At 46.7% G+C, this 144,179-nt stretch overlaps 2 protein-coding genes across 13 annotated transcripts in view; both read left to right on the forward strand.

Annotated features, from left to right (window-relative positions):
• Positions 1-1,473: 1,473 nt before the first annotated feature.
• LOC135900940 (endothelin-converting enzyme 1-like) lies at positions 1,474-71,630 on the forward strand. The gene is made up of 13 exons (XM_065430547.1): positions 1,474-1,560; positions 5,234-5,311; positions 7,570-7,737; positions 12,333-12,488; positions 14,852-14,989; positions 16,963-17,142; positions 23,822-23,990; positions 26,007-26,105; positions 28,008-28,301; positions 44,563-44,760; positions 46,836-47,068; positions 54,132-54,272; positions 71,264-71,630. Exons 1-13 carry the CDS (start codon positions 1,558-1,560, stop codon positions 71,606-71,608), a joined length of 2,202 nt encoding a protein of 733 aa, XP_065286619.1. The 5' UTR covers positions 1,474-1,557; the 3' UTR covers positions 71,609-71,630.
• A 28,358-nt stretch (positions 71,631-99,988) lies between these two features.
• Positions 99,989-144,179, forward strand: part of LOC135900941 (monocarboxylate transporter 9-like) — a 47,687-nt gene continuing 3,496 nt past the window's right edge. Inside the window, exons 1-6 of one of the 12 annotated variants that reach the window (XM_065430553.1) lie at positions 99,992-103,210; positions 112,430-112,508; positions 119,317-119,518; positions 127,942-128,085; positions 131,729-132,901; positions 139,506-140,047. In XM_065430553.1, the coding sequence (XP_065286625.1) occupies positions 119,347-119,518; positions 127,942-128,085; positions 131,729-132,901; positions 139,506-139,651 (1,635 nt within the window). In that variant the 5' untranslated portion in view covers positions 99,992-103,210; positions 112,430-112,508; positions 119,317-119,346 and the 3' untranslated portion in view covers positions 139,652-140,047. Of the gene's footprint in view, positions 103,211-105,413; positions 105,590-107,777; positions 107,932-112,429; positions 112,509-119,316; positions 119,519-127,941; positions 128,086-131,728; positions 132,902-139,505; positions 140,048-141,750 lie in introns of those variants that run through there. The other 11 variants (XM_065430552.1, XM_065430551.2, XM_065430559.2 and 8 more) reach the window with 11 other exon arrangements.

Raw genomic sequence — 144,179 nt, forward strand, 5'->3', positions numbered from 1 at the left:
TCTAGCGGTTTGCCCGGCTTTGGTATGGGTATAACGTCCGCGGTCTTCCACTCTTGCGGAATTTGGCCCTCCTTCCAGCACGCATTGATGTACTCGCAGAGCTTCTCGACGGCGCCGTCGTTCAGGTTCCTCAGGATTTTGTTGGTGATCCTGTCAGGACCGGGCGCCGATTTGGTGTTCAATCGCTGGAGGACCGTTTTAATTTCCTGCAACGGAAACTCCGCGTTCAGCTCCTCGGTGGGAGTCCCGCGGTGCTTTGGGTGTATATGCCCTTCCACCCAGAGTACTCCGGGACTCCCAACCTTTTTAATTATTTACTGTACGGTACAAATCTCAATCTACAAATTATGGCCGGTGTGTTCGCAAGGCGTATCCACTTGGAACGAATTCTCAGGACTGCACCAGTTTCAAGATAATTTTCGAAGTGTCCGACGAAATGTATTGGTGTTGTCAGCGTTGTCAGAGAAATTAATCCTCATTCATCTGACAGTATATAGCACAAAGCGACAAAGCAAGCGCCACACGGGCTTTTTAGGAAAAAAAAAACAATTCGCTCTTGTGGAAAAATTCGTCTTGTGGAAACAATTCAATACTTCTCTTATAAAATTTATCCGGGGCATTTCACCCAGGAACATTCTACTCATTCTGGTCTGGTCTGGTTGCGCCTCCTCTCAGCGATTTCTTTGTTGAACCAGAAAATATTGAACATTTCTTTCTACATTACTGCGAATGTTCTTTAGTGAAAAGTTATCGTCAGCTTCGACGTTCACTAAACTCGCCATTCGTTCTCTCCCTTGTGTTGTCTTTCTTGGACAGTACAGTAACAGGAACTGCTTGTGTCGCCGTTTGAGCAAAAATAAGAAGAGACGTGTCCGATTTTCGCTAGTCGAAGCCCCATGAAGCCCATAGGTAATGAAGTTAAGCAAAGCATGTGTACAACTATTTGCATTTTTAATTCATGTGTAGAAATGACGAGCTAAAGGGAAATGAACGTGGACAAAAAAAAACAAAAGCACTTGCCACCAGTGCGAGCCGAACCCACAACCACCGCATTACGCGTGCATTGCGCTGTGGTCCCCCACGTCCGCGTTCACGGGTGTTTGTGTATGCGTGTGCAAGCCCTGACCCGGGAAGTGTTAGTCAGCGCCACTCTTGTTTTACAGCGGTGGATGTAGAACATTCATTAGATTGTTTTATAACTTTATCCGTGCTACAATATGACTACCACGTTGAACTGCCGAAAGCTTCCCTCGGCTATTTTCTGAAGTTATAACTCGTCAGAGCTCTCCACTTACATCAGGATGCTTCTGACGTCTGCTACATTTTGATGTGTCGCTGCACAGCAATCTGCTCTCATACTTTGGTGATAATGTTTTAATTTTTTTAATAAGATATTTAGTTTAAGATTATGTTACAGGCGAATGCTTCGAGGATAATGCCTTGCAGTGGGTAAGTGTCATTACTTAATTGGAACGAGAAGAAGATGGACACGCCTCAGAGTCTGGCTGCTGTTCTCGTTGGTTATACCTCACTCATTCAGGCCGCATCATCGGCGTAATGGTAAGTACGGGGCTTACGAGGATAAATCCCCATACAAGTAGTCCCCGCACGATAGCATAATTAGCACGATATCACGTTTGGTTTTCGTTTGAAGCTCCGCATTCAGGGTAGTCCTCCTACAGGCACGCCGAACGGCTAGGCCTTGATAGTACAACCGGCTCGCAACAGCGAGATGGTTTTAGCGAATATTTCAAACTGCGTACGGTCCGAGACACAGGGTAATGAGATAAATTAAGCTTTCTTACGATCACGCGCATGCCGGCGGGCAACAGTCGTTCTCGTCACAATCACTGTGAAATCGTGTACACGAGATTATATGAGGATCACCCCGCCAGTGACGACATGGGAAAGGGCGCGGCATTTCGCTGCTCCAAATCGCACAGTGGGACGCCGCCACAAGTTTCACCAATTCTCCGACGCGAAGCATACAGCTCGGGGTCAAGATAGACAGGAGTGCCGTCCAGCCTCAAACGGGCCCGTATTGACAAAACAGCTGTCGCGTTAGGATCGATTATGCAAAACGGAATATGCAGCTAATTCTGATTCTGGACATACTATTGGCGAAGGCAACCAACCAATGGAAATACGCACTTACGAACGAGAGACATTGGAAACTGGGGCCCTGATACTCTACAGAGTGCCATATGAATGTCAGAGGAAAATCTGTTAGGGCGGGTCCATATGAAATGTAATCGCACATGTAATCCTGGAAAGTAACTCCGACGTGCTAGCCCTGTCCGCCATGTCCCCACCACGACGGGATTCTCAGACCTTGGGGTTGATAAATGGCTGTCCGCACGTGCGAGCTCGGGAAGAAGTGTGGGAAGGTACCTCGGTCATAACAGCGTTCATAATAAACGCGTTTTTAAAGTTCTTATGAAATCATTCGTTTGTAATAACAGCAGATACTACGCTTCAACTCATGTGCATCCTTGCAAGTTTTTTTAATAACAGTTTTAGCAGAGCCTTATGGTATGCCGCGAGCGTTACCGTATACCTGCTGCCACGACTGTGCATGGGCGGAGGTTAGCGGGCGCCGATGTAAGTTTATCAGAATGCTCCTTGGTGTACCGTGTTTGCGCAACAACCCGGAAGCACAGGCTGCCCGCACCGTTCCTAATTCGCCCATGATACTTGCTCACTGCCGTAACAGCAAGAAATAGATGGTGAAATCGGCCGTCGCTTGCTTATATCTCACGCTGAGGACAAACTATAGGCGTTGTTTTGCAGTTGTTATTCGGATCGGTTGTTTGTTTTGACGCTGCTATCCCTAGAGTGACCTAGAAAGGCGGTGCGCGCTGAAGCGGCCCGATTTCGGAGGCCATGGACGCGGAAAAGTGTGCCGACTTCCATCAGTATATAGGAATGCATTCTGCTACGTTGTTCACGTCAGGAGCCCCCGTCGCTGTTACAAGACCGCTGACACGCCGTGCTCTCGACGCTCGCGCAATATTATCAAAAAACAAAAGACGAGCATGTGCGTCATGTGACTTCGATTAATGTGGCTTAACGAAATCGTACGCATTATTTATACGCGTGGTCTAGCCGACGTCGCATAGTAACCATCAGAATGCGCTTATACAATACCTTAACTGGAAAGGACCTGTCCCGGTATGCATAGGAATGTCCTGCCGTTTGAAATGTTCCTAAGTGCCGATGCCAGCCACTGGTGATGTTGGACATGTTAGCGAAGATGGTCGGTAAGTATAGCGAACAGCATTTGTCATAAGCTCTGTGAACTCGGCGCCTGAAGCACAGTTAACGCCTCTATGCGCTCAGATTTATTGCCCTCATCTCGGCGCAGACATATCGCTGCTGAAAAGTACCTATACTGTGCAGTAAAGCGATATATTACGAGCTTAAGAAAATTACGGTAGTTGCCTCCACACCCCTTTATTCAACCAGCGCTCTCAGGTTGTATGAGCCCCATGATCCAATATTCTCACTTTCAATGAGGCTAGTTACGTAGTATAGCTACAGTGTGTATTGAGAATCGCAGTGCTTACTTTTAAAGCCGGAGATATTCAAAAGCAAACGGTTAAGGTTACGTGTGACGGCTTTGTGCGTAATATACTGCTATTGCTGTGGCACCTCAGCTTGTTGGCCTTATGCATTTGCTCGATTGAAGCGAATTTAATCGGTATGTCATTTTCTTGGGTACTTCACCTCACACTCTCGAATTTGGTTTTCTGGCTTCGAAGCTGCGCCGACGCATGTAAACAAAATATTTGGCGTAATTTGTTGGCTTTGAGTTATAAACCCCTGCGGCTGTGATACACTAGTCTGAACGAGCGTAGTGATTTCGTTTTTGTTTTATTTGTTAGTTCGCTTGTGCATCTATATAGAACGAATGCGTTTGCGGGAAGTCTGAGGTTTTCGTATTTGGGACCAAGAGGCGTTCCGACCGAATCTATGGCCATATAAGTGAGAGTGGTAGGTGCGAGAGGGGTTTAGGGAAAGCGATCTGCGCCGTTTGAGTTCAAGGTGTGCCCAGTGCTGCGCGCTTCCTTGTGTGCCTCAGTGCATATGTGCACGTACATGTGGCCCGGAGGCTCAAGGACGTGCTACAGATGGAACCGAGCGACGAGACACTATATGCGAAAGTGAGATACAACTGTGCGGACGAGTTGGGTGCCTTTGTCCGGCACACTGCAAGCACGATCGTTTTCTAATTAAATGAAATTTGTGCTTGTATCAGCATTGAGCGCGCCCGTGCGTTAATTTCGCCATCGCTAACGTTGTACAATTACACCACAAATGCATAACGCAGCCCGCGCCAAAAAATTAAAAGTAAGAGAAAAACAAAGAGTCGTGTAGCCTTGCTTTTTTAGTTTAGCAAATGTTTCAACGGCTGACGCTAATGGTTGCATCATGAAGTATAGAGCCGTTTCTTCGTGATGTGAACAGAAACTTCCAACTCAATAACCACATCAAGAGAGGGAGCTTTAGTTGATCACGTATTGGCCAAGAGGAGTAAAATAACTGCAAATCTGGTGATACATTACGTTAGCATAAGCTGTCTCCTGCTCGTCGTCACCGGTAGCGAATCCAGAATCGGCATAAGCGATCGTTAGATCGAGTCGCAATAAACATATACAAACTCGCACATCGTGTTCTAACGCACCACGGCTATGAGATGCTAGCGCATTCGCACAGCCATCAGACATTACTACTCCTGCAACAAGTTCAGAGCGAAAAAGCCGAAGGAGTCTGTAGCAGGAAAACGGTACCTAAATTGCTATTGGTCTGCGACGCCGCGTCCCGAACTGCGCCTCGATGGAGCAGAGCGGGCGTATCGGGACAGCGGCCGCCGCGATAGCGCTCCAGGTGTCGCATGAGGGGAGAGGGCGCCGCCGCGACGCCACGTCACCAGCGCGCCTCGACGGAGCACGCAGATACGCGAGGCCACCTGCAGACGCTGTTCTCTGGCTGCCTACGTGACCTGCGCGTTCCTTGACTGCGCAAGCTCTCGCCTACGGTGCAACAGCGCTTCGGTTAGACCAAATCAAAAGGCGCCAAGCATCTCAACGCGCTTGCTTGCCCACAAGGAGTTCATAAGTCGAAGGACCGCTCAGCGGCGTTCAAATGGACATTAGTGCTTTCTCATTCACAACTCAAAAGGAAGTGCTTAGATGTCCTCGGATTTTTTTCATCTCTTTCTATTGCAACTCAGGAAAACCAACCTAAAGAACCACAGCAAGACATTCCCAGCAAGTCGGCCCTGCCCGCAACCTCGCTGTCGTCACTAGTGGTAAGGGCTCCTCAATATATATATGCTCATGCATGCATGCCCTGCGTAGTACCAACCGTGACCTCTCCGCTCGTTCATCTAGGAAGAACAACATTTTCTTCTGTATCGTAGACAGCTCGGATACCATTCGCGCTGGTTGATCCAACGCGACATAATACCGAAAGATGACCTGAAAAGGGAAGTTTTAGGGGACATTATCAAAGATAAACTTTCGTTTTTAGATGACAACTGTCACTGCCGAAATTATTGGCTGACCTTACCACTGTATCGAAGGTTTGATTCGAAGAAAGATCATTGGAGCTTCAATAGCTACGTATCAACTCGTTGATTAGGAACGGGACCGTGGGAGGCTCGACTAAACAAATATGGCACTCATACAAGTGAGGAGGTACGTCGGCGCCCACAGTAGCTAAGCCGAACATCATTTTTATCCTATAAGCATGCTGGAAATCGCCCTAAACACAGTTAAAAAGGGTAGGTATGTTAATTAAGCGATTTATCACGCTGTCCTTGGCAGAGTGCTTACCCGAAGCAGTCACGTGCTAACTTCCGCGGCAACGACACCGCGAATATCCCATGACGGATAGGTTTGGCTATAGGCTTCCCGAAGTGGGGGGGGAGGGGGAGGGGTCTAGTTAAGGGTAATTCGGAATACGCGACAAAACTAAGCTACGGGAAGTGCTACTCCACGTCACAAACGTTTCTAGCTGTTGACTCTTGCACAGTATAAGAGTCTGCCGTCATCATGGCACCTCATTCGGACAAGTTTCGCAAAAGCGTTCGGTCACCTCGCGGCGTGCAATGCGCCGCGCGCTCACGCTGGCGCGAAATTTTGGCGAGACGAGAATATCACTCGTTAAGTATCACGAAGGTTTACGCCTATTGAAGCGGCAACATCGTCTTTGAGAAGCACCACACTGAGGAGGAGAAGGAGGAGGGGGCTGTTGGCAAAACTAATTTTAATCCCCCTTGGAAGTGCTTAACGTGTACGTAAAGTTTGGTGCACTATAGTGCTCTCGCATGCAGCATACTCCCCAATGAAGCTGTCGTAGCAGGTAATCGAGCTTACGACCCTCTCGCTCGACGCCGCAATGTTGTATAGCGGCAGAGCAGAGCACCCCCGCGGGAGCTTGCAGCTGCCCGATTGTGTCTTTTTTCGCCATGGCGCGCGCTGCGAGACCCATTGCGTGTTTATACGGTGTAAATAAACCACTATGATGTAAGTACCACAGTCGATGCTCAGCTGTCGCGGTATATGCGCTGGTCGATAGAGATACGGGTTGAGAGACGGGACACAAGAGCTGGCGTTGCTAAAAACTGCCGCTTGGTCGATGTGTATAGAAGGTTCGCGAGAAGTGCACATGGGAAGCATGGAGTATTTGGCGAACATGACACACTCTGTGGCACGTGCAACCTGGTTCTCCAACACCGCAATTTCGTCAGTACGATTAACTTGCTAAACTTGCAATTTTTATTATTATTTTTTTTTTATATCGCGCACCTCATGTTCGCTAGGCGTCCTTCCGACGGCTGTATGTTTACGAACGACACCCACGTTCGAGAACATGCCCGTGCGCAGGAACCTGGCGACTGACCAGAAACGCCAGGAGAGATAGCAAGGAGGCAACCGACATAACATGTGAAGTTGTGAGACTGTATCCGGAACGCCTTCGAGACAACACTAAACCAGAGAGATGAAGTAAAAACTAATCTTTCGTGCGCGAACTTCTCGTATACTGCGTAGAAAATTCGAAATGGTCGAGTCGAGCTACGTTTTCATGAAGCCACGTTCCAGAGTATAAAACGGGGCGAATGCCAGCGTCTCACGGAGCGCAGGTTGTACAGATCGCGGACTTCCGTGCAATACATGTATGCGCAGTGCGCGGCAGAAGTGTGCAAAATCGATGATGCATCGACGCGCTGCTCGCCCACCACGAAGACGGAAATATTGCGGGGCACCCGAGATAAACAACTTCGCATTTCTACTTTTGAAGCTTCGTCTTACACCATTAATAATAATAATAATAATAATAATAATAATAAACTCGTGGCTGAGTGGTAGCGTCTCCGTCTCACACTCTGAAGACCCTGGTTCGATTCCCACCCAGCCCATCAAGGAAGTTGCTTTTTATTTATGAAGTGCCTGCCGTGATTTATCGCTCAAGGCCAACGCCGCGGACGCGGACACCGACGCCGATGACACCGGCTTTTCTGCGACACGAGCTCCTTAACGCTATCGCGTTAAAAATCCTGTGCAGGCGAGTGGCTCCAACAGCCCCGCTCCCTCGGCGCGTCGTACGCGCCGGCAGCGGCGTCCGCCAGTCATCTCGCTCACCGTGGGCGGCGTCCTGTCCGGAGTCTTCGTGAGCGCCGTGCTGGCCATGCTGTTCTTGCAGCCGGCAGAAAGGATGCAGAAGGAATCGACGGTGAGCGGCACCGTATATGTGCCGGCGTCTATGTGGCGTGGTGTTTCGTTACGATGTTGTAACAGCGCGCGAAAGACAGGACAAACAGGAGGACACGCGAACGATATATGAAAATATGAAATCACACGTGCGTGTGTTTCTAACCTACATTTGTGCCGCCCTTCTCGTTCTTGTAATTTCGAAGTGTACCAACCGTACCGCGTCAATGGCATAGTGTTTGCTACTTCGCCGCATTAGAGGGACGAGAATCATGGCCTTCCAGCTTTTCTTGCTGTAATAACCACGCAAGGCAAGTCATTTAGATTTGCTGGAACACGGATTCAGACCGAGCCTATAAAATTGAAATCGAACTCTAGCTCATTGTTGAGGCTAAAATTAAAAAAAAGAAAAAGAACTGAATATCTCTTGCTGCGAACGGTGGTAAGCCAAAAGCCTTGTATCTCTTTTATTTGTTGCCGGGAATCTACACGTTCTTGGGTGTACGACCCCATTAGCCCAGGTACCTCCCAAGAAGCGGCAAGGTGGTCGAAATACGGGCCAAAGGAGCACGGGCGGTAGCAAACCACTGTGGCGGATGATAACCGCTAAAGTGATGCTGGATGCCTCGGTTAACCACGACGTTGGCAGACCGATTTCTACAAAAGTCCCAGTATACGCTTCTCTAAAAAAAGAAAATGCCGTTTAAAAGCAAAGAAAGAACGCATGCCCGTGACATTAGTGTCTATTTTCGTGCCTCCATGTATAGCTTTTGCCTCCGGGGTACCAAATATTCCATACTGCAAAACATATTCACTAGCATCACTATATACGCATGCACGCTGGACAGTTTACTTCGTAGCAACGCCGCATTCCAAGTAAGTCTCATCGCATGCGCACAAGCTTCGCGCGTCGGCATTACGCTATACCGTTGACGCCTGCTTGCGACAACCAATAAGTTCACCCATCATTGCAAGTCATAAGGGGACACTAAAGAGAATAAATTCTTGTGTTATTTTAGTAAGCTATTAATAAATCAGCAATCAGTGATATCCACGCTTACCAGTAGAGGAGGCTTGTTAAGTCGGGAGAGACGCCGGAACGAAAGACGCGCGACGACGCTGCTTTTAGGTTCTCGCACACGAGCATGCCGTGACGTCATGGATTTTGACGACGTCTGCGTGTACGTATAGTTAATTTTTAATCTGGAAAGATGGTACCGCACTGTAGCGTGAAAGAACCAAACACTGGTCTCAGAAGGTTTCACCGACCTTACCGGTGCCAAGGCGGCCCAAACACGAAAAAACGTACTGCAGTCAGTGACGTCAAACAGGCGTACCGGAGTTTCTGTTCCGCCGCAAAATTCAACAAGAAGGTTCTTTAGACACGAAATTGGCGAGGGTTAAACTTACACTTTATCAGTCTAAGCTAATTTAATGTCCCTGGCTTCAGCAGTGGAAGCACCGTCGTCGTTTATAGTGATCCATGCCGTCGGAGATTTTGGTAGCTGTTGGGCGGTATTTAGACGTGTTAATATGCATGTAAATCGGCACTCTGTGAAACTTTGCAAGGATAGGTTCATAGCAGCGAAGGAAGTTGCTTTCTGGCGAAGATCCCATATGACGCGCTCTGATAGCGTTGTAGGTAACTTTGCACTGTCGTGTTTTATCCGAGTTGGGATGAAAGCACCGAATCCGAAGCTAGTTTGGGACGAAAAGACGACGAAGCGGGGAGGATTCTGCCATACTTCTGAGCTGAACACGCGCATGATATCGTAACGGGCCGACCCAATTCTCCGTTGCTAGTCATCGTCGGTGGTGTCCACTACCTTTCAGCATCCTGCAACCGATAGACGCGTCTCGTGGGACAGCCGCGCGTTGGCGATGCGGCTGTGCCAGGAGACGCGTCTTCTTCTTCACAGCTCTTATATATGTTATTCCGAATTCACCGAACTCAACTGACTTTTTAACCAAGAGTATACATGCGAACCTTGTTAATGTTGCGAAGCCGGTTTTATTATTACGCGCGTTTTGTTTGCCAGAAGGGTTCTGTTTTTCTTGCGCGGAATTCTGGAAATTTTCTCACCATGTTACGAGGCAATTTGCATTACCCCGTTAAAGTTTATTCGCGCTTACATCAAGAGTAGCAAAAAGGCACTAAAGGAGGACTGTTAAGTTGAGCTGGGGCGCTATAACGTAAAACTAGGGCCCTATAACGTAAAACTATTCCAATATGTTTCTATTCCAATCTCCTGACGTCAAATTTACGTAACCACCAACGCAAGCACCGGGCGGTCACCCGCAGGGTTGTCTGAACAGACCAATCAAACTCTCTCCTCGTTCATAGGAGGGCACTTTTGTTTGCTTGAAAAACGAATAACATTGCCTACACTGAGCGGCTTGTCGTATCTAATTGGCTGACAAGAGGCGAGGAGAACGCTCAAGTGGAGAGGGAGTCGATGGGGCCAAGCCACTGCACTGAAAGTCGATAACCGGATGAAGAGGGTGGTGCCGGCGTCTACGATTGGTCGGCTTTCCCTTACTTAGCTTGCGGCGGGCTGGTCGAAAATCGCGGCGGCATGCAACGGAAGCTCAAAAATGACGCTAAAACGGACCATCAGCAAAGAAGAGTTGGCAGAATGAGGGGGTAAACAACCGAAAGTGCTCGAAAACGTTACACAGCCACGCAAGAAGCTTTATTATACGCAAATACACCCATGCTCTCCGGCAGGTGCGAATAGCCAGCGTCTGAGCGATCGGCGGCAGCCATCTTCTATTCCTTTCGGAACGGGGCAGCCTGCGGCTATTCCGAAGAAAATTCAGTTTTGTTCGGCATATTAATGCATCTTTATCGCGTACACGTCACTTTGACGCGGTGAGTTTGTGCGGTTTTGTGACGTCGCGTGACAGGCAGGTGAAGTGGGTGCAGCCCGAAAACATTTTACCAATAGCCGAGGGCTGATGGCGAAAAGGGGTCGAATCAGAAATAACTGTTTTTCTTTTTTCTGTCAAATCATGCATAATCAGTGTGTACACATCATATCAGATGGGGATGTATCGCGGTTTTCGTGACGTCGCGTGATAGGCAGGTGAAGTGGGGTTGGTCGAAAAAAGTTTTTGACCAATCGTGGAGGGCTGATAGCAGAATTGGAATAGAAAAGTTTGGAATAGTTTTACGTTATAGCGCCCCTATTCACAACTTTTCTATTCCAATTCTGCAATCAGCCTACCGCGATTGGTCAAAAACGTTTTTAGACCACCCCCACTTCACCTGTCTGTCACGCAACGTCACGTAAACCGCGATAGCTCCCCATCTGATATGACGTGCACGCAATGATTATGCATAAATTGACTGAGCCAAACAAAAATAGTTATTTCTGATTCGACGCCTTTTTGCCATAAACCCTCGGCTATTGGTCAAAAGCTTTCGGGCTGCACCCACTTCACCTGCCTCTCACGCGACGTCACAAAACCGCAAAAACTTACCACGTCAAAGTGACGCGTACGCGTTAAAGATGCATCAATATGCCGAACAAATCTGAATTTTCTACTGAATAGGCGCAGGCTGCCCCGCTCCGAAAGGAATAAAAGATGGCCGCTGCCGATCGCTCCGGCACTGGCTACTCGCTCCTGCCGGAGAGCATGGATGTATTTGCGTGTAATAAAACTTCTTGCGTGGCCGCGTAACGTTTTCCAGAAATTTCGGCATGTTTACGATCTCGTTCTGCCATGTCTTCTTTGCTGAGGATCCGTTTTAGCGTCATTCTTAAGCTTGCACTGCATGCCGCCGCGATAGTGGACGAGCCACCGCAAGCTAAGTAAGAGAAAGCGGACCAGTCGCAGGCGCTGGCTCCACCTTCTTCATTTGGTTATCAATATTCAGTGCAGTGGCTCGGCGCCATCGAATCCCTCTCCACTTGAGCATGCTCCTCGCCTCTTGTAAGCCAATTAAATAAGACAAGCCGCTCACTGCAGGCAATGTTATTCGTTTTTCAAGCAAACAAAAGTAACCTCCTATGAACAAGGGGAGCATTTGATTGGTCTGTTCAGACAACCCTGCGGGTGACCGCCCGATGCTTGCGTCGGCGGTTACGCAAATTAGACGTCCGGCTATTGTAATAAAGACATAGTGGAATAGTTTTACGTTATACGGCCCCTGAATTGCTAAATTACGCATGCGAAATACAAATACGCTTAGCTTTATCGTGAGTGGGCAGGCAAAAGGACAACGACAAAAAACAAAAGGGGGATGGTGACTCCACCTTGAAGCTCTACCCTCACCTCATATGACGTCATGAATTTTGACAGCGGGACTAAGTCTTAACCAATAAACAATGATTGCACTCTGCATTCTAAGGGGACTGAAGGGCGAGCCTAGTAAGTTTTCAAACGTTAAAAAAAATAATGCTAGAAGCTCGCAAATATTGTCCTTAAGAAAATCCACGAAAAAGAAAAGACACTAACGATCAAATTTAATTAGCCTTCGTAAGTCGAAAAAAAAATGCAGAAGTACTGCGTGGCATGCAAATGAGCAATCAGTGTATAGAACAGTTCTCTGACAATACCTTTAGGTTCTTTAGGCTGTCAGTAACTTAAGCAAGCAATTTGCCTGCCCTCAAGGTCGCACAGTCACCGGACGGATGCCTCACGATTGACTGCCGCTTCGTCGCCGACGAGTTGCTTCAAGCGATGAACCAGAGTGCACAACCGTGCGACGACTTTTACGAGTACATGTGCGGCAACTACAGTGGCCCCGAGGCGAACATGTTCTCGGCGGTAAGCCTTGTGGTGTCCTAGCACTACGCTATTCAGAATCTAAGCTCACCTGCGCTCAGGAACAGATCGATTTTTCGTTAGCGCACCCCAAAGCTTCTCGATACACGTGTGAGACAAGCATCTTGATGTCAGACGAGATACGTCGCGGTAATGCGCGGGCATAGGCTTCAACTGCGACATTTTCACCTACTGGCGTGTTCCTGTGAACTTATACAGGCCGTCAGCACACTCGCATAAGCTCGTGCCAGCGACTTTGCGAATGCTTGCGCAACGTCCGAGGAAATGCGCGCCAAAGTGAGAGCACTCACTAGAGAGTGGAGGTAGTTGCGTTGCAGCTGTGAACCTACCACTTCTAACAAGCCGGTAAGTTGAGAAATTAGCAGTTTGATATGTGACGTCAGGTTACACGCATACGTCCTTACAAACAGGAAATCCGCTCACGTTAACGTTGATGTAATCTTGCCTATGCTTCTTTAAAGTCAGTGTCGTTTATTGTCTCAACGGATAGCTGCCCTTGTCTTTTATTTAGTCATCACCAGCCTAAATAGACCCGCTGCTGGACAGAGGGTTCTTCGAAAAGTATCCTATTGCCGCTATCCTGCAGTGAATCAATTGTAGCTGGTCACATACCCGCAAATGCTCCTACTCCATAGCAGTAAATGGGTGTTACCGTCGCCTCGCGGAAATGTGGCCGTAGAGCGTCAGGGTCAAGGATGGGATGGAGGAGGAGCCCATGAGAAATGTAGTGGATGCCATGAGGTCCACATTATGCAACGACCTACCAAGCTACGTCCTCTTGCGCTACCCCCTTCGTGCAGCGTACGCAGTCTATTATCACTGACTTCGTTTGCTAGCTGGTCACGAAAGCGGATGATCGTTGTCATTGTACAGCTTCAGAATAGGAAATGTAAGCAACCGTAAAGGCTTCGCAGGCGTAAGAAATGTTTAATGCCAAAATCGTTTGTCTAGAATTGCCCTTCTTTATACACCCACTTTCTGTTCACTGCGCATGCTTCGGGCGTTGTCGCGTCTCTTTGGTTTACGTACGATATCCGCTAACTAATTTGGCGAGTTGAGCACAGATAGCTTTTGCTCGCATTAAGAAGCGTTGGCAAGCATCATGGCTTCCACGGCTGCCACATCGGCACGGAATTTTGTTATAGCGCTTTTCTCGCTGTCTTCGATCCGCAATAAGTGACAAGCTAAGCTATACCTTTTTCTCGGCTTATCTGAATCGCGAATTACGAGTAGGTTATCAAACCACTTTCTGAGGTCGTTCCGTGACTGTGGCGCCCACATATAGACCTGGCGAGTTGCGCCGCCATGGAATCGGCCCGTTGGATTCAAATGAATTGCTTTGACTTGGACTGCCTTAACACCAGGCACCGGATGGCGTCAGACTGCTTACCTTACTGTGAATTTACGTTCGCGTACGTTAAACCAGAATCGCACTTGCCCTAGCCAGAGTATTTGGCAACGGCACATTGGGTACACCAGTCCTACCCACTGACGTCATTCGAAGAGCTATCCAACCCAGAAGAAGCATAAACAAAACCATTTAATTACACTGATATGCTACAGCATTAGAGAAAAAGCAGTAGACACTTCCTCCTGAACCGCAAGGAAGTCCCCTCCCCACCCCCCCCTTCGCTTGGCGACAATTACAAAATAATCCTTTAGCCTGTATATTCACGCTTTCATCTCTTCTACCGCACACGACATCCCTAACATTGCCCCTTCTGTGAAGCAAAGCCTACGGTATATCACTGCACCTGGGAATGCCCATGCCCTCCGGCCTACCTTCCTATTCCTTCACCCTCGCCTTCCGGCTGGGAGACAGCGCTGAGCGGCTGAGAGCCGCCGGACCAGCGACGGCTCGTACATCGGGCGCACTGAATGGCGTCAGCCATTGGGGCCTCGAAGTAGGGGCTCCACCCTACGAGGACGATATCCCACTTTAATAACAGCAAATGTTTCTTTCTCTGTCTATTCATCACGCGCACATGGCGATCTCGCAAAGTGCTTGAAATTAACTTGCGTAAGGGCCTCGTAGACCAGTCTATGGCCGTTGAACGGGGTTTTGCTTCGCCGCTACCACTCACGTCCTGATATGCGCATTCGCTTGCTCGCATGCCTCGCATTGATTAGGCGTCCGCTCAACGACACACCACGTGTGTGAGCAAGAGAGAGAGAGAGAGAAATAAACTTTGCAAGAACCAAGTCACCGTGCAGCGTGACGACATGTTTCGGGCTTGTGGATTGGTTACTTTCGTTACAGCGTGCCTCCACGATGGGTCGCGTTATTCGCAGTCGAAATATCGTGAGCGCTCGGCGAGTATTCGGTCGGGTTGCTTTATCCGCAGGTGGAGGAGACTATCCGGAGTACTCTGAAGGCACTGCTCAAGTCCACGAAAGTCCCCGAAACTATGCAGGACGCCTGGGAAAAAGCAGCCGGCATGTTTCAGTCTTGCATGGATCTTGACGTGACTCGGAACACTCAGGTGTGCGCGCTGTTTACGACCGATGCTCTGCTCAGCTTCGCTTGTATAGTTGCAGATTTCCGCTAAGTATTCGGAGACGAACGCCTCGAGAAGAATGCCAAGAAAATTTCCTTGCGAAAGTATACGCACTCTGCAAAGAGCGCTCGGCCTTCTTGGAGAAAGCGTGGACCAGAGCTCCGCCAGGGATATCGGTTACAGTTCCTCAGAAATGCTCAAACAATATGCCCGGCGTTGTTTCCTTCTTTCTGTACATAATTGATTTTTTTTTGCCAGGGGCAGATAGGACAATTCTAATCCTTGAAATAGATTGTTCGGAGAGGCAAACATTGCAGGATAAATTGAAATGCGCAATAGAATCATGAACCAAGTTTCTCCTATTAGGTTTTATATTTTACCAGCTATCTTACGGCACGTATTACAATTAACGAATTGTAGCCAGTGATATTTCAAAGCAAATAGACTTGAAACACTTTCTTAACATAGCACCGCTGTCGTGATATGCGCCACCGAACTTGTGGCAAAAATGCACACCAACGTTTTTTTTCTTCAAACGCCCTTTTATGCGTTTGAAGCACAATTATACAGTAACTGGAACGCCGGTGCGCTTCGCTGCACATTTTGGAAATGAATGTCTCCAAACTGGTGTCGCCCTGATAATTCGCTACAGCAGAATACACCTTGCCAAGCCATGGGCTGCAATTCATAAATTGCAATATGTGCCTAAAGTAATTAATTGAAAATCTGTTTAGTATTCTTCTTCTTATTTGTCGGTTATGCATTTTCGACTTATTGTGCAAGTAATGCCCGTCCCTTCAAGTAATCCAGTTCAGTGACTAGAATTGTGCTATCTGGTCAAAGACGATACTAACATATTCTGTATGCTCACAAAAAAGAACCTGGTAGAACAGAAGAAGAGAACAAGGATTTTATATTTTCTTACTCAACTGGTTTGTTTTTGGGCGGAAAGAAACGCGAGAGAAAAAGAGCAAGGTCTAATATCCTTACATGTTTTACAGAAGATCTGCAATACCCACGCGCACTAGCTTGCAGACTTGTAATTCTATAGTAGCCATTAGGAGGCGAGATCGTTGCATGTCCTCGGAAGACGCTTTCCTTGTCAGGATGTGCGCCCACTATAGGCCGCCTGGGATTTTTGCCAGCAACGTGAATTGGAGCTTCTTTCTTTTTACGAACTTTTTTCTCTCAGAACACGAATTTACGAATACGTGCAATGAAGTTGATTTTAAACCATTTTTTTTTGCGCTGTGCCCTGCGGAATCCGAGGAATGAAGTAATTATAGAAGCAAGGACAGTGACTGATTCATTTCTCTGAACGCTGCATAAAAAAAAAAAAAATCCGTGCAACTTACGTAGTGAGCTCATCATGCCTGTGCAAAAAAAAAGAAAAAAAAACTCTTCAACGGCAAAGTTGAGTTTTCTTCGTTTCTTACGAATCATGTATCATATGTAAATTCATTTTCCTTTCTCTTGGCTCTTGCGCCAGCGGAGAAAAGCGCGCGAAATTCGGCAGCAGTTAGAGATTCGGTGAATGCGGCATTCAGATAGACTTGTTTGGCAGGAAATACTATTATGGTCTTGGGAAATAATCGTCGCTATAACTGTACTCTACACTTTTAACTATGTACTATAAGCTAGGCGTCGCGGGTCAGGGGCATTTCTGCAACATATGTACTACAATTAAGGCGGAATGCGGAAATGCCCATTTGCCGAATTCCTAGTGCATGCCACAGTCTACGGTTACCAATGCGGAGTTCTTTAATGTGGCGTCTGCCGCAGTCCCTGTGTATACTTTGGTACTTTAAGCCCAATCGATCATTAATGAGTGATAGAAAGTGTTCAACGGTGCATGCTTTAAATTACATACCGCTGAATCCTACGCAGTCCCAAAACAGTCTGCAATACTTTCAATACGCAAATAAGCCTTTTTACACATCTCCCCTGCCCGGCTGCAGATGGCTGATCTTCGGCAATGGCTGGCTTCTCAGAGGCTCGACTTCTTCAACATCACCGAGAACCGTTCGTACGATGTCGTGGACGCGCTGGTGATGTTTTCTCTGCAGTATCACCTGCCAGCGTTGTTGGCCTTGAAAGTCGACAGGATGCGCTTCTTCCACAAGAAGCGCGCTATATCGGTACGAATGGCCACAGCCTAGTGCTTAAAGCGCGCGTTCTTACTTGTAGGAAAACTAACGCCTGAAACTAAACTCACCAAGTGTTTTTGCTTTGTTTAAGAAGAGCGGATATTGTCAAGGCGGGCTGCGTACTTTACTGCTCGCTTCTAGTTTATTTCTTCCTCTACAGAGGTAGGCCTCCAAGTTCTTCGAAACAATGAATCTTTGTAGTGGGCCTTAATCAAACACAGTACATCAGTGGGGAGCACAAAATGCCAGTCAGTGTTCCTTTTGATGTGAATGCATCCAACGGATCAATGAGAGAAAAATCTGGCGTCTGTCCTCTGTGCAAGCGGAAAAGGGCACCTCGACTCCCACTGGCTGCGACGCCACGTTACAAGCATATGTTACAAGCGTGCCTCGACGGAGGAGAGCGCGTTCAAAAGCTGCCGCAATAGCGCACCAGGTGTTGCGTGAGGGGAGAGGCCAACGTCGCGACGCCTCGTCTCCCTCGCTCTCACTCTCTAAAGTCTGTGTTATCTGCACATTCCTTTGGTCTACCAAAGCTGTCGCCTGTGTTTTAACCGCACCTCGGTAAGGCCAAACCAAATGGCGCAGAGCAGCAGGCCTGTGACTCTGCTTCATCACGTCATGCTACATGGATGGAAATTTCCATCGCCAAGCCCGGCGTGACGAAAGCGGTAGCCTCAGTGCCACCGCGGCTTACTCGGTAGCGTCCCCATTCTATGGCAGTCGGGAAAGGTAGCATTACGCCACGGATTGAAGCGCACAGGCCTTGTGCCATTTAGGAGACGTTGGCTGAGCACCTCAACGCGCTCGCTTGCTCGCAAGGGCCACCGGACATTAATGCTTTTGTATTCACTACAAATAAGATATGTTTAGGTGTCCTAAGATTTTTTTTATAGCGTCGAGTTGACATGACGTCACGCTCAGGTCGTATCGCATATTGACGAACAACGATGGCAGTTGAACCTTTGAGCATTCGCAGGAGTCTACATTCAAGCGTAGTATTTTTTTACAGCGAAAGCTGCTTTAGGCTGACTCCCCTAGTGGTCTCGTGTCCACTGGTAACCGGCGGTACATGTCACACGAATTCCACAATGCTTTGCGAGACGTTTGCGGAGAAATGCAGAAAAACTGAACGTCGACGATTACAACTCAGCATCTATAGATTGCTAGTCCAAGATTTCATTTCCCAACCTCTCCACCGATGCTGTAGCAGGAAAAAATGCACCTGGAGTGTGCGCTCGAGCTGCTATATGATACGTTGACGCGCTCTGACCGGCCTGACACCAAGTTCGGGGGGTTACCTATCAAAAGGGGTCCTGAACCGCCCCTCGAGCTTGGTGAACGCACACCCACCGTAAGAATGAAATTTTGATCACACAGATTATCGGTGCAGTAACCGTCGGGCCTCATTAATTTCGGTTAGTTTTGAGCAAGCCAACTTGCCTGGAACCAAGAGAAATTTAAACCCAGACAACACGTGTGCTATATACGCCTACCGCGCCTCGCGAGAAATGATTTTTAGCGTATAACAAGGGACGCACATCAGCGCGCGCGCTCACGGCTCGCGGCCAACATAGGTTTCGGCCGTTGCCGGCCAAGCACATAGGCAGGCATTTCTTCTTATTGAGCTATTGATAATGCTTCAAAATGCGTAATTTTGATTTGTCTGCTATCCCTGCAGGACAAAGCCAGTCTGAGCGCACACTCCAACCCTGCCGTGCACATAGCAAGCGCGCTAACTTGCGCGTGTACTCGCGGACAACTTTAGGGAAGGAGGCAAAGCGCGCACGCGTTTGAGCGCTTCTGAAGAGAGCCCCGTGTTTTCACCCACGTTAGCTTAGGCTGGGGAAGACAAACCTTACACACCTTATTAACAACAGTTGATAAAACACCACTGGATGCAAAAGTTTACTTATTTTGCGGCTTTTCCCTTCAGCCTTGTCTGTAACAGAAGATGAAATGAAATAAAGTGAAATGAAACGAAAATGTCTCTCCAGTTCTCCGCCAAAGGGGTGCAAGAAAATTCGATTATCCTCCTTATCTCGACTGCTAAAGCGGGAATGTGGCATGCCACTTCTCCCGTCTTCTTATCTAGCCTGTCACTCTTGCTTTCCGTGCGTTGTTTGGCCATGCCGCCTGCGCAGCCGCCGCTGTACCTTAGCGGCTATGGCGTTGTGCTGCTGAGCGTCAGTTCCCGGCAGGGGTGACCGCATTTAGATAGGGCGAAATGCTAATACGCTCATGTACTTACCTTGTACATGCACGTTAATGATAGCCAGGTAGCCAGAATTAATCCAGAGTTCTTCACAATGACATGCCTCATAATCAGAGCGTACTCGCCTTGGTTGCTCCGTGGATATGGTGTTGGGCTGCTGAGCACGAGGTCGCGGGATCGTATCCCGGCCACGGCGGTCGCATTTCGATGGGGGTGAAATGCGAAAACACCCTTGTACTTAGATTTAGGTGCACGTTAAAGAACCACAGGGGGCAAAAATTTCCGGAGCCCTCCGCTACGGCGTGCCTCATAATCAGAGAGTGGTTTTCGCACGTAAAGTCCCATAATTTACTTTAATAATCACATCGTGGTTTGGCACGTAAAAGCCCACAATATCCGCACGACCTACGTTGCTAGCAAGAGCCTGTTGCTGTGGTTGCTGTGTAATCACAGTTTTAGTTTTTATCCTATAAGAAAAGATTGCTCGCCTGCATTTGTGAATGTTTACTCTGGCCTATACTGCACGAAACAATGGAAGATTTATCATGAAGATTTACCGCGATTTACTACCGAAGTAGTGATGCGCTCGCATCACCGCTTCGCATTATGGGCGAAACTGCAACTTTTTGCCGAAGGATGTCTGCCATCAGTTTATCTTGTTTTGCCTGCCACCAATAGCTCTTTTCGTGTGTTCACTTTGGTAGTGAGGTTGCATCCATCATTCTGAACCTTAGAAGGAGCTCTCTGTGGTTATTTCTGCTTAGGCTGGGGCTGTTGCAGGAACTTCTTTCCTTGCTATGCCACGCTTGTGGCACCAAATTTGATGGAATTTTTTCGTTGCGTTGGTTACTTTTGTGGCGACAACCTCGGTTAATCCTTGAGACTACTTATATTTTGCGGTCGCATTTACTCAGGACAACGCATTTAGACACTTCAATTGCCCCCTCACGTGTCGTCATTCAGCAAAGGCAAGAAGTTACTTTTTTTGGCAACAATTTTTCCGTCAAGCTATTTGGCTTTTGGTGACGTGGTGTCGTCTCGGATTTGCAGAGGCAACTCACTCACGTAATATGGGCCGGCATAGTGTAACAAACATGCTTGAACTATTCTGTGAAAACTTCTTGAGGAGTACGAGCAGTAGTCCACCTACGTTACCAGCAGACTCGGCCTGTCATGAGTATTAGCATACACGAAATGAATAGAATGATCGAAATAAATCGTTGCAACGTGGCTCACCATGTCGGTAATCTGACTTCGTTAACCACTTCGACACATGAGTTACTGGATAAGCTGGTACGGGCATTGCTTGCCCACTCGACGCGTAGTTATAACTTTGTAGGCCCGGCAATAAATATACCGAAGAATATTCGCACCTTGGCACTTCATTTGTGGGTGGTAGATCGCATGTATTCTGATTTCATGGCCTCATGCTAGACAGACGTGCTGCACCATTGTCCGATAATAGTAAGGCCCAGAGCTGACTCATTTGCATAGCATCCGCCAGAGACCCTGTGAGCAGTGCGACTATATTCGACAGGTGGTTATCACGGGACCCCGACGTCCGTAGACCCTGAGTGGTGTGGGCTCGTAGCTTCTTGCCTGTCACCTCTTTCATGCTGATTGGCTTATGTGGTCGAATGTGGACGCTATAGGAGTGCGTTGGGGGGAAGCATGCGGTACGCCCATTTGAGTGGCGAGCGTTCCTGCTCAGAAGTCCCGGTTACGCTCATTTTGCTGAGAGTATTTGCCGTTGGCGTCTAGCCAATGCCATATGTCACTTCGGTGCCATTCGTGGTGTGATCTGTGCTGGTGCTTCCCGCAGCAGCGGTTTCTGATGCTATAATAGCTGCTGCGGTATGGCTAAGACATCCGTGGCGAAGGCGCACAGATGAACCGGGGCGGTATTTAAAGAGTTGTGTAGGCTGCCGCTACGCTTGGTTCTTTCAACCAGTACAGTCCGTGGAGGAGGACTTCGCCAATTTATGGGCCCGGCCGTTGGGGTAGCCTGGACCTTAGGTAGCCCCGCTCTAACTTTCAGGCTGCTATAGTTTATGCCTTTTGCTGTGGTCGGTTTGCTACTCAGACAGTCAGCCCGATATCTGCATATCTTCGCAGTACTGGCGATCCCTTCATCTCCCACGCTGCACTTTCGCTCAGCACTTCCTGGGTGTCCGGGCACGCTACGAGTTGTAGCATTCGAAATAGTACTAGTGTTGCTGTTATACACCTTCCCATAGGGAAGGGGGCATTCACGTAAGCCATCAGTTCCTATCAGACCATTTTTATATTGTGTAGCAGTCCATCACCATGTGTTTGCATGCACTGTGTTCAGAGGTGGCCTTCATACCCTTCTTGAAACCGTTACCATGGAGATGCGTTTATCTATAGATGAAGAGAGGGAGAAAGGCTGCACCGATAGCGGGCTGCTTCATAGACAAGCGCACTCCGTCCTGTTCTTCCTTTCCACTCTCGCTCTAGCGTAGCAGCCCTCTTTTCGCAAATGAAGCCCGTTGGGCGATTTTATTCGTACGCACACTTTGGAGTCACGGGGCTGATAGTGCTTGAGGTTGGCAACGTGGACAAGTTTCGACTTCTTGGAACGATTGTCATTATATACGAGACAAGCACTCGCATAGGCGACGTCACTTAAAGGGACACTAAAGTGAAAAATGATTTCTTCTGCATCAGTAAATTACCGTTCTACAACACCAAGAACACCACTCTTACAACGGTAAGACGTTTGGTAAGCCAGAAAAAGTGCAATAATGAAATAAGGGTGGCGACGCCTGCTTAAGTTCCCGTACCTGGAGGCTGTGACGTCTCGGATTTTTATGGCATCTTCTAGGGCCTACTAATTACATATAGCGGTAAAGATTGACTACATTGTGTTCTAAAGGAACCAGATATTAAACACGGCAAGTTTAGGGAACCTTTATTCAGCCAACGCGGCCCAAATGCGAAAACATACTTTGGAATCCCTGACGTCACGCTGACGTACCAGCGCTGGGATTTCGGCGCGAAATTCAAATACTGATACTTGGACCTTCATTTTCTCATCTAATAATCAAACTGTTTTTTTAGAAATGACTTCCTGCAGGGTTCTCAAACAATGCTTCATTAGTGTAAACTGATTATTTGTTTCGAGTGAGTGTCCCTTTAAGCAATCTGTGGTGCTGAAAGGGCCGCGGTACCGAGCCAGAAGCTTCTGACTGAGGCTGCGTTGGCGAAGGGGCGTCCAGAGGCATACCGTGTCAGCCTTGTCGTACGGCACATCCTAATGCCGTGAATTGTACCTGACTTTAGAGCGGTCCTGGGAGGCCATACTACGGAGCTGAGCTATAAGTCGGGCTTTCATAGCGCGGCGAAGAGTCTGGGCGTGAGAATAGTCCACGTGAGGAGTAAAAGGCACAATGGCGCCAAGGGAGCTGCGAATTGCAGCACATAAAGAAGATAGAAGGGCTGTAACAAGTGATTTCATGCTTTGCGGTGTTATAGGCTTGCGCTTTAAATGCCAAAATACCATTCCAATTCCTGTACTTGGAATCGATATATGTAATACTTATGTTGGTGCGCTCAACGAGGCCGTCTGCGGGTGACACGGCGTCGCGTAGCGAAACGGAGAAGTGTGGAGACGCAAGATCTCACCGATGACGTCGTCCACGAAATGGCGGCCACAATCGCGCCCAATAATACGTGAGGGTCTGTGACGCAAAATAACGTAGGATAGCACGAATCAGGAAACCTCGGTAGCCGTGGCCGTTGTCATCGTTGCGGCTTCAACATTATTTTGCGTGTCAAATGCATGTTCTTGTTGGCGTCGAGTTGCTGTCGTGTTCTCTACCCTGCACGAATTATTCATAGTGAAGTGTATTCCTAAATTTCCCTACTCATTTCCGAACCTGTTATCAATGCTTAATAAACTGAAAATATTTGAGAAGCTTGTTTTGATGCGTATGTTAGATTATTCTGCCACCGTCTCCACTGCCAAGATAATAAATTTTGTTTATGGCTAAATTTTCCTTATTATAGCAAGTGACGACTGTAAGCAGCACGTTGGGCATGTAGTGATAACAGCATTTGTTTATGATTGTTACTTCCCAAGTCCACAGTGGCAGTCTCCTCCTTTATTTAATATTTTTTGGAGGAGTTCTATAGTGAAAAGTCCATGTTTACGCGTACAAATTCATGGGGCCCTTTCAGACCATTTCCACTGTAGGTTTTTGTTCAAGAGGAAATAGCTGAGAGATAGACAATGTATGCATCGTCCTCAAGGTTGAGTAAGTGTATGTGCGTACATTACGAGGGCCCAGCCTGTCTGTTGCAGGATTTTGGTGCGCACTCCTTTGCACGGATCACAATACCAAATATCACGACGCACATGAGCGCTGTGCTACGTTGATATGTTGCGCAGGCTATAATGCGGTTGGTTAACCTATGTCGCGCTCTCATTTGCAGTTCACTCTTCATGAGGGCGACATCAAGTGGTACACGCATTACCACATAGCCAATGGAACCAACCAAACGGGACGACGCAGCAGTTACGAAGCTCATTTAAATCACTACGGCCTGCGTGGCGACGCGCTTAAAGCCATGTACCGCTCACTCGAGAAATACGGCACCCAAGGTGAGTGCACGATTCTCCTGGGCCAGAAGCCGCATGCAGCAAGCTGCCGTATTCCTGATAATGCTACGATGGCGATTTTCACTAGGTTAGTAACGTAGAGAAACAGTGTGGTGGCGCAAGGATATTGCAGATAAAGTTAAGGGGTGAGAAAAATTTTAAACTGTGACCAGCAACTAACTAGCTCGGGCTAACATATTTTCAACTGGAAATATTTACTCACTGTACCTTCTGGACTACATCAGTCCACAACTGGTTCGCAGGCGTGGATATTTACGGAAATCACATACTTACTATGAGAGGTCACATCAGCTCTTCTGTCCGCAGGGCTAAACAGAAAAAAAAAAAAAACGCGCGGAACAACTATGTATTTGTGCAAATATGTTTCCTAGAGTACGTAATTTTAACACGACAATTATGATTGGTGATCGAGAAAAGCGTCCTACTGCACCAAGTTATCACTGGCGTTGTAAATTTTTGGTCTCACAAATCGTCACAGCTAGCATGAACCAGTTAGTTTTGTGCTATATATACGTGCAGTCAGCGTGAAAAAGTTTATTGACCACTGAATCGGACAAAACGCTGAACATTACAGCAGCCTGCCCATGCGGACTGGTATTACGTTTTACACATGCATTAATGCGAACAACGTAACTTTCTACGATGTTCCAGGTTACGGTCGCAAAGTTAAACGAAATTCAAAATTTTCTCGGGCCTCGTAGTCCATAAACTTTGATGCTAACTACAAACGTTAGGAACGAACGAAAGGTGCAGCTAGCTCAGTGGTAGTAGAGGGGATGACGAATTCGCGAAGGATTCCGCACTGGCCCATTCAAACGAGGAGCAAACATATTCCAGCTGGCGCACGTGTGTGGTGTGAAAGTGTGCTTTCACACCGCACACGAAAGTTTACGAAATTTACGAAAGTTTTCTCGAAAATGGTTGAAACGGTTTCTGCAACATTTGTGCACATGGTGCATGTTGTAGCATATAAACCTGAGTTTCGTAACTTATTACCGGTATTGCTGAGACACGCTTTGCGAGTTTGGACTATGTCAGGACTAAATTGAACTATAATTGACAGCAAAGTAGTGTGTCGCTCAATGAAAGCCATGAAAAGGCGGCCGTTTAAAAACTGCGATGATGGAGGAACTAGCGTCAGGGGTCGTCAATCAGCTTTGACAGACAATTCCGCCATCTCATCAGGTATCTACGTATCCACGTCACTGCCCTGCCCGTGTCCTAGTGTTTTGCGCTTGTGAACATTAGTTTACTAAACATGTGCGAGCGATGTATTTGAGCTGTTGCCACTGGATACTTTTGTACCGCTTGGGCAAAAAAAAAAATGCGATAATTTCTGAGTGAGTCAGTTTGCCGCAGGGCTTGAAGTATGTAGCATGATTTGTTATATAGGGCGTATTCAAGAAGCCTTTCTACTCTGTTAGTCTGGTCAAAGAGCAACGGCTTCTGCAGGCAACATAATCTTCTCGCGCGAGAATTTGCACCACAGTGTCAGTTATCAGCGGCGCCGTTACTGGTACATTATACTCTGCAGTGGAGACTGTTGTATCCGCTAGCGGGTAAAACAACAAATTTTATGTCAGTCTTTCATCGAATGGACTTTTAGCTGCAGGCTTGAAGGGCGACATAGCGGGGGCCATCCTGCTGGCCCCCCGTCGCATTACAGCGGCTAAGAAAACCTAAGAGGTCCCTACACATACAAGTACAATGCTAAGCGGTTCCTAACAAGGAGAAATCAACGTACCACTTGGTAGGTACTTAATATATACAAGCTCCGTGACAACGGGGGGGGGGGGGGAGGGAAGGGGAGAGCTGTGGCGAGAAAGCTGTCATTGTGCTGCGAAGTTAAACCGCGTGACGTATGCAGGGAACGTAGGGTTAAGTGATTATGCGCGTTGGATTTGTGCTTTGCAGTCGGTTTAAGAGCGAGCGCGCAGAAGTTAACTTTATTGCGCGAACGGTGCCGACAAAGATGTTCTGGTTCTCGCTGTCCTTAAGTCGCCGTCGCCCTGGACCACTATGCGGAGCAGCCAGCCACGTTCGCTGCAGTCACAATCGCTGGTCTTGGAAATCTGACGGTGGGCCACATCGATTCAGGTAAGATCAGTGGAGAAGCGAATGCTTATATGCCATCAGTAGATCTTGTTAACAATGACATGATAACAAATACTGAATATGTTTTTCGCGTACTACAGAACAAAAACATACTTACTGCATCTGCTTACAGTTTGAGTACCAGAGTTTCAGTCCTGTGTAGCTCATCTTGACCATTCCTTTATTTTTTTGTCTTAGCCTAACGCAAGGGTAGATCAATACCTTCCGAATGCTACAGGTTTCGGAAAAACAATGTCGGGTAGGCTTTATCTGGCACGCAGTCACAGTTGGCGGTACGTGAAACGTCTTGAGCGTGCTGTGGACTATTGTTGGGTACTGCCGACACAGAAATGACATAACGAAACACACACATGTGACACTTATTCGCACATTACAAAGCTTACTTGACTAAGGTGGAGCGCGATAGAGGGGACAGAGGAAGGCGACACAGACGGGATATCGACGCCGTATGTATTGCCCTTCATTTGTCCCGTCTATCCCGCTTCACCGTAGTCAAATATGCATCGCCAACTGGCCCAAAATTCCGCTCTTCTGAAGTTGAAGCTTACTTTCAGAACTTGTGATACAGCTAGTCGAGGTCGTAAGCCATGTGATCTTGTTCAGGCTAGCTCCCTATTCGTAGTGGGCCTGCGGTGGTCAGATATGGTTGACTAGGATTGGCATTCTTTTGTAGCTTGCTGCCCGGACTCTACGCGGCGAACGCGGGGACCCCAATTACCAATCAACCGTCAAATTTTTGTAACCTGTGTTCGTCCTGACGAGCACAGGTTTCATTTTGATAGAGTGCACCTACTACGGCAAGAACGAACTATTTCAAACGCGATCCCTGCTACTAAGATCGACAAACGTACTGTGGAGCTTTGCCTCGGTACGCCGAGCGACGGGCTATGTACGCTTAGCTCCGATTGGGTCATGCGTGGCGCGACATCGGTGCCGTATGTGCACGTGACACGCGGACGATGGAGAAATGGCACCTTTCTCTGACACAACGATCTCAAAGTTCACATACTTGCGGCGGCGTCTAGAGTCACCGCGTTAAGTCACGTGTTTTCACATGAACCTCCCTTATTTTATGCTGGCGCTGACTTCCCGGCGTACATTTTCGTATGACCTTGCTTAAAAAGAAAAGTGAAATTCTGTGGTTTAGCGTGCCGAAGCCACTATATGATTCTAAAGCGCACCGCAGGGTCGGACTCCGAAATAATTTCGACTACCTGGGATTCTTTAACGTGCACCCAGTGCGCAGTATGCGTTTATTTAATGTCGTTTAATTTCGTTTACTTTAATTTTAATTGAAGTCCCGGTCCCCGCGACCGTGACTTCATCCCGTGCCCTCGGGCTTAAGAGTGAAAGGCCAAAACCACTGAGCACTACCACGGCGCGTCGATCTTACTTTGGCTCTTCGTCATCCAGGAACTTCTCATCTTGCCTCTCCGTCATCAGTGGCTACGGCATTCTGCTGCTGATCACGAGGCCGTGGGTCCGATACCCGGCCTTGTGCCATTTGGATGGGGCGAAATGGAAAAACAGCCGTGTGCTTACGTGTAGGTGCACGTTAAAGAACCTCAACTGTTCGCAATTAATCATCACTACTGCTTTCTTGTAGTTGGAGCTTGGGAACAAAATGACATTTTCTTTTCAGCCACAGTGTTCATTGAAACACTCGGCCTGCAGTATAGAACCACACAAATGAAGATTCTAAGCAGTTAGATTTATTTAACGATACAAGCGAGAGAAGCGTAAGCTCGAAGAAAATTTGTAGCGGTAACCAAGCGCGCGGCATGAGCAAAATCTGTGTGTGTGTTCAAATGAATGTGCGGGTCGCTTTCAGTTTGTGCGGTGCTTGCCGACTGCATCGCTGACGTGTGTGCGCCATCCATGCAGGGCGATGGGTGTCCATTTTCGAGCGGTACACGGGAGGCATCTACCATGGCCAAGACTATATCCAGGTTGTGCCGTCGGCACCGGCTCTCCTTGTGGCACTGCTATCGTCTCCGGCCATAGGGGCGCATGGATTGCGCTGCCTGCTTGCCTGGAGTGTCCTGCGCTGGGTGGGAGACCTCGTGGACACTGCTTCAGCAGCTGCAGACGCACACAGCAGGCCATTCGATAATGTTTGCTACGACCACGTTCTCTTGGTCATGGAACCTGTGCTCATGAGGAAGTACGACGACATCAGTGAGTACTGCGCGCCGGCTATGGAGTGCGCATTTATACATCCCATCATAGACTGCTGCAAATGCAGCAAATCACGGAGGTATATTTTTACACTCACATGCTAAGGCATCATCGTCATGTTAAGCCGCTGCAGGGAGTAGCATCGCTACTAGTGACACCAGATGAGTCTTTCGTCAGCCATAGCTTGCAAAGGATGTACGTTGAATTGAGCTCGTTGATACGTGGTCAGTGCCGTAACATTGTGCCAACGACGCAGAGAAAACACGAAAAACGACCAGACGAGCGCTGATTGTCTATTCAGGGAACTATAATATGCGCAGAATGGCATAGTTTACTCATGGACCAAGCTATATACTTTCTCTCATCTCACCTTACACACCCGTTGCCTGTATTACGGAAGTGCTGCTTCACAATCGAACAGCGTTAAGGCAGTTTGGTTTACGCATATATGGTCATCCTATTTTATTAAATATGCTTCCATTATCTCTCGAGACATATAATCTGTATGTCGAACCGAAACTGTGCTTGCTTGAAGGAACTGTTCGCACGTACAGTCCTAACAATGCTTCGCCAAATGCGAGCGTGTTAAATATTTGAACTTATACTTGTGCTTCCACGTAGGTGCCTGTTAGGACATGTTCCTGTCTTACCTACATAGCTGACAAGCATTCTTACCGGCTTGTGCATCAGTTTATTGACAGTGACATCATAGTGATTTCTCCGTGCCAAGACGACGACACTAAGCGCAGGGTATCTTCGCAGTACTGGGACGAAGCTTGCCACGCAAAGCTTTTTACAGATCCTTGGTGTCCTCTCCTATTGCAGACATTGAAACCTACGCGACAACTGCACTCACATTGCTTGTGTATTCAAAGAGCATCGGGATCACAGTTGTGGAGAGGCAACTATGGAGTTGGAGTGATTCCGGAATCATTGCATATTTAAATGCACGTAATGGAATGGAAATGGAATGATGGCTCCAGTCGGACAGATAAAATGATAATGGAATGTGAGCCTAAGATTGCGGAATGGAGTTGGAATGAAATGGGCACATAGTCCTGGAGTGCTAAATGTCTATTTTAAGCCAGACTACAAAACTAGAAACTACAAAACTAGAAAACTGGTAAATTTACCATTTAGATTTTGCCAATACATTGCATTTGTCCTACCGGTTCTTTCACTATCTACCTATAGGTGACTATCTTTGCCTCCCTAATTACAAACAACACTACATTCTTCGTGTATATTCTACACTTCTCCAGACCCGAAAACCTTTCTGCGTTAAAAGATTAAAGTGCGTTTAAAGAACGCGACTGGTAGTTGTCAAGAATAATTCGGCTTAGCATGAGCAAACATGACGTAGGACCAGACTCATACACATTACAGAAGTAACCAATTGTAATTACAATTACATAATACAAAATATAACTAATTATAGTTATTAATTACTGCCCCGAGAAAGCAACTGAAAAATTACTCAATGTTAATCGATTATATTTATGTTACTTTTCTTCGAATTTCTGTTAACATTGCACATATAATGTAAACAAGACGAACTGGCATTACACTTTCAATGCGCCCTCTGCAGCTCTTGACACGTTGCTATTTTCACTAAAAATTGCTGTTCAGAAATTCAGTTGGTTTCCTTGGCTCGTTTTTGCTTGGGAACACATCGGCAGCGACGCTGAAAACTCGCTCGATGTGCGCGCTTGGATGTAGAGCGGTGTTGTAACGTATACAGATCATGCTAACGTACATGATTACTCAGCATATCGGTCCTCTACGAAGCGTAGCGCTTCGTTGTTGCGGATACTTGGAGAAGACGTTTCCAGTTGGGCCAACGAACAGCTGAAAAAAATCGTCCGTGTTTGATCTCCTGCCAATGATACCCTACGTGGCCTTCGCTAATCGAGATCTACCTGCACCGGTTCACTTCGGTGTCCCACACCTGGTGGAGCGTTCACACGAGGAAATAAATACTGAGACAGTGGCCTTACATGTCTCAACGTCCGCCAGGCTGCTGCGTGGCACGATATGCCAGCTGCTCTACGGCAGCTTGCACCGAAGTCAGGTTCCGAAAACTGCGTCGCCCATTACAGCTTGTTTCGCCAATAAAGTGATTGGTGACATGTAATTCCATGCAAAAAAAGAAAGGTAAGTGAAGTACACTGAGCGTTGCCTAGTAAACAAAAAAAAACGATAAATTGCGAGTTTACTGACGTATGTACTGCTTTACGTGTACTTAATTAAATGTAATTCGTAACGTACAAATCTGCGTACGACACAAGGATGGAGGCCAAGAATTACGTCGCAAATGGCTGCACCTTGCGCGAGTACACGGCAAATTGAAATGCGCGTCATGATTTTCTGCACACTATGGTGTGTCCAGAACGCGTGACAGCAAGAGTTCGGAGAGATCTTGAAAAAGAAGGTGCCGGTTAATATGCCAATGGATGGGAAACAAAAAAAAATCACCTTGCTAAAGATATCGATGGATTTCACTTTTTATGTTAATCATAATACTGACAAAATAGCCGGACGCATGACGTGCCCAACGGTGTGAGAATATTTTGTATCTCCACAACAAGTTGGTTGTTATGTTAGCGTTTCTGCGTATATGTGCAGCACGACACAGAAGAGGGACAAAGAATGGATGACACGAGCGCTGACTGACGAGTGAAAGTTTGTTGCTTCACAAATTATTATAAATACTTAGGTCACATGGTAGGCACCGGATAGGCAAGGGTGCCAAGTAATCAGGCCATTCGAAAATTCAGGCTTTTTTCTTTGATGTGGTGTGAAATGGAGGTCTGGCTAGCAAGCGATGCCGAATGTATGTGATATGCTTTGCATAATCTCGCCTTGTTTATCTGGTACGCACCACGCGACCTATGTATTTATTATTATCTGTCAAGCAATAAATTTTCACTTGTCAATCAGCACTCTTGTCGTCCGTTCCTTGTCCTTCGTCTTTTTTCGTCCTGCACATATACGCAAAAAACGTATTTTACAAGTTCACTTTACTCGCATATTGTTTGACGTAATAGTTCTGCGGAAACCCGCAAGGTGGAGTGAAGTAATAAAGGGAAAATCAGACATCCACCCGTTCGTAACAAATGCTACAAAGGAAACCTATGCGGTTTCCTCGAAGGAAAAGCCTCGCAGCTGAAGAAAAATTCGTCCTGGTCCGGGACTGGAACCCGGGACCACCGCCTTTCCGGGGCAGCAGCTCTGCCATCTGAGCTAACCAGGCGGCTAGCAGATGGCAGGGTGAAGTCGAATTTGTCAACAACTCGAAGCAAAGACAACAGTTTGAGGTAATAGCTCTGCGGAAACCCGCAAGGTGGAGGAAAGTAATTAATAAAGGGAAAATCAGACATCCGCCCGTTCGGATTTGCTACTGTATTTGATTTTCCCTTTTCGAGAACGCGTATGGGTTTCCTTTGTAGCATTTACTAGGAACGGGATCTCCACTCACTGAAATGGAGTGGGACTGCAGGGCGCCACTCCGCAAGTCTGATCGCGAAGGATTCTGCAGTACCTCAGAGTGACCTTGCGCACTCAGCATGCGATTCTACGCATTCGTAATTTGATTTTATTTCATAAGCCGTGTAAATGAACAGGATCAGATTGCTTACCCAAAAAGAGCGGTATAACCATGTTCCAAAGCTCATTTATTGGCTTGGAGTTCCATGGCGATAGCTTTTTTATACTGGTACGTCGCATATATTGCCAAACGCATCTTAGTAACAATTTTGGCTTCCATCTGCACTCGAACTTGTACTACAATCATTATATACTACGATCTGCAATCTATCACTATGCAAGAGCAGAAGCAGGCCTTTTTTTGTTGGCATATGTGTCTGAAAGGGCTTAATGCTGTGGGCCCACATGAATGCACAGGAACTCTAACTTCTGATTGATTCATGGGATGCTATATTTGGTATGGTATTGCAGGCCGTCTAAATGATCCGCATGCGTACAGCCGATGTCAAAAGTTTATGAATTGTAGGATTTGATTAAGAGGGAATTTCTGCATGCTCAGCGCACAGCCTATTGTGCCGATTCGAACCCTGTGCTATAACATAAGCGGACAATTTTCATGGGCTATGGTCGCAGAGTACTGAAACATTCGACATTTCCTCATATCCCCCAGTTCATAAGCTTTAGAAGCCGGTGGTTGACAACCGTAAAGTGAAAATGCAGGCAAACTACGACCGCAGCATAGCAATTCCACCTGAACATGTGCGCAAAATGCACGCATTATGAAGGACATGCTTAGAAAAGTTGTTAAATTGTCGTTTTCTGCTTACTTGCTGAACATTTTCGACCACCTCAACAACTAAAACCTAATTACAAAGCTTGTAAATCGCTGTCTTCTATATAGAGCTTCTTAAGTTAAACTTAAGAAGTTAGGAACTGCTCAAGAACCAAATGCTTAGGACATTCTCGCAATACCGGCAACATGTTGTCGTTATCATTGTTTTTTGCAAGCAAGATTTATTGTCGGAGGCGTATTTTAAACAGCCACTTAGAACCTTTTCTATAATGCGGCGTTATCAGCATATATGTTCAAACTGCGGAGAATCATGTATCCTTTATTTACGCTGACAACAGGAGCAGATGTTTCTCTGCTGAAAAGAGCAACTGTCCCAGTCTTACCAGGCGTTATGGAGTATAACGTGACCGTTTACATCTTAACGCCAGGCGAGGACGACGAGCGCGTCCTTATAAAGTCGCAATATCACTTGCATCATTTTAGCGTAAATAGTCACGTCACTCATAGGTGTCTCCTATGGCGTGACAGTTATGCTCTTCCGGAGTTGTTTAGGTTTTCTGGGTGACATTGGCCGGAATTCATTAGGTTATACAATCTAGAAGCGTCGAGTTTTGTAATGTTTGGAAAGTTGCCTCGAAGCATTCCGGATGACGTGGTTCGAGTATCACAGTAGCATTTATGTGGCGCTGTACGGTACAGTTATTCGATCCTGACTTTATTCCAATCTCCTTAGGTGAAATTCACGTAACCGCCTGCGCTAGCACGGGCGCTGACCCACTAGGTTGTTTCAGCAGTCTAATCAAGCGCTCTCCTCGTTTGTAGGAGGTAATTTTTGCTTAGTTTCAAAGTTGATATCGTCATTGCCTATGACGACAAGATTTTCTTATCTAATTGGCTGACGACAAACGAGGAGCGCGCAGGAGTGGGGAGGGTCTCAGCGGGGCCACCGGACCGTCCTTGTGTAGTGAAAGTAGACAACCGGGTGTGGAGAGTGGGGCGGGCGTCTTCGATTGATCCGCTTACCCTTGCTTAGCTTGCGACGGCTCGTCGACGATTGTGATGACGTGCAATGGTGCGTTAAAGATGCCACCAAAATGATGCTCAGTGAAGATTTGGCGGAGTGATTTCATATAAGTGCAAAGGGGCTCGGTACGCGTCATTTTTGTTATACAGGAGTAAATCAGTTGTCGCCGGCACACAGTACCGGAGCAATCAGTGGATAACAATTTTATATGTATTTCGGAATGGGGCTACCACATGTTCGTAAAGAAAGAACTGTTTGTGTCCTAGCAGTACAAAGGCGGTGTTTGCCGAGTGGCACCGCGCAACAGAATGTGTATGCTCAAGAAAGCGCGCGACGGCGCGCATTGGCCAGGTGCTAGACACTCCCAGCTTTTGAGTGATGTGATACGCTACCCGCACCGGCCAGGGTCCCACTCCCGCGCGATGACCAGTCAGTGCCTCTTCTTGGGACAGCTTAACGATGCTTAACGAAGTCGATCACACAACGGCTTGGTTTGGTTCTTTTTATACTCACAACTTCTTTAGCGGTGATATATATATATATATATATATATATATATATATATATATATATATATATATATATATATATATATATATATATATATATATATGTCGCCTTTCCAATGAGTGTCCGTGATAGTCCAGTGGCTTGATTTGGTGACCACTGTGAGTCCTGTGTGTGGTTGTGATGCCACAGTGTCACTTGCTGTTCCGGTTGCCTGTGCATTAGGACTCGGCGCATCTCTTGGCGGCTCTTGTGTCTTCCTCGCCTCTGAAGTCTGCGGCAGCGGTGCGTTGTGCGCGCATACTGTTCGCTGTTCGGGCTGTGGAATCTCCAGGTGGGATCCACTGTTTCTTCGTGATCTTGATATGCAATGCATGTGCGCTGCCGGATGCGATCACGGTAATGCTTGTGTAGCTGTACTGCAGCCGACTTCACCAGGAACGAACCGCTCTTCTGCGTTATGATCGCCGGGATCCAAGCAGGAGTTTCATGGAAGTCCCGCATGTAACTGGTTGCCCCAGATCAAGCTGCATGAGGTGATTATTTGCGGGTTACTCACCATGGCATGTCGCTGAAGAAGTCATGATGCTAAGTGGCGTTGTCATTATTCTGCCAAGCATTATAGTTCGGCCGGCGTTTTGTCGTTAGCCATTGAAAGGGTAGAATTTTGTAGATAGGGAAAGCGTGCAATCCTGTACTGCAGATAACCTTCAGTCAGCTTCAGCAACTCTCGCTTTGTTTGTGCGACTATCCACTCAACTTGGCCATTGGTTACCAGATGATATGGTGCACTCGTCTAGTGTGTAATGCCGTTTCTCGCCCAGAATTCCTCGATGTGTGAGAACATGAAGCTCGGTGCCTTGTCGGTCACCAACACTTCGTAGCACGCCGAAGGTTGCAAGCACCAAACGCAAGACATCTGCATCACCTAGGGATGTAGTCGTTTTCATGGCCTTCACCTCCACCCATTTTGTGAAGTCATTCACGATGACCACGTATGGTCATACATCAAGTGGGCCAGCCAAAGCCACGTGAATAGGCTGCCATGCAGGATGCGGTCACTTATCAATATCAGCATCCAAGCGTGGACACCAGAAATGACTGCTTGCCATGCCTTTCATTGAGACAGCGCCGGCATGGTTGGCGTGTATCATCTGAAGTGCTTGCTCTTGAAAAAATTTTGCTACAATCACTCGCGAGCCCCTAAGTACGCACTCCTTGTGGATGAAATGTTTTTTTTTTTTCGCGTCGTTTGAACGCGGTGAATTATCTTACAGGTCACTTTTTGTATTACCCTCCTGCATTTCATGTGTACAATAGCAAACACTTTTCGTTCGTGAGCTGTGCCAAACGCTGACCTGCGAGCCGCGGTTGCTCAATAGCTACCAGCAACAAAATTTCTCCTGGTGGTGCAGGTTCATCTTGCTCACTAGGAAGCGGGAGTCTGCTGAAAGCGTCGGAGTCTTGATGCGTTTTTCCTTGGCGATAACGGAGCTCGTAATCGTAGCAGCCAAGCATTAAGCACCAAAGTGTCATTCGCGGCGACAGCGTCACCGAGATCTTTCTTTCCGGGATCATTATTCCGAGTAACGGCTTGCGGTGTGTGTGCACGGTTACGTGACGACCTGGGACGTACTTGTGGAAAGGCTTCATTGCGAAGATGATCGCAAGCCCTCTTTGTCCACTTGAGAGTAATTTCGCTTCCTAGTGTTCTAGAGGCGAAAGCTATTGGCGCTTCGAGATTGTCGTCAATAATTTGAGAGAGGACGGCTCCTTCGTCGTATGGTGAAGCATCACATAACAACATGAGGTCGTGCCGCACATCATAATGGCTCAGAACTGTCGCCGTACTCAGAATGGTTTTCAGATTTTGAAAGGCAGTGCTCTCTAGTTTTTCCCAGTGCCACGTTACGTCTTTGTTGAGCAATCCGTGTAGGCTTTCGGCCACTGAAGCTCGGTCTTGGAGAAATCGTCTGTAAAAACTGAGCATTCCGAGGAAGCTTGGCAACTTCGTCTTGTTCTTTACGCTCAGGGTCTTCCATGATAGCATTACGCTTTTCGGCTGTGGGCGTAACGCCCTGTGCGTCAAAGTGATAGCCGAAAAATTTCACGGAGGATGCACCAAATGCGCATTTTCTTTTGAAACACGCAGACCTGCGCTTTACAATCATTTGAGCACTGAGTCTACGCCCTGTAGGTTTCAGACTCTAGGTTTGCACTCTCTTCCGTCGCAAGAATGTCTTCGAAGTGCACACCAGCTGCTGGAACAACTGCCGGAACAACAGGACGCCATGGTGATTGCGAAGGGAACATTGTATAGTCCCTTTGTTGCCGTCACGGTGAGGACCTCTGCGGAGCTTTCGTCCACTCATAGTTGTTGGCATGCCTGCTGGAGGTAAATCTTCGGGAAAAGCCGTGGACCTCTCACTGGCGCAGTAGCTCACTCGCTGTTGGAAGAGGTAGGCTTTTGGGTTGAATACAGGATACACTGTCTAACAGTAGTTACGCAGTGAATTCGCTGTGCCTCGATTCCCTGTGTCTCTAGTCGTTTCAGCTCCTCGTGTATGGCTGTGCGAAGAGCTATCGGCACATGACGACATTTGAGAAACCTTGGGGTAGCCTGTGGTTACTTAATTATTTATTAATAATTAATTAATTAATTATTCTATTTTACCCTCAGGGAACGCAGTACTTACAGAGGGGAGCGGCAATCCTACATGAATTTATCAGTCTCATAATAGGGAAGGAATAATTGAGATAATAACATGCGTTAAAGAATATCGGAGCAATACATAAGCAAATAAGCACATAATTACAATAGTATGTACAATAAATGTATAAGAGAACACATAGAAATCGAATGAAGATAATAGAGTTACACAATGGCTAAAGACCAGCTAATGAACTGTTAAGGCATATTTAAAACGTTTCGGTTTGCCAATACCCTTTACAGACACAGGAAGCTTGTTCCAATCTCTTGCAGTCTTAGCCAAAAATGACAATCAATGGGTAACTGCGTTACTTTTGGGAACGTGAACCTTCTGACGGTGGTCGAGGCGCGCTGATATGAAAGGTGCGGCATGCGTCAACAATGAAAACAGATTGGCTGCAGAAACAGAAACTTGGCTGCAGCGAGACGACAGGAGAGAGCGCAGAATTAAGCGTGTGTCTACTTTTTCGCCCTCCAGAGAAGCCCGGAACGCAATCCAGCCGTGGACCACTGTGACCTGCGACTGCGCTGAACTTCACAACGAGCTACCGTCGCTGCCTTGGCGGGGGGCGTGTGCCTTTACTCAACGCTTCTGCGTCTGCGCGGGAGCCACTTGAGGCTACAAAAGCCGTAGTCGTCGTTGGAAGCGGTCACTTGGCTGCAGCGAGACGACAGGAGAGAGCGCAGAATTAAGCGTGTGTCTACTTTTTCGCCCTCCAGAGAAGCCCGGAACGCAATCCAGCCGTGGACCACTGTGACCTGCGACTGCGCTGAACTTCACAACGAGCTACCGTCGCTGCCTTGGCGGGGGGCGTGTGCCTTTACTCAACGCTTCTGCGTCTGCGCGGGAGCCACTTGAGGCTACAAAAGCCGTAGTCGTCGTTGGAAGCGGTCACTTGGCTGCAGCGAGACGACAGGAGAGAGCGCAGAATTAAGCGTGTGTCTACTTTTTCGCCCTCCAGGTTAGTTGGTTTTCATAGTTCAAAGCTTGTCCGAATCTGTTTCTTTCCCTGTCGTACTCGCTGCTGCCAATAATTTCTATCGTGTTTGCCCGGTGCTGTATGTGAAACACCATGACTTCGCGTTTTGAAGAAATAAGAGAGGAGTACCGAAGGGAAATGAAGGAATTCAAGAGTAAGCTTGAACGCGATGTACGAAAAGAACTTCGCGAGTTTGAGAAAAGCCTTGACAATTTCAACGCGAGGTTTGAAGAGGTCTTGAAAAAGAATGAAACCCTTCAAAAAGAAAACCAGGAGTTAAAGAAAGCCAATGACACTCTCATGACCGAATGCACTAAAATTAAGAAGGAACTAGAGGAGCAAGAGCTCAGGATTACAGCTAATAAGCAATACTCCCGGAACTGCAACGTCGAAATAAAGGGAGTGCAGGAGAGCAAAAGTGAAGACCTTGTACAGACAGTGTGCCAGATTGGAACATCGCTTCAGCATAAGGTTGAACCGGATGATATTGAAGTCGTGCACAGGGTGAAAACTCGCAACGATCAGGCGCCATCTAACATTGTCGTGCGGTTTAAGAGCCGTTGCAAGCGTGACGCATTTCTTCAAAAGGCGAAAAAGACTAGGCTTACCATGCATGACCTTGGCCACTCCTCAAATGAACCCATTTTTGTGAACGAACATTTGTGTCCACCATTGAAGCGGCTCTTGGGTATGGCCATTGAGAAAAAGAGAGTGTCAAACTGGAAGTTCGTGTCGGTCAAAAATGGTCATATTTTCGCGCGTAAAGATGAAGACTCCCGAGTTGTCCGAGTGACATGTGCACGGGACATTGATAAGATTCAGTAAGCCTACATAACTGCATTTCTTTGCTCGGTTCACAAAGGAATGGCCGTTACACCCGATGACGTAAATAAAATATTTGTATTAGAAAATATTAAAGGATTCACATGTTTCCACTTGAATGTAAGGTCGCTACGGAACAAGGAAGATCAGTTAGGTAATCTGTTAAACTCTTTCAATTTTAAGTTTGACTTCATATTCCTAACCGAAACATGGCTTACTTCAGAAAGTGACACTCCAAAACATGAAAATTACAGCAGTTTTTCGAAAAACAGAAGTAACCGAAATGGTGGTGGGTTGCTTATGTATGTGAAAAGTGTCAGATGCGATTTATTGGAAAACTATTCGTTAATGACGAATGACGTAGAGAGTCTTGTTGTCCGATCCAATGATCATATGTTTGCTGTCATGTACCGCCCGCCTGACGGGAATTTACTCAATTTCTTTGCCTACCTTGAAGATCTGCTCATGTAGGCAAACCAAAATGAACTGACACTTGTCCTTGGCGGAGATTTTAATATTAATATGTTGGACGCATCCACCCCGCGGCACACGTTCCAGACGCTTTTAGATTCGAATGGTTTTCACTGCACGGTTAACACGGCAACACGCATTACATCGGCCACAAGCACATTAATCGATCTATTCATTACCAATTTAGCACCGCATGATAATATAGGTGGTGTTCTCGCCTCCCATATTAGCGATCACTTACCTATATTTCTGCTTATTAGGTCGCCGCACCATAAGATTGCCACACAACATTCAGATAATCGGAAAATTCAAAACATTAATCGAATCACGCTTGAAACATTTCGCTCTAGGTTAAAAAGGATAGATTGGGACCCTATATATCACGCAGATACAGTTGATGAAGCGTACGATACATTCTTACGTTTGTTTAAAGAAGCCTACCATGAGTCTTTTCCTTTAATTACTATAAAAAAATCCAGCCGATCGCGGAAACCTTGGATTTCGAACTTCTGCCTTAAACTGATAAAAAAGAAAGACAAACTTTATAGAAAGTTCTTATCCACGAGAAACCCTGATGACTGGGAACAATTTAGGCAACATAGAAACAATACAACCGCCTTTCTTCGTAATGCGAAAAGGGAATACCTATTTACATCTTTTAATTTGGACCGTAATGCAAAGGCAGATGTAGTATGGAAAAGGATAAATGAATTATTGAATCGTTCACCTGCGGCTCAAAGTGCTCAATTGATAAGCGTAAATGGTCTGGTTTTAAAGGGCGGCCAATTGGCTGAAGCATTCAATGATTTTTTTGCCAATCTAGTGAACACGTCCCACTATCCTGAGGCTGTTAATCAAATCCAGAGTAATAAAAATAGTATATATCTGAACCCTACGAGTGCGCATGAGGTTAAAATGACATTTAACCTGCTCAAAAATAGTAATGTCTGCGATCTGGATAACCTACAATTAAAACCTGTTAAGTACACCATTGATATAATTGCAGCACCACTCGCACATATTTATAACCAAGCAATTAGTACTGGAAATTTCCCCGAGCGGATGAAGCTCTCTAAAGTAATTGTTATTCACAAAGGAGGGGATAAAAACCAGTTTTCTAACTATCGCCCTATTTCCATTCTTCCAGTGTTCTCAAAAGCACTAGAAAAAATAATACATGGTAGAATCGAAAATTTCGCCTCCAACTTCAACTTAATAACTAACGCTCAATACGGCTTTCGTAAGGGCAGATCAGCAGAACTCGCTTTATTAAACCAAAAGGAAATAATTTTAAAAGCTTTTGAAGAGAAGGAATTTATAGCTGGTATATATATAGATTTTTCAAAGGCCTTCGATCGCCTGAACCACATAACGTTGCTAAAAAAACTCGAGCTGTATGGTATACGAGGCACACCCCTACGACTACTAACCTCTTACCTAAAATTTCGTAAGCAAGCCGTAGTGATAGGTGATTCTCTTTCCTCATTTAAAAATGTGAATGCTGGTGTTCCCCAAGGGAGCATCCTTGGTCCCCTTCTATTTAACTTTTACATTAACGACATAATTAAGATAAGCTCGAAACCGACATTTGTTATTTATGCGGATGACACGACACTACTGTTCCGAAACTCTAACACTACGACACTTCACCTCGATATAAACGATTGCCTTGACAAATTGAACTCCTGGAGCAAGCTAAATTCATTGGAGATAAACGTTAATAAAACAAAGGCAATCCTGTTTTCACCCAAACAATCACGTGCTGTGCTAGAAGGTAATCTTCTCCTCGGTAATGACATTGTAGAAGTTGTCGACACTGTTAAGGCACTTGGTGTCCATTTTCATAAAAACATGTCCTGGGATCTGCACATCAATCACGTTATTACCCGTATTGCAAAGTCTGTTGGTATTTTAGCAAAGTTTCGATTCTTTTTACCACAAGAGGATAAACTAAAAATTTACAATGCTCTGTTCCTTTCTCATCTTAATTACTGTATCCTTGTCTGGGGGAAAACCACAACAACGAACTTAAATCGCATATTCGTACTCCAAAAGAAAGCTCTTCGACATATAGCCAATGCAGATTACCACGCTCATACTAAACCACTTTTTCATCGTTTTAATTTAGTTTCTACTCACAATCTTTACTCGTATCATCTGGCGATAAGATATAAACAAAGCATCAACAATCCTGGAAATTTATTAGCTTCCCTTGCAGACCTGACAATTCGAACGCCGATACATGACACTTGTAGCACGGAACCCTGGCAAATACCATTTGCGAGAACATCCTATGGGGAGCAAATGCTTCGCTGTTCTCTTCCTATGCTAATAAATTATCTACACAAACAGACATTAACGATAAAAAATACTAACAGAACAAGGCTCCGCAACTTTTTTGTATATGTCGAATAACAACTTTATAAGAAAATGTAAAATTCACTTATATGTTGATCAGATTGTTTTCTTTTCATTTGTACGCCTGTGCTATTGCCTGTGCGCCTGTGCTGTAAACCGGTTATTATCTTGTTATGTATAATTGATTATATTGTTTATTTGTCAACTTGTCACCTTCGCTGTGCCTTGTAAAAGGGGGCCCGAACCCCCGTCAAGTGGACTAGCTTCCACTTTTTGTTCGGGCCTCCTTCCAAAGTTCTTTGGAAAAATAAACATGATTTTGATTTTGATATAGGTTATGATAGTAACTCTTATGGAAAAGACATTGCTAAGAATATTTCCTGCGAGCAGCAAGTGAAGGAAGTTGTGATGATGCTTGCATGGAGGTTACGCTGGATGTTTTGTGGTACGTACATAAGATAAAACGGGCGGTGTGGTTTTGTATTGCCTTGATATTTTGGGTTACTGTAACATGGTGGGGGTTCCACAGTGCCGACACATATTCAAGCTGTGGCCGAACGTATGTAGTGTATAAACTAGCTTATCGGAAGCTGGTAGTGTTGTAAACACATTTCTACGGGGATAACCTACAGCGCAGTTGGCTTTAGATTTGATATGTTCAGTGTGTTTATCCCAAGAGAAGTTGTTGGTTATATTTACACCTAGGTACTTGTAGGATGTTACTGATTCTAATGGTTGGTTATTGAGGTGATAGGCAGGATGCACCATTTTAGTACGAGAAATTCGCATGGCCATGCATTTGCTGATATTTAATTCCATGCGCCAGGTACGGCACCACTCGTGCATAGTGTTCAGATCTATTTGAAGAAGCGCGAAGTCAGTAGTACTAGTTATATTACGATGGATTACGCACTTATATGCAAATAAACAAGTTTGAGAGAGAATGTTAGTGGGCAAGTTTATTGCGTAATAAAAATAGCAGTGGTCCGAGCACGGAGCCTTATGGCATTCCAGATAAGACATGTGTCGCAGGTGACGCTGTCTCATTTGCAAAAAGAGAATTCAATTCGGTTAGTCAGGAAGACTTCATTTAATTATAGCAGGGCGGATATTAAGTATTTGTAATTTATGTAATAGGAGACAGTGGTTTACTTTGTCAAAAGCTTTAGCAAAGTCAAGGAATACGCAGTCAGTGAGAATACCAGAATCAATATTGTTATGTAAAGCATTTGTGAACGATAGAAGTTGAGTGTCACACGAAAATGTCTCACAAAATCCGCGTTGAAATGGAGTAAAAAAATATTGTTCTCAAGAAAGCGTGCAAGATATGAGTACATGACATGTTCCATTATTTTGCGTGGTACTGATGTAAGTGATATTGGTCTGTAATTACGTTGGTTAGACGTATCGCCGGATTTAGGAATTGGTATGACTTTCCTGTTTTTCAATCAATTGGTAGTGATCCATTAGTAAGTGATTGGGTGAAAATGGATTCTAATATGATAGAAGAATATTCCTTAGTGTTCTTAAAAAACTTGGAGTGAATTTTGTCAGAGAGCGGTAATTTGTTGATTATAGCGCGAATACCAGTAGAGTTAAATGTAATAGGTTCCATCGCATAGTAGTTACAGTGGCGGAGTAGTGGATAATCATGAACCGTTGCGCGTGAGAAAGAATTTACGAATGTGCCATTTAGAATAGCTGCGTAGTCATGATCAGGTACCGAAGTACCAGATGATGTAGTAAGCAATATTTTGTTGCTATATTTTTCCTTAACAATACTCTAAAAACCTTTTGGGTTTGTTTTATGTGTATTAGGAAGAGCACTATAAAGAAAGGTGAATTTTATTGTTCTTTTATGGATAGGTATTCTGCAGCAAATTCTTTATGCCGACAACCAACGATCCATCATCTTAATTTTTTTAGCGTTTAGGTATAGCCGCCTTTCCTTGTTATTTAGTCGATTAAGCTGAGTATTGAACCATGGAGCTCAGTTGCTACTGCGCACTTGTCGTAGAGGAATATAACGATTGACGGTTTCTTGAATCTTGCTTTTAAATATGCATCAGTTCATTTCAACGGTGCGTTCAAGACAGTTAGATAAGAAATTTTCAATGAAAGTTAGGAGTTAGGCGTTTATGGATGAGAAGCTGGCTTTTTAATCCCTGATAATTTTACAAGTTTTGCGTTGTGCACTGGCAGATGCGCATTGGCTGACCGATATCCCCGGCGAACCGTCCATTGAACACATTGCCCACCGTACCGTTCAAGAAGTTCACACATCTTTAATGGGGCGAAGGCGTTGCTTCCGGTGATTCCGATGCCCAGAGCCCGGAACCAGTCTCGTCCGAGGAGGCTAGCTCCTTCGCCCTGTACGATGTACAGCTTTGCGGTTTTGTGATTCAGCTGCACTTCCACAGAACAGCGTCCTAACAGCTTCGTTTTTTGATCCGACCATATATATAGAGTAAGGTCTGTTGTCTGCAGTTGTGCAGAAGATGCAGAGCAGAGGTGCTGAAAAATCTCATTGCGGGTCACTGAATGATATGCTCCAAAGTCTATCTTCGTTAGCAGTGGCTGCCCGTTCACAGTCAGTTCGATTGTGGTCCGTGTTGACGAACCCACATTCACACTGTTCATGACGAAGAGATCCCTCATTGAATAGGTCTGGGACATGCATTGGCCAACCCTTTGTTGCTGAGGTGCTGTGGATGCGTACGTTCGCTGTTGCGGAGCTGTGTAGCGCAATGCCTTCTTTCTGTGGAAGAACGCTACGGAAATGTGGCCTTTTTTTCTTTGAGCAACACGCGCAATTTGATTATTTTTCCTTGCAATCGTCGGGCAGCTGCGCCCCGGTGCGTCGGAAGCACGGTTTGTTGCTTTTCTCACTTTTGTGTTGCGTGGAGTTGGAAATCTGGTGTTTTGTACTGTGCCTTCTCACTTGCCGGCCTGTCGCTCCATCTGTTGTGCCGCTGACCCTGCTGAGGAGCTCGGCTGCCATTAGCTCTACGTTGTAACTTGTACCTACTTCTCGTACGCGTGTTTTGGCTCTGGTAACTCCGCCGCGTACTCTGGGGAAAAAGTTCTTCCCTCTGTACCTTTTTCACTAGATGCGAACACAGGAGCAGCTTTCCGAGCTCGTGACATGATTGGCAACATCAAGGCGGCGTTCAAGCGGTTTCTTTTCGCATTCAAGTGGATGGGAGACGAAGTTCAGAATCTGATGGAGCATAAGCTTGCCGACATGGCTGTGCTCGTTGGATACCCGGACAACACTCCTGATGCACACGGACTGAACGACTACTACGGTACGAATTTCAACGGAATCGAAACCTTACAGTGTCTAATCATTGAATTCTACTCACACTAATTCATGGCAAGCAAATTTTTAGGTTATCAAATGTTCTTAAAAGAAGCTTAGGAGCGCGCAAGGAACGTTGGAACGAGAAACGATGGGCGAAGTGTTAAGCAACAAGAGTGCAGCTGCGTGAATTAGAGAACAGTGGTAGCCGATATCCTATGGTTGATGTTAAGAGGAAGAAATAAAGTGGGGCGAGCCATGTAAGGCGCAGAAGCGCATTGCAGAAACGCGTGCCAAAAGGAGGGAAGCGCAGTAGAAGAATGCATACAGCTATACCGGGTATTTGAGCGAATACTTTCAAGATTTTTATACGTTGGCTGTGGCAGATGCACAATTCTAGTCCATGAGGTGGTCTGCTCAAACCGGCGGAACTACTTGCTAGAAAAACTGAATTGCATAATCTAACAATTTACCAACGTTCACTAATTCACTTTTTACCTGATTACCTTATGGCCCTGATTGCAATTTACAAACTCTGGCCGTGGAGTTCGCAAGGCGGATCCACTTGGGACGAATTATCAGGATGACACCAATTTCGAGATACTAGTTCTCGAACTTTGCTAAGAAATGCACTGGCGTTCAAGTTACTCTCTTAAGAGAACGTCGTTTTATGCATTCAAGAACGAAGGTAGAACGCCAACGCATTGGTCCGCAATGTTCTGGAACTAGTATCTCGAAACTGGTGTCATCCTGATAAGTCGTCCCAAGTGGATCCGCCTTGCGAACTCCATGGCTAGAATTGGTAAATTGCAATATGGGCCATAAGGTAACTAGTTAAAAACTTAATTGGTATATTTTTAATAATCAATCTATAATGCATTTCAATTCTTGTGCAACTAGTGTCCGCCGCTTCGAGTGGGCCACCTCATGTACTAGAATTGTGCTATCTTCGACAGGCACCCCTTAAGAATATTCGAAAGTGTTCGCAGAAACACCCTGTACACGGGTGATGTGATGAAAATAGGAAATGTACAGCATGCGTAAATATGATGGAGAGGCATATTTGGAGGCAGTCACGCTTCCCTGCACCCCCGTTTAAAAATACTTTGAAATCGCACCTATCTTGCGAAAATGCATGATAGAATTTAAATGCTGCAGAATTCAAGTAATATCGAAACCAAGCACGCTGGGAGTGTTGGAAAGGCAGCACAGGTAACACGTAACACGGAAACACCCGCTGACGAAAAGCGTCACGAAGTTTGAATTACTGCACGTTACGACAGATTCTGATATGGCACGCTTCGCCTGCAAACATACGTGCCGTGACATGCGATAATTCAAACAGCCTTATTGGCGATGCCTGACGCAACGCTACAAGTCATTGTCTTAAAGTAGTTGAAAATCAGTCACAAGCATTTCGGGATTAAAACGAGCTACCGTCACAAGCAAGATCAAAGTCTGTTTTATGTACTGCATAGTGCCCCATCACATATAACGAGTTAATCTGAGGAGGGGCTATGCATACAATCGGTGAACAGCTGCGCTTAGGAGCGCGGCGCACGCTGCACGTGAAGGCATTACATCACTTCATTCTTTGACAAATACCTTAAACAGTTTAGTAAGCAAAGGAAAATAATCGAGAGCAGCGAGAATCGGTACATTTGTTAGAAGACTAGAGACAACGCTTAAAGGATGAAGGACAAGAAAAACACCGCACAGCGGCCATGCTCTTTTCACAGTCCAGCTTTTGTACGCTGTTCTTAGTTTTCCAAAATATGGGAAAGCAAGGTAATTAGTGGCCAGGATATGTAGTTCACTAGAAGCCAGTAAGTACGTGTAACGAGGTTAACCATCCTGACAGCTGCTCTGGCATTATTATGCAGCTGTTGTGTTCGATCAGATGCCTTAACGTCACTTTCTGTGAGAAGCCCAAATCGCCGTGGCGCACTTTATTTCAACATTACCTTAGTTTGTCCTGCGCCCGCTAAACAAGTCTACAGCTAATTTTAGTTTGGTACAGTGTTCGAATAGGCTCGCTGCGTTTCATTACAATAGTGCCTTTGACTTCGGAATTCTCTGCAGACGAGCTGGACGACTCGACACCGTCACGATTTTTTCACGACTGGCGCAAGGCCCTCGAGCTCTACTCAAGGCGCCTCGTCCGCGATCAGGTGCACATGCTGTTCGTGTCAATGAAGACACGCGTCTCCTACTCTCCCTCCGCCAACGCCATTATTGTACCTGCGGCGAGCTTGCAGCCTGGTCTCTTCTTCCAACAGGGTCCCGCCTCCGTAAACTATGGAGGACTCGGCACAGTGAGTTCAGGCGTTGGATATCCTTATGATTCAGTGGGACAAGTATATGTGCAAACATATTTTTTTTAGGTACGCTGCTCAAGCATTTCAGTTTGATGATTTTGTGTAATTCCTGGAAAATAATTTGCACCATGATTGTCCAAGCGGATGCCGTGCATGGCTTAGTTCCAGAACGCCATGTTTTGCAACAAGTTGCAATAAGGATCGTCAAAAGTCACCAAGGGTCCCGAAAGCAAACGAAGGGTTTCATGTTCTCAGAACACACTGAATGGTGTGATATAAAGTTTAGCGTCATAGAAAATCGCACTTCTACGTTAGGAAGACGACCGCTGTTACCAGGGGAAGAAGGTTCATTAAAAAGTCACAGTTAAGGTGAAGCATTGATTGCGATAGCACATTATTAAAGAGCCGTACAAAGTAAGACTTCTAGTTTCATTGGCTATATAAATTGCCGTAAATATTCGCTAGCCCATTTAACAAGCACGTTGTCACGTGTGCACAGGCAAACACGAACGCATTTCACTCGACGACAGCGGACACTCGCACTCAGGACGCTTGCGGGACGAAGAGCACCAGCAGTGGCGATAAAACAACCCTTCATGACACATCTCGCGCGAGAACACAGGTGTGCGAGAACACAACGGGCACGAAGTCATCATCTATCCCAGTGCCGCTAGCCTGCTAACCCACCGCAGATTGCTTTAAAGATAGCACTTGGAAAACCGCGCTCAGCCGCCACAGCTGGCGTATCGTGCACTCACTAAGCTGCACCTCCACTCCCTCCATCCTATCGCGCGCACCTCTCCCCTCCACCTTGCGAGCGCGAGAAGACACTGCCGCATCAAACTACCGACCTTCTCGGCTCACTTTCGCAAGCTTTGGCTCGCACTTGCAGCATACGGCGCGCGGCCGCGATGTTATCGCACTTGGACCTCATGCGGAAAATGCACCGACGGCAATAAAAAAGAAACAATAATGTGCAGATCCCATGCAATGTGGAAATTCATGTCATTCGAAGCATTGTGCGGGTACCTGACTATGCATCTTTGTGTGGGGCTCCACAAATGGTTAGGGCGTGAACCAATATATCGAATTTATGGACAGGAAAGACAGAGAGGTCGACCTGAGCTAGTGCGCTCTAGTCTGATGTACTCTGCACTGAGGAAGAGGGAAGGGGAGTGAAAGTACTGAGATGGATGATGATGATAAGTGGTGAGTGCTTATGCATATGAGACAGTTGTCTTGCTAGAGCCACTCGTCGAGCTTGGTGACCTTCAGAAACTTCACCAACACTTTAGTTGCACGCATTGAAGTTGCAGTGTCAGGCCATTGGCCAAGGATAGCTTCCGCCGACAGTGGTTGCCTGCCAACGCTGGCTAGAGAACTTTCTAACGTCCTTCGCTCCAGCATATATGCTGGGCAATCGCACAGTATGTGTTTCAGTGTTTCAGGCATTTGGCAGTGTTCACAATCAGGGCTGTTCGATTGGCCGAGGAGATGCGTGTAGCGATGGGTGAAAGCAACGTCCAGCTGAATCCTGTGTAGCAATGACGTTTAGCTCCGCGTAACCTTCGGGGGCAAACAGAATTTACCGTCTGGGTCGATCATATGTAGGCGTCTGTGAATGTTGCCATCGTGGGCTCTGCATGCCTTTGTAAGGTCCTGCATGAGTGGCGTGAACCAACGTACTTAAGGAGAGTGAATAGCTGCATGCATGGACTCGACAGCGTATGTGTGTGTAACGGCAGTAGCACGACGACGACCACGTCGAAGACGATCGTACGGCAGCAAGGGCATTTGTACGCCGGCAGCTCGACGGGGGCGTTTACGACGTGACGATGGTTGGGTTCGACATGAGTAGCGGACGAGCGTAAGCGAGAGAAACAAGGATCGTGACGTCATCGGCAACTACGTGTTATACAATCGTGTGCACCACATGACTATGTCATGTGCTCTATGTTAAGACGACGATGGTATTTGTACTCCAGCGAATAAACATTAAAACGTGATTAACTTGGGCAATCATGAAGTTGGCACAACGTAGTACAGTTTCTACGTAGCGTAAACTACTACGTAAAAAGTGCGCAGGAAAGTGGGCCGGCCCCCGGAGATTGTGGTCTAACACAGTGCCTCATAGCGCGAACTGTCGCAGGTAAATAAAAGCGATAAGATGGCACGTGGCGTACGCGCCGAGTGTTTCAATGAACTGGCTGCCTTTGGTACGAGAGACGCAAGCGTTCGATCATGACCTAGTGATTACAGCACTAGGCTGATGTGTTGGGACCGACAAGGTTAGATTACACCGTCGGTCGCACGTCACTTTTTCTTTATTTTATGATAGTGAGGCGAGACAGAAACCAGCCTATACCTGCAGCGGAGCGCATCGCATCAAAAACGCAACAAAAATGCAGGATGCAGCGCCGTCGTTAATTTCGCGCACCAACTGGCCCCGACTTCAAGGATATTGACAATGTCTACAACTCAGGTGAACTATTTTACCCGTAAAATGGAGAGACGAAACACAGAGAAAAGAAAACCAGCTCTTCCTGCGGTTTTCTTTTGTCTGTGCTTCGTCTGTCCTTCTGTCATATGGCAACGCAACACCTCCCAATCCAGGAAGTCAGAAGAACAGAAAGCTGAGCCAGTTGGTAAGGATTCATAATGCAAAGAAAAGGTAAAGCGTGCAGGCACGGACACAAGAGAAGAGAAGAGGATAACACGAACGTCGTACTAGAAATGAAGCTTAGAACAACAGAAACCTGAGGTAGGTGGTAAGGATTCATAATGCAAAGAAGGGGTGTGTTCGTCCATTCGTTCATAATACGTTCGTGTTGTCCAGTTCTCTTGTGTCCGTGTCTGCACGCCTTACCCCTTCTTTGCATTTGTAACGGGGAAGTCATGCTGAAGTCCAATAATAATAATTGAAAGGTAATTATTGAAAGTAAACAAATGATACCAGTACAAGTTCGCTAGGAGTAGCTTTTCAGTTTCCTTCTAAGAAAGAGCGTTTCTTTCAGTACTTGTATTAGAAATTGGACAGATCCTGCCTCCACGGATATTGTTACTGGCTCGCTTAAGGTAGAGACCTCAATTGCTCCGCGGCAGAAGCGTGGCCCTCATCTCTCGAGTTGCCATGTGGTCTCACTCAAAAGAATTGTCCCCGCAAAGTTTAGCGTATTCTTATTGAGCTCTGCTTGACTTGACAAATGACAGCCGCCCTTGCTTCAAACCTTTTAAAACGGAGCAAAGATGTGTAAAGAACGTCCAGTCTGAGAACAAAGCCACTCTACCATGAACGTTCCTGGCATGGGGATTGACACAAACTTTGTTACTGGCTTTTAAAGTGTTCGCATAATCGTCATCAGGTTAAAGCTGTAAGCATAGCAATGCGTCGCGAAACTAATGTGAAACAAAGAAATGATAAATGTACGGATTGCGGTACACGCTTGCAGAATAGGGATAACCGAAAATTTGAAGCTTAAGTGATAGCTGCGGCGAGGAGAAGACGCCGGGGTCGAAGGTCTTTTACGAAAACATTACAGCACTATGAATAAGGACGTGCAAGCATACACGTACGGTGTTTCTCCAATCCCTACAGAGAACACTGATAAATTTTTAGTGTACCCCCAATGTTCTGCGAAAGTTTGTCGGCATTTATAGTTGAGGTGTCAGGAGCCAAAAATATTGTGAACCCGACAGAGAAAAAAGTAGAGCACATGCAATATACAGAGGTACTTCAGTGACGTCCGTCTTTTCATGTATACCTAAACTGACCGAATGAACTCCGGCGATGTAAATGTATTAAGAGATGATGAATAAGTTTTCAAATAGATAAATTCTGGGATTTTACGGGTCAAAACTGCGATCTGATTATGATGCAAACCATAGAGGGGGAAAACAGGAATTTTGACCACTTTGGGTTCTTTAGCGCGCACTCACTGTACGGTGCACGGCTTGTTCTGCCTTTCATCTCTGTCAAAATGATGCCGCCACGGCCAGAATTTGATACCACGACCTCGTGCTTAGCAGCGCAATGCCCTGGCCACTAAGCCATCCGACTGGATAAGTTTTCTTATCAGCACATGTTTCTTTGAGGAATATGACTGTACTACTGTTCCGGAATGGTTTCTTTCCACCGATTAATTTTCTTGTGAGAGAACCTCCGCTTGAAGGACTTCTCGTAGAAGGAAAGTGCTCATTGTCGTAATAATTGCTCGCGCCTCCCAGTTTATTGGGGCATTTAACTTTACTCAAGACCAAGGAGGGCAAACGCAGGCCATTGGGGAGGATAAAAAGCAACGGCCTTTTTTCTCCTGGTTAATGACGACGACGAAAGACTGCGCTTGCCAAACTACGCAGAACATAAGCCATAGCTATAGCCGGATATTACGAGCACCAAGACTATCAGTGTTTTGTCCGCTGTCACTTATGGTAGATATTCCAGGCTACATTTATGGGGTGCTGAGTTGGCCCCACCGCTGTGTCTTTTCATTGGGCGAACCATGCACATAATGCTACTTCATCTCGCCAAGTCGATGCCGTGCAAGGCATTTTAACGTGGCGAACTGAGTGAATGTTTTCTATGGAACCATGACCATGCTTCGCATATAATGTTCTGCAGATTTCGGTAAACAAATAATCCAAGCGCTTTACATGCGAATAAAATCGGGTCAATTGTAGGCAGAAGCGTGAACAGCGGAGCAAACACATTGCCGAAATTTAGGGTGTCCCACGTAAATTTAGACAAGAATCGAAATATGAAAGGTGCGTCGGAAGCGAATTGAACCGAACGCATACTATTCGCATCGGCCTATAGTAAGTCAGACAATCTTTTTGTTTTCCCCATAACTCACTAAATAAGTTTAATTAGCCAACTTCCTTATTATTGGATGAGGGCCCAAGTATGATGGTCAGATTTGTAGAGCACCTTGAGAAGCCACCGATCGAGTTGTTTCTTGTACGATACGTCTCACGTAGTCTTTTTTTTTTGCGGGTTACAAAGAAGGCCCGCGAAATATGAGGAAAAAGAAATGTCACGCGACCGAGCGTTTGCGCAGTGGTATTGTGCTGCTCTCAAAGGTGCGTTCCGTGTACAAGGTCGGCAGCATCGTGACTGGCGACGAGGAATGGCAGGGCGTTCTTTAGCTCATCGGCAGCGCTCGGCCAGCAACATGCATTTTCGCCGTCATCCGACGGAAGCCGATCTTGTTCACCGAACGCACGCTTGAGAGACACACGTGCGATACTACTGCGCAAGCGCTCCGTCATGTGGCTTTCTTCGTATTTCGCGGGCTTTCTTTGATACCCGGAACAAAGGATTACGTGAGATGTATTGTAAAGAAAACAACTCGATCGGTTGTTTGTGAAGATGCTCTAAAAATCTGCGTATCATACTTGGGGTCCTCAAACAATAATTAGGAAGCTCGGAAATTAAACATATTTGATTAAGAGGTTATGGGGAAAAATTGTCTGGGTTACTATTGGCTATTGCGAAGATTATCCATTCGATTTAGTTCGCTTCCGACGCGCCTTTAATTTTAAAATTATTGGCTCAAGTTATGTGGGACACCCTGTGTATTCGAAGCTCGTAAGTGGATGCCGCAATGGTAATCAGCATTATTCGAACGAGGAGCTAGTATCTTGGGCTGGAGTCGACGTCTCTGACCTCTTCGCAAGTTTTTGCTTCACTTGAGTCAATGTTGAGCTGTGTGATAAGCGGGGAAACTGTGGTTGGGGGACGGGCGCCTAGGTATTGGTTGTCTGAATGAAGGTGAAAAGTGAGAAGTGACAAAGGGATTTCTGTTTGTCGGTGCCTCAACAACGTTTTTTCAGTGTTGAAAGCTCCATGTCTCCGTCGTCTGGTGGATCTCTTTACAGTTTCAGTTACCAACCGCAGTTGTATGCATATTTGGCAGCTGAATGTCAAATGTTTCTGGAACTTTCTTTGTGAGGATGAAATTCTGTTAGCCCCTTTTTGTACGCCGTGCTCACAAGAAGAAGCTTAGTGAAGTTTATCGGCATTGTGCTCTTAATCAGCTATCGCAGACGTTTTCTCGACTAGGATATAGGCACTTCATGTGCCCGAGCACTGCTAACAATAGGCCTCTACCGCTATTAAAAGCACGTTTCTGCGCTATGCTGGTGCTGGCGTTCTGCACAGGCACTTGCCTCATATGCCATTCATGGCGCAAGCATCTTTGCTTCCGTGGCTCTCTTACTTCGTTTCCATCATATGGTTCAAATATGACGGTAATGTTCTCTTCGATCTCGCTGCGCCATGAACCACGTTCCAAGTACAGTCCGCGGAACCAAATGAATATCCTTCGAATTAAAAACTGTGGGTAGATATATGCAGGACTAAATCTGGAAGAAAAGTGCTGCGGCTTGTATTACGATTTGTAGTACGATATATTGCAGCCGGAAGATTGGAGAACGTCCATGAGCCATCAAGTTTACGATTTATTTTTTGTTAATATGTGTCCTAAATATAGAAAACAAAAACTTGACGAACTATTTTGAAGTGAAAATGAGTATTCTGGGTCTCCTCATGGAAGTGCGCAGCTTGCTTTTTGTTGTCCTGGAAATATCGCAATGTGACACTATAGGGGCGGGGATTGGTCAGTATACTTCAGGTCAATATAAAACCAAAATCCAAAAACACCCATGTGCTTAGATTTAGGCGCACGTTAAACAACCTCAAGTGGTCAAAATTAATCCGGAGTACCTCACTACGGCGTCCCTCATAGTCACATCGCAGGTTCGGTGCGTAAAACTCCATAATTAAATTATTTTTAAATTATCCCAGTTGGAAAAGAAACGCAGAGTGTTAAGTGTTAAGAAACGCATAGTGTGTTAAGTTTTTGTCACATGTTCATTTTCCTTCATTTTATCCCCCCCTGCAATAATGCCCTTGTGGTGCTGCAGGTACTTGTATAAATAAAAATAAATAAAGGGTCAAAGCGAACCATTCAGGTCATTCACCGAAGCGAATTAAAAACACATATTTAGTAGGTGCTGACTGATGTACTTTCTTAAACGGTGTTACTTTATTGGTTTTTCTCAGGTCGTCGCTCGTGAAATGACGCAAATTATGCACATGCAAGCTTTGACACTTGAACAGCCGACGGCTGTCAAGTGGAATGGCAGCGACACGGCCAAGCACTATGCCTCCAGCGCTCGCTGCCTGCTGAGGTCTCAAAAAGAGGTCGGTGTCCTCAAGCATATCATCACTTTTTCGCATGCGCCAAGTTGTCCTTTAATGCCACTCTGACACCTCTACATTTGCAATTGTTCCTGATGGGAGTCAACATTTCGGTTACCGTCGCTCGGTTGCGACGAATTCGACCATCCTATCTACGCTGCTATGAGCCTCGTTGCAGTTTCCACGCTAGGGAAAGGAGTCACTTTGTCTTTGAGACACAATGCTGAGAATGTAGACGCCCTGCTGGCATGTCTCTCTCTATAGGGCACATTGGATGCTCAGTCGGAGGTTAAATTGACTACAGAAGCCGACAGATATAGGCCGGTTTCTTCGTGAGCATCAATGAAGGGTGAAAAATTTGTTTCTCTCCGCGTAATACGGATTGCACTTGACGCTTTAGAACCCACAAGGCAACAGTTGTTCATGAATCGCGACTACGTAGTATCGAGTGAAATTTATTTAAAAATGAAACTCTGGAGCTTTACACGCAAAAATTGCAATATGATTATGAGACACACCGTAGTGAGATGCTACGGGTTAATTATTTACCATCTGTTGTTCATTAACATTTGTACGGTGTAAGGTAAACGAGTGCGTTTGCATTCCGCCCTCATCGCACTGCGGCTGCCATGGCCGGGATCGAACACACCACCTCGAGCTCAGCAGCGCAATGGCGCGGGCACTGGGCTTTACTAAGGCGGCTGCGCGTTTTCTAATAAAAGCGGCACACTGCTATAATCTACGCGGTTGCTCCAAACGCGTTGTGCTGTCGTACTATGACTCGGATATAACTGCTTAGGAGGGCAGCCATTTGGCATGGCGGTCAAGTGGCCTTACCACCTTAGAATCTGTAGAGGGGAACTGCCTCGGAGAAACCATACAATGCGGTGAAAAACGGCAGCTGGTTCTTTGAACAACAACAAAAAATGACCGTGGTGCGTTGTCGTACCCTAGCATCATCACAATTATTCGCAAAGCCACAAGAAAAAGCAAGTTTCATGAGATAGAAAAAAGATAATCATCCACGCGACGCTAATTTCAACTTCGCAAAACGCACTAAATCACAGAATGTGAAAGAAGTTACTTGCATCCGAGCGAGCAGAGAGCGAAGCTTTCTTCATCTATACCCTGCACAGCTTTTTTTTTGCTTCCTGGATGTACGGATAACAAACTCGAGTGCCGACAGCTTCTGTAGCCGCGCTTACACGAATGTGACCGTTGGTGCACCGGATCGCTTTTCAAGCGCCTAGAATTCACGTAAACGGTGGTATTGCGCTAGGAAGCCAATTGCAACAGTGCGCCAGGAGAGAGTATAGATCGAAACCGTGTTACGTGTGGCGCATTCACCGAATGGCGAAAGTCGGGGTCATTGTGGTCCCGACGTCAAACATTCCACCAAGTCAATGTGGACACTGAGATGCTGACAGTTACGGCAAATGAGAGGTCGGCATAAGAACGAGACGACGGAAGTTTTCCCAGAACTTCACCGAGTGACCTCGGGACGTGGAGTAGCTTTACCTTCTGGCGTCGTCAGTGAAACACTGGATCTGGTTTGCTTGCTCCCCCCCTCCCCCCCTCCCAGGATCTGCTTGGCGGCGTATGTGCTTTGTATCAACATTCACCTCCTTGGAGCTGGTGGGCTGTGCCGATACGAAACTACGAATTGGTTGATAGGAACATTGCCCGTTTGCATCGCGAGTGATCTAGGGAAGATGAAGGGTTTTTAAAAGACATCTTGAGCATATGCACTTTCAGAACGCTGTAGTTTGTCCTGATGTGTAGCTCGTAGTTGCGTGCTACATGCACTGCCTTAGATGCTCCTGCCAGTACGAGTATCTTAAGCCATTTCCTGTAAATAAGTTGGCCCTTTGTCCTCCTTTGAATGAACCCCCTGTTGAATTCCTCCAACCTGCTACAACTCATACTCATCAAAAATTAGCAAATTTTGTCGTGAAAGTTCGGACGATGGCATGGGCCCCCTTAGCCTCCGTGTGACGCCTCGGTAGCGTAGGCCAGCTACCCGTTTCGAGACGCACCGGTGGAGTGGTCTAGAGAGCAACCCTCGGCGTGACGCCGAACTCTGAGACCACGACCCACAAATCCAATAACGGTCAAGTCGGCTCGCGCTTTCCGTGTAAACCCTAAAGCAAGGCATTGAGAGAGAGAAAGAGAGGAAAACTTAGACTAACTACTGCGGGCGTTGCTGAACAGGTGGCTATTGCTCTAGCACTAATTGATTCTAGAAGAGTTTTGGTGTTTAGCGACTCGCGATCTGCGATTACAGCCTTCTCAAGAGGACTTGTTGCGGAACCGGCTAACAGACTGCTGCAGGGTAGGGATATCACTTCGCATACCGTTACTTGGTTCCCGGCCCACTTGGGGACAGTGGAGGGAGCCCCGCGTAACCTCAACGAGGTGGCGCACAGGGAGGCACAAGGATTAGCGTGCTGTGTACTCCCTGAAGGGGCTGGATCTCCCGCTCCTGCGTACAGGGACCAACTGTTAACCTACAACGAAATCACCAAGCACTATTACTTAGGGCGCAGGGCATTCCCGTTGCCACATACTAAATTAAATAGGCAGCAGGCGGTTACATTAAGGCTTCTGCAGACACGGACGTACCCTAATCCGGTCATCATGAATAAAATTAATCCGGACTGCGGGGTTTCAGTCTATTGTAGTAAGTGTGGGGGTTTGCTCGATTTACAACACATGCTGTGGCGCTGCTTGGCGTTGGCCGGTGATGGTTCTCGAGGTGAACAGTGGTGGCAGCGAATGCTGCACAGTGAAGTGCTGGCGGATCAACTCAGGGCTGTCCAGAGGGCCCGTGTGATGGCAGAGGGGCTCGGCCTCTCTGTACCGACGTGGGAGCGGCCCGCATCAGTCCCAGACTGATCCCTCAGGACCTAAATAAAGTTCTTCATACCATACCATACTGCGGGCGTGGCGCACTACTCGATTCACCGATGTAACGCACTCGCTGGAAACAGGGTCTAGCTGATTTCGGACGAAGGCAGAGGCGTCACATGTAAACGCTGTCGCATACTGTCACCGCGATGCGCTAAGAAATGCGATACACCATTGCCGCACTCACACTAACTGGGCTTGTGACCAATTCGTTTTTCTTTCTGTAGTCCTACGTTCTGACAGCCTCGCTCTCACTGTTATCGGGGCTGCGCACGGCTGACGTCCGTCAACCTTACGTTAGCTGAAAGAGGGATGTGTGGCGCCCGTCCCCCTTTTCTTGCAAAACGACGCTTTGCTTGCATTTAATTAACCTTCAGTTTAATTAAGAGCATCACTTAAGCTTCGCTTAACATCGCGCGGGTTTATGCATGTTAAAATGAGTACAGAAGCCGACAGATTTAGGCGGGTTTCTTCGTAAGCGTCGATGGAGGAGGGAAAGTTTTCGTCTGTCCATGTAATACAAATTCAACTTGGCGCTCAAGATCCCACAAGACAACAGTTCTTCATGAATCGCGACTATATAGTATCGAGTGACATTTCTTTAAAAAACAATCTTGTGCTTTACGCGCAATAATTGCGATCTTATGATGCACGTCGTAGTGAGATGCTACAGGTTAATTTCTTTCCATATTTGGTTCATCAACGTGCATACAATGAAAGGTAAACGAGCGCGTTCGCATTCCGCCCCCATCGCACTGCGGCCGTCGTGGCCGGGTTCGAACACGCGACCTCGAGCTCAGCAACGCTATGGCGCAGCCACTGGGCTTGACCGAGGCGGATCGGCATTTGTTTCAAAAGTGACACATTACTATTTTACACGCAGTTCCTCCAAACGAAGCCTTGTCGCACAGTGGCTCAAAGAACTACTTAGGATGGCAGCCATTTGACATGGCAGTAAAGTGGCCAAAGCGCGTTAGAATTTACAGAGGGGAACTGCCTCATAGAAATCATGGTATGTGATGAAAAGGACAGGTGGTCCGTTGCACGTGAAAAAATGGACCGCGGTGTGTTGGAGTACCCTATCACCAGCATAGTTATTCACAATGTCTTTAATTTTAATTGTTTTAATTATTTAATTATTAAATTTTAATTATTTCTAATTAATAAATTATTTAATTAATTTAATTCATTAATTAACTGCACGAGTTTCATCAAATACAAAAACAGCCATCGACGCGTCCATAATTTCAACTCCGCTGAATTATATATATATATATATATATATATATATATATATATATATATATATATATATATATATATATATATATATATATTCAACAGCTTTCGTATTTCGCGTGCGATGCTCTACTGTAAAAAACAACTTGCCGCAGGTGGGGAACGATCACACAGCCTTCACATTTCGCGTGCGATGCTGTACTGGTAGAGCATCGCACACGAAATGCGAAGGTTGTGGAATCGTTCCCCACCTGCAGCAAGTTGTTGCTTCATCCACTTGCATTACCATTAATTTATCGTTTCTTTCTTTCATTTATAGCAGAAGTAATTTCCCCTATGTTGTCCTGTGTTGGATTCCTAAGATATTAGGATATATATATATATATATATATATATATATATATATATATATATATATATATATATATATATATATATATATATATATATATATATATATATACAGGTGGTCCCAGCTAACTTGAACCAAGGTTTTCAAAAAACCCATGCGTTCTTCAGAACAGAAATCACGTGGTTGTTGTTAGCGTTTATCTGAACTTACAGTACCATTACTTGCTCGTCTTCTTTTTGAGTAATTAGCCGAGATAAATGAATTAACTGTTTAAATATAGGTTGAAACGCTCAGGCGCCAATAGGAAAGTTGTGGAGCTCCCTAAATATTGCCCAACACAGACACTTCCAACAAGATAGACTTAGCGTGGCCGTTTTTATTCGCGACAGCGCGCTCTGTGCGCCCGAATGCACCAAGATTACAGTGCTGTCAACAACGCTTTCTAAAAAACACCGCTGGCTTCAACCCTTCTGTGCTGCTCACGACAGAGATTCGCGTTGTGCTCGGTTCCGAGATGGACGTCAGACTCTGGAGTTTTGCAAGACGCATAGCGCCACCTGCCGTTGCGAAGAGGCAGTAATTGAGTAGTGCGAAGCCCGACTCGCTTGCTGCCTATGCAGCTAGCGACTGCGAAACAATGATTGGACTAGATTTTGGTACATATTGGGAGTGTTTTGCGCATTTAACATCCAGACGGAGAGCTATAAATTTTTTCGCTAGTCGGACGCGTCGCTGAACTGCCATAAAGTGCTGGCTGGCTCACTCTTCAGTCTGATGGCGGAAACGACGGCAAGAGCGATAGCTCGTCGCGCTGCGAAGAAACGCCGTAATCGACGCTACTGTTGTGTTGTAAATTGCCATGAACGTGAAGGACGGAACAACAACGTTCAGTTTTACCGATTGCCATCGCGATCGTATGAAGGGGAAAGGAGAGAGCGCTGGATACGGGCTGTTCAACCTGTTGGGTAATCGGATTACTTGCATTCCCCACAACACAGTGGTTCGCATGAGAAAGTCCGACAGTTTTGTTCTTCTGTAATTGTGTTGAGTAGCCCTGACGGAGGACCGTGGTAAACAAGTGAAAACTCAAGAATCTGCATCCGCCAATTCGTTGTAACAGAAAAAACAACGTTGCGAACCATCCTGCTTATGTGCTATCGATATCTCAACCTTTTAACAGACGTCCGCCTCCGCTTGACTCAACAAGTGGAACGGAGAGATTTGGCAGGTCAGCTTAACCAAACATTTTGGTTCGTTTATGAATTCAAAATCCTGTTCAAGAGCATCGTTGTAGTGCGAGCTCATTTCTACTTTAGGTATATTGTATGTCCTGCGCCGATACAACAAGCACGCTTTGCGATGTGCTGAGCCTGCTCGACTGCGTTTTTCAAATGTGAGCAATAAGTTGCTGTAGGAGCACTGGATGAGTAACTGCGAAGTAACGCACGTGTGGAAAGAAAGAAGTGTCGCGTTTATTTACATTTATTTGTGCGCGCTTGTTGCTGGAAGCGTTTGCGAAAAGTGAAGGTACAAATTAAGGTACGGAGCGATGCTGTTGCTCCTGCGAGAAAGAAAGATGCAGCGCGTAGGCACTGCAGGAAGCTTACTTTCGTTATGATCGCATGCTGTTTGCTGCCTTGGAAAACGTTTTCTGTTTGCTGCCCTGGAAAAGGCTATGAAAGGGTTTACTCTCTGTAAATAATTTCGAGATAAAACATTACGATAAAATACATAAAAATATAGGAGATACCTAAGTCTTGTGTTCAGGACATATTCAATATGAACCAGTTTGAAATGCTTAGATTTTTATGCTGATATGTCTATAGAGAAACCTGATACTCTCTGTATTTGCGACTTGCAGCACGTCGAAATTACTCTTGAGACTTTATTTTATATTGTACACGCACTTCGTCCTGCTGAGCTTCCTTTCCGAAGCGTGGATGGGCGGAAGAAGCTTTTCAGGTCCTTGATTTTTAGGAAAGGGTGCCTCAACACAAACGAAAGAGAAGGGTCCATTGTGACCTATGCACCTTCGCTTGCGGACAGCGGACACCTTCGCAGCCTTGCACTACTCACTTAGCGCCAAGGCTGCGATGGGGGCGCTGGTGACGGGTTTTCCCGCAGCGCCGCCAGGGCATAGTCTGAGGTCTATAAGCGCCAGTAGGTTCGGGCGGCAGTTGAAATACAGCGCGGCTCCCGTTTCTGCGGCGATAATTGCACTCTCACGCTAGCAGAATGCATGCGGAGGTAAAATGAAAAGCTCGCGAGTTCGAATTTGGGAGCGAGACCACAAGAAGCAAACACGCATTATAACAAGCTTGATTACGTCGTGTGAATTACGCTGGCTGTCACAAAAGGAAGAATTGTAAACTGACACGAAAGGTTGCTGTTTAGTTCCCTGCCCATTCTTTGTCGGCAGAGAATTTGTAATTTCAGATTACTTACGTGCATTTTCCACGTCATACAAAAGTTTCACACACATGGCTCTTTTCATGGATAAAGGTTGTAGAGATTTATTCACTGTGATGCCTGTCTAAAGAATGTGTTCAAACAAGTCGCCCTCTGCCATAATGCAGTATTGGCACTTCTTCAGCACATCCGATGTAGCTTTTTTGATGACTCAAGACGGTGTCTCGCTGCCTCTGCCTTTAGCGCTTCTGGTGTAGTTGTAGGTTTGCGGTACACTCGGTCTTTCACATGTCCCCACAAGAAGTCTAGAGGTGTGAAGTTCGGGGGCCTTGCAGGCCATGCCACTGGTCCATGCGGCCCGACCCACTGGCGTTTGAAGGCTTCATCAAGCCAGTCTGGGGCAAGGCTGCTGCTCTGAGCTGGTGCACCATCGTGCTGATATTCATAGTTATGTAATAAGCCTCTGCAATCTCTCTCTCTCTCTCTCTCTCTCTGCGTTATCTGTTGCTCGCTTCAAGAATTTTCTTTTTTCTAGTACTGGCTTACACCCGTGCTCTTTTAAAATGGTCACCTGTGTGACCACCTATGTTGCTGCGCACTGCCAGACTGCTCGCGTGCTCTATCGTTGGAACATCGGCGTGTATGCCCAATATAAGAAAAGCCGCAACTCAGTGGAATCTAGTAAACAACGTCGTGCAGTTTGTGAAACGTTTGATATGCGTCCTTAGAGCAACCCGCACGGACGTCTTTCTTTGACAACAAAGGGCATAACATTAACAGCTTGCACGGGGCAGAATAGAGCACGTTCACGTTATATCTCTCAGAAACTTTTTTTACATTATGGAAGATGCGACGAAGCTACGGGATCACGTGCGTTTTGTTACGTTCCAACTAGGTTTGTGGCAATTTTTTCTTTTTGTTCACTTTTTGCAGAAGGCTTTCACAAATTTTCGGGAAAAAGGCCGAAGGATAACCAACATTATTTACACGCCTTGCGAACTCCACGGCTGGAATTTGTAAATTGCAATATGAAGCAAATGGTAATTAGTTAAAATGATTTAGTGATTTTTGTTAATTAGTTGATTATGATTATTAATTTCTTTCTGCAAGTAGTGTCAGCTGCTCCGAGTAGGCCACTTCACGAACAAGAATTGTGCTATCTGCCACGGGCAACCTTTAAGAATTTTTGAAAGTGTTCGCTTAAACACCCTGCACATCAACCAGTGATGCGTCTGTGTGAGTGTTGGATTTTGTACAGAGTAAAATTGAGGGAGTTAGTGCTGGCCAGGACAGTCGTAACAGACGAGAAAGATTGCTCAGCGGGTTCGTTAGCGGGCAGGTGACTAATGGCGTAACAGCATTACAACAAAACAAATTGCACAACTGCATTGTAATCGCACTTGGGAAATGCCGCGAGTATGCTAAGGCGGCGACATGAATAAAGAAAAAGTGCGCTGGGCTGAGCTTCGAAGGTAAATATTTTCTGTGTTAGAAAGTAAGGTGTCCTAAGTTCATTTAAAATAGTGAAGGTTCGATATGTAAATGGTTTGCTTGGCATTGGTTTTACCACAGAGGCATGCAAAAGAAAACAACTAAATATAATATTTCAACAATCATAAAGATTACGCGCAGGATAGGGGTAAGTGGAGATCGCAGGGAGAGGCCTTCGTCCTGCAGTGGAACTAGGTTGCTGCTGCGGCTGCTGCTGCTGATGATGATGATGGAACAACGTATTCTAACCCGACAATTGAAGCTAGTCCTTCCCGAAGCTCACAGCTGGCTTGATACATGCAAAACCTTCACGCTGTTAATTTCTCTGGTCTAATCAATCCCTACCAATTTCACTCAGAGCAGAAAGTGAACTGTCAAAGACTGCAGCTGTCACGTCTTTAGCACACGCGCATGCGTGAAGTGACTGTTTACTCCTGATCGTCGGATAAACTAGAAGCGATCCTGAAGCAAGCAAGCTCTTCACCTCTATTGTAATATCAATGCCCAAGTAATCGCGCAAATATTCCATCTTACCAATCTTTTACAATAACGAAGCGCATTTTCTCAAATACTCTGTGTATCTGCAAACCGGCAGTATCAAATTTCGCCATGTCCAAATTGGGATATCGTAATAGGAATTAAGCTAAGCAGAAGACAAATCCAGGAGAAATTTTGTTGACCCTTCGTTCACCCACAGCCAATGCGATTATTGAACCGCTGCGTACGCTGACCGAATTATAATTTGTGCTTAGTGTGATGCTAAAGCACATGGGCCGGCGTCGGCGGAGACATGCAAGAGATCACGCAACTCTTAGGATACTGGCACTAAGCAACTCGTGTAAAAGCGCGTCGGTGAGAACGCCTTGCTCAAGAGAGGAGAAATATTTTGCTGACAAGGGCAGGATTGGAGGCGCTGCGATCGCCGAGGAGTGTGGACGTGCTCGCGTCGGCTCCGTGTTCGTGAAATGATTTTGCAGCATTTTCTTGCGAATTGTGGCCTAATTTTTACACCAGTCGATCAGTGAAGATACCAGGACTCCGTAGACGCCTCATTTTCAGGTGGGACACTCTATTTCCCTGTGCTACGGACATTTTCCTGTGCTGCGAACGTTTTTGTGAATCGCCCACGCCGCCGCCGCGCGTGCTCGCCGGGCGCACCGGATGCGCGGCGCGCACTCGAGCGAGCTCCGTATCGCAGATCAAGTTTCTCTGCCCCAGCAACGAGCATGGAGCTCGAAGTGGCCGCCGAGACGGGCTGGCGAACAACTCGCCTTCGCCAACCGGCGAAGCTGAGGGACGACTCTTCACCCCAGAATGACTCTACCCAAACTTCAAGCGCTCGTTCTCGTTCCAAGACCAGGCCACCAGTCAAGGCACAAGTTCTAAAGGCTGGACGCATGCATCCGCTACCTTCCAACCAGATCAAGATCATCATTCGCCCCAAGGGAGCCCTCAACATCGCCAAAATTGGTAGTCCTACCGTGACTACAGCCGTTCTCCAAGCCGCACAGCTCAGCCCAGCAGATATTATACAAGACACGGTGTGCCCCAACACCCAACAAAATATTATCGTTGTCTGTACACCAAGTCTGCAGAACGCCGATCGGTATGTCTGCATAAAATCTATTCAAGTCAATGGGGTCACGCACGATGTTAACGCGTATGAGACGGCCGCCGAGGACACCACGAAGGGAGTCATCCGCGGAATCCCCCTCTCCGATACCCCACAGCAAGTCAACGCCAATATCGTCAATACCCGCAACCCCCTCGCACTAGCCGCAAAACGCATTGGAACGACAACCACCGTTGTTATCGCCTTCAGTGGCCCCGACGTGCCATATCTGGTCTGTTACGGAGCTACCTTAATCCCATGCTCATTATTCCGCAAGCAAATAGAAATTTGCTACCAATGCGGCCGCCTCGGACACCGCATGGATGTCTGTCCTTTTCCAAATAACAAGATCTGCAGAGGTTGTGGAGTCCGCAACCCACCTCCCGATCACACGTGTAACCCGAAATGCTCACTGTGCGGCGGCCCTCATCTTACAGCGGACAAATCGTGTACGGCTCGCTACAAGACACCATACGTTATTCGCAAGCGCATTGGGGAACGCCGAGCTGCAATGCAAGCCACCCTTCAAGAAAGCGACTTCCCGCCCTTGAACTCGAAGCCCCGCTCCAGATCCCGGACTCCATCACGCTCGAGGCAACATTGTTCCCGGACCCCTTCACGTTCGAGACAGCGCCGTTCCCGATCCAGATCTACTTCTGCCCCACCCGCCAAGGCTCCTACTAACAAGGTGAGCTTCGCAGAAGCCCTTAAGGGCGCCTCGCGAGAGGGTCGCAACACACCTTCTCCACAGTCCACGAACACCAATGATAACGCAGAAATAGCTCACCTCAAAAAAGAAAATGCCATTATGCGCGACCTAATTCACAAGCTCTCGCAAGAGGTTCGCGATCTTAAACAATCCAAGACACCCGCCCCTACACCACCCGCCGAAGCGCCCCACTCCTCTAGCCACGACGCTCCATTGACACCAGCCCCCAAAAAGCGGGCCCTCCAAGAGGGAGCCACGGGCCAAGTGCGCTCAGAGGTTAAAGACATGCTAGTCTCACTTCAAAGCGCGATGACCACACTCCAGAACGCAGTCGAATCCATGCAACACGCCGTTCTCGCACTGGCACAGCGCGTCACAAACATTGAAACCCACCTACAAACTCTCCCCATGCCCGCTCCTCCTACCCTCCAAACTCCAGCACTGCCCCTGCCGGCATCCCCCAATCCCCATCATGGCCCACACTAACAGAGATACACTTATCTGGCAGTGGAACTGCCGAGGCTATCTCCGCAAACAGCCAGTCATCCGTCAACACCTTCGTACCCTCACCCGGCAACCGGACGTCATCATGATTCAGGAAACCCATATCGATTCGGTCACCCTCCCAGGTTACCAACCTTTCATCCCGCCACATGCTTCTCGCCGCCTCTGCACTTTCGTCCACAAGAGAATCACCGCCATCGAACACAATCTCCACGACCGAAACATCGAACACCTTCTCGTTGAACTTATCCCCACCAAGAGACGTAAGGAAAGTATTTTTCTCCTTAACGTGTACAACCATCCCTCTGCCAAAGTTCGAAGCCGTTTTCTCACCCTCTTCAAGAAGGCCCTTAACGTAGCTGGCACCAACCCCCTCGTTATCGGTGGAGACTTCAATCTCCCCCACACGGTATGGGGATATGGCTACTCGACGACGGCGGCTCAAAACCTCTGGAAAGACTCCCAAGACCTCGGACTCACTTTCATTACAGACCCCACGTTCCCCACACGCCTCGGTAGCTCCACTTCCCACGACACGACCCCCGACCTGACATTTACCAAGAACGTCAACAATGCTCAATGGAGCAACACACAACATGATCTCGGTAGTGACCATTCCATCATTGCCATACTTATCCCTCGGATAGCTGCAGTTACTGCCAAACCCCGTGAGTTCACTTGGGTTGACTGGGATGCATTTCGCAAGCATCGTTCCGCTGACCAGCACGCGGAACGCATAGCGGACATTGATGCATGGACCCGAAATCTCCACTCCGATACCAATGCAGCCACGCACACCGTTACCACCGATGCCCCCGTCGAGCGCATGGACAGTAGACTGGCCCATCTCCTCGCGGCTAAAACATCCATCCTATCCCGCTGGAAGGGGCGACGTCTCAACAGGCGCCTCCGCACTAAAATAGCCCTCCTCAATAAGGAAATCGAAGCCCATTGCCTCACTCTGAGCCGTCAGCAGTGGACTGAACTGTGCAATACTGCTGACGGACAGATCCATTGTCCCTCTTCTTGGAAGCTTCTCAAACACCTCCTCGATAGTCAAGCCACCCGCTCTTCCCAACAAGATCGCCTCACTAAACTTCTCTATACAGAAAGGAAGAAACAGGGCCGTGCCCAAGTCTTAGACTACCTCACCAACAAGTATCTCCCAGTGGGCCCAGTGCAATCTCACGGCTCCTACACCGGGGCCCCCAACCCCCCACTGGACGAAGACTTTAGTGTCGCTGAGATCCAAGCCGCCCTGCATAAATTAAACAGCCGTTCTGCCCCTGGGCCCGATGGGGTCACTAACAAAGCCCTCCGTAATCTGGATGATGCCTCCATCACCCACCTGACAGATTATATCAATGACTGCTGGCGTAATGGTGCCATTCCGCCGGCCTGGAAAACAGCAAAGGTCATCCTTATTCCCAAACCTGGCAAACCTTCTAGCCTCGATCATCTTCGCCCCATCTCACTAACCTCATGTGTGGGAAAGATTATGGAGCATGCCTTCCTCACGCGAATTAATAGCCATCTGGAAGACACTGCAGCGTATCCTCACTCTGTCATTGGCTTTCGGGCCCACCTGTCGACCCAAGACGTCATGCTACAACTTAAGCACCATATACTAGAAGATAGAACACGTACTACTAAAGCTATACTCGGCCTCGACCTCGAAAAAGCATTTGACAGCATAGCCCATTCCACCATTCTTGACCGCATCTCACGCCTTAATATCGGTGCGCGAGCTTATAATTACGTCAGAGACTTTCTCTCTAATCGCACGGCCTTCCTTTCGGTGGGGGATCTCCGCTCCGACGCCCAGACTTTGGGCAGCGCGGGAACCCCCCAGGGCTCCGTTATCTCCCCAATGCTTTTTAATCTTGTCATGATCGGTCTTGCCAAGGAGTTGCAGCAAGTGGACGGTGTCACCCACACCATATACGCTGATGATATAACCATCTGGGCCCACAAAGGCAGTGATGGCGAAATAGAAACGGCACTACAATCCGCCATTGAAACAGTCGAGACCTATATCCAAGGCACGGGGCTTCGCTGCTCCCCTGCGAAGTCCGAACTCCTTCTCTACAGGCCTACTCTCCGTGGCCGCCGTACAAAATGCTGCACCGCTAAACGCCATTACGAAGACATTGCGCTTCATCTCACGGATGGCAGCCCCATACCCCTCGTCACCAATATCCGTGTGCTCGGCTTGCTCATAGAGGCGAACGGAGCGAATGGCATGGCCCTCGCCAAAATCAAGATGAACACAGCCAACACCATGAGACTTTTGAAGCGGGTCTCCAACCGCCGTGGGGGTATGAAAGAGGAGAATCTGCTCCGATTAATCCAGTCATTCGTAATTTGCCACATCACCTACGTTGCTGCGTATCTAAACTGGTACAAGGCTGAACAAACCAAGCTCAACATCCTCCTACGCGGAGTCTATAAACAAGCCCTCGGCCTCCCCGGTTGCACCAGCACTGACCTCCTCCTTCAACTAGGCGTCCATAACACACTGGACGAGCTCATCGAGGCCCAACGTCGCTCTCAGCTGGAGAGACTCACTCTCACAGCGACGGGTCGCCATATCCTTACCTCGCACGGCATCACCTACCACCATCAACACGGCCATAAGCACCAGATCCCCTCCACCATACGAGCTTGGATTCACGCCGATCCTATCCCCAGAAACATGCACCCCGAATACAACCACGCACGTCGCACAGCACGTGCCACGGTTCTCACCAAATCCCTTACTCGCCACGACGGTGTGAGTTTCGTCGACGCCGCCGAATATCCCCACGGTACCCGCTTTGCAGCCGTCACCACGCGTGAAGGCTCTCTCCACCAGGATTTATTTGCGCGGTCTTCGAAGTCTACAGACACAACTTCTGCTGAGACCGGAACCTGCAGCGAAGCGCGTCAACGTCTGGAAGTGGCAATTTTTCTTTTTTTTCGTCCCCGTCTGTTGCACTCGAGGAAATTCAGCTTCGACAGCATGGCGGCGCTGTGGCATTAGTGGGTGAGACAACGGGCCGTCTCGAGACCCCGTTCCGGCAGTTCTTTGATACTATGACTTGACGAATGGTGATGCTACTTTCAGATGGAAGCTGGCACAGTAAGACTGCAAGCAGGGCGCTTGTGTAGCGCTGAGGTGTTGGATTGGCTGCGCATACTCCAAAGGTTCAGAGTATTTCTGAATCAAACGCAAATATTGCTTAACCTTTCCAATATGCCATGTATTCAATCTAGCGTTTGCTTTCAGCTCGTTTCCAGGTATATAAAAATAGACTAAGTCGTTCCCGTGTACAAGTCCGGAGATTCGAACCAACCGGAGAAATCTAGGCCAATTTCTGTTCTAGATGTGATAAACACAGGGATTGAAGCTATTTCTAAACGAAAACAATGCAATTTGTCCGCAGTAGCATGGCTTTGTTCCGTACATATCGACATCAACTGCAGTGCTAAGACTTTCGAAATTAATAAATTCTGCACTTCATCATAATAAACTAATTATAGGAATATTTTTGGGTATAGAAAAGGCATTTGATGCCGTTTCTCACTCTATACTACTGCATAAACTTGAAAGTTATGGCGTTACAAATGGCTGCCAAGAATTTTTTTCCAGCTATGTATCCTCACGGAAACAAATGGTGGTAATGGGTCATTATTATTCTACATGCAGCACAGTCACCAGCGGAGTTCCACAAGGTTGTGTGCTCGGTTCCGTGTTATTCTCGTTGTACACTAATGACCTCACTAATGCTCTTCAGAACTCAAGCGTTCTAATATTTACAGATGACACAGCTTTATTATTTACATTAGACACACTATCTGCACTGCAAACACATGTGATGGCCGAGTCATCAAGAATTTCCTAGTGGCTTGTAGAAAACAAATTAACATTAATTAGCAAAAAGACAAAATATGTAGTTTTTCGATCGAGGAGAAACAATGTTGACACTAGTCAAGTAAGTATTACGTTAAAGAATAGCATCATCCAAGAAGTTGATTCGTTTAAATATCTGGGCGTCTTATTGGAGCAGCATATGAATTGGGAAGCACATATTAATAATGTTTGCAAGGAGGTCGCATACGATTGTTGCTCCCTACTTAAAGCAAAGCAAATCCCTTTACTATGCATTTTCCCATAGCCTAGGTATTGTTTAGAATCTTGGTGCGTGACTTACGTGACATACTTGCAGCCTTCACAAAAACTATAGAAAAGCGCCCTGAAAATAATTAGCGCTTCAAATTATAACAGAGATACATTCAATGATATTTTCTAAACACAACATGTGCTATCGGTGAAAGCACTATGTAATCATAAGATCTCAATTTCAGTGAATGATATTTTGTGCACTAACTTTCCTATTTCTCGAAACGCCTTTTATTTGCCAACTCGCAGTACTAGACGTGCTTTAACAGGTAACCTCAACTTACCAAAGTGTTACAATGTACATGGCGAAAGGTTAATTGAATTCAGTGGCACAAGAATATGGAATATTTTATCCGCAGAGGTTAAACCCGCACGTAATTTCAAGCAGTGTAACAAATTCTTTTTTTCTTAATAACCAGCATCTCTAACTTACTTGAATTGATTATATGGGACTATTTTCAGAATGTTTCTTGTCTGTTATAAACCATGACGTCTTCCGGAATACTCTGTTGTGAAAATCTGCACCTGACCTGTATGTTACAATTTGACACTGAACCGGAAACTAGCTTTCCTTGGCTATCGGTCCAGATATCCGTATAATCATGCTTATGTTAAGAAAAATAAAGCACTTGCACCTGAATAAAAAAAAACAGAAAACAACACAGTTGAACCAGTGGCCCCACCGGTGCACGGCACAAGTAAGCTCCAGCTTTCAAGGTCACCACTATCACGGCGGAATAGTAATTAATTGTGTATTGTTTGAGTAAAACATAAACGCATGCCATAGCGTCGTGCGAGATCTGCTGTTACTGGGCCCTTTGACAAAGTTCCTAGATTGCCCACGATGTTCTAGAGCTTTAGAGTGAGTCAGAAACTGGTTTTCCGCTTTCTATGTAGGTGCGTGCATTTTCTTCTCTTTTACGATCTATTTATTTCACTGTGACATAAATGTTACCGCTTTACCCCCCACCCCGGTTCAAAGACAGCCCTGAGGTATCGATATCTTATTGCATCGCGAATACTCTAGAAAATAGTCAAGGGTGAAACAGACACCGACCAAAACATTACAAGAAAAGAAACCAAGACGTTTGGGCTCCCATACGGGGGCCCCTTTCATTCCCAATGAAAGTAAACGATAACGAGGGAGATCATCTAGAGAGGCTCTGGTATTTTATAGAGACTCTAGAAAATGCAAGAATTGGCCTTCAGGAACATAACAGCTCTGTCGAACAATCTCACTGTTCCCACGCTTGAATGTTTCTCGTGAGTGCAATTTTTCTCGGTGCTGTAAGGCTGTGTTACGGAAGGTTGCTAGTCATGCACGCAAAAAGCAGGGCACAGATTAGTTAATCTAGCGATTCTATCGCAATGCCATTTATGTTCGCACTTAATCAGCTGTCAGAGCGGTGCTCCATCCGCGTTCGCAACATGATCAGCCCGCCATGAGCGGTGGATAAGAGTGGCACAGTTTGCCGACCTATTTTATTGGTAAAGAGCATACAGAGCAGAAAGCTGTGGGGGAGCGGGAGGCGGGAGAAGGGACTTCCTTGATAATGAAGCGATTGCATCATACGATTTGTACTGAAGCGCAGACTTTCTTTCCATATAGGCGCAGCATCACTTCCACACCGAATCGTCGATCGAGTCGCCCGATTCCGCGATCCTGGCAGATTTCGTGGGGTTGCTGGCGGCGTACGCGGCTTTCATGGATCTGCCGAAGGAGGAGCGCTCTGTGAGGCTGCATAGGAGCCCCCTCGGCTCCGACCAGACCTTTTACGCTTTTCACTGCGCCAAGCTGTGCGAGCTGAACGACAACGCGAGCAGTCAGTCACGACAGGCGACTGCCCGGCTGCGATGCATGGTTCCACTGATGAACTCGGAGGCGTTCGCTGAAGCCTTCGATTGCCCAGCCTCGTCACCCATGAACCCTTCAAAAAAGTGCTCTATTTGGTGAATAAATTTAACGTCTTTTCTCAGGGTTTCTCGTTTTCTAATCAAGGGCGACGAGCGTATATGACGACATTATCAAAGCGAGGCTTTATTGCCCTTAATACGCGAGAATCGGAAGCGATATATATATATATATATATATATATATATATATATATATATATATATATATATATACGTATGTCGAGTGATCTCCTGAACAACACGTTGCAATGTGGTGGGCGCGTTTTAATCATGGCTAGACTTGATGCTGACGCATTTCTCTCACCTTTACGACTAAATCAACAATGATACTGTCTTACCGAGATTTGGCGCGTTTGCTCCGTCGGTTTCATGACCAAGTAATGTGGGGTGGTCGTGGATAGAGTGTAATGGTGTACTGGTCCGATTCCGAAACTGGCCTGAAGTGGGGGGATCCTGGACACTGTCTAATCCATGTTCGCGTGGGTCACGCGGGTCGCGTCGTGGGGTTTTCTGCACCGTCGTGATTTGCCGGGCAGGCACGCAATCGCAATTCCGAAAAACACGTTGCAGAATTGAGTTAGCCTCTTCACGAAAGCTTAGCTTCACATGGATACGAAAATGCGCGTTGGACCTGCATAATTTTTTATTACGAAATGAACACCGTAGCAGCTGAAGCGTCACAAGGAACAGAGTCGGTGACAACCTAAGAGTGCTGTGGCATAATGTGTACGTACCGCTGCCTCACTCAAAGACAATTTGTATGGATGCGCCAGCCAATTACGTTCGTTTATTTCTATGACATGGAACGCTTCCGGTTTTTCTACGGGCATTAAAGCGACTGATATCAGCGTACAGATGTATCTCTGTGTCACTGGGTCTTGGTTTAAACCTAAACGCCGTGGCAAGATTTATGTTACATAATGTACCAGTGCTCAGCCAGTATTTTAGCTGGAAATAATGAGCTTTAAGTTTACAATTAGCCTAGCATTTAGATTAGTAGAGCAATAGCACTTAACCTGTCACTTCAAAAAGGCTTAGCAGAGTCAATGGCATCCTTCTCGACAAAATGCAAGATAACTGACATGTATATATATGTAAATGGTTCTATTGTTTACTCTCTCCTGTCTGCTATCATCTCTTCCTGTCCATTTCATGGGGTAAAATTTTGGACGTGTGTTGTCTCGAGGCAGATGCGTAATGAGGTGGATGTAAGTACGACAGGATCCGGATTCCAGTGTGGTTTTTATAAATCTTATATAAAACCTCTAGGTGAAGATATCCATGGTGCTAGCTGGGAGGAGCCCAGCCTGGCTCCTTTACAAAGCGAATCGCTCCGTTTGGCTACCATACACGGTTGAATGCTAGCCAGATATCTTGCCCGAAGGAAAGGACAAGTACTATCGCGTGAGAGCCACCTAATCGAGTTGCGGTGATTGTTTGTTGCCGAACGCGTGCTGCCGGGCAAAAGATATGTGGCGTCTGATGCTTTAGGGACTGTGGTCGATGATTGCGGCTGTGTCGCGTTTCTCCGGTGCCTGGGCTGACAGTTGCGGGGAGCGTTCGTCGCCCAGTTCCACCTCGCGTGTCTTATCGAGATGCACCATTTCATCTTGCCGGCTTCGCTTAGCAAGCTCCCACGGCGCAGGGGATCCCACAGTGCGGGGAGCAAATGCTGAGAGGTGTATCTGGCCCCCGCGAGGAGGACGAGGATCAAATATTTATTAAAAGAAATTAAAAGCAGAAGTGACGAGAACTCCTGCTTCTCCATGCTTCCGTGTCGCTCCAGTGAGGGGACTTCTCTGTCCAGGAGCCCCACGACTGCCTTCACCCCCCCCCCCCCCCCCCCGCTTTCCCCACCGGCCCGCCACACAAGCTACTGGGGATCACGCTATTTTGAGCTGGACAGAACGGCCTCCCACTGTTCGGGGACGTAGTCTGCGGTTAGGGCCAAGTTGGGAGTGTTGCGGGAAGCCCAAGCGGCGTGATACAGAGGGGCATACCCTCCACAGCGCTGACACTTGTGAGAGCATAGGGTGGGCTATAAGGCGTGATGAAGGCACATGCAATGATACGCGTTTATTTGCAGTTTTCGCCACGCAAGTACCTCCATCCGAGTGTGGGTTTTATCAGCAGGGGGATATAGACGATGGTAGAGTAGGTAGTATTGGAGCAGGATAAATGGCCCCAGTGAAGTAAATGAGCAGAGAAGAACGCGCAGACCGGCAGCAGCTTTTACGCAATCGCCGTCATGCTACTGTAAATACACTATCCTCATGGCAGCGTCGTCGCGCAGAGGTTCTATATGCTGCTGTGATTCCGCTATCGTCACGTTTTCTTAGCCATGGGGCCATCGTCATTGCGCCATCATCATCTTCATTCGTTGCCACACCGTTGTCACGCGGTCATGCCGTCTACCAAAGAATGTCAACAGTTATTTGTTCCGCTATTATGAAATACCGCTGCTGACGCCAGCCGTAGGCATAATAAAACTGCAACTTTGGTGAGATGGTAATGCTTCATCTTAAAATAAAACAGCGCGCATTAAACGAAGACAGATAGAGCAAGAGACACGCACCACAAGCACTGCCTTGCAACTGAAGTGTTTATTGGATCATTAACACAAATATACACAAGGAAACAAGCACACATGACATGAGGCAGTTTGCATGAGAAGGAATTTGCCTTTTTGCAGCTCATATTTTCCTAACTGCAGCTGATTTAGAAGGCTGCGGCAACCCATGTCACGTGGACTTGTTTAAATTTTTGTGAAGGAGTCAGTATATCTTCAGTTGCGAGCCATTGCTCGTAGTGTGTGTCTTTTGCTCTATCCGTCTTCATTTGTCCGCGCTGTTTTATTTCAGAATGAAGTGGCTAAAAGGAAGTATTTCTAGTGTGTACGTTTCATTTCTGTGTTCAATCATATCCGATTGTTTCTGCAACAATTTTAATATTTGTAGCGCTATGAAACCGGCTTTACCACCCGAGAGACTGTCTTGCGGTGTTGCATTGTATTGGCTCTAATGCCTTTATGCACACAAAATGGGACGGGTCCCACAAAGGGTAGGCATACTGAAGGAACCAAAGTGAAGCACTGGCTTTACGAGCAATGCTACCTCACAATCTGTCCTCACAACACAACCACACAAGATACTTCATTGTAAATAGCTGTCGAACAAGTGGGCCATTTAAGGTAGGTATATGGATCTGTAGCTATGTTTGTAAAACTTTCTTGCACGCATTTCTCAGTGGTTAATACCATTCCGTTCAAACGAAATCAAACTTGAACACGATAGAGATTTTCCTGCAACTCGGCATGCACAACCCGCACCACTGGCAACTTTCGTGTAGCAAGCACGAGCATTAGCGAATAGCCTTAACGTCCTTAATGAAGTATAGAAAGCGAATAGGAGTCAGGTTCAAGCGGCTTTCTTATTATTTGTGTTTTTGGTGTGGAACGCGTTAGGTTCCTATTCTGTCGTGCGACGTCAAGATCGGGTCACACGGCTGCACTATAAAAAACGTTTGCACCCCTTGGGGCTTATCTTGTCCCAAAACATTAATCGTCATTTGCCTTGCTTGCGTTTCCTCTCTAGAAAACTCTGCGCTCGCTACTTTCCTGTATGGAATGCTGTGTCAAGCTGATAACGCGCAAGCCGTTAGTGATTAGAAAGTACCGAGCTCGCAGCGTTAAAGAAAGGAAATGCGGACAAGACAGATGACGTTTTTCGTTGTGTGTCAAGATACGACTTAAAGGGTGTAAACGTTTTTTAGAGTGTGTAGTATCGTGTCTGTTGGATGTGTTATTCCTTTGAATGCGTTAGAATTAGGAGTGGTAAATTCGAAAGGACATGACGAAGATGGCAAGGTGAGAGTCAGATCATAAATCTGAAATGACAATGGTGGCACGACCTCGGCGGCGTCATGGCATAGTCGTCCAAGCTGGCATTCAAGTCAAGTAAGAGGATGGATGGATGGATGGACGGATAAATAGGTAGGTGGGTGGGTGGGTGGGTAAGTGGGTGGATGGATGATGGATGGATAGGCAGAAGTAGGCAAAAATGCTAATAGCTACCTGAAAATGAATACCTGAAGTACGCTAAAATGCTAATCGTATTACAAAAATTACGGCAGAACTCATCTCACGATGGCTAACGATGGTAATGCGAATAGCACTCGAGCAATGAAGAGGACAGGCTGTATTCTTTGAAGTTACGCTTAAGCAACACGTGTATAGTTATATTTACGTCGCATTCCTTGTTTCGGATATATGCCGCGTGCTCGGATTTTGCGCCACATCACAATAGCACTCGCTTGCCGAGGTCGGCCATGAGCATAGCGGCATGACGACGACTATATGACGCCGACGCAAAGGCGATGGAATGACGAAGGAATGAAATCGATGGAAAGACAAAGGAAGTATAAAGACGATGGCATGGCGACAGTGAGATGTTCATTTTTAATTAATGAATTAATTTATACATACTGCAGCCCAACTGGGCTATCGCAGGAGTGGGTGTGTACACTGGATATAACGTCAAAACATCTTTCTGCACAAATCAACAACACCGTAGGAATCATGATGGTTTGAAAAGAGCAATAACAAACAAAAAATAGTAATAACAAACACAGCACGAATCAAGTTAACTCATACAAACATTTTTATAAAGGCAGTGACCTAGTTTCACCTGGTAGTAAGTTCCATTTTTCAATTGCACGAGGAAAGGAGCTGCACTTAAATAGGTTAGTATGCGGTTGAAAAGGTGCAAGGTTAAGTTTGTCGATATTCCTAGTAGCTTTCAATTTATCAGGAGACAGTTCTTTAATGAGTAGCGGGGGGTGTTAATGAGATTATGCTACAACTAAAGGCATTTACGATCGCGCCGCTCGGACAGAGGTTGCAGACCTAGTGCAACAAAGGGAAACGAAGGTGAGAAGTTCCATTCAAAATGGTGGTGTAGGAAACAGATTGCTTTCTTTCGAACTGATTCGAGGGTGTTAATGTCAGATACTTTATAAGGGTTCCAGGTGGGGTAACCATATTCGAGAATGGGTTGGATGAGCGATTTCTATGATAGCAATTTTGTTTGATGCAGAACTTTTCTCAATGTGCTATTTAGATAGCCTATTTTGTTAAGGGCTTTATTGCAAGTGAATTCAATATGCGTTGGCCGCAACATCTTAAGTGGGAAGATGAGGCTAAGGCACTTGTATTCACAAACCCGTTCAAGGGAAGAGCTCTTAAACGAATAATTGAACAAACAAATAGAAGTGCGCTTAGTAAAAGTTAAAGTGTCGGCTTTTACAATGTTTATATTCATTTGCAATTTGTCGCACCACGTGCAAAATTGTGTAAAAGAATCGTTAAGTGAAAGGTGGTCAGCATTCATGGTAATTCCGTTATGCAACACGCAGTCTTCAGCATAAAAGCGGATTTTTGTGGACTTATCATTCAGCAAATCGCTCATATACAATAAGAACAAAGGTGGCCCCACGACCGAACCCTTGGGAGCTCCGGACATCACGTTTACTACAGACAAGATTGAGGAATAAAAACAAAGTGGGAACGGTTATGTAACAAACTTGTGATCCAGTCAGCCAAGGAAGAGTTATTAAGCATAGCACGAAGCTTATGAAGTTTTGGGTGTGTAACATTGTTGAATGTCTTGGAAAAATCCATGAAAATGGCATCTATTTGATTTCCAGTGTCGAGAGCTTGTGAAATGTCTTGCGAGAATCCTACGAGCTCAGTTATTCTACTAAACCCACGACGAAAACCATGGTGGGCTTCACTCAAAGTGTTATTATTTTCAATAAACTCCATAATATGCTTAAAGATTATATGTTCAGGAAGTTTACATGATTGTGACGTCAATGAAATTGGACGATAGTTTAATGGTGACTGCTTGTCGGCGGATTTACACACAGGAAGAATTTTTGCCAATTTCCAAACTAAGGAGACTGTCAAGGTTGATAAAAACTTGAAAAATTGCAGTCACGTACCGACTGGACATTTGGGAGGGAGTGGCCGAATACTGCACCAGGGAGGCCAATTCCTGTTCTGGTGAGGCAGTGTCTTTTGTTGAAGCTTAGTAGGCCTTCCTAATTTGGTTGTACCTGGATTAGTATAGCCCCACTGGGTCTCAGCATTTTCGCCGGTGCATGGCGCCACTCCAAGCCTGGAGATGTAGCGTACTAGAGGACGTGAACTCGCGCTTCCCAGCTTAAGATTAAAAATAAATATAGAAAAACAATGAAAAACCGCGAGGATTCGAACTTCCGACTATGGCTACCGAGCATCCAAGCTCAGTAACCCTGCAGGCTGTGAGGCCAACTTATGTCGGACAATTCCAGCCCAGAGGATCCTACATGCCTGAAAACACGCTAGTATTTCTCATCGTGGCTTCGGAATCTCCCGTACGCATGCGGCAATGAATGCGGCTAAGTACACAATATATTTTCGGCCAATTTGAACAGCACTTAAAAAGTGTGTCAAAAAGGTTTCAGTGCTTACCGGTAATTCACGAGCCACGTATGCACGCAGATGCACCCATCAGCTTTACTGTCGCGTCTGCCTGCCTCTGGCATAGGAGAAGTCCTTCCAGAACGAAAAAAAGTATGGGGTTTTATGTGCCAAAACCACTTTCTTATTATGAGGCACGTAGTAGTGGAGGACTCAGGAAATTTTGACCACCTGGGGTTCTTTAACGTGCACCTAAATCTAAGTACACGGGTGTTTTCGCATTTCGCCCGCATCGAAATGCGGCCGCCGTGGCCGGGATTCGATCCTGTGACCTCGTACTCAGCAACCCAGCACCATATCCTTTCAGAACGAGTCGGAACTGCTACGCCTTCGTCTTTAGCGCCCCCGAAGGCCGAGTGATCGGGCGTGAGAAGGGTTCATTGGCATACACATACACCGAAAACTATACCGAAACTATCACTCACGGGCAAATCCTAAGAGTGGCGGGATGAGCCGCCAGAACAGTATGGTTCTGGGCCGCGCGTAATACAGGTGACCTTGGAAGCGGCCTTTCTGTACGCTTGGACAGCGCTTATATGATCCCTCCTTTAAACTACAGCAGACGCGTCTGCGATCAATTAGACACGCGTTGTATACTTCAGGGGAAAAGCAACTAACGTCCCTTTTGCCACCGCCATTTCAGTACTTGCAGTACAGCAGTTGCGAATACACGTTCGTGGTCTACGGAAATACGAACGGAAACACGCGGAAACGAATATAAGTGCAAATGTAGAAGAAATAAATGTACGCAAACTACGACCATTCTTGACGGGATGAAAATATGTATGCGAACTGTACTACTGATGTCGCTAGGTTATTTTTCCTCATTCTTGGCGTGGTAGCGCAAACCTTCTCGTCACTTTGCCCTCTTTCGTTTGCGCAACAATTTTTTGCATCACCTAAGCATCACGAATGCAGCCATAGAACAGAGAGATAAAGATGACATAGAGGTAATGAATGAAACCGTAACTAGGCTGGCTTCAGAAACAGCAATTGCAGTGAGAGATAAGGCACCAAGGTAACCAGTAGGCAAGCTCTCCCAAGTAAGAAAGGACCTAACAAAGAAACGACAAAGAATGAAATTGTCCAATTCAAGAGATCAGATAGAATTCTCGGAACTGTCAAAACTCATAATAAAGGAGAAAATAAGGGATATTCGATATTATAACGTGAGAAAGACTGAGGAAACAGTAAAAGATTGACGCAGCCTGAAATCACTGAGAAGCAACTTGGCATATGACAAACCAACACGTGTGCACTGAAAGATAAGCAGGGCAATATCATCAGCAATGTTGAATGTATAGTAAAACCACCGGGAGAATTCTGTACTGACCTGTGCAGTACCGAGAGCAGCCACATTACCTCCATTTCAAGTAGTAATGAACAGGTTACAGAGGCTCCTTCTATAAATAGCGATGAAGTTAGAAGGGCCTTGCAAGACATGAATCGGAGAAAAGCGGCAGGAGAAGGTTAAATAACCATCGACTGAAGCAAAGATGGAGGAGACATAACGCGACAGCAAAAATCTGGAGGCCATCCAGCGCATCCTAATGCAATGCCAAGGGATTATCCCAGTGACTTCGGGAGGTAACGTATACGTTCCAGAAGCGCTTCGATTCTGGACGGAAGTATCGACTGATCAGCAGTCGAGATAAGCAACCGACTTTTGGAGTATTGGTGGAAAAAAGCCGGGAAGAAATTGATACGACCGGATCTGTTACAGGTATAGGTAGCAATACAAGGTAGATAGAAAAGCTTTGACGAAAAAGAAAAGAGTAAGACTACGGAGATTTACAGAAATATACTATAATAAAAAATAACTACAATAGACCTGACTGAATCAAGCAGGCTAGGTGACTATTTGCTACCGCCCGGTTTCAAAGGGGATGAAATAAATCAGCAGCAGCGGCAACGCAACCGCATTTCCTTTCCAAAGGTCGGTGATTCTACTTAAAAAGATCGCATAATCTTAACCGCCTGTTGGCTCACTATACGCGAGTAACTTGAGAGAAAATTAAATGGACACGGCACACCAAATTACATAATGCACGACATGTTTCGCATTTCTTGAAAGGCTCGTTACAAACGACCATAGGCAGCCGTCATATCAGGATAGCCATTGAGCGCTGTTACTGTGAACTTGGGGAAGCTCTATGGCGACCCTGGATGAAAACGCGATAAAGATTAGGAGCTCAAACAGGGAGGAAATAAACTGCCTGGAGAAAAAAAAAAGGAAACGCTCTCTTTGTCTTAGCCGCTAGCCGCGGCTCTGAAGACGGTCGTACAAGTCCCAAATGCGCCATGGGCAGGAGACGATAGCGCACGCAATAGTATACAGCTCGCATTTTGTCTGTGTGTGGAGAGGGGATGTATAAATCCGTTGGCCGGGTACTTTTTTATCGTCATGACCGTGTTCGTGGAAAAAAAAAAAAACTGCGAACAGCATTGGCGTTATCCTTTCACTCGTAGTCAGCCTGCATCGAGGCCCTGTTCCGCAAGCACGCGCTTTGCTCTCGCGGCTTCGCTGGCGCAGCTGCGTGTGTTGTGTCGCAAGGTCGGGATCGTTGCTGTCCGTGCTCGGATTTTTTTTTATGTCTCACGACAAACTTGTCTGCCTGCGAACAAAGAGCCTGCATTCCACTTGACTCCGACGCTGCGTCTACGGTGAGTTGCCTCTTGCGTGTCGGGAAAACGCGTGCCTGCTAATAAAGCTTCCATCTTTATGACATAAACGGGCGCTCCCTTCCATTATTCATGATTCTTTAGTGATTGGTGAGAAAAAAAAAGACCGTGGACACGGACAGACTTAACTTACAGATAACAAATGTAAACGTTTTTACGATGGTCGAAATAGTTCGCAATATAACATGGGGCCATGTATTGGCTCGCTATGTTGACTCGTAACTGCAAGCGCGAATGGCACGTTCTTAAACTGTTTCAATTATCGACAGAATATCGTTTGTGTATAGCTAAATCTTGCCTTCGGTGCTGGTAGAATCAAGGCCTGTAGTAGTCATGAAAAATGTTCATTCTTAATTCCAAGTTCATCCGTGCACTGTTTTGTTACGAGGTCCCACGTAAGTCGGGACATGTTGATTTCATTTACTGTGTCCGACTTTGTGTGGCTTTAGCACGCTGTGCCTATTCATATTATATGACCTTTGAGCCACAGGCAGCCAAATATTTTCGTTTTTCCGAACTCTTTTGGTAGGCCCGAAGATCTGCCCCGATGGCGTCTATTATTTCTTTCGCCCATTATGACGAGATACCGCGCACAATGAAATTCTTGAAATACAGTCGCCGAGTTATAGCACTTCGCTTTCACCAGATTCACACTCTTAGTGTTTTGAGAGGCTAGTTGGTTCATTCTAATGACTGATTGCTAAATGTGCGAAATTGTGAAACAGGAGATGACTCAGGAAAAAAAATTGGAAGCATTCTTTTTGTCAAAAGAAAATGTAGCGCCTGTGTCAGTGGCACATCCATATCGCTCTTCTGTACGGGAACGTTTTTTTTATTAAAATTTTTGTGGGGACGCGGGGACAGGTTTCTATCTTTCTGTTGATTTGTATGCCCCTGCGCATTTGGCCTCTCTTGTAATGCTGCCTTTTCTTACACCCAACGTTGCAATAAACCAGTCGACAGTCCACGTTCGTTCTTTTCGCATTAGCTCTGCTTGTGCGGTGCCCTCTTTCCCATTTTTGCGCATTTTACAATCGGTCTCTAGTAGATTCGCGCGTCAAAGGAAATTCGCAGCACGAGAAACTGCAGAAACTCCTTTTTGTTCTGTGCGCTCTAGAACAATGTCTGTTTGAACGAATGCGGCAGAAGCTTGTCGCATAATCCGTTTACCGTGAGGAATACGTGCACTGGCGTAATGCGCTGCGAACCCGGATCAAGTTAATTTGCCAAACAGGAAGAAATCGAAAAGCGGAAGCAGTGTTTAGAGAATTGATGCCATCGGTTTAGGATGAAGACTTAGACGGGTAAGCCGTCTTTCGTACCTCACTCAACGACGCAATTTGCTTGAAAAAAAAAAGTGGCACGAACATACTTCGGACGCAGGTGCACCAAACTTAATGCGCTACTTGCGAAGGGGGGCACGTCGTACTGAAAATGCGTGCTTGAATATATATGAAGCGCTTGCGCCGCATTCTTTCAAGCTGACCAAATGAGCACTATTTCCATTTTTTTTTCTTAGGTCAACGGGCAATCCGCTTGAAAAAAGACAGAGCAAGGTAAATACACCTGGTAGCGAAGCTTCTATAGGAACCCATACATTCAAAACATGGCGGTCCATCGGAGGTTCATGGGGTTTAGCGCCATCTGTTTGTGGTGGGAACACTTCCAGCGGAATAAAAAATAATGTGACGCCATATCCGTTAAAAGCAGAAGCGACGCCATTTTGTTTTTGTAGGCGCGAAATTTGTTTTGTTGGCCTGCCTTTGGAGCGATATATTCAAATGCCCCGCCAGTCGACTTGATGGGCGTTTCGAGCTTTCAGCGCGGAAAGCGATCCAGGAAAAGGCCAGCCGTACGGTTGTCGAAATCGCACCTCAGCGCAGAACATACTTTCTTTGGAGGCCGACGAAAACTTTAGGTGTAGAGCGCTGATCCTATCGACGGACGCCAAGCCCGTCGGCCGGCGCAGTCGCACGAGAACAATACACCATTCTCTGGCGGTCGTAACTCACTACTTTTGACTGAACAGATTAAGAAGCGATGAAGCTACCCGCGTCACCAAGTTCAGAGAAACTTCGACAAGAAGAAAAGCACAACGCGTGAGGGGGGCGTCAACTTTACGAGCGCTCCTTTTTGCTCATTTCAAGACGTGCATTCCATTGCGAGTGATAGTAGCGTCAACGCCCGCTGTAACGATGGGCGCTGAAAAGAAATACATCTATTAAGAATAATAAAATTATATATATATATATATATATATATATATATATATATATATATATATATATATATATATATATATCTCGAAACGTTCATTTAAAAGAAAAAAAATGCAGAAAGCGAGTTGGTGGAGCCCCTAGTCCAGGGCCCCACTGGCTTGAGCGGCCCGCCGTGCTTGGTCGAGGAGCGCTAGTTGTATCTCCCGATCCTCGCTGGCGCGCCAAGTCTCCCACTGCTCCCTTCCGGAAAGTTTGCGGGCTATTTTTGGTGTATTAATTTTGGGTGTCCTGTTCTGGCAGTCCCACGTAATGTGGGCGAGAGTTGGCCGGCCTCCGCACCAAGGACAGCGAATGCTGTAGAGCGTTGGGTGAATGGCATTTTTCAAATAAAGGTTTGGAAATGTGTGCGTCTATATTCGGCGCCAGTCATAAGAGTCCTGACTGGATAGGTCAGGGTGTGGTGGAGTGTACTTTCTTCGCTCGCGCCGCTGGTGCTCAAGGATGTCTCGTGGTAAAAAGGGGTTTCCGTCAGAGTGGTCGACCGCTCGGTTGACAAAAGCACGCCCTGCGCCGTCCGCTCTCTGATTGCCCTCGAGTCCTGCGTGACCTGGGCACCAGATGATCATGTGTTGCTGCGTTAGGTTGGATCCTAATAGGTGAGTGGTGCTGTGTGGTAGCCTCCCGGTGAGGAATAGTCTACATGCGACTTGGGAATCTGTAAGAGTTATCGACGATTGTCCCAGAGCGTCCTTAGTTTTAATAGCTAGCGCGATGGCTGAAGCTTCTGCGGTATTCGCAGATGCAACTCTAGCCGTGGCGCAAGTCACAAGCCCTTGATTTGCGGCCGCTCCTACCACTGCGAGAGCGTATTTGTAAGCACCACATCGAGCGACATCTGTGTAGACTGTATCCGGGTTTCCACCGAATTGCTGCTATAACTTTCGAGCTCGAGCATTTGTACGTCCCTGGTGGTATTTTGGACTCATGTTTTTAGGGATTGGGGCTACTATGATCCTTTCACGAAGGACTCTGGGCAGAGATTCGAGTTCTTCTCCCGCATACTGTGGACGAATAGGGTAACCCACGCGGCAAAGTAATTTTCTGTCAGAGGAGGTTAAGCTAAGCCACTCCCGTTGAGATATGAGCGTCGCTGCCCGTAGCTCCTCGTAGTTATTGTGAATCCCGAGGGCCAGCAGGCGTTCAGTAGAGATTCCCTGTAGTAGGCCGAGAGCCGCATTGTACGACGTTCTAATCAGCGCATCTAGGGCCTTTACTTCTGTTTTCGTGGGGTCCTGGAAAGGGAGGCTATATGTGAGACGACTTAGCGCAAAAGCCTGAACGAGCCGGATCGTCTCTGTTTCCTTGAAACCTTTTCGGTGATAAGTTACTCTACGGATCATACGGAAGATCTGTTTCACCGTAGTCCTAAGGGTTTTAATGTTGTGGTCTACTCGTTTGTTGCTTTGCAGCCACAGTCCGAGGACCCGCATTTTCTGGACCTCCTTTGTTCTAGCTTGTTTTCGTTAATGATCTTCCGATATTCGGGATTTTCTGTTATAGGAGCAGTAGGAGAAACGACTCGTGCCCAGCTTACCATGTTATCTTGTGGCGCTTACTTGGTCACAGTTCCGAAAGCCCCCGATTTAGGCGGTTTTGGTGATTGGTAATGAGGTGGCTTTTTGGGATTGAAGTTCTTTCGGGTCCGCGATCTTGACCTGGATCGACGGCGAGTCTCTGATACCTCCGGTGAGGGATCAGATGCGGATTCTTCATCATCGGAACTGAACCAACGTAGGCGTTGAGGTGACTTCATTGAGCTGTCCTTCCGGGTAGTCCATTGAACGCCAGTCCTCGGCGTTCTTTTGCTTTGGGGTTTGAGACGTCTTTTACAACTTCGGTCTCCTGTCATGTGACCCTCCCCACAGGCTGCACACTTGGGAGCACACTCATGTCCGGCTAGAGGGTCCCGTTGTCCACATGTACGACATACTGGAATGTCCGGCTGGGGACAGACGTCCGATCGGTGACCAATTTGGTGACACTTTGCACACCTGAGTGGTAATTTTGTAGGGATAGCAAGCAAGTTCTCCGCCATTGTAGTAGACGTACCGCGGCGTAATACCTCCAAAAAAGGTGATAACGGCCGTTTTAGTGTTACGGAACATGCGCGCTTGGAGAATTTCAACCCCTTGCGAGAGTATGCGTAGATTCGCTTTTAGCATTTCAGGCGTCGTGTGCGGGTCCAAGCTGTGAATGACACCCTTGGTTGTCCCGTCACTTGTCGCTACGTAACGTTGACAGAGTGAGGCCGGCCGTTGATGTTAAGCATTTCAATACGTCTAACGTATTCCGCCACTGTCTGGTGCTCACCTGATATTTTCCCGTTGCATGCAGCAATCACGGCATCCGTCAGTAGTGGATTAGCCAGGTTCTTGACCGGTAGCCCTTGATGCGGTCGCACCACTATCTTAAAATCATCCTTTGGGAGGGGGGGTAACCGCCTGTATGCTGGTTTGTGTTTAGATTTTCCGGTTCCTTGACCAGCGGAAACTTCCTGATTCTTCAAGGTCCCGGAATATTCGAGTGCTCTGGTCTTCTTCTCTTTCGCATCCCTTTTTTTCTGCCGAAGCGTAACTAATAACTTGTATTTTCGTAACTCGTCACGAATATATAAAATTGACAAGGAATTTTATTTTCCTTGAATGAATCTAACTGAGTCTCGCTTGAATTAAAGAACGCTTTTTTCTTTCCCAATGTTTGTTCCCTTCAAACCTAGTCGCGCTTCAATCGCTGCTCCCATAACCCCCTTGCTGATTTCGGTGACAATTTGTTCTGAACCAATTTTCGCCCGAAGCTTCGCGACCTATTTGGATCGACCTTGCAAAGAATACCAAATTCCCGTCATTCCTGGAGCGCTCAGCGATTCAAACACAAAAATGAGCAGTCTTGGCTGCCGGCGGTTTTCGCACCCCAGGGAGCATTGGATGATTGCTAGGTACCAATGCCGTGCCAATGTGTCACAAAGGCCGTCGCTTTTATCGCGTACCACAACGCATATCAGCTCGGAGTTTCCCAGAACCCATGGATGGGGCAATAAAGCGCCGGCCATCATGCGGGCCGGTTGTCGCGTTTGAATCGCTGAGCAATGAAGAGACAAGCAGAACATGTGTGATAACGTCCACGCTCACGTCACGTGGTTCCGTCTACCGGACTACATCGGGGCACCTGGATAGATTGTGGATGCAAATACGTTCTTCATGCGCGACGCTATAATTGCCCACCTGTGCTGCGGACATGTTTTGAGACTGTCACAACACGCACGTGCTTGCCCAAGTCTGGAAATAAGAAGCGTATCCGCATTCCAACAGAGTATGTTTCTCCGTCATCCGAGAGAAACGTTTTGCATGGACACATATGTCAGAGCGCGCGTGTAAATCGCGAGGGACAAAAGCGATGCCAGGTGAGCATTGGCGAATAAATATGTTATGCAAAGGAACGATCTCATTTGCGGTGAATATTTGCGGTGAATACACATATTTACATGCACTACACCAATTTTCATTATTTGTTTAAATTTTCAGTGTTGTCGATAATGTGCTGTTGCAATTGTGGCTTTTTCTGATGCGTTGGTTTTGACTAGCGCAGCTGCGGGTCGAAATGCGCCAAGTGCCTCTACGCACTGGATCGCCCACGAGAGAGAGTGCTCTATGCCACTTGTCGCCGCGTGCGTCCATGGCCTATTTGTTACAATATCAGCCATGGTTGCTACAGGTTCTGTGTTCGAATCCTGCCATTGGAGAGTATTATTAATGTTTATTTAACTCTTTCAAACGTACTAATTTGTCCACAATGGTGAGTCTGCGAAGTCACAGGGCCGTTTGAAGCAAAAAGTAGGAAGTTTAGGCAAATCTGTGCAATAACCATCATCGTCATTCTGGGGCTTGTGTGAAAGAATTATTTAATATTTAATCTTGAACCCTGTATGTTGTATGATAGAACCATTCAAGAGATGAGGAGCAGCCGGCGTCTTAAATTGTGCTCCAACATCTCCTTATATCGTATCCATGAAAAAAAGTTGTCATGCTCGCTGATTCGCCGTGGTTGGAGTTCCCGCAGAAATTAGCGTCAGCGTTTCCCCTAGTAATTATTATTGTATGAAACAATGTGCTTGAAACGGTGACTCTCGCTGCACCTTTTTTAGATGGCACCATCATCCCGCTAAGCGCGCTTAGCGTTAGGGGCCAGATGCGTACTAAGACGTGCCTCAATCTCGGCAAGATAGCATGGCCTTAAAAAGAAGCAAGTTCGTGTAACCGACAGCGTGCGTAGTCATCGGGAAGGACAAATAAGCATGGCACGCAAATTCTGATATTTCTAACACGTAAACTAATGAAACGTTAAAGAACTAATTGTATAGCTCATATCATGATAAGCCAACAAGGACACCAAGAAAAACACGGGGGAAATTATTTGTAGTTACTAATTGAATTAAAGAAATGTAATTAATGGCAATGAAAGGGGATGAAAAAAACAACTTGCCGCAAGTGGCGAACGATCCCACGTCCAGGGTGAGCATTCGAAGTTTTCTAGCGGCATCTGTCCTTTATAACAGTATCGAATGTTCTCCGTCGCCTTGAAGAGTCGATCGAGTAGCGCTATCCGCGTGCTTGTTGCTTATGACGCCGCAGTGATTTGGAAACCACTGAAACTTCACGCGGTGTCCTTCCTTGGCCTTGGTATGTATTAGCTATCTAATCCGAAATACCAGTTGTTCGTGTGGTCGTGTGGCGCAATGTGTGTTTATATTGGTTGGTGTCGGTTAACTAGATTAGTCGCCACTCTTGATGCGGATTTAGGCAACTAGAGACAAACTCTGACAGCTCTAGCTTTAATAACCTGTTGAGCGCGAAGATTTGTCCTGCAGGCGTTGGTCAGTATGGGCAATATGTATCTCAAAAAACCAAGAAAGAAAGCCCCGTACAATATCGACATTACATGCACTGACATTCCCCAAGTTTTTCCGCCCCAAAACTTGACAAGCTCGGAGATTGCCATCAGGCACCGTTTCAAGTAGGTAACGTGCGGGCTCCATGAGAGATCGCTGTCAATGATTATGCTCAACAATCAGTGAGTCTTCACATAAAAAATGTTCTGTCCAGTTATAGAGATGGCAAAGGATGTACTAAACCTTCCCCGGTGAATATATATATATATATATATATATATATATATATATATATATATATATATATATATATATATATATATATATATATATATATATATATATATATATATATATATATATATATATACAGTGAACTCTCACTTGAGTGAATTTCAAGGGACCGAAGGAAATAGTTCACTTAACTGCAAGTTCACTAAACTGAATATTCACTAGACCAACATAAGACATGGCACCCATAGTGTTAGAAATGTGTGAAAAGCAATTCGTACATATCAAGAAGTACAAGGTTCATAACAGTTATAATGCTGCCTTTCTCACTTAGAAAAAAAATCTGCAATCTTGTTCTGCACTTGTACTTTTAAAGCACAAAAAGTAACAAAACTGTCCAAAGAGTCAATGTTTTTGTACACTTCTTCTGTCACAGCTTGCTGTTTAGCACAAAGTCTCTCAACTTTCCCATGCACCCTGAGCCTCAGCTACAACCTCATCCCTCCAGGGTCTCGCTGCCTCTTGGTCGGCATCCTTGCTCTCGCCACAAATTGTTTTCCACGCGATCCCATGCCTATCCCGAAATCGCGTAAGCCATCCACTGCTTGCTACGAAGCCGCGAACGTCCAGAAGAGCAAATTCCTTCGCTTTGCCCTGTATCATCGGGCCGGACACTGGAATATTTTGAGATCGTAGGTTGCGAAGCCATACCGCAACGGCATCGTCCACTTCTTTAAAGTACCCCGTGCAGAGTCGTTTCCTGGCGGGATTCATCGAAGTTTCTCCTTCAAGCTTCGATGTTTGTTTCACAATCGCTGACAACGTCGATGGTGCAATTGCATAGTCCTTTGCAATAACCGCTTGCCTTTGACTGCTGTCCAGGCGCTGAAGGTTCTTCAGCTTGTACGAGAGAGACAACCGCTTCCGTTTCATCGCACTCACCTCGAAAGTGGGCACTCAAATTGCCATTGTTACTTAAAACTGGAACGTAGGTCGTAAAAATAAGCCTTGGTCCTCTGAGCGAGTTCGTTAAACTGGAATAATAACTGTTCCGAAATTCGTTTAAGTGATACATTTTTGCATAGTATCTATGAGAAAACCGCCTGGGATTTTTAAAAAGTTCATTACTCTGAAATATTCGATAAACCGACGTTCGTACAACAGAGAGTTTATATATATACCGTGCGCATTGTACTATTATCCATATACCGGCGTGACAGGAAATAAACGGAGAAGTCAGACAACATAACGACCCATTGGTATATGACAGCTCGACAGATGAAACATGGAGTAAAGAAAACCAAAGGACGAGCGCTGACTTCCAACTGAATCGTTAATGCCAGACCCATGCAGTGCACATACAACTCAGAGCGGGCGCACGAAGCACCGCTACGAAAAAGACAAGCAAATCAACTCGTTTGGAGTATTCAAGGTTTCTAGAACGCAGCATATCGAAGGCTGCGCGGCGCATGCTTCCCACAGTTTGCGCATCCTAGCTGCTTCAACAATTTCCCGTTGTGTCAGCTGTCCCTTGCGACACTGTCGTGATGGCGGATGTGACCCAATCTCTGCCAACACCGCCACTTTGTATATATATATATATATATATATATATATATATATATATATATATATATATATATATATATATATATATATATATATATATATATATATTACACTTACCAACCCCGAAAAAATGCCGGTTGAGTATATTGTACTAAAACAGCGTATACATTTTTGTATTTGAAAGCATTCCCATTTTCGCTTTCAGTAAATTCGAATGCAGGCGTATATTATATCGAAGCAACTGCAGAAGTCGTTCAATCCCGCCTGCCTGAACTCAACGTGGCCGTCGCTCACGCTCGTAATTTTCACAAAAAATAATAGCATGATAGGGTTATACTACGGCTTTTCTAATTGTGGCAATTAACCAAGTAGAAATAACGATTGCCTTCAAACTTTTTTCTTCACGGGTTTTGCACCTCCTCCACCGTATACCGCCGCTGGCCATTTTCTTCTGTTTGTGTGACTAACAAATGCGCGCGAAATCCGCAAAGAAGGTGCTTTGTGCCAGCTCGCAACTCCAGGGCTCCTTTCCCATAACGTTTTATTAACAAAATTAGACGACCGTGTAACTTACTTTCTTCAGCTGATGCCCTCCGGTGAAGCTTCGGACAGAGTCTGTTGCTGCTTACACTGGTGCCACAGCAATTAAAGAACGTATAGAATGCCAGAATCGGGAGTTTTCGTTGAGCAAAATGAACATTTCCTAATTTCACAAGGCGTCGTGAGCCTGTTTTATGAAATTGCCGGTTGCACAGGGACAGCTCCAATGGAGGCGTGTAAAGAACGCTAGCAATCGTATGCACTTATTCCACTAAATAAAGAAAATACCGCACCAAGACAGCACGCGGCGAGCAGTAGGCGCAAAATCAAATGTCGAGCCCATCGGGGCGGCCGGTGTAATATGTACTAGCTGGCGTTGAGACATTGCACGCCCAAAGTCGAAACTTTAAGTAAGGTCCAATTATTCACTCCAGCAGCTTGGTGCGCTGCATCAATTCGGCCGCTGGGCTCTACGAGATTTTCCCCTCTTGTATGTGTTTCTCCATGGTTGAATTCCTAACTCAGGTTTGACACTGCGCCTTTCTTCACTGTCACTAGAAATAGACAACATATTTCAGTAAAGTGTGCGTTGATAGGTCCTCTGGAAGCAGTATACCTTTGCGCAAAGAATGGCCCTGCTTTAGGCAAAGAAGCTTGGACATCTTTTGAGTTATTCTCGCCCACAAGATGGTTACTGTAACGTTTCGAGGATGGCTGAGTGCATCATGGCGTGGACTATTTAAGACATTTCATACGCACTTGGTGTAAGCACTTACCAGGGATATCCTTATAGTTTATCGTATAAACGTTGTTGGTTTTTTGTGTCTCAAAAGAGCTCACCGAATCGTCAACCAATCATTTGTTGCTTATTTCGTAAAATAATGTACGTCTTAAAATTCTTGAGTTTTAGTTGCTGAAACCGCAATCTTTTCATGAGGCACGCCTTAGTGTGAGTGAGTGAGTGAGTGAGTGAGTGAGTGAGTGAGTGAGTGAGTGAGTGAGTGAGTGAGTGAGTGAGTGAGTGAGTGAGTGAGTGAGTGAGTGAGTGAGTGAGTGAGTGAGTGAGAAAACTTTATTTCGAATCAGAACGATTCGCGTGCGGCGAGTTAGTGGGTGGGGACACCCGCAGAGGTTACGGCCAAGAGTTCTTGCCTCTCGGCGGCTTCCGTCGCCCGGTGGACTGCCCCGAGTTGGTCTTCCAGGTTCGAACTGGGCATCGCGGCCTGCCACCGCGTGTGGAGGCTGCCAATAGAGGCTTCGCTCGCATTGTGATGCATTAGTTCCTGGCATTCCCATAGCATGTGTTCTAGCGTGACCCATGTGTCACACAATTGGCATCTATATGTTGTGTATATGTATGGATAAATAGCCTGCATTCGTATCGGGCTCTTGTAGGATTTGGTTTGTAGTTGTCACCATTGGACAGCTTGCAATCTGGTGAGTTGTGGATGGGGTGGTGGGTTAGTGCATCATTGCATCCTGTAATGGTTGGTGATGTCGTTAAATCTGGTCATTCTGTCTTCCCATTCCCATAATTCAGAAGGCCTTGCCGAGGAGTCTACGTTCGTCGCAGCTCGGAAAGTCAGTACTCGAGCTACGTTGTGTGCTGCCGCGTTAGGGTTGTGCTCTCCCGTTGAGTCGGCGGTGTGGGCTGGTATCCATAGGATTTGAACGCATCTGTCTTCCCTTGTTGGTTTGCCTTTCGTGAGTTTGGCGCCCTCAGCTGAGATCCGGCCATTCGTGAAGTTGCGTACTGCCGTCTGGGAATCACTGATTATATAGTATGCGTTGGTTTGTACTGTGGCTAACGCTATAGCCACTTCCTCCGCCGTTTCGATGCGTGTGGTGTTTATAGTCAAGCTTGTGCAGCATTGTCTGTTGTGGTTAAGTACTGCTGCGGCAAAGCTGCGTTTGTGTTTGCAACGTGCATTGTCTACAAAGACCGCGTACTTGTTCCTTCCGCAGTTCTTTGCCATGTTCTTTGCCCTACTTTTTCTCCTGCGTTCGTGGTGTACAGGATGCATATACTTGGGTAAGGGGGCTACCGTGAGTCTGGCCCTTATTTTCTTGGGTATGTGCCGTTTGTCTCCGTGTTGTGTGTGGTAGCGGATCCCTAACTTATCTAGGATGCGTTTGCCCGCCGTCGTCTTGGAGAGGCGTTCCTATTGCGCTATACGTTGCGCTCCTCTTAGCTCCTCCAGCGTGTTGTGCAGTCCCAGCTCTAGGAGTTTCGCCGTGCTCGTGCTTAGCATGCGTCCAATCGCACGATAACGAGGCGGTCTAACTTTTTCTTTTCTGTGGTGCATTATCTGTGGTATGCCGCCACATACGTCATCTGACTTATGACGAACACCTGGATGATTCTCATGACGCTTGCTTCTTTCATTCCCTCGGGCCTGTTGGGTATTCTCTTGATCAATCGCATCGTCTGAGAAACTTTGGCTTCGATTTTGCGAATAGTTTCTCCGTTGGGGCCCTTGGCTTCTATAATAATTCCCAACACCCTTATCTTTTCGACTTTGGGTATGGGTTGTACATCTTGGGTCAGGAGTTGTATTTCTTTATAGGTTTGTGTGTTGTAGTTCTTGGGAGGTTTCCCCTTTAACGTTGGTCTTTACAGTAACAGCTCATATTTTTCGGCCGAGCATGTTAAACCGGTGCCTTCTAGGTATTTCTCGACTGTTTCAGCAGTTTCTTGTAGACTCTGTTCAATGGATTCATCACTGCCATCGTTTATCCATAGCGTGATGTCTTCTGCACAGATTGTATGGTTAAGTTCTTAGATTCTTTGTAATTTGCTAGGAAGACCAATCAGAGCGAGGTTGAATAGCATAGGTGATATAACCGATCCCTGCGGTGTGCCTGCACTGCCCCTAGGCACTTTCTCGGATGTCAGACCTCCTACCGCGATTTTTTCTTCTCTACCCGTTAAGAAGTTTCGTATATAGTTGTACGTCTGCTCGCCCAAGCCGAAGTTGCTGATTTGGTGCAGTATGGTTTGGTGTACCACATTGTCGAATGCCTTCTTGAGATCTAACCCGAGGATGGCTCGAGTCGATCTCCCTGGGTCGTCTATTGGTGCTTCAGTTGCAGCATGGCGTCTCGTGTAGACAGGTTTCTTCGGAATCATATCATCGTGTTTGGGAGTAAGTCATTGTCTTCTGTGTGGTTGGTGAGCCTCGCGAGGAAGGCATGCTCCATTAGTTTGCCCTCGCAGGAAGTTAAAGGTTTGGATCTTAGATTCCCGAGCTGTAGTTGCCAGGCTTTGGTATTAGGATGACTTGTGCCGTCTTCCACTTCTGCGGCATCTTTCCTTGTTTCCAGCACTCGTCAATATATTCTGTTAGTTTGCCAATGGACGCGTCCTCCAGGTTTCTGAGTGTCTTGTTTCTAAGGGCGTCTGGAGCCGATGCCAATTTGGTGCTGAGCTTGTGCAGGACTGCTGTTATTTCTGCTTCGCTAAACTCTTTATCGAGGTCGGAGATCTGTTCGCCTTCGTATTCGATATGAATACACGGTAGTTTGCCAATGGACGCGTCCTCCAGGTTTCTGAGTGTCTTGTTTCTAAGGGCGTCTGGAGCCGATGCCAATTTGGTGCTGAGCTTGTGCAGGACTGCTGTTATTTCTGCTTCGCTAAACTCTTTATCGAGGTCGGAGATCTGTTCGCCTTCGTATTCGATATGAATACACGGTGATGCCAGTGATATGTATTTGAGTTCGACCTCTTTCTAAAATTCTCGTTCTGTTACTTTATACGCGTATAGGATATTGTGCAAGTTTTGCTTTTGCACCGTTTTTCTTTCCTCTGGGTTAAGGAGATATTTGAGTAACCTCCCCGTCCTGCTTGTGCTAAGTTGCTAACCCATGTCCATGTATAGTTCCTCCCATTGTCGTTTTTGGAGATGTGCATATTGTTCTATTTCTTTGTTTAGTAAGGCTATCTTCTTCCTTAATCTCTTGTTATGTTTCTGCGTTTTCCATAGTTTCTGCAGCCTTTGTTTGGCCTCCCACATGTGCGAGAGCCTGCTGTCTATCGCTTCTAGCTGAGTCTCTTGTGAGATCACCTTCGTTGACTTGAATATGTCTTCCGTTAGGTTGGCTGTCCACTGGTCAATGTCTGTAATGATTTCTATGTTCCTCTCTTCCCGTATTTTCCTGAATTTCACCTAGTCACCTAATTTGAGTTGATTACCGGTGAATTTGTCGGGGCCTCCATTGAGTTGGATTTCGATTATGGAGTGGTCGCTCCCCAGGTCTTCCTGTGTATTTAGCCATCTTATGGATTGTATATTCGTAGCGAAGGTGAGGTCTGTTCTGGAGTTGTCACAGAGGCTCTTGCCTTTCATTGCGGGCCTTGCTGGGTCCGTGACAAGGGTTAGACCTTTCCTGCTGGGAGTGTAGCCATAGATTTTTGCCTTTGGTGTGGTCGTACTTATACCCCCACGTGGGGCGGGCGGCGTTAAAGTCTCCACCTATTATCACTTTCGGAGCACCTGCTATGTCGAGCATGCGTTTGAATAGTGTTAAGAATCGGCGCCTCTTGAGTTTTGAAATGCTGTATACGTTTAGAATAAAAATACTGTTATTTGTCTTCCTTGGTGGTACAATTTCAATTAGTATGTTGTCTATGTCTGTGACTCGTGTATCATGATGTACAACCGTACGGTCTCTTCTGACTAGGGTAGTAAGGGCCTTGGTTTCTCCTACGGCATTGCCTATGGATTGGTACCCTGACAGTGTGGCGACACCATTCGTTTCTTGGAAAAATTCTCATGCCTGGCTTTTGTTTCATTTTTAGATATTCATAGAGATTCGATTTTTATTTCGGTAACTTCTACAATGCCATATGGTATATCTTCTTTTTCTTTGCCTGGCCATGATTATGCTGCGATATTAGAGGCCATCGACGCTAGGATCGGCGGCCTGAGCAGTAAGGAAGACTTGGGAGTTGCTTGGACTTGGGAGTTGACTTGGGAGGGGCTACAGCGTCCATTCTTTCTTCTAACCTCGTTACTTTTGCGTTTATATTCTCAAGATGTTGCTGTACGGGTTGTAGTTGTTGTGCGACTATGCTGACTATGGCCGCCTTAATTGATTCTTCCATCTGGCTAATGCGTTCTTCCATCTTTTTCTCAAGTCTGGGTTAAAATTCTTCTAGATGTTCTTTTCTTATGGTTGCTGTTTTAGTTTTCTTGGGTTTGGTGCCATTGTCCTCAATAATATCTGCTGTCTTGCGTTCAAATTGTGGAGTATCGCTGTTTTCTTCCATGTTCACATTCTCGCTCTCCATTGTGTTCGTTGAACTTTCGCTCTGCTTTTGTTTTTCAACTTTGTGTTTGTGAACTTCTTTTATTCTCTTCTTCTCCTCACTCAATGCTGCTATTTGTTGTTTCATTGGTGCAACGACTTGTTTTATCTGTGCGAGCTCTTCCCCTAATTTATTATTAACTAAAGCCTCCACCTCCACGCGCTTCCCCTTGACCGCGCTTGCCCAGCTCACCGTCGGTGTTGGCATGGTGCCTCCAGAACTCGGGGGTTCCTTGGCCTCGGACCTGGCTCTGCTCCCCAACCTGGGTCTGCTCGACCTGGTTGTGGACCTCGATCTGCCTCTGCTCCTGGACTTGGGTCTGCTACGCCCTTCTTTCAAAGGATTCGAAGGGGGTTCTGGTCGATTCTTCAGGATGTTAGGCCATGCGGCTTCTCTTGCGTCGTGGTTTTCTTCTTCTTTGTCTCTTTCTTATTTAATTTGTTCCCAGTGACTTTTCTTCACCAGAAAGGTGATCGTGTATCTTGCCTTGCATTCTCGATCTGCTGTAGGGTGATCCATGTAGCATAACCAACACTTAGCCTTGCATTCATGATTTTCGGGAGGGTCCGCCAACCCGCATCCTCGGCAAATCTTGTCGTCGGGGTTAGGACACACGTCCGCTCTGTGTCCTAATAGTCCACATTGCGCTGTCTTCCAGTCGTATGCCTCGGATCACTCCTTTGGATGTATTGTCCGGGGCCGCTTCGTAAGCGCTGGCTTCATATTCCAGTGTATTCGTCGTGATGCAGACGACCTTCTTGTACTTGTTGGCGTGTTCTTCTGTGGGAGTACTGAATACTATTATTTTCTGTTGATGTATGATGCATATCGTGTGTTTGCCTCTTCGGGTAGGCTGGCCCCTCGACGATGCTTTGGACAATGTGAGTGCTCGTGTAGTCGGAGACTCGAAAACACCCTCTTGGTCTTACTATTATCTTATAAGCCTCCTTGGGTAGATAAGGCATTCTGCTCGCCTTGGTGATCTGTCGTATACGCCGCTCTATCTGTTTCTTGCCTTCTCCCATGGAGTGGGGTGGCACCTTGATTCCTTGGTCTTACATCGTATAACTGGACGCCAGCCTGTGCCATCCTCGTAGTCTTCCTGCGTAACGTCTTCTCCTTCGACCGATACTTCCATCTTGCTAAAATTCCTGACCGCTAAGCGCGCGGGAGGCCACGTCGCCAGAGATGCGGCGAAGCCGCCAATGGCTGGTGTGCAGGCGTAATTTGGTCAAACATCGGTCCTCCCACCTGAATTAAGTGTCAGGGTGATCGCGGTGACTTGCTGCGTCGATCCATGGTGGCCTTTCCGATGAATTTGGTGATTTCCGCTAGGAATGACTCGAGAAACACAGAGCCGACGAGGGGTGCGTCCGCTCACTGTTGTCTTCTTCTTCTCCGGAATATTCTTGACTACCTTGGATTCTTTAGCACGTAATTTGATTCAACTACATAAGAGTTTTTGCATTTCGCCCTCATCGAAATACAGACACCCCGACCTCGAGTTCAACAGCGCAATGCCGTAGTCCCTATACTACAGCGGTGGGTCCACTGTACTGAATAGTAGCATGTATGTTTTCTTTGTATCATTATTGTTCGTTAGTGGTGGTGGTGGTGGTGGTGGTGGTGGTGGTGGTGGTGGTCTGTTGTAGCTGCAGCTGGGTTTAACCTGACTATCTAGGCCGCGAATTGTTCCACCCAAGCGTCCCTTTCATTTGTCACTGAGGTACTCTTCGTATGTCGAAAAATTCCATGTCTCTTAGAAATGTGAGAATAAGGCTTGAAGCTTTCTTGCGGGCTCTAGCACATCCTTCCGGAAAGACAAGGTGATGTAGACACGTATGTGGGAAATCTTTCGCTTGTAAATTTTGGAGTCCCTTTCACTGCAGTAGCTCGGGTGCAGAAAGCATTCGATGTCTCTTGCTTCATTGCACGAATTACCCAAGGGAAAATCGGTACGTCCCTTCTTGAATAGCCATGCAGGGACACATGCAGAACCTGTCTTCATTGGATGCAGTAGCGAGCCTTCCTCATGACGTAACCGCCTGGTTACGCAGGGTGAATGTGACGGAATCCAAAGATATACAAAGTGAACACGGATGTCTGATTGCGAGACTTGACTGCTTCATGGTACTTTGGCGTTAGGGGATGTGAGATGGCTGCCTACGCAAGACTGCCAGCTTCGTCATTTTCAGCAATGTCGATGTGAGACTGAAGTCTTTTTTTATTCAGGTCTTTCACTAATGACAGTGACTTTCACGGCAGCTTGCTTAACGGTAAACAGCGACTGGGTTATTGCAAAGCCTCCTTCGAATCCGTGAGGAGTACGGCATCTTATGCAGGCAAAATATTTAGCTTTCGTAAGGCAGCAGCTATTATACCCCCCTAGACAAATGTTTATCAGACCACACTGTCCAGCCGGCTAGACCATGTAACATTAAAAGAAGGTTTACCAAACATAGCTGCGCCGTGGTCTGCGACCGCTTTGACGGACCCGTCTGTGTTCGCTAAGAGTTGATTCTGGGAATTTATAGTCAAGTGCTCAAGGACGAGGAACTTTGCTTCTGACGATGAAACAGTGTTGCTTTAATGCAGTATCAGTACGCTTACGCTGCGTGTAATGGCTTCAAATGTCCAGGGCTGCTCTGTATTTTGCCTATGCATTGAGCAAAGCAATTCTAAGGCTCGAAGAGTTTTCAGCTCTGCATAAAACTATGAATGTGTCCTGGCGCCTATACGTTGAAGAAGGATTTCGATCGAAGAACTTTAGACGCCTGAATGTGGGCACGACTCGGCTTCGCACAACTTTTCGTTCGAACCTGGCTGAGGAACTCCTAGACATAGTCGAAGGCCTTTGTTGTGTGTTGCTTTTAGGCGCTCGTACTGGCTGACGGATGACGACATTAGGGGAAGTTAGTATAATATTCTACTGGTAACCAACACTGAATGTAATAGTAGCCTTGGCGTTGGGCGCTTACCTCAGCGTATGTCAACGACGCGCTGAGGCACATGGATCCTCTATGATGATTGTGTCGCAAAGCTATCAACAGTGTGGATCCATTGTAACCTGTGGTCAGTGTAATGCCGAGAAATCAAACACTGGTTGCTTGCCGAAAAGTGGAGCCAGTTAAACTCTACTTCAAGCATTTAGCTTTTCGCTGCATTCTGGAAAGTAAGACAGTCGTGTCGCTAGCCCAGCGACACGAAGGCTATACCACTGCCGATTCCATGCCGATAACAACCTTTATTGCGGTGACCGTAACTTATATACAAGAGCGCTGTGGCGCCATCAGTGGCATGTGACCTGCGTCACGTCGGCAGTGCCATCTGTTGCGAAGGCACGACACTACATCTAGCCCTCCCTCAACAAGAGAACGCAGGTTATATGCACACAACCAAAAAACCGTCACTGCTTGTGGCGGCCAACTAATTATTTGCGCTAACAAATTGATAGTAAAATCACTGGTGGCGATTGCCTAATAAAGTCACTGCAATCAGTAAGTTCATTGCACATAATCCCTGAACATTGCTGGCGGTCTTCGCTCCAGTGTAGAATGGCGCAGCCCTGACTCTACCGGCTGATGAGGGTTTCCCTATTCGCCACCACGATCAGCACACAGTGCAGAGGTCATGGTTACAGCTAGTGGGCCCCCTGGCCGTGCAGGTGGCTTGGCGTGCAAGGGGGCAGTGGTGACACCAGCGGTTCCGGAAACCGTGCGTCATCAGTCATTGGTGTTCTTTGGGATGTGGTGCTCTGTGTTCCTAAGGATGGTGTCTGAGTTCTGGCGTTGCCTGCCGGCATGTCTATGTCCATATTCCCCGACAGGGATTCTTGTCTCGCCGTTGCTTCTTGTACTGCTTCGTGGGGCACAGCGGACAATTGAGAGGCGTTCCACGTCCTGCCGTCCCCGAGGTGGAATGGCCAACAACCTATGCATTTCAGAATTTTGAGTGGAGCACCAAAACTAGGGGTGCCTTTCATTCCAGGTAGAGGATGTTTGACACGCAGGTAGGCACCCACATTGAATTAGGGCTCCCTGGCTGCTCTCCACTTTCCTGAATGCGCCTTGTTTCTTTGTTGGTAATCGTATACATGGCGCCGAAGTCTATGTAGTTCGCGGGTTGGGTGGGGTGGGTGCCAAAGTCTGCGGTTGGCTGGCCTATGACATCTGACGATGTCCTCATGTGACGTCCATGGAGCAGCAATGCTGGGGAAGAAACCAGTGGTGCTGTGAGTGGTGGCGTGGTAAGTACCGAGATATTTCGTAACGGTCGCCTCGATGGGTCGGTGCTCCAGTAGATAGAGTTGTATATATGATTTGAGGACCCTGTTGAACCTTTCCACCGCAGCATTGGCTTGAGGGTGGTGAACTGCAGAGAAGAAATGTTTAATACCCCTGTCCTCTAGGAAACACTCGAATTCACTTGACGTAAACTGTCGGCCGTGATCCGACACTAGTTCTGTAGGGTAACCCTCTCGTGATAAGACACCAAGGAGGAAGTTGATCATGGTGCGGGAAGTGATGTCGCTCCAGAATGCAATCTCTGGCCATCTGGAGAAGCAGTCCACTACCACAATGACAAACCAACGGTAAGTAGGTGCACCTTCGAAGAACCCCATAATGTCTATGACACTTTGTGCCAGGGCCTGTCAGGCAGTAGGACAGGATGAGGTGGTGCCTGCAAATTCTTTAGGCACTTGTCTGAGGCTTGGCAAACAGTGCAACTTCGGTTGGCGGTCTCCACTTGCTTGTCAAGACACGGCCACCAGTACTTTTCCCCTCATGCGTGGCATAGTCTTGACTATACCCAGGTGGGACTCGTGGCCTAAATGGATGAAGGTATCAGTCAATTTGGCAGGTGCCACAAGACCTTCTGTGCGCAAAAGAAGCCCATCCACTACAGTAAGTTCCTCCCGTATATAATGGCAGGGTGTCAGTTCTGTCGGAAGTGTTTTCCGGTTTGGCCGTGATGACTGGATATATTGCGTGAGCTGCTGTAGTATGCCATCCTCAGTGGTAACAACCCGAAGATCCTCTAGATGTACAGGCGATGTAACGAAAGACCCTTGATCGACTTGCAAGCCTCCCTCTGTTTCTGGAACAGGCATTCGGGTCAACGCATCTGCTACTTGGCAGTGGGCTCCGCTGCGGTACTGGACTTTGAAGTTGTAGCACAGGAGTCGTGTGGTCCACCTTGCGATACGAAGGGGCCGCTGTCCTGTACTCCGAGACGGAGCAAGGATACCAGAGCATGGTGATCTGTCAATAGGGTGAGCTGCCGGCCCCAATGATAAACTTGCCACTTCTCACAGCACCATGGACCGGCCTAGGCTTCACGCTCTCCAGCTGAGTATTTTCGTTCTGTCTCTGGTAATGTTCGCGATGCAAATGCCACAGTCCGCTTGTGGGACCCCTCCACTTGTTGCAATACGGCGCCCAGATCGTATGCAGGCGCATTCGTTGAGACAATGACGGGCAACGTTGGCTCAAACATTCGCAGGACCTTGTGGGATGTTAGGAGTGCTTTTATCCTCGTGAAACTTTCTTTAGCGGCGTTGTCCCAGTCGAAGGTTACGTCTTTGTGTAGAAGACGGCGCATTGTCTTTACTTCATCTGCCAGTCATGAGACAAACTTGGCATAGTATTCAACTAGCCCTAAAAAGAGAGTAGCATGGCTGCATCTGTAGGCGCAGGAGCCTTAACGATCGCGTCAACCTTGTTCTGGAGCGGTGATATACCCTCTGCGCTGACCAGATGTACTAATAAAGACCGCTCCGATGTTTTAAATATGCATTTTTCGTTGAGCTTGAGCCCAGCTTCAGCTATTCTTTCAAGGATTTGCTTCAGATCCTGTGTGTATTCGCTCTGAGTCTTCCCAAAAATGATTATTTCATCCAAGTAGCACAAGACCCTTTTGCAGCCTTCAAGAATCTTCGTCATGATCTGCTGGAACGCAGCCGGTGCTGACGTCAACTCGAAGCAGACCCTCTTGAATCTGAAAATGCCCTCATGCGTAATGAACGCGGGTAGGTCTGCTTTCTGGGTGGAGCACAACTTGATAGTATGCCGATGCGGGGTCCACCTTGGAGAAGCAGCGTGCTCCGTTGAGGGCATGGAGCAGTTCCTCCATCTGAGGCAAGGGAAAACTGTCTGCTACTACACCTCTGTTAGGCTCTCGTAGATCGACGCTCAGTCGAATGCTACCGTCAGCCTTGCGAGCTGCTAGAACTGGAGAGACCCATTCGGAGGCATTAATTCTCTCTATAAAATCTGCTGTAACTAACTTCTTGATCTCATCGGAGACCGACTGCCGGAGAGAGAATGGTAGGGGCCTTAAGTTCTGCGAGACCAGCGTGACCGATTTTTTCATCGTGACCTTATGTTGCAGGCCTGCACAAGTGCGAAGCCAGGCAAAGACAAATGGCCAAACATGATCCATACTATTGGCGGCATACCGAATTTAGGATGGCCTAGCGTTGCTTTTGGTGTGCCGTTTCGAGGTTGCAAACCGGGGCTCATGGTGGGAACTTGTGCACGTCCTTCCGTGGACAGATGCAGACAGCGCAATTCTTCCCCCACATTGAGAAGGTTAAGGGCTCGAACAGCATTCAGGCAGAGGAAAGGTGTCCCACATGGCGTAACATGACATGGTATCATGGCTGCTTTCCCTTTGCACGAGACTTGAGTGTGAAATATCCCGAGAACGAGAATTTTCCTGCGGGAGAAGTCCAGCAGCGTGAGGTGGGAACTTGTCAGCTGTGCTTCGTGGCTAAAACACGCTTTGGAACAGATGCTCCCCCATAATGGACACGGCCGAGCCTGTGTCAAACAGAAATGTCATGGCATGCGCGTGTGTCGTCGGGGTAACCGGCGCAACCTTGACATCGATGTAGACGCCGGTGTTCTTTTCCCTCCGGACCGCCGAAATGCTAATAACACTTGCATCTTCTTCCGGTGTGATTTCTTGGACCTCGGCAGAGTGCCATTCTCGTGTGCGGTGGCAGCATCGACAAGCTCTCAGAAAGGGACCACGGCGTCCGCAGGCAAAGCATGTGCGACCGCGAGCGGGACATGCTGATGGCAAGCAACTTGCAGCGCCGCAGTTTCCGCAGACAGGTGCAGTTCTGGTGCCCGGGTGAACGGCGGCGGCGGCATTCAGATCAGGCGAGGATGCGGTTTGCGTGCGCGAGCTGAAGCGGCGGTGACTCGGGGAGCCTGTGCCGTTATCGGGACGATGTTCTCGTCGGCCCTGTCCGGTGAGGTTGCCCGGTAACTGCTGAATTCGGTGCACTGGACCGGTGAATGCCTCGGATTCGCGTTGCGTCCACTCACGCAGAAGTGCTATCTGGACAGCATGATCGAACGTCAGTTTATCACCCTCGAGCAGCAATCTCTCCCGGAGTCGCGGGCACGTGACACTTGCTACAAACTGCTCACACATGTTTTCGTCGGTTTGAGTGGCGAAATCGCAAATAGCCGCCAACTCGCGAAGTGCGATAGCGAAGTCCGTGACAGGCTGCCTTTGCAGTTGGCGACACTCACGGAATCGATGGCGTTGCAGGCGAATGTTGTAAAGGGTGGAGAAATGCCTTGTTGGCATCTCGACGGCCACGTCATACTCATCGGGTAAGTGTGGGGCTTCTGCGGTTGTGTCGTGCGGCAGCGTCTGCGTCCCGGCAGTTGTGGCGGATTCCGTGACGGCGGCTGCATGTGACGGGAGCGTGGCAGCGGCTGCGGCGCTCGGTTGCTCTATCTTGGTTTGCAGCGAACTCGGCGGAAGCGCGTCGAAAATTCGTTGTCCTTCGGTCCCCAGAGAGTGCAGCAAAAAAGCTCGGTGGCGGGGTGCGGATAGTTTTGTTGCTCCGGACGCCAGTGAAAATGTCTCAAATAGGCGCATCCAGCGGGGCCATGTAGAGCCGGTGTGCCAGGGGCGTCAATGAATGGGGGCGGTGGCGATATCCCAGTGGAAAACATCCTCGTCGCCAATTTGTCGTGTCGCTAGCCCAGCGACACGGAGGCTACACCACTGCCTGTTCCATGCCGACAACCTTTATTACGGTGAACGTAACTTATTACAAGAGCGCTGTGGCGCCACCAGTCGCATGTGACCTGCGTCACGTCGGCAGTGCCTTCTGTTGCGAAGCCACGACACTACAAAGACAAATGACGATTTCTGCACTGGTAGCATCTGTATATGGATACCAGAACGATCACCTCACACGTATAACCCAAGGAGTTGCAAGCGCTATTCAGGCGCACTTGTCCACGCTACCTAAACCTAGCATCCATTCCTGCGTTTCAGTTAGGAACCTACTGGGGAGCACGTAGAAAAAGCTTTTGCAATAGAGAGAAACCGAGGAAACGATTTTGACGTAAAGAACGGACGCTAGAATGACCGCGGAGGTTTGCAATTAAGAATGCGAAGAAAGAAGTTAAAGGGAAAATCTGTACGATGAGACAAAGAAAGGACAGTACCTTGCTATCTGAGGCTCGAGCTGGTTGCCTGATGACAAAAATATACCGAAGCAAGTGCCGGAAGATAGTGTAGTTAAATTGAAGTGAATTCTGGAGGTTTACGTGCCAAAAGCACGATTTGATTATGACGCATGCCGTAGTGGAAGAGTCCGGATTACTTTTTACCATCACGGAATGTTTAACGTGGCCGAAATGCACGGGCAACGGGCGTTTTTGCATTTCACCCACATCTAAATGCGGCCGCCGTGGCTGGGATTTGATCCCACGACCTCGTGGTTAGCTGCGCAACACCATAGCCCCTAAGCCACCGCGGCGTGTGAGGCATGTGTATGCGGCAGCAAAAATCCGGAGACCATTCATCACATCCTAGTAAAATGCTAATGGATTACCCCAGTGAGACCCAGAGGTAACGTACATGCTCAAGAAGCGCTCGCATTAAATTGGACGGAAGCATCGACTGATCAGCAGTCGAGATAAGCAACTGACTTTGGAGTATTGGTGGAAAAAAGCTGGTAAGAAATTCATACGACTGGATCCAGTACAGGCATAGGTGGCGATTCAGGGCAAATAGAATGGCTTTGAAGAAAAAGGAAAAAAATATTGCGGAGATGTATAGAAATACACTAGAATAAGAAACTACTACAATAGACTTTATTAAATCAAGCAGGCTAGGTGACTATTTGCCAACCCCCCGTTTCAAAGCGGCCGTCAATAAATCAGGAGCAGCAGCAATGCAGGCACACTTCTCTTCCAAAGGTCGGTGATTGTGCTTAGAAAGGTCTCCGCATTGGTTCATCCGCCTATTGGCGGATTATACGCCAGCAACTTGAGCGAAAACTGAACACGGCACGCCTAATTACATAACATAATATTTCGCGTTTTTTGAGAGGGTAGTTACGAACGACCATCGGCAGATGTCATATCAGGATCGCTATTGAGCGCTACTACTGTGAACTTGTGGAAGCACTCTGGCGATTCTGGATGAAGACGCGATAAATATTAGGAGCTGAAACGCGGAAGAAATAGTTGGCCCTCGCCGGGGCATCGAAGACGGCTGTACAAGTGCGAAAATGGGCCATGTGCAGGATACGATAGTGCACGGAAGAGTATACAGCTCCCATTTTGTGTGTGTGTGCGTGTGTGTGTGTGTGTGTGTGTGTGTGTGTGTGTGTGTGTGTGCGTGTGTGCGTGCGTGTGTGCGTGTGTGTGCGTGTGTGTGTGTGTGTGTGTGTGTGTGTGTGTCATAGATCCGCTGGCCTGGTAATTTTTTATCGTCATGCCCGTGTTGAATAAAGAAAAACTGCGAAGAGCGTTATCGTTATCTTTCACTCGTTGTGAGCCTGCATCGAGGCGCTGTTCCGCGAGCACGCGCTTTGCTCTCGCGGCTTCGCTGGCGCAGCTGCGTGTGTTGTGTCGCAAGGTCGGTATTGTTGCTGTCCGTGCTCGGATCTTTTTTCATTTCTCACCGGAAACTTGTCTGCCTGCGAACAAAGAGCCTGCATCCCACTTGACTCCGACGCTGCGTCTACGGTGAGTTGCCTCTTGTGTGTCGGGAAAACGAGTGCCTGCTGATAAAGCTTCCATGTTTATAGCAAAAACGGGCGCTCCCTTCAATTATCAGTGATTCGTTAATGATTGGTGACCAAAAAAAAGAAAAAAAAACCTTGCACTTGGACAGATTTAACTTGCAGATAACAAATGTAAGCGTTTTAAAAACTACGGTTGAAATAGTTCCCAATATTACACGGGGCCATATATTGGCTCGTTATGTTGACTCGTAACTGAAAGCGCGAATGGCGCCTTCTTAAATTTTTTCGGTGATCGACAGAATATAGTTTGCGTCTAGCTGAATCTTGCCTTCGGTGCTGGTACAATCAAGGCCTGTAGTAGTCGTGAAAAATCTTCATTCTCCATTCCAAGTTCAGTCATGCACAGTGTTGTTTTGAGGTCGCGCGTAACCGGGACATGTTGATTCCATTTATTGTGTCCGACTTTGTGTGGATTTAACGCGCTGTGCCTATTCATTTTATATGATCTCCGAGCCACGGGCAGCCATCAGCAAAATATTTTCGTTTTTCCCAACTCTTTTGGTAGGCCTGAATATCTGCCCCGATGGCGTCTATTATTTCATTCGCCCATTATGACGAGATACCGCGCACCATGCAATTCTCGAAATACAGTCGCCGAGTTCTAGCACTTCGCTTTCACCAGATTCACACTCTTAGTGTTTTGAGAGGCTAGTTGGTTCAGTCTAATGATTGATTGCTAAATGTGTGAAATTGGGAAACAGGAGATGACTCAGGAAAAAAAAATTTGGAAGCGTTCTTTTTTATCAAAAGAAAATGTAGCGCCTGTATCAGGGGCACATCCATATCGCTCTTCAGTACGGGAACGTCTTTTGTTTATTAAAGTATTGTGGTGACGCGGGGACAGGTTTCTACCTTCCTGTTGATTTGTATGCGCCTGCGCACTTGGCCTCTCTTGTAATGCTATCTTTTCTTACACCCAACGTTGCAATAAACCAGCCGGCAGTCCACGCTCATTCTTTCCGCATTAGCTCTGCTCGTGCGGTGCCCGCTTTCCAATTTTTGCGCATTTCGCAATCGATCTCTAGTAGATTCGTGCGTCGAAGGAACTCCGAAGCACGAGAAACTGCATAAACTCATTTTTGTTCTGTGCACTCCAGAACAATATCTGTTTGAACGAATGCGGCAGAAGCGTCTTGCATACCCCGGCCGTGGTTGCTCCGTGAATATGGTGTTAGGCTGCTGAGCACAAGGTTGTGGGATCGAATCCCAGCCACGGCGGTCCGCATTTCGATGGGGGCGAAAGCGCCCCTGTACTTTGATTTAGGTGCACATGAGAGATTCCCGGGTGGTCGGAGCCCTCCACTACGGCGTGCCTGATTATCAGAAAGTGGTTCTGGCACGTAAAACCCCGTAATTTAATTTTTTTTCACAAGCCTGTCGCATAATCCGTTTAGCGTGCGGAATACATGCACTGGCGTAATGCGCTGCGAACGCACATCAAGTAAGTTTGCCAAACAGGAACAAATCGAAAAGCAGGAGCAGTGTTTAGAAAATTGATGTCACTGGCTGGGATGAAGGCTGAGAGGGGTAACCCATCTTTCGCTTTTCACACAAGGAAGCAATTCGTTTGGTAAAAAGTGGCGCGAGCATGCTTCGGACTCAGATAGCCCAAACTTGATGCGCTACTTGCAAATGAGGGCGCGTCGTACAGAAAATGCATGTTTGGACACATATGAAGCGCTTGTGCCGCATTCGTTTGAACCGAACAAATGACCACTTCTTTTTGAAAGCATTTTTTTAACCAACGGGCAATCCGCTTGAGGGAAGAAACAATGACAAATTCCCGCAATTCCAGTAGCACTCAGGGATTCAAACGCGGTAATTAGCATTCTTGGCTGTCGGCACTTCTTGCGCCCCCAGTTACCGTTGGGTGATTGCTAGGGGCCAATTACAGTACCAGTGTGTCACAAACGCCGTCGATTTTATCGCGTACCACAACGCATATCAGCTCGGTGCCTCCCGGCGCCCACGGACGTTGCAATAAAGCGCCGGCCGTCAAGCTGGCTGGTTATCGCGTTTGAATCGCTGAGCAATGAAGAGGCAAGTAGAACATGTGTAATAACGTCCACGCTCACGTCACGTGGTTCCGCCTACCGGACAACATCGGGGCACCTGGCTAGATTGTGGATGCAAATACTTTCTTCATGCGCGACGCTATAAAAGCCAGAATACATGGAGCGAACTTTCACGACGAAGTTCGGGCGGCAGAAAATCTGCCACGCCGCGACGCCGTATGTTCGTCGGGCTGCGCTACATGGAGCGAAGACACGGCGGCCGCCGCCGGTGAGTCACTGCGTTGTCATCGGTGTGGCTAGGCAGTTTAATTCGCGCTAAGCCACTACGAGGCAAGACGAGGCAAATGCGCTGTAGTGAAAAACATGAAACAAGAAAAAAGAACTTTAACGACAACTATTATCGCTTTTGAATTGCGGAACACTCTGAAAACGCGTAAAATTCTGTTTAGAAATGATTTCTAATGTTTTTTATGTGTTTGAGACATTCATGTGCCCATGTAGTTTAAAGAAAGCGGCGATGCTATGCGTTGTGGCAAGACTGGGCGGGTAAACAACTTTCGCCTCCTCCAACTCCGCGGCTGTGTTCTGTGGCTCAACCCGCGCGCGGCCGAAGCAAGCAGACCCGGAAGTAGCGCACGTGAGCTTGTCTAACCATGGCTATTAACTTATTAACCGCTTTGGATGCCATGAATGCGAAAAGCGGGAGACCGGCGTGAACGATAGAGCGGGATCGGGATACACGGACAAGCGGGGAAGCCTAGCCGGAAGTCGGGGCGGATAGTGGGACCTGATGGGCTCGCTTTGGGGCGCCGCTCGTTTGCCGCTTCCGGTATCGTCGCCGCCCGACGAACTTTTCTGCGCCAGCTGGATCGGCGGCGAACGACGTTTTCTTCGCCGTCGCGCGTACGCCGCCGGGCGTCGAACGCCGACTATTCGTCGCATATTCGCTCCATGTATTCTGGCCTTAATAGCGCACCTGTGCTGCGGACATGTTTTCAGACTGTCACAACACGCACGTGCCTGCCCAAGTCTGGAAATAGAAAGCGTATCCGAATTCCAACAACGTATGTTTCTCCGTCATCCGAGAGGAACGTTTTGCGTGGACACATATGCCAGGGCGCCCGTGTAAATCGCGAGGGACAAAAGCGATGCCAGGTGAGGAATGGCAAATAAACATGTTATACGAAGGAACGATTTCATTTGCGGTGAATTATAGGCAGACTGCATATTTCACACACATATTTACGTGCAGTAGATCAATTTATATTACTTGTTTGAATTTTCGGTGGTGGTGATTGCGTTGTGTTGCAATTGTGGCTTTTCCTGATGCGTCGGTTTCGACTAGCGCAGCTGCGGACCGAAATGCGCCAAGCGCCTCAACGAACTTGATTGCCCAGGAGAGAGGATGCTGCGTCCATGGCCTAATTGTCCCAATATCAGGCATGGGTGCTAAAGATTCTGTGTTAGAATCCTGCCGTTGGAGAGTATTATGAACGTTTATATAATTGCTTATAACGTGGTAATTTGACGAAAACGATGAGTCTGCAACATCACAGGGCTGTTTAAAGCAAAAAGGACACAGTTTAGGCAAATCTGTGCACTAACCATCATTGCCATGCTGGCTTAATCGCCCTGCTTGCAGCTTCCGCAGAAACTAGCGTCAGCGTTTCCCCTGGTAATTACTATTTTTGGAAACACTGTGCCTGAAACAGTGAAATACTCTCGCTGCACCTTCTTCAGATGGCGCCATCATCCCGTCAAACGCGCTTAGCGTTGCGGACCAGATACGTACGAATGCGTGCCTCGAACTTGGCAAGATAGCGTGGCCTTAAAAAGATGCAAGTTCGTGTAACCGATAACGTGCGTGGTCATCGGGAAGGACAAAGAAGCATGGCACGCAAATTCTCGTATTCATAGCACGTAAACCAATGAAACGTTAAAACACTAATTGTATTGCTCATATCACGAGAAGCCAACAAAGACACCAAGGAATACACAGGGTAAATTATTTGTACTTACTAATTGAATTAAAGAAATGTAGATTAATGGCAATGAAAGGGGATGAAAAAACAAGTTGTCCTCAAGTGTCCAACGATCCCACGTCTTGAGTGAGCATTCGAAATTTTCTAGCGGCATCTGTCCATAACAGTATCGACTGTTCTCTATCGCCTTGAAGCGCTGACCGAGAAGCGCTATCGGCGTGATTGTTGCTTATGGCGCCGCACTGACTTGGAAACGACTGAAATTTCACGCCGTGTCCTTCCTTAGCCTTGGTATGTATTAGTTATCTAATCCGGAACATTAAATGTTTATAGTATAATAGTAATGACTTCAGTGCTGCCTTCACGTCACTGAATGTGGACAATCTCCGAGGTTATTCTTAGTTGACGAGGCGAAGTGCAGCGCGAAGAGTTGTGAGTCCCGCAGCCGTCGATGTCGTTGAGTGACACGCTTTGAAACTGATGGTGGTGGCTCTCGTTGGGAATATCACGGCTCCAGAGGAACACTGAAAAAAAAGCATCTGTGTAAATATTTACGTGGTCTGCGTATCTCTGGTGCAAAAGGAGCAGAGTCATTTGTTTAAGAGCAGGTGATGATAGCTCAGATTTTTTTCTGATTCCGGGTATAGGGTGAGGCGCACTGCAGGTCGAGCCAAACACCATCGAGGAATCGATGGCTTAGTTACGGGAGTTAAGTGTCATGGAAGGCGCGTGTAATAAACCGAAATCGTCATACAAAATGATGCCTGCGGCCTTTCTGACGGTAGTGATGCAAAATGATGGCAACCGGCTCGGGAAAAGTGGATATTGTGCACACTCAGCCCTTCCTCCGGAATTTGTGTTTGTATTGGTTTGTGTCGGGCAATTGGGATAGTCGCCACTCTTGACGCGGATTTTGGCAAACCGAGAAATTCTGAGAGACCGAGCTTGAATAACCTGTAGAGTGCCAAGATTTTTCATGCAAGTGCTGGTCAGTACGGGCAGAATGAATCTCAAAAAGCCCAGAAAGAGAGCCCTGTACAATACCGACATTACATGCACTGACATTCCCTAAGTCTTTCCTCCCAAAAACTTGACAAGCTGGCAGATTGCCGTCAGGCACTGTTTCAAGTAGGTAACGTGCGGGCTCTATGAGAGATCTTTGTCAATGCTTATGCTCAGAAATCGGTGAGACTTCTCATCAGAAATGATCTTACCATGTATAGAGATGGCATAGGTTGTACTATACCTTTCCCGGTGAAATTGGATGCCTGCTTCTTCTATAGCCTCTTTCCATGTTTCTTTATGTTATATATATATATATATATATATATATATATATATATATATATATATATATATATATAATACAACCTGCGCATTGCAATGTTATCCATATATCACCATGACAGGAAATAAACGGAGAAGTCAGACAACATAACGATCCATTGGTGCATGACATCGCGACAGACGAAACATGGAGAAAAAAAAAAACCACAGGACGAGCGCTGACTTCCAACTGAAACTTTAATGCCAGACCCTTGCAGTGCGCAGACATCTCGGAGTGGGCGCAGGAAGGACCGCTATGAAAAAGACAAGTAAATCATCGTCGTTAGAATCCTCAAGGTTTCTAGAACACAAGGAAATTGAAGTCTGCGCGGCACATGCTTCCCGTAGTTTGTCCATCCGAGTTGCTTCAACAATTTCCCGCTTTGTCAGCTGCCCCCTATGACTATACAAAGTGGCGGTGTTGGCAATGGTGGGGACACATGCACAATCACGACAGTAGTGTGACAAGTGCGAGCTTGCTTGGCCTTCCATGGAATTATAGTGCACCCGCGGCGACCTAATGCCAAACATATATAACTTGTCGCAGCACTGTTGTGATTGTGGATCTGTCCCCATGTTTGCCAACACCACCATATTGTATAGTCGCCGGGACGCAGGAAGGACGCAGCGGGAAAATATTTAGCAGTTGGGAAAGGCAAACTGTCGGAAGCATGCGTCGCGGAGCGTTCGATTGCCTTGCATTCTAAAGAACATGGGTACTTAAAGCGCTGACATGCTTATCTTTTTCGTACCGTTTCTTCCTGCGCGTGCTTTGAGATATGTCTATTGCACGGGTTTGGCATTGAATTTTGACTAGGAAGTAGGCGTTCGCCCTGCGCTTTTCTCTGTGTTTCATCTGTCACGCTGTCATATGCCAATGGAGCCCGACTGCCCAGCCCAGCTTTCCTCCTAGCTGATCATAACTATGTGCCGAAAGGCAACGTGCATTGAAACGCCATTACTGAGCACGTGCAAGGTTGTCGACATTCTGCATCGTGAATGGAACTGAAATCGCGCCATTAAATTAGGTTTATTTGTTCTTATGTCTAACCTCATGCGATTCATTCTACTCGCCGCATTGGCTAGGCAGCGGCGGCCTCGTTGCGATAGACGCAGAATCAGAAAATGCTCGCGTTATTACGATGAGGCTGTGGAACTTATGGAATCTCAGTGGTTTATACGCGAGTGGACAAAATCTGTGGTTACGCGCGCTGTCTCCCAGAGAGATCGGCACGCCTGTGACCGTGGCCGCGTGGACGGCTTCACCGGACAACTGGACTGCACATGTGATTGGCGTGCTCTCGCGCGAGCTGTCCCTTGCATGCGCACAACCGCGTGCAGCGACAGCAGTGATAAGCATCGAGCGAGTTTGTGCCGTGAGATCAGCTTGTTTCAGCGTGGGTGTCGTCACGGTAGCTACGGCTCTGTTCTTAGACATCGTGCTACTGTTACCCTCAGGGACAGCCCGACTCCGGCACTGCGACGAGGCTTCCGTGGCAGAGCAACGAGGGCACACACCACACCACCAAGAGAAGCTGTGAGTGGCATCTGTTCCCACTGCAGCATGAGCTTAACTAGACATTACTTATTTTGTTGTAGCGCAAGCTCAACAATGACAACAGAGAGCTAAGCGATAGGTAGAACTCAGAGTGGTGTATTATGCGCCAAGTAGAGCACAATGAGGAGAGCAAATGACAACGGCGATATTGGCAACGACGTGGATAAACGGCAACCCTTAACTAACCAACTAGCTTAAATTTCAGTTATTCTTCAAGTATAGTACCCTACATGCGCGGTTCTACCATAGATTCGCGCCTCGTGACCGGATGTTGTGTCGTGCATAGTCTTTTCTAGTGAGTACTTTGCAGTTTATTTTACGGCGAAGCTGTTTGGGGCTTGGGTTTCGTGCATTTTTGTTCTGCGTCAACAGAAATGGGGGCCGATCCTGGTGATAGAGCAGAAAGGGTCCAAGTGCAATGTCATATACCCCTGTGGACTTCGGGTAGTGGGCTCCGGAACTTGTAACGCGCCCTTCTACTATCCTTGTCACACCTGGGACCCAAAGAGGTCCCGGACACAAGAGTAATTAAATAGATTTATAATCGAATGATTAAAAATAATTCTAATGGTAAGAAAACACATGCAAATGAAGTGTACAAGTAAACACAAAATGACAGAAGTGTCAGATCATAGTTCACGTTATCGTGTCCATAGGGCTAATGATATGCCACGTGATTGTGGTATATCTCATGGGATGCGAAGATAACTTCGCTCAGGAATAGCTTTTTGAAGAGCTGAAGTTACCATCGCGAGTAAAATTCTCGCATGATTGTCATTTTTCGTGTCCCAGTAGCACACGGCACCAACGATGATGGCGTCGACGGTGACTCGTTGATACTGCTGTACGAGGTGTTGACGCACAGGCTCGTGCTTCAATATCTTAGCGTCGCGGGCATCGGAGAAGCCGTCTGAACGGTTGTCCAATCGGCAGCAAACGTCGACCACGACCACCTCGTCACCGCATGCTAAGACGAGGTCTGGGCGCACGGTGGTGTTGCCGACGGTTCGGTTCTCGAATGCGATCGTGAAACGATTCCGGCACTCGATGCGCAGCCGAGCCACAATATGGTTGTGGCGAGCGGTATGCATGGCGCTCTTCTACATGCAGAAGACTTGGGGCAGTGTCTCCTTGATTTGCCCCCAGACCCTGCACCGCTGGTCGCAACAAGACACCCACATGGCTCCGTTGATCAGGGCTTAGCCCAAAAGGCCGACCCACGTCGGCCATGTCTACGTTCGCACCGCCCTCTCTTTGTTGCCGTTCGAAGCGCTTGCGTATCTAGTGTGCTTCCGTTCCCCCTCTCGTGGTGGCGATGCCGTCGAAACGTCACGCCCGTCTACTTTCCTACGGCTCCTCGGTGTGGTGGTCCCGTCATCCAAGCGAATGTATATAAGAAAATGACCAAGCCTTCCCCTACCGGAAAATGGGTGCAAGCGAAGCTTGTCCTGCGTGCACCTGACCTTCGTCACGGTCAAGTAACCCACGGATAACTGTGCCGCATTGCATCGGCTTCCCGCTCCCTCAGCTCGGGACCTTTTCGTTGCTGTCGGATTTATAGCCTGTCGTTATCGGCGCGCGGGCGAGCGTCGCTCGACGCCGGGTGCGTCGGAGCGCGTTGACCGCATCCGGTTACTTTGGCGGTGCCAGTGCGTCGAACCATATCGGTCGAACTACAGACGCTGTTGTTCTCGCCGACGGGACGTAACCTGTGCGCGCGCTTACGCTACGTCGGACTATATTTAGGCCTCGCGCCGCCAGTGAGCCCTTTGACGGGCATGTTCTCGCCGCCGCTCGTTGAAGGCTGCCAGTTCCTGAGGGCAACGCACAGCGCGTGGCCGTCCCATACGTTTTCACAGAATTAACTCAATGGAAACGAAGTCGGCGCAGTGCGCCCAAGAACGAGTTCTGCCCTTCTTTCCACGGCTTGAAGCGAAACGGCATTGATTGGTTGCGCGCGTGGCATGAGCGCGCGCCTATGCTGCCTGAATCCTTGCTAATGACTGTGAACTCGTCAAACCGCCTTTTCCCACAGCTGCACTACTCTGTGAGCAACTGGGTTTTCGCGTGACTACATCGCCACCGAAACTTGTGAGCCAATATAAGCTTCGCTTGAAACGACAAGTTACCGTTCCCCATTTTGCATTTCACTTCTGTCATCGTAATGGGGAGGCCGCTTATAGTCCGGGCTCCCGAGGAGCAACGCGCCTACGAAGAGTGATGTCACATCACCGACAACACCGATGTGCACGATCTTCATCGGTGGTGTTAGGTGCCTACCGGCGATGTTTGCATTCTTGTCTCTGTTCCTGCCGTCACTCTTCGTAGGCGCGTAGATCCTCGGGAGTCCGGACTATCCGCGAATATGATGGGATTAATATTATAATAACAGCGGTGATACGAGAGTGTGCGTGCGTACCTAACGTCACGATGACCACCGTTCAAGACGGTGTGTTTGTACCATTGTTCGAAATTCTGTGTTACCTCTGTGTCGTGTGCTTAACAGCTTTTCTGGTCATCCACTTGCATAGAGTGGAATGGCTCATATTTTTTTATTTAGTCTAGGTGTTTCTCGACTGTTTTGAATAACTAGTGTTTGCTCACGTCACCCAGGGTGTCTTATCGGCTGCGGTGCCATGAAGCTTAGTTCCGTAAGCGCCACAATATTGTGTTGCGCCATTTTCGCATTTTGTGTGCCTGAAATAAATATACGTATTGTGTGTTGTGACTCGCCGCGCTTAACTTTGGGTAACTCACGTTCCACGAATCACCTCAACCCCTTCCCCTCACCCCCGGCACTCCTCTAAGGTGAAGGCTTGGTTCATTAAAATCATCCCGGAGGCGTCCACCATAGAGTCGCTCACAACCGCAGTGTTTCTTTCGGGTCAGACCAAGGCTGTTTTCACAGTCACTACCCTGAACACCCTTAACAGGACGGCAAAGAATCTTGCATCAACTATGCTAGTTCATTTCGCAGAACTAAGAAGGACCCGAGGGTTACAAGCGATGCGGTACGTTACAAGCGCTCTCCTGGCCACCGCTGTTCAATGTGAGTCGTGTGCGCATGCGCAGCAGCCACGAAAGCCGCGATGGGTGCTCTCATTTAAGTAGTACATATAGTTTCGGTTTCCTAGCGCACTAAGGCATGTTCTTTGACGAAGTGTCTACATACATATTGCCGTTTTGTTTTACTGAGTTGTGCATTATAATGGCCCCTATAGGTACGCTAGACATTTCCTCGATAAGTATTCGTTGCTCTATTGGCTTCAATATTCATGGTCGTATAAATGTTCAACGAAGTTAGCAATTATCAGTCGTGTAGCACACATGCAGCAGCAGTGCGGAATGCTTTATTTGCGCAAGCAAAATTAAATTTTTTTCATGGACAATAGGCAGTATAAAGAAAATATTCACTTCACAGAGTCATGTAAACGCCAAAAGTATAACAAAAGTTGTGTTCAGCAAATATTTTCGTGCTTTATGCAACTACAGAAACGATGTCGAGATATCCTGAAATAGTGTACCGTTTATTTACACATTTATTAAAAAGGACGGAATGCACAAAGCACAAGTAATTGTTGTTGCCTTTCATGCAACAAGCAAGTACATATTGCTTTACGAAAGGTGAGTAGTGTAGCGACTCGTGTTTATCGAACTTTGACCAGCGTTACTATTGGGCTGGTCTACCGGACGCTGCAGCGTCTGGTAGACCATGGCGACCAGGCCAGGACGAGACGATTTCTAGTGCGAAACTAGCACAGTTTATCCAATGGTTCATGAAGGATAAGAAAACAATGAATTAATTGAAAAAGTACATTGTGGGGGCCCCTTAAATAGGTCCACTAAAATCGTAGGCAGGGTCTTGCTCACGTCAAAGTCACGTAACATGCACTGATTCTGGTCGGGGACGGGCGGCTAATCCCGTCTCCCAGGTGACGTGGCACGTCCTTGTCTCCTCTGCCGGCAACCCACGCAGTCTGGTCGGGGATGGGCGGCCGATCCTTTCTCCCGGGTGACGTTGCACGAGGTTGCCTCCTCTGGCGGCAACCCGCAGGTGTTTGGTTCGCGGAAAGAGTGCTTCCCTGTAGTCGCACAGTTTGTGAAGAGGGTTATCCCCTAGAGTCGCACACATAAAGGGGCATGTCATCCCTGCGGGGTGCCTGCCAGAGCGGCAACCACTGGAGACAACCACCGCAAATTAGAGACCCATCTTCCGTTTCGATTAGGCATGGTCTTTGAGCATCCTTTTCGCACGGAGTGTTACACGCCAATCGTGACCGTAGCAAGAATCTAAAATATAGCAGAATGAGGCAGCTAGCCACAAACCAATTGGTAGACAGCATTAGATCGCTAATCGAGCATTTGCAGGTGGTCTATCCGATCAGCAGTTTCAGTAGATTGATCGCGCTCTTCCTGTGCGATCGCTTGCGTTCTTGCCTTGTGACCGCTGTTTGGCGAGACTGTTTGCTTTGACATAGTGAAACAAAAAGACGTCAATCTCATAATTGAATAATGTTCGAGCCATTACCCTTAAAGAATTATCTGTTGATATCAGGTACAACTTATTTTTAAAGAAGTAGCTGGTGTAATGAGAGCAGCATTCCGGGCCAAGTTGGTAACTCTTTACTTACATATTATTGTGCAAAATAAAAAGACACAGCCGTAAGAGAAGACGCGCCAGGCGCAAACTTTCAACTAAGTTTATTGTAACACTGAATCGATCTGTACATGCGATGCAGTATAAACTGCGCATGCGCTTACATAAAAACGAACTGCGGATTCGAAATGACTCATAACTATGTTACACAATGCGCAGTTCGTTTTCATGTGTGTGCATGCGCAGTCTATACTGCTTCACATGTACAAACCGATTCAGTGGTACAATAAACTTAGTTGAAAGTTTGCGCTTGGTTTGTATTCTTCTCTTACGTCCGTGTCTTTTTTGTCGCGCAATAATACCTGAGTAATAGCTGGTGTGGCTGCTGAAGAAATAAAAATGGTATGTTACTGGCTGCAAGAAGTGAGGCTTAAGATCCGAGCGATCACTCTCTTATGTTAGCTCGAGATTTTCGCAGTTTTCAGCCTCAGTATTAAGGTCCGCACTTTTGCCTAGAATGAATCCTTGTGGTATTGCATTGAAAGCGTATTTAACGGTCGCCTAACACACTACTGATTTAAAGCACGGGAAAGCGGGCCTGAACCCGCACGTAGCCAGAGCGCAGCGACAGCTGGCTTGGCCCTGCACTCGGCTTGTTTTTGCATGCTCGCACACATTACCTTATGTGTATTGGCATTCGCAAAGTTGTAAAACCCTCATAACTGCTTATCTTATGTTTGGTGAAAAATTCTGCCACTGAAATTTATGAGATTCGGCGTTGGCAGCGCAGCATTATTAGGACCGAAAATAGTGCTCCTGGTTGTGAGTGTCAAAGACAATTTTCCACTGCAGCACCATCTCTGGCGGGAACACGGAACTGGCTCCTGTGTCTGGGCTGGTTTAAATCTTGATATCATTAGGAGTGCAGGGGCGCTCTAACGTAAAACTATTCCAAACGTTTGTATTCCAATTCTTCAATGAGCCCTCCGCGTCTGGTGAAAAACCTTTTTGGACAATCCCCGCTTCACGACGTCACGACAACCGTGATAGCTCCCCGTCTGACGTGTACATACTGGTTATGCATGATTTGACCGAATAAAAGAAAAATAGTTATTTCCGATTCGACGCCTTTACGCCATTAGCCCTCGGTTATTGGTCAAAAGCTTCGGGCTGCACCCACTTCACCTGCCTCTCACGCGACGTCACGAAAGCGCAAGAACTTACTGCGTCAAAGTGACGTGTACGCGTTAACGATGCATTAATATGCGGAACGAAACTGATTTTTTTTTCTGAATAGCCGCAGGTTGCCCGGTTTCAAAAGGAATAAAACATGGCTGCCTCCGATCACTCAAGCATTCGCTGCTCGCACCTGCCGGAGAGCATGGATTTATTTGTGTGTAATGAAGTTTTTGCGTGACCGTGTAATGTTTTCGAGCACTTTCGACGCGTATATGACCTTGTCCTGCCAACTTTTCTTTGCTGAGGATCCGTTTTAGCACCATTCTTAAGCTTCTGTTGCATGCCGCCGCGATTGTCCACGAGCCACCGCAAGCTAAATAAAGGAAAGCGGACCAATCGCAGACGCTGTCACCGCTCTCTTCACCTGGTTATCGATTTTCAGTGCACTGGCTCGGCCCCATCGAATCACTCTCCACTTGAGCGTGTTCCTCGCCTCCTGTCAGCCAATTAGATAAAACAAGCTGCAAAGTGTAGGTAATGTTATTTGTTTTTCAAGCAAACAAAAGTGACCTCTTATGAGCGAGGAGAGCATTTGATTGGTCTGTTCAAACAACCCTGCAAGTGACCGCCCGATGCTTGCGTCGGCGGTTATGCAAATTTGACATAAGGAGAATGGAATAAAAACACATTGGAATAGTTTTACGTTATAGGGCCCAACACTGCAGCATTGCGTGTAATGGAAAAGCCCGTAATCTTTTGCAGGCCATTAACTGTTCTTTCTGACATCGCTGTATTGGTGGCTCGTCGCCATTGCCTACTAGCAATGCAGTGCGAGTAGGCAATGGCGACTACCAAATGTACGACTGATCAGGATGGCGAACATTCCTATTGCACAAGTCAATCTGACAGACGCCAGTGACGGTGATCGAGCACCACATAAATAAGAACAATGTTGCGGTCGGGCTGAAACAGGAAAGAAAAAGTAAACAAACCTATCTATTTGCCACGCAGTGTACATGCTTGAAGTCCAGTGAGCCATAAATGGACCGAAGTTGGGGCGTAGCTGGTGCCGCCAGCCTCACCGCCTTCTTTACGGTGGTGATGATGATGAATTCCGGGTTCTTCTATGTCTCCTTCATTGAAGAATTTGGAGTTGACAGACAGGCAGCCTCATGGCCCGCCAGCGTCATGTCAATTGTGTCACACTCGTCAGGTAAGTGTAGCTATTGCTGTCATCCTATGAAGCACCGGTTTCAATGCGAATAACATTCTTTGCCTACCTCAGCTGTCTTGAATTTAGCTGTACGGAGTGTCCCAGCTAACTTTACCCAGACAATAAATATATCCGAGGATCGCGTAGCTTCCCAGAACCATGTTAATTTGGTTTGCCGTCGTTTGGAGATGCTCAAATTACTTTGTATTCATTTCGCGTAATGATATAATAAGTGTTAGTTAATTATTAAACTTCTCAATTATTATAATTAATTTAAAATGCTACATAATAGGGTTTTCCGAGCGTGAATGAAGCCCGCAAATACACGCAATGTATCTCAAGCGGCCAGCGTGCGGCAATTTTGTGTGCATTTACGGGCATCTTTCACGCTCGGAAAAACACTTTCATGTAGCAGGTATTGAGCAAAGGAGAGCTGTATCGGGAGTTTTTGATGTAGCTCTACAATTTTCTCATTGACATTTTTCATCTAACTAGAATCTTTGAGAAGTTGATTACTTAAGATTGTAGCGTTCCTACGTAAAGGACACAGTACACGTAAAGCATTGCTGTGGAACTGGCGTCCATCTCGTCTAAATTTATTTCTCACTTCTCCCTTCTCTTCCTCTGTCCCCCCCGGTTCCCGCACTTCTTCATCTTCTATTCGAAGGCTCATACCGCTTCACCCTTCCAGGTTTCTTTTGCTAACCCCTCCTGGGGTAATACTTGAAAACGTTTCCAATCGAAGCACATTCAACTGAGCCCCGTTCACCAATGTAACACACAGTCTTCAATATTCCTTTCTGAGTGCCTGTCTTTGTCACAGAGCAAGGACCATAAAATTTGGCACTGGATTCTCTTACTCCTTTCCTAACTAGGATGAGGTCGGTGACTTGAATGTCTGGGATAGCTGAGCAATGTCTCTTGTCAAAATTTTTTTTTCATTCGTTTACGGTACCTCTCCTCCTGTGATTTTTGTTGCCTTTCCTCGACGATCTTGAGATTTTCTAACAGCCCCAGTTCAAGGTCAGCTTGAAGAATAGGGGTCTCTCCTGAAGAAGCGAACTGCGGGCTACATCCCAAGCCACTGGTGTAGGAGCGATTGTGATGTCTTACAGCTGCTTCGAAAGAGCATTTCCAACCACCAGGGAAACTATCGTACATCCTGATGTATTGTTTTACATCTCGTATAGCACGCTCTGCAAGCCCATTCGCTGCGGGATGGTATGGCGCACAGAACTTGATTGATATATTGTGGTCTCGAGCCCATCTTGCTAGCTTTTCACTCTTGAACGTTGGACCATTGTCACATACGATCATCCTGGTTGTCCTAAACATTTCCCATTCGCGAAGGGCGATGACACTATTTGCATCTTCTTTTCCTGCCCGTGCCGCGACCATCCTGGTGCATTCATCTATGGCCAGAAGAAAAGCTTGCGTTTTTCGGACTCCTTCTCGTTTCTTATTTAGCTCGGCAAAATCAAGGTGTATAACTTCAAAAGGCACGTTCGAGTGGCAAGGTATTATCATGGCGTCCGTAGGCTGCTTATATTTGACTTTGTTGACTTGACAAATGTGGCATGAACGAACGTATTGATTGACGACTTCTTTCATGTGAGGCCACGTAAATCTCTTGACTAGCTTGTTGTAGGTGCGCCAAAATCCGCCGTGTCCTCCAGATTCTGGGCTATCGTGGTACAAATAAAGAACCCTTGAAATCAGCGTTGGCGGGACTTGATAGCGACCTTCCATAAACATCAATTGTTCAGTGCCTTCCCACAATTTTACTTCATTGATTTCTTCAGATTGTTCTTTGTCGGCCGGTATCATCAGTCTAGACAATGCATCTGCATCAGTCAAAAGGGGTCCAGGTCTGTGGGAGATGATGAAATCAAACTGCTGCAAATAGTTCACCCATCTGGCGATACGTCCCTTAGGTTGGGTCATATTCAAGAGATGAGTGAGGGCCTGGTGATCGGTGAACAAAGTAAACTTCGCACCTTCTAGGTACGTACGGAAGTACTGAATTGCTTTAAGGACTGCAAGAGCTTCCTTTTCAGTAGTGGTGTAGTTGACTTCTGGTGGCTTGAGGGTGTAGCTGTAGTAGCCTACTACGTGTCGCTTTTCTCGGCCGGATGCTTCTGGACATTTCTGGTACAAGACTGCACCTGTTCTATAATGTGAGGCGTCGGTATTCAGTTCAAAGGGTAAAGTGAAATCTGGTATGCGTAAAATAGGGTCAGCAGAGATTCTGTGCACCAGATCACGGTAGACTCTCTCACATTCCTCATCCCACTCAAATGGAACTTCTTTCTGCGTTAGGCGCGTGAGGCATCTTGTTTTTATGGCAAAGTCTTTTATGAAAGGTCTGAAATGTCCTGCTAATCCCAAAAACACACGCAATGAGTGGACGTCATATGGTTTTACCAGTTGGGATATCCTCTGAACGGACTCTTGTTTCGTGCTTTTGGTAGTCCCATCAAAGGCTCTTCCAAGAAACACAACTTTTCTTTGAAAGAACGCACTTTTTTTAAAATTAACATTGAGGTGTGCCAAGCTCAAGGCATTTAATACCTGGGACAGGTGTTCCTGATGCTCTGCCTCTGTTTTGGAGAAGACGATAATATCGTCGATGTACACGTTACAAAAGACACCTAGGAAAGGCTTCAGGACTTCGTTCATAATCTTCTGGAACCATGCTGGTGAGTTTTTCCAGCCGAAAGGAAGCCGGTTATACTCGTACAGGTCGAAGGGCGTGATAAAAGCAGTGAACATTTTTGTTTCTTCGGTTAGCGGGATCTGCCAGAAACCTTTGCACAAGTCAATACGTGAAAAACATCGGCAACCACCTGTCTCGTCTATAATCGTGTCTATCTTCGGCATGGGAAATGCTATAAGTTCTGTCTGTCGGTTGAGAACCCTGTAATCTGTGCACAGTTTGAAAGTTCCATCTTCTTTCGGCGCAATAGTTATGGGAGAGGCGAAGGGTGACTCCGAAGGCCGGATTATATTCGCGTCTAGCATCTCCTGCAATTCTTTCTTCAACCATATCTTGCGCTCTCTTGACATGTTATAAGGCGATTTTCGGATGACAGTCTTGTCGGTTAGTTCGAAAGGCACCTTGTGTGACGTCATCGCTGGTGGATAGCTTCCTATGTATACCAGTTCAGGATAGGTCGTTGCAATATCCTCCGCGCACTTGACAACTCGCAGGTTATCTTTTCTGTCAGGCTGTGTCTCTTGCCTTGATAGTCCTTCCACTAAAACGTCATCGTCCCAGTAAACGTTGATTTTTAGTTTCTTTATATCTGGTCTGGATAGCACAAAGTCATAAGTCACCCCCTCAATCACCAGTACTTCACTATCTATTTCATGACCTTGGAACTCGATGTTTACTGAGGCCCATTGATTATGCATTGTCACGTTTCCGTCGTAGCCTTGCACCCGTAGTACTCTTCCACTATGCAGGTGACTTGCATCTACCAGATTGGCATTTATTATAGACACAGAAGCACCGCTGTCAACCAAAGCCATCATATGTCTGTTTCCCACTCTGACAGGGATGTGAAGTAGGCTAGAGCAAGTTAAATAAACAGTCTCAGTTGTGGTCATCGGGTCGGACTGATCACCCTTGTTTATCAGTTTTTTGTCGTCGGAGCCTCTTCAGCGTCCGAAAGTAGGGGAACTGGGTCGCTGTCGACGTTATGCACCCGACCTCTGGGAGCACGCCAACCCAAGTTCTCTGTGCCGCCTGCAAGGCGGCGCGGTTCTCGCTGATTACGGCTTGACCAATCCGCGCCGGACCGTGTGAAGTGACCGCTTGAGCTAGCGTTTATATTTTCTTCTGAAGTAAATGATATGTCGTGAAGGCACTCCAGGAGCCCGTCCATAGTTTTAGGTGACCGTATTTGCACTTGCTTCAGGACTTGCGCGTGCAGTCCGTGCATTATTAGTGCTACTACGGCAGACGGAGGAAGCATAGGCTCGGCTAGCTTTAAAAGGCGGCATTTGTCAAAGAAATACTCGACGAGGGAGCCTTGCTTGAATTTGAAATTAAGCGCGGCGTCCCACCTTTGCACTGGGTTGCTTCGGAATGTCGTCAAGAATTTTTCTTTCCACTGATTCCAAGAGTTGCCAGCCTCTTCAATAATGTGCAAATCATACCGCTTCCGTGCAACACCGCTTAAGTAACTACGCATGTTAGTAATCTTGTCCTCATTAGAGTGCCAGTTGTTCTTCCCAGCGGCATATTCATAGAATTCAAGCCAACCATCTGGACTTGATGACATGCCGTCGAATGCATCGGGTTCTACAAATTTAGTCACTGGCTTCTCAGCGTTTAAAGAGCTTATAAGCGATGTCACCAGCTGGTTTTGTTGCGAAATCTGTTCTTGTTGTAGCCGAAGTGCTTTCAAAACGAGGCTCACCTCTTCCGTCGACGACTGTGATCCAGAGTCCTTTCGACGCATCGGTTGAAGAACTAATTCGTCGAAGATCAACAGAGGCAAGTTCACGTTCACAGCACCCTTCCGACGTAGTTCATCAGGGTCCATGGAAGCCTTCTCTAAAACCAGGTTCATGAGTTCTGCCGAGTTGAGTTCGCGAGGTAGTTCCACCGCTGGTTCATCTTCAGCTTGGTATCTCGAAAAGATGATCTTGTCCGCGGAGGTCTCCTCAAGGAAAAATCTCACCCACATGTTGGAGTTCGCTGTCGGCTGCGCCAAAATAATGTAGCGTTCCTACTTAAAGGACACAGTAGACGTAAAGCATTACTGTGGAACTGGCGTCCATCTCGTCTACATTTATTTCTCACTTCTCCCTTCTCTTCCTCTGTCCCCTCCGGTTCCCGCGCTTCTTCATCTTCTATGCGAAGGCTCATACCGCTTCAAAGATTTATTATCTAATTACGCGGAATGAAATATATGATGTGGGTATTTCCAAGTTACGGCAAACAACATTACCTTGGTTCTGTCTAGCTGCGTGACATTCGCATATTTTTAAACTCTGGTTAAAGTTAACCGGGACACACCGTGTGTGTGTGTGTGTGTGTGTGTGTGTGTGTGTGTGTGTGTGTGTGTGTGTGTGTGTGTGTGTGTGTGTGTGTGTGTGTGTGTGTGTGTGTGTGTGTGTGCGTGCGTGTGTGTGTGCGCGCGTGTGTGCGTGTGTGTGCGTGTGCGTGTGCGTGCGTGCGTGCGTGCGTGTGTCCTCTTACGTTCACCCAGTGGCCTAGGTTTTCTACCTGCTTGAGCAACTAAATGTGTGCTCCTGTCGTGACGCCATTGTTGTCATTCCACTGTCGTCATTCCAGCTTTGTGATCTTACATTTGTCATGCCCTGGTCGCCACGCCTTCTACCAAGATCCCGTGACCCTAGCTGACTGTTGCGGCTTAGGGTGGTGTTAGGGCAAGGAATCCACGAACCCCGTCGACTGCTACGTCAGGTTATAGGAATGAAGGAAAAAGGGTTTATTGGCTGAGTTACACGGTTCCAGTTACGGAAGCCCACTCCATGCATGAGCAAGTTAAACGTCCTAGTTTACATCAGGACCTTCGGTCACACTCCTCGAAAAGTCTACGCTTTTAATACCGTTGTCTTCCCTAGGTGAGTCAACTAGGGAATCTGAAGACTGTCCAGCAGGAAATCGCAATCGGTGAATTCGTTGCGATACCGCGCCCATGTTCGCAATGCTGCACAGTAACCTTGCCTCCGAAGCCAGATGCTATATAATATACGCTAGGAAGGCAACCTGCGAATAAAATGTCCCAATCCTTGTTTGGTAGCATTGGATAGGGCCGCCTTTCATCGTTAGTTCAATCTGCCAGGTAATGGTCGGGGTGGCGGCCTTTTGTGGACCCGTCTAGGGTGGTTGTCTACGCTGCGTTGACGTCTGGATGGGCGCTGATGGATGGGTGGGCGTTTGCCTTGTGGCAGACGTCTAATTAACGCCTATGTGGTGCTGGGACGTAACATGACTAATAGCTTCGGCCACTGGATATGGACTCGTGTTAGTGGTACCATCGTGGTCGTCACACACACTATCGCGCATCCGTTGTTATACTGTCGTCTTCGTGCCGGCTTAGTCATGCTATCGTCGTCATTCTTGGTTCTTCATCGGGTTGTCGCCATACTGCCGTCATCACTCCATCGTCGTCGCAAAGTACTCGTCGTTGTGCTGTCGCTCTTATATCATCGTAATAATTTATGAATGGCCATCTCATCATCATCATTCCGTCGTCCTTATACACCTTTGTCGTTCCACTGATATCATTACTTTTTTTTGTCGTGCCATTGTCCCTGGGTCGGTGTCATACGGTCATCGTCGTGTGTCCATGATCACGGGCGACCTTGACAAGCGAGTGTCATAGCAAAGTGGAATGATATCGGACTATGTAGCATATGGCCGAAGCAATGAAAGTTTCAGAGTTACAACTAAGCATGTTAAATTAACGCTTGTTCATGAATATGGTCTGTCGTTTCATTTCTCGATTGCTGTTCGCATCACCGTCGACAGTCATTGTGAGATGAGTGCTGCCGTAATGTAGTGTTCTGATAATTTAGGCCACTCGATGTACGTGTCAAATGGGCGATAGCGAGTTGCCACCGGACATAGTTCGCAGCAATATGCGAATACATCGAGAGCTTTGCTGCTATGAAAAATGCCGTGTGGTTAAAATTGTACTTGCTACAAGGCCACAAAGTGTTCGCGTCGCCGTTAAGAACCACGTGGTTTGCTTATCGTCTTCTTATGTATCACCATATAAACCATCGCTTATAGAAAAACCAAGTGCTTCTCTGGATCGTTCACTTTGTGAGATCTCTGACAGAATCACACTTGTGTTGTGCTTAAAGGCTGTCGCACCACACCTGTGGCGAAAAAAATTTGCGGTAAAATCAGTCAGCTTCGTGTGCCTGTACCGCACGCTGCATCTATAATTCTTACAGTGCTATGCACCGTTGACACCGAATTTGCAGGCTGCATAAGAACCATTGAGAGGATAATCTTTACAGTCATTCACAAAGGCTTGTATTAAATAGGGAAGGTAACTGCCAAATATTTAGATACATCATTAACACAAAGTTTTTGCTATCTCGCCACGTTATGTGCCGCGTCTAAGAAATTAGCATGCCGCACGCACACAAGGCATCTTGTTTCAGGCAGGTACGCAGTAACGTCTCTCTGTGGCTTCCTCTGGCCTTGGCTGTTTCACTTTTTATGTAAATAAGAGAAATAACAGGGACCTAAATGATTCGAGCATTAACAAATCGGCTGTGTCTAGAAAGGTGAAATTTCCATATGTTTTATTTTCCGCGGATAGATATGTAATGTTGGGGCAGATCGCTGTAAACTAACTCAATATGCATTGGATGCATCGGAGATAACACTTAGTGATACAAATAGGCAAAGTACCGCCGGCTGCTTGTTAATAAAAGAAAATCTGGTATGTTTAACTGCAAGTAAAAGTATAGCTCCCAAAGACAAGTTTATCCCGGGGATGATCCGTTTAACTTAGAATAGCTTAGAATAGCTTTATTTCCATCTACTTGATGGAGGATGCTGCAAGTAAAAGCTGCTCCAGTAGGCAGCTTGACGAGGCCCGCAGCCCCCTCTACAGAATAGCCTATTAGAATGCATGCGTAGCCTGAGCGCCTGTGGCTGAGCTTTACTGTCATGCTACTTATTGAAATATGATTCTTTTGAAAATTCAGAAGCAGGCATGCTATTGTCGAAACAAATAAGAAGGATAGAAGTTCCGGAAATTATAGTTCCTGCATGTTCTCCCATAGGCCTGCTGGAGCACACACAACCCATGGCCACACGAGGCATAAACAAAGAAAGATTCGATAGGCCACGAAGACCAAAAGAGGGTAAAATGCTGCTTTTCGTTAATATCTCATCAACAATTAGGAAAATTTGAATGGGTGATTCAACTACAGTTTTACTCAACTAGCCACACGTTACAAGTGCACCTGTGTCAGTTATGGTACAAATACTAGCTACGCGGTGCTTGGAACAGTTTGAGCAGTAGTAGCACACGGAGAGCATCATATGTTACCATGAATTTGAATCAGCGTACTGTGTGCCGTAGAGTTTTCTGTGCGCGTGCACATAGTTTATGGCATCGGCTTTGATTATTTCAACAGCGTGTCTTCAAAATGCAAAGCATCTTTTTCCAGACTTTCTCACAAAATTTGAGAACTTAATAATTTCGCTGCTCTTAGAGAGGGTACCCGCGGCTTCTATGCCACAAGAGGAAGACAGACTTTTGACGTAGTTTTCCACCTGCTCGAACAGTTTTCTCGTGTAGGCTGTGTTTTTGTATTCACGTGACCAGTCGGTGTGGCTACGGTGACGTCAATGGCTCGCATTTTAGAAATAGCTCTAGCCCAATTTTTGTACATATTTCCACCATTTCCCGTCCTTACAGGTCTGCTAGTTTCATGCGCTCAGCGGCACCTGTCTGTCTTCCAGCTCGGTCTCATTGGCAGCATCTTCCTTTGGGCAGGAATCCTGGGAGCTGTCTTCGCTCCCAATATGGCCTGGATGACCGTGACGCTGGGTGCAATCCATGGTGAGTTACGCTTTGTCAACATGCACCGAGAGTTACATGCATTGTGCTACTTGTCCATAAGTCTAAACACAACATAGGAAATGTATGTTGGGTTTAGCGCTACGCTGCTGGTACTCGAGTTTCGCGCCAAGGTCGCATCGTATACCTAAAATTCCAAGTTAAATTTAGCAACATTGTACTACATTCCCTGGTTTGTTCGCAAATGGTAAAGAACAGCTGCCATTTGTGATCCTGGTAGGTCGTCATGAAAAGGACCACCGAAAAAAATTGCGCACATCTAACGCTCGCTTTGGAATTTACCTGAACCGAAGCTTTCATAAAGCGGGTTTGCAATGTTACAGGAGTGTTAATCTTCTTCAGTACGTTTTGCAGAATTGGCTTTACGTGCTGTTACGATGCATGCCCATAGGCAGGGCGCCACACTTGTAGCAGCAGCCCAGCGGAACTATGGCGTTGCGCTGCTGAACTCAAGGTCGGGAGTTCCATTCGGGCTGCGTCGACCGCATTTCGATGAGGGTGAAAACACACACGCACACGCACGCACGCACTCGTGTTGTTAGATTAAGAGACACGTGAGGGAATGACAGGTGTTCAAAAGTACAAATATAAAAAGACCCGGCTACTGCGTGTCTCATAATCGGATTGCGGCTTTGTCACGTAAAATCTGAGAAGTTAAATTAGCAGACCGATGAAACTTCCTCCACGGATTCTGCGCGACTGCAGATCGTACCTTTCTCCGGGCTCGGCCCACTTTGAATCGTGCGGTCTGTAGGATTAGGCAAGTTTGCTACTGTATTATTTATAAGATCGGTTCACCTTAGTCGGCAAGAAGCCAACCGTTTATTCGAGATAAATCCCCGAAAATAAACTTCAGAAAGCTCCGATTTAACAAACCAGTTATTCGCTTGAAGGTGTGTATTTGCGGTAGTGAGGATGTTTATGTACCGTTTGCTGTTTTCCTGCGTAATTTATTAGACAAGAAAGCCGGCCTCCTGCACATCTGCGGAGACAGTACAGAGGAAGCTACATGTAAACCAATTCGTTATAATGCGTGACGTTCTATGTGTGAGCTTTTTAGCGTGGCAGTAGCAGCAGCTACTATCGCAAAATTCCGAGTGTGCCTGACTGCAAAGTTTCGCTTTAATAGGCGCACAATTTTCGCCATCTGCCTCCACGAGCAATAAGTAGACAAGCCCAGTGTGCCACTGTCACCAGAAGAAGGCGCAAGTTCGCTGGTCGTCTGAGTACTGCCACATGAGAAAACTGCCTACGAAAATGGCCCAATTTCGCTTTACTCGCTTTGAAAATCTGCTGGCTGTTGGTGGAGAAGCAGTCGCAGTGTCGGTGGACAGGTGCAGATATAACGGGGGTACTCATTCTGCTTACGGTCGAAGGAGGCAATTATCCTAGTTAACATTTCTTGTTATGCAATGCAGATGGAAAAAAAAATTCCCACAAGCACAGCAATGGCGCCCTCAAAATATTTTTCATAACTTGCACACAAAAAAGATGCAACCTACTAATACTTGGAAAGGATGATATGTGGGTGTGAGCGACAAAGAAACTTTTATGACGTGGCGTACGAAAACAGGAGCAGAACGATATATGACAACAAATTAGTTTGGATTAAACGAAAACAAGATTTCATGTGTGTTTTTGATTTTTCGTTTTTTGCCGGCTGACGTGAGCATCAGATGACGTTTTGCGAAATGTGCTCGAACTGCGTTTAAATATTTAGTACTTACAACGAAAACAGCGATAGCACAACGGGTCATAAAGCCGAAAATACAAGAACGTTATTTTTTCTATGGTGTTCCAGTTGGTGCCACCTTATGCAATACCACGTGCGATATGAATGTACTTGCATTCACGGGGGGGGGGGGGAGGGGGGGGCTTGCCTGGGTGAATATGTCACCTTATTCTTGCTTCACGAGTACATGGTATGGCAGGGTGGAGAAAGACAGTGAGGGAGAGAACACGTTTACACAAAGGCTAAGAAGTCGGCCTGAGCTACAGCTTTCTATGGCTTTCTACTCTATACTGAAGCTGGAAATTATGTGCGATGATCAAAAAAAGGAAGGGTGTAAGTACAACACTAACTCTCTAAACACGTCTGTCTGTTTATGTGACTCGTAAACAAGCTAGAGCTGTCCTTATAATCACGACTATGCGAGGCCGAGCAGTGGGAACAATTTCATCAAATAGACGAGTACAGGCAAAGACCAGCTTTTGTGGACCTTCTGTGTACGTGGCGCAAACGCAAAAGATTTGTGCAAGTGCTTCTGGCAGCTGATAGTGCTGGCAGTCCAGACCACTGTGAGTGAAAGCAGTGTGACCTGTGAGTAGTGCCTGGTGAACGCCGACAAGTCGCATCATTTTCGCCGTAGTTGTTTGATTATTTTTCGGGTGCTGAGCCATTCGAAACTTCATTGCTTCTGAACCCCGTATCGCATTGTCCAAACCGGATACGAAATCTTTGCCTCATTGCGTCACGTGAACATCTGGGTTGTAACACTGGCCTCAACTACCAGGCGCCACAGGTTTCTAGCAATCAGTAGCAATCTAGCAATCAGTACTCGTCCTTGTGTTCTTCTCTCGTCCGTGTATTTCTCTAGCCGTTTAACCATGAAATTATTGTACCACCTAACTCGCGCCCAGAATGGGGTTCTAACGAACGATCTTTAGCTTTCACTGGTATAACATAAAGTGTAGTAGGTGCAAAAGAAGTTTTGCGTGAATTCTACCTTGTCTGGCTGTGCTACTCGTAAATAAAGTTACTCGTAGGCTTCTCATTTACGAGCGACCTCGTAAAAACTGGCCATGTCAGTGCACACGTACGGACATGGCATGTGTACACTGAAAGTAACTTTAACTACCTACGCTCTGAAATGGTCCTCGTACTGTGCGAACCTTGATTTCAAGAGTGCTTCATAGTGCAAACATTTGCGTCCATCAAACTGAATAACCTGTCAAATGCTGGAAGTAATAAAAAGAAATTACTGCAAAATTTGACACTGTGCGCACCATCCTTGATGGGATTGCGGGCCAGTGTAAGTGACTGGCACTCATACGGTTGATGGGTTTCCGTGCCTCAAAAGTACATGTGTACTATAATGCCTGCAACTGCCGTAAAGGTACAAAAATGGACCTCCTGAACACATTTTTACGGGCTCTAGTCCCATGTTAACAGCACGCGGGACTACTCACGAACATTCCCGCCATCACGCACCTTTTCTTACGGCACAGAACTTATTATCCTTCATCAAAGGACAAAGTATATAAACAGCTCGCGGTATAGCTACGGCGAGCCGGCAGGTCGTTGCTTGTGGCTGCGAGCAGCGCTAGAAATTCACACGTTCGTTTGCGAGCTACGTATCTCTCGTTGAAAATTTCAAGGCAATTTCTTAAATACTAGTGTTTACTCCATACGCACTCGGAACGCGCTTGCTTATGTAAGCGCTGTGCAGTGAGCACTTCGCGGGTCTGAGGGGGCGAGACTGCACGAGCACTCATGCTGAAAGTAAAGCTACACCGCATGACAAACTATTACAGCTGGTAATATTGCACTTGCCAGGGAGACAGAAAAGTGAACATATGAACAAGTGCACTTACACTGCGTTCTTCTTTTTTTATTTCACCGCAGGTGTAGGCGTGGGAATCGTCTGCGTGACTCTGGTCATAGTAGTCATGATGTACTTCGACAAATACCGTGGTGTAGCCAGTGGCCTGAAGTTCGCCGGATACACTCTGGCTTCGCTGCTGTTTCCCACAATACTCACATCGCTGAAGGATGCCTATGGGTTCAGAGGATCTATGCTCGTGTACGCTGCGATCACAATGAACGTGACAGCTCTGACGCTGCTCTTGAAAGAGCCACCGTGGGAAATAAATGCTGGGAACCGTAAGATCGAAAAATCCAAGGAAGAAAGCGGGAGCATTTCCTCGATTACTGCTGCCCCTCTGGATAGCGCGGGTTCGAATTCCTTGGCGTTTCGAGAAGGTGCTGGACTTGCAAAATCTATAAGCGCAGTGAGCTCTCTCATACCAAACGGCGTTGGTGTGGTAGGCTCTATTCACAACCGGGTAACGAATTCAGAAGTACCAGGGATGCTTGCGTGCAACAGTAGCAATGAGCACCCCGCGGAGAATCCAAATAACATAAACCTTTTTAAAACCTGGATTCACAGTATTAAGTTTCTGAGAAAGCAAGAAAGCACAAACCAGACGGCTGGCGTGGAAAATGGAAGCAATGGAAAGCGAACAGCAACGATTGTGAGTAAAGGTAATGCATCAAATGAAGCAAACCAGTGTACTTCGCAGAAGCCTCAGCGCTGTTGTTCGTCGTTTGGAGAAGTCGGCAACCTGTTAACTAAGCCTAGGTTTTACGCTTGCGTGTTGGCGGTCGTGGCGATGGACTACACGATGGCCGTCTTTCCAGCGACCATAGTGGACTACGCGCTTGACAAAGGGTCATCTCGCAGACACGCTGACCTTTCTGTGACCTACTGCTCACCAGCCGAGCTATTTGGTCGTATTGTGCTTCCGCTAATCGGTGACTGCAGGTTCGTGAGCAGGACAACATTGGTATCGGCGTGCTTCTTCCTGCTCGCCGCGACTATGCTGGCCCTACCAGCGACTCCTTCCTTCCTGGCTTATATTCTCGTGTGCGCGTGCGCGACAATGTTCACGGCTTGCTTGCTTGCCATGAAACCCGTGGTGATTGCCGACTACTTCGGCATCGAGAGCATCGCAACTAGCTGGGGTTTTGCTGGAGTGACGCTGCTGCCTCTGCTCCTGTGTAGCCCATATATTATCGGTAAGTTCCCGCTTTCCACTTGTTTAGTTTGCCGGCTTGGTGAAGAAGCAGCGCAGAACGAACTATAGTTATGCATTGGGTGCACGTTAACGAACCCCAGCCTCATAACCAGATTGATGTTTTGGCGCGTAAAACCCGAGAATTTAAACATTTTTAACGAACTATATTGTTGGTTGATGCTGTGAGCGGGATACATAAATGTATAAAATTTGTCTTCTAAATTGTCCGACTCGTGGCAGAGTGACAAATTCTGATAGTAAAACAAGCAAAAGAGTACGCATTTGGGCTGGTTGGTTCATGATTCCGAGCAATAAAAACAGTGCTAAACGACAGGACGAGTGAAGGGACACAGACAACGGCGCTGACTAACAACCAAAGTGTGTTTATTCCGTCAGTCAACATATATATGCTCCGCCGCTATCTGAAACTACAGAATCTACAGGATAGGGCATGCGCAGGGGGAATGCAATTAATGTGATAAGAAGGCAATCTCCTTTGGAAGGAGAGAAATGGACGGGAGGCTTACACATGCATCACCACTAACGTGAATGTGGAAGGCTTCAGGTATAAGGCGTGCGCGGTCATCACGATATTTTGACAAATATGTTACACCTTCGAAGGATGGCTTGCAGCCGCATTCATTGCAATGTAGCGACAACTGACTATCTTTTGCCCGTTTTTGAAATTTGTTGAAGTGCTCACGCATGCGGTCGTTGATGCAACGCCCCGTTTGGCCGATATAAAAACGCTTGCATGAAAGAGGGATCTTGTAAACCACACAGTCACAACAGTCAGCAACAAACCTCTGTCTGTGCTGTTTTTTACAGCACAGCCTGTGCCACCAAGTTAATAGGGTAAGCAATAACAACAAAAAAAGTTGTAAAAAACAGCACAGACAGAGGTTTGTTGCTGACTGTTGTGACTGTGTGGTTTACAAGATCCCTCTTTCATGCAAGCGTTTTTATATCGGCCAAACGGGGCGTTGCATCAACGACCGCATGCGTGAGCACTTCAACAAATTTCAAAAACGGGCAAAAGATAGTCAGTTGTCGCTACATTGCAATGAATGCGGCTGCAAGCCATCCTTCGAAGGTGTAACATATTTGTCAAAATATCGTGATGACCGCGCACGCCTTATATCCGAAGCCTTCCACATTCACGTTAGTGGTGATGCATGTGTAAGCCTCCCGTCCATTTCTCTCCTTCCAAAGGAGATTGCCTTCTTATCACATTAATTGCATTCCCCCTGCGCATGCCCTATCCTGTAGATTCTGTAGTTTCAGATAGCGGCGGAGCATATATATGCTGACTGACGGAATAAACACACTTTGGTTGTTAGTCAGCGCCGTTGTCTGTGTCCCTTCACTCGTCCTGTCGTTTAGCGCTTTTTATTGCTAGTAAAACAAGGTCACCAATGAAATACACTTGGAACCTAATAAAAAATTATGGGCTAGTTAGTGAGCCATGATATTGATCAAACAGTGCACTTGAAATAGATACGTTCAAGCACACATGAAAGAGGACTTGTGAAACACGTGCATTTTGAAAAATGAAGGAAGTAGTTGTGGCAGTTCAGCGTCTGTGTATGTCCTTTTCCAGGTGTGCATGAACATGTCTATTTGAAGTGCGCGGCTTCATTAACACCTTGACCGACCAATATTCCCACATTTATTATTATGTCTCATCTCTCGCTCTCTTGCTTGTCTGTTTCTCTATTGATATGATCGGCTCCTACGGCTGATTTTGGAAGATCGTTCGAAAAACACTGATTGAATAAATGGATGAGCATGCATATCAACAAGAAAAACGGGACAGCATTCTTGCACGCTGAAATCTTTAGTAGGGTGAGCTTCAAATTGACATTCGGGACAAAAGCCTTCAGAAGTTTGAAACACGCTTTAGAAAAACAATAACGTTCGTGCACATTAGGCAAAATGTTTTATTTTTTGGGGGCTTTAGCACGAGCAATAAATGTTTAATTTCTTATCTTTTCATTGAAAGCCTCATTTGCTTTGTGTATCACTACTTATTGTGTTGCTTTTAGAGAAAATGTTAAATGTATGTACATATCACACCCTCCGCCTTATAATGCTCCGCGAATAAATGAAATAAATAAATGAATAAATGAAAAATGAAGGACGATACTCAATTCAAGTTAGAGGTGAGTGATGAAAAATTTGTTGCAAAGAATAAGGTAATGGTTATGTGCATTTGACTGGAAGGAGGAACGTATTGTGGCCCTAAGAGCGTACGTTTAAGACAGAATTGGTGTGTTCAGCTTAAGTAAGAAGTGGGCCCTGTGTTGAGAGAAACAAATAAACATACTAAATGGCTTTACATTCAGCAATAATAAATTGGGCTCGACAGATAGATCATGCTTCGCGAAGGATCAAATGAGTCAGTCGTACGGCGACCCGTGGCTTTGTAAGCTAGGAAAGCTGGCGCTAGCAAAATACGTGGGGTGACGCCGTATTGAATTTGTACCTGCTCCCCGTGGTTTATGAAGGCGTCAGCACGACACCCAGAGCAATAGGCTTTCAGTAGAGGATTCTTACACTTGGTGCACGTGCAGCTCGTGCGAACGTAATTATGTGGCCTCGTAACACGTGCGAACTAGCTCCACATAAGATGAGCCCGAACGCGTGAATATATCACGAAATTCGTGGCAACACACCGTCGTCGGTAGTCCATTCGCCAGTGCCGCATTGTGGAAGCGAAATTCAAAAGCAGTTTAATATAATTTTTTTCAAATTCAAATGCAAATATGTAAACTTGAGACAGTTCTGCGGCATTCTCACCTCATTAGCCATTGTGTTCACTGTCCTATTCAAGAAGGAAAAAAAAGTAGTTTGCGGGAGAGGGTACAATGTTTGCGCAGAATGACGATAGGGTCTGAGCTTGAATGTGGCGAGAAACAAAGGGAGCAACAATATGTATGAAAAGGAGGCCAAAATGTCAATAAAAAAATGAAAAGGTCAGAACTAAAATCGCAGCCGTTGGCACACTGACGAAGGCTCATGGCACACAGTCTCTTTCTCAAGAAGATCTATTAATGGTCTTCTGATGCGATGTGCCTGACGTTGAAGACTCGCGTAAGCGTCATATATATTTATATCTCTCGCACAGTGGACTGCGTAAGTTTTCCGAACACTTGCCATAATGTTGCAGTTCACTTAGGTATAGAAACGTTATAGACCCATGCCGGAATATATAGGATTCTATAGGTTTCTCTCACGAAAATAGGTTCATAAAATAATATAAAAGGGGATAAAAAGGGCATAAAAGTTGGCGGAGAATACCTTAGTAACTTGCGATTCGCTGATGATATTGCCTTGCTTAGTAACTCAGGGGACCAATTGCAATGCATGCTCACTGACTTGGAGAGGCAAAGCAGAAGAGTGGGTTTAAAAATTAATCTGCAGAAAACTAAAGTAATGTTTAACAGTCTCGGAAGAGAACAGCAATTTACAATAGACAGCGAGGCAGTGGAAGTAGTAAGGGAATACATCTACTTAGGGCAGGTAGTGACGGCAGATCCGGATCACGGGACAGAAATAATCAGAAGAATAAGAATGGGCTGGGGTGCCTTTGGCAGGCATTCTCAGATCATGAACAGCAGGTTGCCATTATCCCTCAAGAGGAAAGTGTATAATAGCTGCGTCTTACCAGTACTCACCTACGGGGCAGAAACCTGGCGGCTTACGAAAAGGGTTCTACTCAAATTGAGGACGACGCAACGAGCTATGGAAAGAAGAATGATAGGTGTAACGTTAAGGGATAAGAAAAGAGCAGATTGGGTGAGGGAACAAACGCGGGTTTATGACATCTTAGTTGAAATCAAGAAAAAGAAATGGGCATGGGCAGGACATGTGATGAGGAGGGAGGATAACCGATGGTCATTAAGGGTTACGGACTGGATCCCAAGGGAAGGGAAGCGTAGCAGGGGGCGGCAGAAAGTTAGGTGGGCGGATGAGATTAATAAGTATGCAGGGACGGCATGGCCACAATTAGTACATGACCGGAGTTGTTGGAGAAGTATGGGAGAGGCCTTTGCCTTGCAGTGGGCGTAACCAGGCTGATGGTGATGATGATGATGAAAATAATATATGGCATGAAGGGCAACAGAATGCACCGAATATCGTGCCTCAGCGACACTCACTGACCGGAATATGCGTTTACTGCTTCGAATTCATCTTATTTAGTTTAGTTTCCGTTCAGACATAATTTCGATACATGCTTACGAAGAGGGGCAAAGGGGGACCATCTGTTTCCCCACTGGGCCTCGTGCCACATTTTGCACCGTTAGAGCAAATAGAAGGCAAAACAAAACAATACGCTTTGTAGCGAATAAATGCTCTGCAGCATCATCGTCAACAAAGTAAATAAACGAGCACTCAAAAATATTTCTAAGTCCCTGTGACGGACTGGTTCGAGCCCGATTGTCCGGATTGCGAAGATCCCTTCCGCCCTTTAGAACACATGGTCTGGCTGTGCCCCTCGTTACGGGACCACGATCATCTCACTGCGGAAGAAGTGTGGTTGGAGGCGCTCAAGAGCTTCAACCTCACCGCTCAACTGCCTCGCCGTCCAGAGGGCCCGCGGGGCGGCGGTCCGGCACGGCCTGCCCATCCCGACGGGGGAGCGGCCCGCAGTGGCTCCACCCCCGTAAAGGGTTTCGGAGTCGCTCCTCAGGGCCTGAATAAAGTTAATTGCCTGCCTACCTGTCCCGTTATGGAAAATTACACGCAATACGGTGTTAGTCGTACGGCAATGTATGTCAAGCAACGTGTGGTGCTTTTATATACAGGCTTACAATTAGGAAACTAACGAATACTCACGAATTTAACCACACTCATTCGCACTAGATTTTACGCACACGTGTATACAATAAAAGAATGCATTGTACTATATGTTCTAGTTACATGAAAATCCATGATATTTTAACCTTTGGCCAGCCTCTTCTTATATTACAATATGTTAGCAGTTTCTTTTGCGTATGCAGTGATTTCGGCTTCTTTATAAACTCAGCACATCAATTTGGTCATTTCTGGACTGTACTCTAAAGTTTATGGCATATATTTGCTTCACAAGTGCTACAACAAGTACATTACGAAAAATATTTGTGTTCAGGACAGACCAACGAAAGGTTAGAAATCTTCTTTTAATTTCTCGAATCAGATGGTATGTGTAGTAGTGGAAAAACGGCATCACTTTATGCATATGAAAAAGCCGCACGTGCTTTCTGGTTGTGTGATTTATTAGGCCTGACTCGGCCTTTTGGTAGGCAAAACAGCTGGGGTACATCCGTTTAGAAAGTTTAAAAGTACATCCGTTCTCCTACAGCTGCCCCGGTCCAGAATGCAATGCCTAAGTTGGAAGGGTTCTCTATATACACAAGCTGGTTGCCACTCTGTAGAATAATGTCTGGAATGATAGCAATAAAATTAGGCGTCGCACAAATTGAAAATGCATACTAAACTTTGCTGACACGTTGACATCGATGATCACCGGTAGTACGTAGAGTTGGTAATATCGATGAATGGTTAATCGATTAACTGTATCCCGCAAATCGATTAATCTTCATCGATCTCCACCTATCGTTTAATCGACTTGATCGATTAGACCTGTTCGATTATTTATTATCGATAGTTTGACAAGAGTGGTGCGAACATACTGAAATCGTGCTGGCATAACAGCCCACGAGCAGCGACTGTGCGGCTGTGGTAGAACGACTGTCGACTGCTTTTCACAGTGCCGAGTGATGCCGAGCTGAGCGCTTCCTCTCTCCCCCTCCACCGCGCACGACACCACGCCGCCCGAAGCCGGAGGCTTCAAATGCCTTCGCAATTCGAGGCATACCATACTTGACGTCGCGTCACTCCCGTTCCACTAATTGACGCGACACAGCATGCGCACCAGTTTGGAACTTGTGCTTGGCATAGCGACGGAGTTTATGTCGACTCCAGCAAACCTACAGCGTCCGACTATCTATATATTCTCGCATGGCGGTCGTGTGGCCATACATAGACGGTGTCAGTTTCATCCAAACAACCCAGACAATTGACATTCCTTCGCTCTGTAGGAAAGAGCATGGGGTTTAAAATTACAAAACGGTAATTTTCTTTTCCCGTGTACCAATTTCTTGCACATTTCAGCTGGACTTCACATTAACTTTTGCCATTTTTCTTATTTCTTGTTTAACTGCACTGTACAGGGATTCACTAGTGTCATGTATGCTATTTAATTCTGCACTGTCATTTTATAACAGATATTGTTTACCTTTTGAAGTCACTAGAGCCAACTATATTTAATCTTTAACGAGTTATAGATTACCAATAGTGAAACGTTTATACACATATCTTTAACTTGGTTCCACGTCCTAAACATTGAAATAAGGTCCTACAAAAACAAATAATTGCTTTTCAATTGTTTATAAGGTACCCGCAAAAATTTCGGTTGATCGATTAATCGATGAAAAACCCTGCATCGAAATGAATTAGTCGACGAAAGGGTAAAATCATGAATAATTAATCATCCCTCGTAGCACAGTTAAAGAAAAGCAACTTTAAAAAAAAGCTTCTCATTTTATTTTTTGTTTCTGTAGGTTACTTTCGGGACACAGGAGGAAGCTACGATGGACTTTACCAGATTCAAGCTGGAATCCACTGTTTCGTCGGCGGCTTGTTCGGACTTCTCGCTGTCTTAGACAGAAGAAGGCAGAAAGAGTGGACGAGGAACTTGATACATTAGGCTGTTCGCTTTAATCTGCTTTGACGTAGCTCACGATTTTACCTTACATTGTTTATGCCTTGCATTATGAGAAGACGTTAAACTCTAGTGGTTTCTGTTATTGTTGTAACCTTTCGTAAACACCGGTGGCTTCCATAAAAACGGTTGCTGTAAAACGGTAGCCATGAAAACGGTAACATTTTCCCGGAAATGTGCCAAAGCATCATACATTCTACATACGTAACAGAGGAACACCCAGATGGATGTGTCGGCTTGTTCTCTGGCACACTCCTCTTTCTGACTATATTTATTCCCATTCAATGACCGTAAAATATAACTCACATATAGGTGGCCGGTTTTTCGGTAAACAACAATAGCACCTTAATGGCAACTTTAATCTTGGGTACTAGTTGCGAACACACACGAGACACAAGGAAGGAGACGGGACAGAGCACCTCTGTCCCGTCTCCTTCCTTGTGTCTTGTGTGTGTTCGCGCCTGGTACCCAAGATGAATTGACCAACTCGCCCAACAAGAGGTACATTTAGGCAAATTTAAAAGTGAGATATACACTTTGTTAACCTCGCAACTCAGCGTTGCCGACTGTAATGAGGCTCCTGTGAGCATGTAAGCCAATGTTGCGTTAGGAGGCGATCCCACCGCTAGCAACCAGTTTGTTGCGTTTGGAGGCGATCCCACCGCTGCCACCAGTTTGTTGCGTACTCCAGGGTAGCGTACCGTACTGCTGCCGAGAAGTAGCGGCGCCTGCCTATCGAAGCTTGACCGACATTACTTATTGGGTAGCGTGGCGTTGTCGGCGGGCTCCAGGCATCCGGTAGACCATCGCGCCCTTGCTGGAGTCGGTGGAGTCAGCCGTTGAGCTGGCGGATCAGTATGCCTCACGCAGAGCAGATAAAGAGGAGGCACACTCCACAGCCAATAGGCAAGACACAGTAAACTCGTACAGTTGCTTAGTGAACGCAGTGTGTGTGTGTGTGTGTGTGTGTGTGTGTGTGGTTAACTATGCTGCACGAGCCGGCCTATGTCCTTACCCTACTGACACCTGTATACTGTGCATTTAGTACACTGTACAGCGGAACTGGATGCCGTTTTTTCATTTCGAAGGACGCGAAAGTCCCGAGCCGAGCGCACGCCACCGCGGATGGCGATGTAACTCACTCGATCTGCTATGATTGCTCCGGACAGGTGTGGCAGCGGTTTGCGACTGTTTACAGAAAAATAGAACAGCTGCAAAACATTGCCTCTCGTTTCCCGTGTTCTCGTTCATGTCAATGTCCTGAAGCAGTGGCAGCTTTAATTTGGCTCGTGACTGGTGTTGTTCTCATTTCTTTGTTTCCGAGCGTGCGAGCGCTATGACGGGCCATTAATGGCAGAGTGCCGAGATGTAGCGTGTTTGTATACTTTTTTGTTCCCTACATTCTTTTTCTCGTACCTTCCGTTTAGTTCACGTGTCCGTAGACGGTTTTTATTGTAAGGCGATATGTGCGTCAGGTTGTGATGCGTGCCATGCAATGATAATGTCTGGCGCTTCTGTAACGTGACACTTACACGTCACAACATCGAAAGACCGCCCGCATTTGCTGCGAGGGCGCCTTCTGTAATCTTGTTATCGACTCTACCCAAGCTCGCCTCGCTGTTCATGCCTGTACATGACATACACTTGTGTCTTTTTCCATCTGTGCAGAGCTCGCCCTCTTTTATGCTTTGCTTCCCAGGCTCTGCTTGTGCTCTTGTACATTCTTGCACTGTGCGTATCGTTGCAGAGAAGTGCACGTAGACAGGCTATTGCCTGCTACAACATGTCTACAATATAGAAGTACATAGCCCACCTGAACCAGGACGCGTTCCTGTTGAGTGATACTAGACAGTCACGTCAAGTAGATTCGAGAATTAACTAAGAAGACCGTGTTCGTTATATGGTGACAAAAGTCATTTACCTGGTTTTAATTAGAGTCTTCAACATTGATTTGTGGGAAAAGCACGAGAATGCACATATGCAGTTACCCATTTGAATCAAGTGCCGAGATGGGAGGAAAAGTTAAATTGCTGACGCTCCTTTGAGGGAAATTTTGATTGAAACTACGGAATAATTTCTCGCAGGGGCATCTGTACGCCTTTGCCATGTACGTGGAAAAAAATAAGGATCCTGAGGGTGAGCCAGTGCCGTGTGTTTGGACCTTTCTGGCTTCTTCGCGGAGGCAATTTGTCTCTTCGGCCTCCGATTCACTAACACGGGACCCCTAGACTGACCCATCCGGAGGAAACCGGTAGTTATTGCCTGAAAACATGGTTTGTACCCACGACGGGGATAGGCCACGCTGGATTAATTGAAAAAAAAACGCAAAGATAACAAAAGCGGTGAAGGCAAACATTCAAAACGAAGCATCAGGTAACACATGATAACATAGTTCCTGGTTCATTAAGAAAAGAGCAGAGGTTAGTGCTGGGTAAACCAGATACATGAAAGTAAAAATTAGGGTGCGGAACTCTACGACGAAAGCTTGAGAACATTACCTCGCGTTGTGAAAAAAACAATTGATGTTGTTTCACAGAAATTTTATATGTCATAAGTCGTTTGCGGAATGTAGCGATGATTTATTCCGATTCAGATACAAGATGCGTTTAAATATAGTTGCTGTTATAACACAGAAACCTTGAAGAACACTTAAGACCAGACCTTTTAGTGACGACGGTGCGAGCGAGTCAGATGATTCATTTAAAAAGATTCAACTATGTCCGGCGAACGAGTCAAAGCGGGCTTCAGAAAAATAGTCAGGGGCAAGAGTAGAAAATATTCATCACGTGTGACGGATTATTTCAATTTTAACTGCGTACAGATTGAAAGTGCATCTGTAGCAATGTACGTGGACCCAATTTTCTGATGGCCAGCAGAGTTGCAAGAAATTCAAGAAATGTTGGGGTGTAATCAGCGAGACGGAGATCAAAAGGCCAGTTAAGCTGATTGAAAAAGATTCCAAGCCCGGCCTTCACAAAATTTTGCGTTGCGTCTGTAGAAATAACCAAGTCAGAGGAATTAAGATGATCTGAAGAATACATTAAGTTCAGGCAGTGGAGGAAGTTTAGCGTGTTATTGAAAAATATAATCAAAAATCAGTTTCTCCTACAACGAATTTCTTTTTGGATAAATCAGGAACTGCAGAGAACTTGAAGTTTTGATAACAGCGCCCAAAGAAAATATAACAATTTCACTCAATATTACGATACTTCCTACTACAAAATTTGAGCGCAGCTGTTCGTGTTTTCATTTCGCGTTATATTGTTTGGCGCGGACAATGTCTCGTGCGGCACGTTGCAAACGGAGCGGTTTGCGGTGCGACTGCCACGCTAATCGGCAGATCGCGAGAGGTAGCGCGTGGGTGACGCGTGTGCCCGATTCACAGAGGCCGCAACAGACAGACTTTCGCTCACGCAGTGCCTGTTTCTGTATATGGTATGGGTGACTTCATCCTTGAACAGATGACGCGCTCTACTCCGGCGCCATTTCGTAGCCATCGTGGCCGCACAGCCTATCTTGGGTGGCACTACGTTTTTATTCTCCCACTTTCACCATTTCCTCCTCCTCCGCTTTGCTCCTCGCACTGTCTTCGCTATCGGCGTCTTTCATCATTCGCTGCGCTCATTCGCTCTGTTACGAGGACGTTTACGGCCGACGCCGACGCTCGCCGCAGAAACGGGCTTCTAAGAGCTGTGCTCTAAAAAATGTTTGTCGCTGTCGCTAGCGCGCCAACATGTTCTGAAAGCGAAATCTGGAGAATTGATGAAAAATGATTGCAAGCGGGAGAGGAATGCATTGCAAAGCTTTAGGAAAGTCAGGACAGTAAGTCGCTTCAATCTCGACTCATGCAGAATAATTCTAGCCTCCAGATAAAGCACAATCTTAGGCACAAAACTTGGCAGCCCATGACAAGGACGCAGCGTTTGCCTTTGCTGTTGTCATAAAAGTCTTAGCTTGTATGTTGCACATCCTGAGAAAAAACACAGCCAGAATTGAGAATGGGATGGACGTAAAGATTATAGATCATTAGTAGCGTAGTCCTATGAATACTTGTGTTCTTATTGTTGAACAGGCGCAATATTCCCATTGCACACATCCCCCTTCTTGCATTTGCTTTAATTTGATTCTGCCAGTTTAGCTTAATGTAGTCTCGAACAACAGAGTTTTCTAATCCAGAAATTAAAATGACATGTTGGGCACTGTCTATGATTCTGCATTATCTATAGTTACGAATTTGTGATGACAGATTCCTCGCGTGTGAGTTGTTAAACTGAGGCAGAGCCTCAGTTCAGGAAAGACCACGTCATTTGTTCAAAAAACAAAAAACAGACATTTGATACCCGAGTGAAAAAATGTGAACCAGAATCTACGAGAATTGTTGTACGCTATTATTGCTCCATAGACTGTACGATTTCTCGACGATTGAACGTTTTCTCGTTCTACACATGTGTATGAGATTGCGTTCTTGACAATGAACGAGATTCTCATACATCATGAATGAGTTTGTTTGTAC

The sequence above is a fragment of the Dermacentor albipictus genome, chromosome 2 (assembly GCF_038994185.2).
Source record: "Dermacentor albipictus isolate Rhodes 1998 colony chromosome 2, USDA_Dalb.pri_finalv2, whole genome shotgun sequence".
Taxonomy (NCBI): Eukaryota; Metazoa; Arthropoda; class Arachnida; order Ixodida; family Ixodidae; genus Dermacentor; species Dermacentor albipictus.

Coding starts and splice junctions, on each gene's coding strand:
- LOC135900940 (XM_065430547.1), top strand. Junction 17,143..23,821: donor ACAAGAAGCGCGCTATATCG/GTACGAATGGCC, acceptor TCTCATTTGCAG/TTCACTCTTCATGAGGGCGA. Junction 23,991..26,006: donor CGAGAAATACGGCACCCAAG/GTGAGTGCACGA, acceptor GCTGTCCTTAAG/TCGCCGTCGCCCTGGACCAC.